Genomic DNA, 144,179 nt, shown 5'->3' with positions numbered 1-144,179 from the left:
CATCTTGTGAAGATCCTCCTTTACTGTATCCCAGTTGGCTTGATAGAATAGAGGAGGATATCCATCCGGCCCAGGAGCAGCTCCAGATTTCAAAGAGAAAGTGGCCTTACGGATTTCATCTAACTCCGGAATTACCGTAAGAGTATCATTTTGGAGTTGGGATATCTGAGGGTTGAAACAATCAATAAGATTAGTAGAAAGGGTGGAGCCAGCGGAAGTCGAAATATTCTGGAGGTGAGTAACAAAAACATTGGCTATTTGAGCTTCATCATTAGTCCACGTGTCGTCCTCCAACTTAATGGAATGAATTTGATTTTTCCGATTTCTCGTTGTGGCTTTCGCATGGAAGTACTGAGTATTACGATCACCTAAATTGATGTTAGCTACTCTCGATTTTTCTTTCCACATGCTTTCCTGTTGTAAGAGCAGAGTTTCAATCTGATTGAAGGTATCTTTGAACTGGTCAGCATTTTTAATGAATTGGAGTTGCTGGGTTAGGCTCTTAATCTTATTGTCAATGTGACCAAAAATCTCTTTATTCCACTTAGAGAGTTTAATGGCCAGAGAGTTAAGTTTGGTTTGAATCTGGCAGGGAAGAGCACTCCAGTTAGTTTTAATGAATTGAGCACAATTAGGATGGGACATCCAGGTGCGAATGAATTTGAATGGTTTACGCCCCAGATTGGATTTAGCTTTCGTGGAGAGAAAAATGGGGTTATGATCAGAGCCTAACGTAGGCAGATGAGTGAGTTTAGAGTGAGGATAGTTGGTAAGCCAGGTGTAGTTCACTAAAGCCCGATCTAGTCTCTCTTGTATAAGGTTACCATTAAATTGTTTGTTAGACCAGGTGAACGGGTCTCCCACGTAACCTACATCCTGAAGACCCAAATTATTGATATTCTGCTTACTAAATTCAATAGCACTGTGCGGCACTTCTTTGCCTCCTAGCTTTTTAGACTGGTCAAAAATACAGTTTAAGTCTCCTATAACTAGCCAGGGAATATGGGGGTCAGGGGCTAACTGGGCTAGAGTCTCCCAAGGCTTGGTTTTATCCCTACTGTACGGGCTTCCATAGAAACCCGTAATATAAAAGATTTTGTCCTTGTCTACCAAAGATCCCTGCACATGAATCATATTGTTGTCAGAGTAAATAACATTAATATCAAAGTGGGGAGACCAATAAAGGGCTAGACCCCCGGCTTTATTGACCGGGTCTATAACATGCTTGTCGTAGATGCTAGTTTAATTCAGAAGTTTATCGAGATTTGTGTTTATACATTTGGTTTCAGAAAGAAAAAGAAAGTCAGGATTATGCTCTTTAATAAGTCCGCTAAGGTGCTTGCGATTAGCAAAATTCCCACACCCCCGGACATTCCAAGCAAGAACGGAGGGCTCCATCAACAGCACCAATGGAGGACAAACAAAGACCCCAAAGAGCCCCGAACCTCCCCCGAGGAGGGACCACCTACCTATACCAGACCAGAGGCTAGACCCTCCTAAACTCACAGAGTTAAATAATCTAAAAGAGATTAAAGTAAAGAGAGATCAATCCCAAAAGATTATAAAAGAGAGGTCGATCTCAATTACATTCAGCTAATCTGACCGAAGAAAAGTGACGAGAAACTAAAACAACGTGAAGAACTATAAAGATTTAATAACAAGAAAGAGATAATCGCAAAAAGATAAAGCACAGACTATTAATTACCACAAAGAACTAACTTAACTACACAAAATACTAATACTAACTAAGAAAGCACAAAGAAGATAGGGGTATGAAGCTAAGACAAACAGAAAAGTTAAACGACAAAGAGCATGTAAGGAGGGAGGATAATTAATCAACAACAGTGTGAACATGCATGAGGGAGGAAAGGAAAGTGTATAATGGCAGTATCATGAATCCAAAACTCATTAGTCCATGCAAAAAAGAAATAATAGAGGTTAGGTGACTTCCCTGGACGAGTAATCCACCTGGTAGTCTTTGAGAAATCTTTTTCTGATTTGCTACCTTGGATTGCTTGCAATATTTGACTTTATTGAGCGAGATTAAGATCGTTACCGGTATAAGCTATCCCCCGTCTGACTCCATTTGTTGCTGGGCCATAATGAAGAAAGCTAGGTTTGGGATTTTAGTTGTGGATGGGTTATACTAGATTAACATTTAATGGGTCTGGCTAAAAGCTTACTGATTTGGTGTTACTAATACTATGAAGAAATATTATTAGAAGGGTTTAAGTGAAATCCAAGCTAGCTTGAAAGAGGGGTTGGGGTTTCCAAAGAAGAGAAAGAAGCTCACTCTCCTCAAAAAAGCAAAAAAGAACTATCGATTTGGAGTAGCTTTGGTATGATTTTGGTTGGATTCGAGCAGATTTGGGGTTGAATCTTTGTGATTCAATGGTTTGATTTGGATTTTGGGTAGCTTGAGGATGAAGTTAGGGCTTGAGGTAGAAAGGAAAGAGGGGAAATCGTGAGATTTTCTCTCTCCTAAAAAAACCCCTCTAACCGGCAGTGATTTACTATTGGATTTGTCCCATATAAACCAAATGTGAAAATTATGGCAAGCATTAGTCACCAATAATATAACTAATTCTAAAACACAAGTTTCTTTACTCACCAACCGAAAACTTTAACATATTTATTTTCATAGAAATCCTTCATTTTATAGTTAATAGGGTGTAGAAAATATAAATATAACTTACTCTGTAAAATTAGTTCGATTGAGAATTCATAAAAGATCGCCAAGAGTCCCACCATGAAATGGTCGCATTCTTCATTGTAAAGCTTTCCTTTGTTTTGACCATGTTGAATTTTTAGTTCCAACCGTGCGTTCTTGTAAGGATCCAACCTTCCTAATTGCTTCATGATTTTACCTTTTCGTGCAATTCTTGCCTCTCCACTTTAAACGTTCTTGATGATTCTATCATAGTCTAGAGAGGTGAAAAAGTTAACCATTGTCTCAATGAGAGAATAGACATAAATGATTTGCTAATAGGCAAACCTCTTCCTCAATTTGAAAGTATCTCCATACATGTAATTGCCTTTGTTTCGTAAAAATTCAATGAAATTAGTTATGATGTGAAAGTTGAAAGAGAGAAGAAAAGTTCAATAAAATTATATTATTTTGACCATACTTCTCAGAAGCCTAGATAAATTTATTGAAATCTTTACTTGTCCATGTCAAATCAAACAAGAGATAAGTACAGAAAGGTAAACATGTACGATAAACTCGATTGTAAACCTATCATCCATTAACTTGATCTTCAGTAGTCAAGGGATCTCCAGTCTCTACACGTTGAAGAAAGGTCCACTTGAACATTGTGAGGAACAAAGATAGGCAAATAAAAAACGAGTACAGAAAATACCTTCTGGTCCATCCCCATCCGGCTATCCCCATTGTGTTTTTTGTCTTATTCTTTTGATTTATTAACCGAAAGACTAAAAAACTCAACTTAGACAAAATAAGCAAGTTAAAACTGAAGAGTGAAAAAACTATATCACACAAGAGGTGAAGGTATCTACCATGAGATAGCGCACCTCCTTTTCATATAGCCTGCTCAGTCTTTGGTTGTTAAAGAACTGGAAGAGAAATTAGCCATATTGTTCTTTCTGTTTTTCATTTTCATTTTCATCCCATAACGATGTAATATTTGTCAATTACAATTTGGTATTAGGTAAAAACAGAAAATCTGTGAAGCTCAATTTGTATCAAGGAAAAACTGAAATTAACCCTTAGTTTCTGAAAAATAATGAAACCCGATCACAAACACACACACACACACAAATTCGTTAAAGAATCCAACAATCTTAACCATTTATGAATACTTCAAAATTAGGATTTGATCAAAATTGAATGAAATAAATGGGTAATTTTTTTATTTTACCTTCTTCAATTTCTAAAAGAATCGGCTGTAAGAGGAAACCATCATTGAATGGGTGCACCAGCAACAACACTGAGTCAAACAGGCTAACCAGCAACAACTTATTCTCCTTCGAGATGTTTGCATATGAAGCTTCCTCTTATGATGTCAGTAGAAACAAATCAATGTTCTGATCTTTTGAACAACCTACACATGTGATATGTGAAATTAGTCATTTCTTAAAAGGAAGAAAGCAAAGCTGAAATAGAAAATCAAAATGACACCGTTTCTTCTTACTAATAGGACGAAGCGTATGAGTTTCAAACAAAGGTACACCAATTGAAAAAGCAAAACTGAAATAGATAATTTAATGAGTGAGAAACTTAATGGACAGTAGTAGATTTTGTGAGAGGAAGATGAGGGGTTCTAATGTTAAAGATGATAATGTTTGGATTGGTTGTCCTAATAAGCATAGAGGGTCATTTATTTTGTCATAGTCATCCTCATCTATTTTGTCCCAGTCATCGAAACAAGTCTTGTTTTGTTATATAGATTAGGTATAGCTGTGCCTCTGCCACGATGGAACTCGTATATGAATAAGAATATGAAAAACATTTAAAAAATGATGCATTAAAGATTCCACGAAGAATTACTCATTTGACATTGATAACCATTAGGAAGTTTCATAAAGATCCATTCTAGACATTGCAAGCAAGATTGAGAAAGGTTAAATTATGATTGGCAGAAAGACGCTCTCGTTTTCTCTATCGCAACCAAGGACCCAAAAAAAACCAAAGACCCAAAAGTGAATAGGGGCAACGAGAAAGGTATGTGCCCATGACAATCTTCTCTAGAGCCGTGACGAGTTTGAATTGTTTTATGTACAATTTCAAACATAAAGGTAAATGCCCATGACAAACTTCTGTAGAGGTTTGCAGATTTTTCGAGACTTGAATTCCCTCAATCTTCAAGTCTTTATTTTCTCCGAAGCTATTGACTTTCTATTGTGTAACCATCAAACTCCTTTATTAAAGGTCAATCACTTTCTTCCTGATAACTATCATTGCCTTATGAAGAGTCGTGTCCAGCATAATGGTGACCAAATTAAACATCCTCCGTCTAATTTGTGGTGCAACTCCTGACTGAAATGACCACGCAGCTTCGAACATTTCATATTCCTGATTGAATTACGTCCTATGTTGATCGTCAAAAGTCATAAATGCGAAAGCATAGTTACATGATTATATGTTATGCTCAACCTATAAAAACACCGATGGCCACACTTCGTTTTTCTACATTTTTAAAAGATAACATTGTTGTTTATGATGTTTTGAAGATATTATATAAGTGTATCTAAGTTCTTAGTTTCAAAGCATATTCAAGCAGACATCGGGAGAAAAAGAAAGCAGATAGTGAGTGGAAAATAATACATGTATGCATGTGATTCTTCCATAAAGGCTTAGAAGCAACCTCAAGTTGCCTAGTAGTAGTTTTCTTCGTAACAAAAATATAACAATTTTCCTTAACTAAAGTCTCTGAAAACCTTAAAACACAAAAGAATTTATAGCTAAAGAACCTTAAGTCGGTCAATCACTAACAGTACAAAAATTATTTGAAGATCTAGTAATGATAAAGGGGTTGTGTTTCCAAATAAAGTTTGTGACTCAAATCAACTCTGAAAAGACACGATTGTATAGTAAATACCATAAAACCTTCAAAAAACATGTAGAGAAAAGTGAACACGAAGTTTCATTTTTTAGCAGTGGGTCAGGTTAGCCTCCCACAGGCCACTTAATAGGCCATTTGACATGCCCTGACAAAAGGTTATATTCCTTCTCTATTTCATACCCATTTGTTTTATTATCAAAATTCGAAAACTTGTCAAGAAGAAAACATGAATTCAAAATTTAGAAATGGATGTAAATACCATGGTTCTTCTTTAGCAACTTCACGATGGTTGAAGATATTTGTCTGTTGTTCAATTGTGATGAGTTGTCTTGTCAGAGTATAGCATCGCATATGACCTACACAAACTCTAAGAGAATGCTTGAAGTTTAAAGTTTAGAACGTAATAGAATAAATAAAATAGTTTGAGTACTTGCAAGAATGTTGCGTTCTCTTCTAAATGTGTCCTCGAAAATAGCTTGAAGATAACATAGATTAATGTCTTACTATGATAACTCATAGACCCCTAAAACGTGATACGGAACATGAGGTTTCAACTAATGTTCACTAACATAAATCAAATAAGTAATACTCTAGTTGAATTTCATAACTTAATACTGTATCCACCATGACTTATCTACTACTCTAGCTCTCATTATTTTTCTAATTTTCTTAATTACATGGAATACGTAATTTATTGCTACAAACTAATTATGTATCTATAATACGACAAAATGATATTTGATATTTTACAAGGATGATCTTCTCATCGTACCAATTACACTAAATGCAAGTCATTATAATGTATTAATTTAGCAATAGTTAATAAGAATTTTTACAATTTCAAATCATTAAGTTATCAATATTAACTGGACTTTTCACAAATAGTTGTTTCCACACAACGAAAAAGCAAATTGAACATAAACATGTGATTATAGTTACCGTTCTCGAATTTTTCTACAATAGATTTTATTTCGCTTATTACTTTTACTATTTAACATTGACTTATGTCCGATATGCTAAATTTTTAACGCATACAATTGGCTATTGTGCGATAGAACACAACTCAAATATCTTTGTCAGAATCCAAACCCTTAGATACACGATTAAAGTGTTTAATGATCCATATACAGTATATAAAAGCTTTAATAGTTGATATATGAATTCATATATCAACTCTTGATCAATCTACACACCCCTAAGATCTATTTTATTAACACGGCCCCTAAAGATAAGTGGGGCCTTGATATTTTATGGTAAATAAGAAACCAACTTCACAACCATCCAACTTCATAGGATCATATATACTTTGTTTTTGTTGACTGACCGATAACACTACACAAAAGGAACTAACTACCAAGCTCTTATGTCCTCTCGGTCAACGCTGTGACATTCGTCTTTTAGAAAAATTCAATACTTCTTCTACACCTTAAAATGAGACAAGGATTATATTCATATTGGAACCAAGAAGGCTTATAGAGTTAGGACAAAAAAGGCAAGATCACTGTTCGGAAAGGTAAATTGTTTTTCACTCCAAAAAAACAAAATTTTTCTGATGCCCAAGAGCCCTCACAAATGAATAAAAGCCGTCACAAAAAAAGTGTTGTGACGATCGGAAGCCCTTACAAAAGAATGAAAACACGTTACAAAACCGTCGTTGCTAATATTCCTTCTCACAACTTCGGTCCTTATAATAGATCATTTATAACAGTTTTAAGCCGCCATAAATAAAATTTTTTGGCGCTTTTCTTTGCGCCAATGATTGAATAATATTTGTGACGACATCTTACTGTTATAATTATGTTTATTTGTGACGGTTTTTTTAGTTTCAGACGTCATAAATATTGTTTAACTGTTTCTTTTTTTAAGTTACGAAAATTGAGAAACGTTTTACTACGACTACTACTGCATTTGCAGCTGCTGCAACAAATGCTACCACAATAGGTGCAAATGTAGTGGACGCCGCTATAAAATTTAGTATTTCCTGCCAGTCATTCATTTATTGGTTTATCTAATATCTGTTGGTTTTGGTGTACCGATTCAACGAGTTGCTTAGCGAGTCTATAACCGAATCACTGGTGAAACTGGTTACTACTTTGATATTATTTGTAAATCAATCAAAAACACTTTCTTTCCACATTAATGGAGAAAAACTAAGGAATATAACAACTCAATATCTTTCGTATTTCTAACTGATTATGTCTGTTATCCAGAACAAATGATTCGTAGTCGAATCTCACTATCGATTTAAGATCGGAAAGAGGAATTGTATTCCTTTTGTGTTTACTGATTTATTACTTAGAAATCGACACACTTCTGATTTTAAAAAATCAGAATGTCTTTGATTAAGAAATCAGATAGACTAAAAAGAAAAAGAAAAATTGGAGGATAAGAAGAAGAAGATTTTTAATCGAGGCGAGGTATTCCTCTTTCCTTAAGACAATTGACGCCCTGTATAGTACCAAACAGTTACCGGGGTTTGTCTCCCAGGATACAACGATTAACCTTTCGATTCAATGGTACTTCGAATCAGAAAGCAGTCGAACTTGAAAGTATACTAACCTCTGACTTAATGCAAATGGACCAAACTTTTTGCTTATGAAACTCCTTGAAAACTCTGCTAAATCTTTCTCTTAGAAACTCTAACATGATCTTATAACAATGCTTGATACTCTGGAAAAAACGGATTGAAATTTGGAGTTCATTTGGGTCCTATAAATAGGTTTCGAAGAGATACATTCATGAGGGACACTTTTGTTGGGTTTAGGGACGCATCTGTTGAGAAAGTAAAGTGACGGGTCACTTATTTAGCAATAGACATGTCGGCTGGGATTTGGACCGTCAGATCACGCTCAAAAGCTTGGGAGGAACGCCTTCCGTTAGATCTGCCCGAATCGTGCCCAACAGGAGGGTTAGATTGCCGTTAGATTAAGATAAGGGAGATGTCCCACTCTCTGCCCGAGACACGGGTGGGACGCTGATCGTCGGATGCACGAGGATCCAATGCTTAGCGCTTCGTCCCACCCAAATCCCGAAGGATCTTCGTCTGGCCGTCGGATTTTGGTATTTAGCGCGGACTGAACGCCACCCGTTCGATCTGAGCGTGCGCTCTTTGCGCTAATGGCCCCATACTAACATTTTCCACATTGCCGTTTAGTCCCTCAATTAGCCAAACATCGTTCAAACTATATACTTGAAATTTCATTCATCCGGAATCGGATTTTAGTGATTTTTGGCTCTAAACTTAAGAGATCGACGAGACGAACGCAATGGCTTGCTTCGTTTTTTAGTTTGACAACTTGAACCGATCTGAAATCGGCTCTGATTCCAACAATATCAATTTGAAAAGATCATGCAATTCAAGTTCATTTATTTATCTGAATTCAGCTAACATGATCCGACAACTCAAGTTCATTCATTTGTTAACAACAAAGGTTCATATATATTCATTAATGCAGTTTTGGTTCCTATGACATGCATCAATGCCTTCGATTAGTCATAATCAAGTGTAATAATAATATTGTAATGTTGTCAAGATCCTGTTAAAGAGTTTCTAGCTCCGGGAATAGTAAATTAGCATGTAACTTAAGGTTATTTCCCTACAGAGATAAATCCGAGTAGAAATCACCCACCACAAAAGGCGTCAAAAAAATCCATGAATGTCTATTTGTTCTTGTGTGAAGATCTTAACTATTGAAATCTAATGTCCTAGGACGAATGTCCTCAGAAATCATTGTAATCTTGCATCTTGGGCTGAGCCTTTCTAACCGAGACTAACCCTCCATCGAGCTCCCTGAGTCTTTGCCACTAAACACTAAATCATAAACTACAAAACCACAAGTGCGTCATGTACATCTGTCTACACCATGACCTAAAGAATCAGTATTCATCCAAAACCATGTGAAGGTCTCCCATATAAAAAAAATTAGCATCGAAGGATACCAGGGAAGGTCTCCATTTTTCATTTTTATTTGGGCGACACTGCTAAAGTCAATCCCTACTTTAGATCTTCTGAAACAAAGGGGTTACTCTATCCCTAATAGATGTGTGTTATGTCAGTGTGAAGAAGAAGATGCGGATCATTGACTCCTGAATTGTTCAGTTTCTAGGAATATATGGGATTTTTTTTTCTCACAAACGATTTTCGGTTTCAGGAGTATACCAAATCAGATGGAGGTTTTCTTTACAAGATGGAAGAGATATAAGTTAGACACAACAAAGGGACACTTAGGAACTGTTATTCCTTTTGCTATATGGTGGGTGTTGCGGAAGGAGCAAAACACAAGGATATTTAAAGATAGTTTCAGTTCGGTCGAGCAAATAATTGTAGAGTGTCAAGACATTAATTTTTTCATGGGCTTTGCCAACTAGACTTTTCATAGGGTACCTTTCTCAGTCTTCTTGTTTTCTTGGGAGTCGGTGTTATCTAATATGTAAATTTCGACTTTTTGAGTGCTGTCTCGGCACAATAATCAATATGTACATCTTTCTCAAAAAAAAAATCCAAAACCACGTGAACGCAAATATGCCAACTGTCTTGTGAACTCAACTAGAATCAAAGAGAGAGATCAAATACATTAACCTTGAATATACAAGACCATAGTTGGTTGAGGATTGTCGAACAACTAGAGCTTATAGTAAATTGGTTCTTGTAATGACATTTACCTAGTCGAATCGTCTCATCTATTTTGCCAATTCAAATTTTTTTACTTTATCTTGGATAAATTTGATTAATCAAAATCCAAAGTAATACACAAAGAACTGTACATTGATCAGAGGCTCAAATTACATAAGCATTTTCACCCGAAATAGCAAATGCCACCCAAAAGACAAATTACATAAACATTTTCACTCGAAATAGCAGATGTCAACTAAAAGACATAAGCATTTTCACCCGAAATAGCAGATGAAATCTACCTGTAGATGAACTGGCTAAGAGAATGATATGTTAAAAAGAGCCACGAAAGGCACCTCCTCCTGGTATCTTATAAATAGGATACCACACAAATAAAAACCTAAAATGAAACCAATGCGTAGATGTTTAAGGCTTGACAATAATTTTCTTAAACATTTACTTCTGATATTTTGCAAAAACTTCACATCCACTACCATTGACCAGGATGGAGATTTCGTATGTTTATGTGATCTAACAATTTTGGTTTCCCGTACGTTCTGCAGATTTGATCACCTTTAGTCAAATCTTGCATCCTGAAAGCAACTAAAACTAATATAAGTTAGACAGATTAGTATTTCTGAACAAGTGTATGGTGAATAAATGAAGGGTTAATTCTGTTTTGGCCCCCGATTTGTGACCAACTCGCCGTTTTGGCCCCCATAAGTGTCCAACAGTTTGTTTTGGCCCCAAAATCAAATTTTCAGACAGTGGTGACATCATCATGGCATAAGCAATAATTTCCTATACCCAAAATACCCCTCTGACCAAATCTCCCTTTCCCACGCCAAATCTCGAGCCGTCACATCCTTATCAAATCACTTCAGTTATTTAATGTCTCATCCCTTGCATTTCAAACCTATTTTCACCTTCCCTAGGCAGTCAATACTCGTAAACCCTCTTTCTTCTTCTTTCTTCATCTTCTTCACCATTGTGATCATCAGTACTACTTCAATATCACTACTTCCATTACCACTAAGATTACTCCTCACTAAAACTTCATCTTCATTAACACAATTTCTACACTTATTCAATCCACTAGTAAAAAGCAACTCAGCAATTTCATCCCTTCTACTTTTAAACTCCTTAGGGTAATCCGAAGCAGCTATAATAATTGCATTTTCAATTGTATCAAAAATATTAAAATTAGAACTCTCTCCAGTTGTCAATATCACTGGAATTGGTAGCCATTAATACAACACTACAAGAATTTGACTCAAATTAAGTTACTAATTCTTCAATCTCTTAAAACCCAGGTATTAATTTCTTGATCATTCCATCCAACAAAGATACTGCAAAAAAAAAAAAAAAAAAAAAACCCAAACTTTCAATCAAATGTTGGTCTATAAAAGTATCAACTTTATAAGATTTTGATCAGATTTTCACTGTTTTGATCTAAAAATTTGGATCCTATTCCATTAAACATGAGAGTATAAAAGTTAATGCAATTTCAGAAAAGACTAAAATGAAATCATAGATTTTTAGAGAAAAAAAATAGAATTGAAGAAATCAAAGAGGTGGGTTTTTAATTTTAATAGAAATAGAGATAAACCACAAAGAAATTGGGATTAAATCAAAGAGTAAAATAAGCAAATTTTAAGGAAGAAAAATAATGAAAAAGGGAAGAACAACAATGTTAATCAGAATCTAAAATAGGGTAAAAATCTAACTGGTTTGCCCTAATTGAACAAATAATGAATGAATCCAAAATGGATTGAACCAGATTATTTAGCACAAAAGAAGAAGAAGAATAAGAAGAAAACCTGTAAATGGGATAAACCCAAAATCTAACTGGTTTGCCTAATTGTTCTTCTTCTAACATTGTTGGGTATTTTGATAGGGGATGTGACGGCTCAAGATTTGGCGTGGGAAAGGGAGATTTGGCGTGGGGAATTTTCGGTATAGAAAATTATTGCTTATGCCATGATGATGTCACCACTGCCCGAAAATTTGATTTTGGGACCAAAACGAACTGCCAGACACTTATGGGGGCCAAAACAGCGAGTTGATTACAAATCGGGGACCAAAACGGAATTAACGTAATGTCACGAGTTGAATGAAATATTTTTCTGAAAAATGGAAGGGGCTATTTAGAAACAAGTCAATTGCTTCAGAGATCTAAAATCCATAATTATGTGAGAATGGTTATGAAAAGTGTGGAACTAAATTTTGTTTGAAGTATTCATCACCTAGTGATCTTGTTAAGCTGTTTATTGAATTAAAATTTTCCCAGCACTCAATGTAGAGCAAAAGATGACTTAACGTTAGAAAACAAGAAAGAACTATGACGTGCTCAGATGGTCTGACGCTTAGTTTATTGATGTTTCATAGTCTAAACCATGCATATATGTTGGTGGCAGTATATCAACAGTAGTCTAAAATGTAAAACACGCATCCATTTATCATCGCATCAACTCTAATTCAAAAATCATATTTACTAGTTTTAGGATAGAATGGTTTTTTAACTTATTTTCGTGGTTCGGCCCGTATTTGCTTGACTTATACTATATAGATCCACGCACTTACGGATTTTTAGTACAAAATCGTATATAAATTAGTGACCTGGTATGCTAGTCTAGATTCGCATCACCAAGTCCACCCATGTAGAGACTATGATGAATACAATATCGAAGGAAAGATACTAATATTCAATGGCTATTTACCTATAAAAGAGTTCTCGGATTGGCCACATGACGTAGAACGACAACTAGTCATCTACTGTTTCAGGAGAGCAGATAGATCAAAATTCCTTAGCAATATGTTCAACACTTCTATAAATAGGAGTTTTACGGCCCATCCTTAAATGGATGGACAAACTTAAGTGACAAATCGAATTTCATATACTTTTAATGTGAATATATATATATATATATATATATATATATATATACATACTTTTTTTATGTAGATATGCATCTTTATCCTAAAAATAACTCGAGGTCGATTTCTTTTAAAGTGGATGTACTGACGTAGAGGACTTGCAAAAACATCATGGAAGAAATCATTGCGGCCAATAATCAAATTTAATGATTTCACAATTGGACGAAACTTTGAGCGCTAGGTGCGAAATAACGTTGCGCACATTTGCTCCCACTAACACCACTTTGGACCCACTTTGAGAGTCAAATTCCATCAGTTAAACCCTCTAAACAGACTTTTAGTAGTTTTTTTTAACCATTTGTAGTGAGTTTTCCTTTATGAAGTTTTTCTTATGTAGTTTTTAATTTTCTTGAGATTCTACAATTTATTTATTTATAAGTTGTCCTTTCAGATTTGATTAGGTTTAAGAAACCCTCATACAATATAGAGGTGTCTCATAGTTGTTTAATATATTTAATTATCAATAAATTTCAGCATTTTCTTTACTCTTAGTAAGGTTTTTCGATTTCTAAGGTTTGGACATACGTCTAAAGTTTTTCTAAGTTTTTTTGCTAAGACCTAAGACTTTCAAATTTTATTTTCATTTCGATTGGAGATATAGAAGTATGATGTTCATTCCTGAACCTTGATCTATCACTTGACCCATTTGAATGTTCTCAAATATGCCTTCCAATTTTGAAAATAGTCAACTATCAGATAATTCAAAATAATCATTTAGAGAGTTAGCTTTATTGCTATTGTAGATGTTTAACTTTTGTACGTCAGTTCATTTGTCAGTGCATTATTTTGAGTTTGTTGATTTATATGACTAGTAATTTTTTAGACTGTTTGATATTTTACAAGACTTCATAGGCCTCGATATTAATTGCAGGGTGAATAAAATGATCAATAATGAGAATCAAGTAGCTAATGTAAATAAGCATGTCCTCACCTAGTTGATGATCACATTCTTTTATGGTAAATCGTTGATACGATTGTTGGAGTACTTGAAACTACACAATCTTCTGAACCTAAAATTTCATCAATAAAGAAAAGGTAATTAAGCTGCGTTATCATCTATCACATTATAAATTTCCAAGAGCAAAAGAGATAAAAAGATGAAACAACTGAATTTACATTTCTTAAAATAAATTGATTTTGTTATATTTGTCATTTTCAAGTTTATCAAATTTTGGATGGAAACAAACCAATAGGAGTAAAATTATTCAATAACAAATGAAATCTAAGATTCTAACAAACAAGAAAAAAGATACTTCACCAATATCTTCAAAATTTTGTTACGATTCTCCATTTTCAAATTTATCAAAAATTTGAGATGGAAACAAACTATTCAGAGTAAATTTATTCAATAGCGAAAGAAATATAAGATTCTAACAAAGAAGAAAAAGAATAAAATAACTAATAAAAAAAGATATTTTACCAATCCTGGATCCACAATCTACATTGCGAGCAAGTTACGAAGAGAAAAAAAGACAGAGGGAGAGCGAGGGGGGAGAGGCAGAGATAGGGGGGAGAGAAACAGAGAGCGAAAGAGAGATGTCGGCGGTTGTTCTACTTGTAACTTCATAAACTAATATATATAGACAAGATTAGGGCAAACGGGAGGAAACTACAAGATACACGTTGAAATCACACCACATATCATTTTTAATTTAGGAAACCAAATCATAGAGATAAGAGAAAATATTTTTCACCGTAAGCCTACTTGTAGCATTTATGTCTACTTAGAATAATGTTAACTAGTCTCGATCCGTGGCGAGGCCATAGAGGGGAATGTGGGAGAAAGGTCCGACCCAAATATTCTGGAAGCCCCAAGTCAAGTTAAAAATTGGGCCTATATGCACATAAAAAAAAATTGGGCTTATATGCACATCAAAAAAAATCTTAATAGTGTCCAGAGGAGGGATTGAACCCTTAAATCATGTTGAAAAATTGGTTAAAATATAATTACTATTGCAAAAGGTACACACACAAAATCCAGACGCATGAGGGCCTTGTTTATATTGGGGCCCAAAACGGTACAGAAAATCCAGACACATGAGGGATTGAACCCAAAAAATCTTAATAGTGTCCAGACGCATGTGGCACATGTCCCCACACGCCCAAATGTGGATTCCCTTTAGGATTACATCCAACTAAGTTCACTTACCAATAGTTTAAACATCCCTCTTAAGATTCAAGTCAGGCCACATAACAAAGACCATGTGTGTACCCAACTAATCACAATTACTTTTTCACAACCGACTCCATATATCACTAGGGAGATACATGTGTGCCACCAATTTCACAAACCCAAACAATATCTATCTTGAACTTGGTCAAATTCCAACTCTTCAGACCAACAACAAAAAGAAGTAAATAAGAAATGAACAATCGTGGGGGAATTTCTTTGCCAGCGATACAGATAATAATCAAAAGAAATACAGTAAGAAATGAGACAATTTAGGTTAAACTTCTGAAAGCAAAATATTTCTATAAAGATCGAAATCCTAGGCCAGCTAAAACTTCAAATTCTGGGACTTGGAGAACCATTAGTAGTCATATAGATAAGATCAATTCGCTCGTTATCTGGGAAGTTCACAATACAACCAAAATTAATATTTGGAATGATTATTGGATCCCCAGACATCCTCCCCCGATTCCAAACTATCATAACTCCCCACTAGTCTGGGTCTCTCAACTAATCTGTAACAATCATTGGAATAATGATGTAATCTCTTCTATCTTGGGCTCTAGGGAACATTATCAACTTTATACCCATTCAGGAGGAAGGTCAAGATACTGTCATAAGGACTCTAACCAAGTCAGGTAATTATGAGGTTAATTCGATGTATCACCATTTAGCTACTACAAACCAAATTGACTCTGTGAATAATACTAATTGAAACTTTATATGGAATATCAAGATTAGTCCTCGAATATCTCTTTTCCTTTGGAAGTGTTGACCTGAAAGTCTGCCAGTTAGGCAACGTATTGGTAAATATATTGGTAATATTGTTTCTTGTCCTTACTGTTATGAACCTGAAACTCAAAACCATGGTTTGCTCATTGTAAATTTGCTATGAACATTTGGTTCTACTTTCACATTCAGTCTTCTAATATTTTATCTGTTAAGGACTGGATAATCTCATGGAATGATACTCAGAATTATGACAACTGTAATCTTGACTCGCATTATGCTACCATGCTTTGGATTATCTGGAAAGCTAGATGTGACCAATGTTTTCAACAACAAATATTAACTCCTCCTCAAGTAATTAACCAAATCATAACCTTCCCACACTTTAATGGCATGAGTATATCCAGACGACAAGCCTTGAAAGATATCAGGTGGTCACCACCTACTAATTCATATGTAAAAATTAATACTGATGTTTCGTTTATAGATATCGATGAACCTGCAGGAAATAGGTTTATCATTCATGATCACATAGCTCAATTTATAAATGTGAAGACTTCTACCATCACAGTCAGGAATGCTAGAGAAGGTGAAATTATATCTATACTATTGGGAATCAGGTGGGCAGTTAACTTAAAGGTAAAATTGCTCCATGTCGAAAGTGATAATATTGCGATAATCATCTCAACAACGCAAGCAAAACGATAAACTGGGAATCTAAGGTTCATGCTACATAGATCAAGAAACTTCTTCCACAATTTCAAGGCATCATTTTCTCTCATATTCCTCGAAAAAGAAATGAGTTAGCAGATACTCTGGCAAAATGGGCAAGGATTCATATTAATAACTCTATCTGGACTGTTATTCCATCTGTAATTAGTCATAAATATTGTAATACCTCTTTTAAGTATTAATGTATGGCACCTTCAACAACAAAAAAAATTTAAACCATTCATATTCCTGATGGAACCTCCATCCTACATTGATCTTCAAAAGTCATTAATGCAAAAACATAATTTCATGAATATAAGTTATGCCTAACCTACACAAACACCAAAGTACAAACTTCATTCCTCTACATTTTTAGAAGATAATATTGTGGTTTGTATTTTCAAATGAAATAAGAACACTCAACCAAACATCAATAAGTTGGAAATCAGATGGTAAGTGGAAATAATTCGTGTATGCTTGTCGTTCTTCTATAAGGCTTAGAAGCAACCTCATGATGCCCGACAGTAGTTTTCCAGCGGAAAACACTAACACAAATATTAGAATTTTCCTTAGGAAAAGTCTCTAGAAACCTTAAAAACCAAAAGAATTGGCAGCAAAGGAACTTTAAGTCAATCAATCACTAACAATACAAAAAATATAAGAAACTCTAGTAACTACAAAGGAGTTCACCTCTGTTCTTCAAGTACTTTAGCAGTATACCACTCATGAAAACTAATGTCTTCTTCATATTGTTACATTCAAGAAGTGATTCTTCTTCATATGGATATGACTGAGGTGATGTGACACCTTTATCAATATCTTGTTCTTCCTTATGAGTTTGTTCTTCAGTATGATACCCTGCCTGAGGCTTATTTTGCTTGTACCTAAAATAGCATACTCCTACAGAATGACATCGTGTCTTGCATATGCCACATGGAACTGAAGAGAAATCAAAATCATCTGCCCTCTGATTTTTATATTGAGCACTTGAGGTTGAACCATCTTTCTTAGAATATGCTTGATTATTGTAAACAGTTGGTGATGGTTTGATATTATTTCTCCGATATTGTTTCTGATTTGTTCTTTTTACATATTATGCTTGTTGATCCATTTCTCTTGATGAAGCCACTGCTCATGCTGAATCAATCTAGATTTGAGTTGTGTTAATGATAAATGTTCATTATTGCTCTAGGTGCTATCGTGAATAGATCAGTTTGAATTTAGACCCTGTAATGCCATTCTGACTAGTTCTGACTCACTAATTTTGTCATGAACATACATTAATGAATCTAAAATTTGTTTTAACTCTCTCAGGTATTCTGCTATTGATGAAGCATTTTCTTTCTTGAGAGTTTGTAGTTTCTTTCTTAATTGATCCTTTTTTTTTATTCATTTCCTTCATTATTAGTAAAATCCAGGTAATCCCATATCTCTTTTGTTGTCTTTTCACCATAGGTATCATAATATCTTCATTTTGACAGTGTGCTTTTGAGATAAGACCTAAAAAACTTTCCTTGCTTCTCCATTGTTGAAAATCAGGGTTAACACTCCATAGATTATTTTTAATTGTGGCGGTTCCTCTATTGAAACAGTAACATAATCTATTAATTCATAAGTACTAAGCATAGTTTCTACTTGATCTCTCCACATTAAGTAGTATGTATTATCTAATTTCTCAGTAATGAAATTAGTTACAATAGAAATGGGAGGAAGATTACCTAGATTTGCGGAACCCATGAGTGATTCTCTAGTTCTTGCTGGTATCACTCACGAAAAAATTGTATGTTCTCTGTAAATTTTTCAATTTTGATCTTGATATCTTCAATTTTTTAGTGAACTTCTTGTAATTGCTAAGGTTTCTTCATTTTGATCTTCTTTCTTGTTTGATATTTGATTTTGCGAGGTTTGCTGTTAAATTTTGAGATTGTTGCTTCCGTTCTGATAAGAAACCCCTAGCTTTAATCTAGCACAAGCTCAAATACCATGCTATGTTTTCTCGTGAACTCTCAATTTCATTCAATCTTGTTCAATAGCTATTCAATGTTAATGAAAACTATTATTACAAAGCTTATTATAATAGACTGTTATTATAAAAGAATTTAGAAGATCAGATTGTTTAGTTCACTAACTAATTTGTTATTACTTCGATAACACGGTGGCTGCATTTATCTTCATTACTTCTGAGTTGTTGGTCCTGGGCTTGGGTGTTGAAAGTGTCTGGAATATTGGTTGATATCTAACCCGGTTTACGATCCGCCAACCCGCTAGCGCGGAATTTTGGACACGTTAGCAGGGCTCCGAGGGACCGAGGCAGAGCTGGAATGTGGAGTAGAGTTGGAATGTGGAGTAGAGCTGGAATGTGGAGTAGAGCTTATGTCGGTTATGAGTGTTAGCATATCCATGTGTAATTAGGATTTAGAAAGAGAGAGTCGGTGAGGCGGTGTGTCGGTGGAATTAGGATTTTAATGGCTATATAAACAAAAATCCTAGGAGATATATGTGTCGAATTCTCATAAATCTCTTATATAACTTGTTTGCTTATCATAGTGGAAATCATCGCGTCGTTGTCGCCATGGAGTAGGTTTCACCAACCGAACCACGTAAATCTCTTGTGTTCAGTGTGATTGTTCTTTATTTTCTATTATTTTTCTTGGATTACTTGCTTTTGTCAGAACAAACTGGTATCAGAGCTCTGGTTTTGAGGTTTCTGTGATGGCGAAATACGAGATAGAGAAGTTCGACGGAAGTAATGATTTTAATCTTTGGAAGATTAAGATGAGAGCAGTATTAGTTCAACAGGGTTCGCTAAAAACGTTGAACGCGAAGGATGCACTCGCTATATCATTATCAGAAGCAGAGAAGGAAGATCTCATGGAGAATGCTCATAGACAGATTTTGTTGTGTTTGAGCAATGAGGTCTTGCGGGAAGTCGCGACAGAAACTACAGTCGATGGGCTATGGAATAAGCTGGAAGGCAAGGTATATGATGAAATCTCTAACTAATCGTTTGTGTCTAAAAAAGAAATTATTTAGTTTATAGATGTTACAAAGGGAATCGTTGAAAGACCATATGGATGAAATCGACCGAGTATTCTTGGATTTGGCAAGTATCGATGTCAAATTTGAAGATGAAGATAAGGCATTAATATTGCTTTTTGTCCCTGCCACCATCATATGAAAGCTTTGCTGATTTTTTTATGTCTGGTAAAACAACTACAACATTGGAGGATGTTAAGCAGCATTGAACTCCAACGAGTTAAGACGAAGATCAATGCACGTCAGGAGATGGTTTGGTTGTAAGGGGAAGGTCGCATTATCTAGGAAATGGGAAGGACCGTTCTAGGTCTAAATTGAAATCTAGGAAGTACAAATGCTTTAATTGTAAGAAGGAGAAAAACTTCAAGAAGAATTGTCCCGAGCTTAGAAAGAAACCAGGGGAAATAGTAAAACGATGATGGTAATGTCTTGGCAATCATTGAAGAATGTGATGAATTTATGGTTCTGGTTATCAATGCCTACTTCGCTCAAGATAGGTGGATTTTGGATACTAGTTGTACGTTCTGATGATGCATAAAATGTTCAGACGTTGACTAACGTCTGAAGAGTCAAAGATCAGACCAGAAGTCTCTTGGAACGACTCGGCTTAAGGCAGCAGGACAGCTAAAACCCCTGATGATCCACCACACATTCCCACAACCGGGAGGTCGGCCAGAAGAAACCAGCTCTGCACAAAACTCTCTCGGCGTGGATAGATCAGCCCTGGGATCTCTAAAGGAATAAGGGGGGTCTCCACAGGTTCGGCCCATATCTTACGCCCAGAATTGGGAAGATATCAGCGCTGCGCGACCTAATGAGTTAATCCCAGATTTTCCAGAAAGATCTTAGTCGGTTACACATCTTGAAGTGTTTAAGCCCGATTGGACTCCACGTATCTAAAGGAGGAAACTTCTCCTTTAGAGTCTATCACTCCGGCGAGATATCGACGAAGTATCCTCGAACTTAGGAACTTTTACTTATCAAAGATCCGGGATAGACTCGAAGAGAACCTCTAGATACGCAAAAGAGGTAACTTTTATTATGGTTTGACGGCCATCGCCTCACCACCGCCACTAACCACAGTCGGCTTAACCTCGCCTATAAAAGGTCCCTCACATCGTCCTTCAAAGGACATGATCTCTGGAGGAAACACACACTCTCTCTCCAAAAAATACAATCTCTTCATACCAAGAAGGATCACCCCCCAAAACAGAGTTCTCATAACTCGCCCCCAAAAGGACCAATCAATATTCATTCTTTTACTACAAAGAGCACCCTGACTGTCTTGAGCGTCGGAGCGGTTTTCGAACCCTTTGCAGGTTTTCCTCCCTCGGGAACAGACGAATAGGAGCAAGGAGCCAGGAGCTGGAGCAGGAGTCAGGAGCTGGAGCAAGGAGCGAGGAGCGGAGAAATAGAGCCGGAGCACGGGAGCAGAAAGAAGCAGAGCTGAACAGAGGAATCTCTCCTCTCCAAACAGAATATACCATCACAACGGAGGTTGTCATGCATCAACTCCCTTTTTCATGCTGATTTAACCGAAAGTCAATTTTCGACATCAGCACCTTCCATGTATGTCCTCATAGGGAATGGTTTTCCACTTACACGATCATTAATGGCGGTAAGGTGTTCATGGGAAACGACGCTCCTTGTAAGGTGGTTGGAATTCGTACTATTCAGATAAAGATGCACGATGGTGTTGTGAGGACAATAACAGACATCAGACATGTTCCAGATTTGAAGAGGAATTTAATCTCTTTGGGAATTTAGATGATAATGGTCGTAAGTATACTGGTGAAGGTGGTGTTTTTTGGATTTCTAAGCGGAGTCTTACATTTATGAAGGAGTTGAAGAAGAATGGTCTATATGTGCTATAGGATAACACTGATACCAGATCTGTAGCGGTATCATCATCAGACAAAGAGATTGAGACTACCTAGCTATGGCATATGCAGTTAGGGCATATGAGCGAAAGGGGGATGACTATATTGAGCAAGCATGGTTTACTATGTTGGCAGAAGGTTGGAAAACTAGAATTCTGTGAACATTGTGTCTTCGGGAAGCAATGTCGGGTAAAGTTCAGTACATCGGCTCACAATACCGAAGGCACTTAGGACTACATCCATTTAGATCTTTGGGGTTCCTCCAGGGTTAGCTTACATCGGGGGGGGGGGGGGGGGGGTAGGGGGGTAGATACATGTTAACCTTGATAGATGATTTTTCAGGAAAGTATGGGTATACATACTGAAACGCAAAGATGAAGCATTTGTCAAGTTCAAGCAGTGGAAGACCTTGATCGAGAAGCAGACTTGAAAATCGATCAAATGCTTGAGGACTAACATTGGCAGGGAATTTTGGGGTAACGAGTTTAATAGGTTATGTGAAGACCAAGAGATTGTGAGATAGCATACGGTCAGAAAGACACCATAGCAGAATAGTGTGGCGGAACATATGAAAAAAACTCTATTGGCACGAGCTCAGTGTACCCTTTCAAATGCAGGGTTGTTGGAGGTGTTTTGGGCTGAAGTAGTGAACACGGCAGCGTATCTGGTAAATATTTCTCCATGTACATCTATTGAGTGTAAAACTCCTATTGAGTTGTGGTTTGGTTATCCTGCAAAGTATGAGAACTTGGGGATTTTCGGTTGCCCGGCTTATGCACATGTTAAGGACAGTAAACTTGACCCGAGGGCTAAGAGATGTGTATTTCTTGGTTATGAGCCTGGAGTTAAGGGTTATGATTGTGGAATCTGGATGAAAAATCAAAAAAGTTTCTTATCAATAGAGATGTTACTTATGATGAGTTAGCCATGGTAACTCAGAAGGTAACGCCTGTAGATGCTCAGAACAGTGTTGGTAAACAGGTGGAGCAGGAAGATTATATTCATATTAATTGGAACTAACTTGTAAATCAAGTTCTTACATCTTCTCGGTCAATGTTGTGAAATCATCTTCTAGAAAAATCCAATACTTCTACACCTTAAAATGACAGAAGATTATATTCATATTAATTGGAACCAAGAAGGCTTATACATTTTTCAACAAAAAAAAAGGCATATACACGAGGAGAAAAGGAAAGATCACGGTTTCAACAAAAAAATAGTTCTTATACGACTTTAACTAAGGTTATGAATTTATGAAATGGTGAAAGGAGAAATGGAGACTTCAATTACTGGTTTAAAAGAGCTGAATATTAAAATCTAATGACTTAGGATGATTGTCCTTCTAATTATCGTAACCCCAACCCCGCATCTTGGGTTGAGCCTTTCAAATCGAGATAGACCGTATGAGCTCCTCGAGTCTTTCCTATTCATGTCTCCAAAAGTAACAAATCCAAAACCACAAGAGCGTCATCTCTTCACCATGACGTTAACAATCACTATTCATCCAAAACCACGTGAACCCAAATATACTAAATGTCTTGTCAACTCAAATAGACTAAAGAGAGAGATTAAAGAAATCAACCTTGAATATACAATATCATAATTGGTTGAAGATTGTCTTTCCATTCAAATTTGTGTTTTATCTTGTATAAATTTGAGTAATCAAAACGAACAATAATAAACAAAGAACTTTATATTAATCAGAGACTCAAATTACATAAGCATTTTCACCCGAAATAGAAGATGTCAACTACAGAAAAAATTACATAAGCATTTTCACCCGAATAGCAGATGTCAACCACAGGAAAAATTACGTAAGCATTTTCACCCGAAATAGCTGATGAAATCTTCCTTTGAACGAAGTGGCTTAGAGAATGATAAGTTAGAAAGCACCCCCGAAAGGCACCTCCTTATGTTTATGTGTTCTAACAGTTCTCAGCTCCCATATGCTTTTTAAATGTCATCACTCGAGTCAAATCCTGCATTCTGAAATATTTATAAGGGCCACCAGAACTTTATTAGTTTGAAAGATTAGTATTTCTTAACAAGTGTATCGCGAAAAAATGAATGTTATGTCAAGAGGGTGTATAATTTTTCGCAGAAAATGAAAGGCTATCTATAAACAAGTAAATGACATCAAAACTCTAAAATCGATAATTCTCTGAGAATGGTTATGAATAGTGGAAAACTAATTTATTTTTTTCAAGTATTAATCTCGGAGCAGTTATCTTGTTAGCTACTTATTGAATTAAAATTTTCTCTGCACTCAATTTATTCTGGTCCACCTTCTAGAGCCCATATGAGTTTTATGATACTAATTACGTCAACGAAAAAATATCTTTGCCCAGATGAATGATATATGGTTTCTTTCATTGAATTTTCTAAATCTACTTCATCTACCAAACTGAACTTTTGTCTAATACTATTTTTAATCGTTCATATATTAAGGCAGAGTAATGAGTATAAATGATTAACTATAAGCCACTCATACACCTCTTTTCATGCTGACTTGGTCCTATTCAAGTAAGCCCTAAATAACAACAGTAACAATGTAATTCTTTCAACAAAAAAAAAACAGTAACAATGTAATTGTGGTAGACTTACAGTTCATGCTTATATATTCAAAATATTGGAAAAGCAGCCCCGACTCCTCTTTTGAAGCATCAGGCGTGAGCTCGGAGGAATATCTTCTTCCTTAGCAGAATGCAGTAGATCCGCTGCTATGACTGAAGGTCTTCCTTTACCACATTGGGTGGCTTCTACATCACAGATTCTTGATTGTGGTCTCGATCTGCACCAGATTCCATTTCTGTTGTTGCAAGATTGCTGCCAACAAGAGAATTTGCAGATTTACTATTACTGTGGGACAAAAATCATAGTTACCATCGTAACAAAACAACTTCTAATTGAAAAATGAGTTTGCATTGTTGGGTAGTCTTGGGCCTCTCTTACCCCAAAAGCTAGCTCAAGAGGTAAGGCTTCTCCCACACTTATTAACGCACCCCCTGCCCCTTCCACAACCAATGTGGGATTAACCTAACAATCTCCCCCTCACACATTGGCTCTCAACTTCACTAGTTATTGGGCCGAGACTTGTTATACCTGGACTCTGATACCAGTGTTGGGTGGTCTTGGGCCTCTCTTACCCCAAAAGCTAGCTCAAGAGGTAAGCCTTCTCCTACACTTATTAACGCACCCCCTTCCCCTTCCACAACCAATGTGGGATTAACCTAACATGCACTATATAAATGGGTTCGGTAGTTGTTTAAATTCATTCAATTTATCAAGAAAAAATGTATATTTTCTTTACTCACGCATAGTAAGGTTTTTCGATTTCTAAGTTTTGTACATAGACATTAAGCTTTTTTGAATTTTTTGTTGCGTCAAAACTTTTTAATTTGATTTCGTTTCACTTTCAGATAGAGAAATATGATGTTTGTTTCAATTTCAGATAGAGAAATATGATGTTCGTGTTAAGTTTGTGGTCATCCAACTCAAACTCAATTGGCAATGAGTGGAGAGGACCTATACTTTATATTCTTGGTTGCTAGTTACCCATTCTCTCATGTGGGACTATTCTCACACGCCCCCTCACGTGTGGCGTTCTTTAAGCCTAACACGTGTGTTTTATTCTTTACGAGTGACGTGGAACACGTGTGACTTTTAAACCTATCACGTGTGGGCCTATCTCTGATACCATGTTAAGTTTGTGGTCATCCAACTCAAAACCAATTGGCAATGAGTGGAGAGGACCTATACTTTATATTCTTGGTTGCTAATTACCCATTCTCCCATGTGGGACTATTCTCACACCCCATTACTGAACCTTGATCCTATATTTTACCACCAATTTGAATGTTCTCATAGTTTATTATTGATGATTTCTATTAATATGTATACCAATTTTGAAAATAGTTAACAGTCACATGATTCAAAAGAGTCATGTAGAGAATTAGCTTTATTGTTCTTCTACATGTTTAATGTATGTCAATTTATTTGTGGGAATATAATTTTGAGTTTGTTTTTTATATGATTAGTGATGGTTTTAAACTTACCGACAACATAAAGTTAATGTTGCGATTGGATACAGGACTCCTAATTAGGGTTCTTACTAAAAATGGGATTTGCTAGGAATCAAGGTTCTTTGTTCTATTTGGCTACCAATAATACTAAGACTCTTGAATCTTAAGAAATCCTAGTTAGTTCAAACTTGTATTGCACCAAAACCCAACCTTATTCCCTAAGATCTGGCAGGATTCTGGATTATTAAGCCTGAATTTCAAACTAAAAATCAAACAAAAGAAATATTTTTTTAGAAACACATTTTTTTCTCGAAATCCATTTTTTGCCAAAAACCCTTTTTACACGAAAAGATTTTTTCCGGAAATCATTTTTTTTTTCAAACACCTTTTCTTTTTTCCCCAAGATCGTTTTTTTTTCGAAAAACGGTTTTTCAGAAACCGTTATTTTCACATAAGCCGCTTATATTTTCCAGAAATCTTTTTTCTTGCCAAATAGTTTCTGAAAAAATGATTTTCTCGGGAAAAACGTTTTTTCGTGAAAAAAAAAAAAAAATTTCTCAAAAACCAATGTTCGTGGAAAAAACGGTTTCTTGAAAGAAAAGGTTTCTGTGAAAAAAAAAACGTATTTCATGAAAAAAATATTCCCAAAAAAAAACAGACGATTTTTTAAAAAACCCAGTTTAAAAAAAATAATTTCAAAGATGCTTTAAAAATAAATAAATTATATAATTGTATATCTTAGGATTCTTACTAGTTACCAAACAAACCAAAAACAATAATTTGGACTCACGATTCCTTCATCCAAACACAACATAATTGAATTTTAAGATTCTTTGATATTTTATAAGACTCCATAGGCCTTGATTTTAATTGCAGGGTGAAAAATACGAATAAAGAGAATCAATTAGCTACTGTAAATAAGCATGTCCTCACCGAGTTGATCATCGCATATGTTTTATGGTAAATCGTTGATCCGATCGTGGAGTACTTGAAACAACACATTCTTAACCTAAAATTTCATCAAGAAAGAAAAGGTAATTAAACAGCGTTAACGTCTACCGCATTAGATCAAACGAGATATAAGAAAATGTTGAATTTATGATCTCTTAAAATAAATTGATTTTGTTATGATTCTCCATTTTCTAATTTATCAAATTTGAGATGGAAACAAACCATTCAGCGTAAATATTCTATAATGAAGGAAATATAAGATTTTAACCGACGAGAAAAAAACTAAAATAACTAATAAAGGAGATACTTTACCAATCCCGGATCTCCATTACCAAGAGGAGATGAAGATAGAGAGCGGAAGAAGGGGGGGAGATGTCGGCGGCTATAGATGAGATGAAGAGAGAATGAGAGAGAGTAAGAGGCGGAAAGGGAGGAGGGAGGGAGATAAGAGGGAGAGGTCGGCGGCTTCTCTGCTCAAAACTTCATAAACTAGAATATATAGATAGGATTAGGACAACATGAGAAAACCAAAAGATGCATGCTAAAATCCCACCGCATAAAATTTTTTAATTTAGGAAAGCAAATCATAGAGATTGAAGAAAATATTTTTAAACGTAAGTTTTTAGTACTTGTGGCACTCATGTCTACTAATGTCAGTTAGTCTTTTTTGGTGAAAATATGCCTTTGCCTAGCTTTATTAAGAATCAAATTCACGAGCACTACTAACTCTTTCAATGGCTAATTGACTTACAATGCAACCCGAAGTATGTAATATCTCCTCGGTGGATTCAACTTCTAAATTGAAAATAGACTGCGCTAATAGGTGCGCTACTTGATTCGCATTTCGAGCACAATAGACAAAAGAATAATCTAAAATGTTGAGACTCTCCTTCAGAAGCTCAGCTACAATGGTTCTTATCTCCATGGGACTTTGTCTTCTCCTTTATGGCATGCATGAATCACTATTTGAGCATGCCCTTCTACAATACAACCATACAGATAAAGATCCTCTGCCATCAAAGTGGTTAGGCCCGCAACTTTGGCCTCTGCTTCCAAGGCCGAGGAGGCAGTTGTTACTTTTGTTCGAGCCATGATGAAGTCACCACATCCATTCCCACACACAGCAGCTAAAGCCGCTGCTTCCTCCTATATGAAGCATCAAAAATTAATTTTTAGCTTCTTCGATGGTGGAGGTACTTAATCTTGCATTTTCTTCTGTAAGTCATATTCTCCTCCTATGGCGGTGGTACCCAATCTTGCATTTTCTAATTTATTCCCTTTGATTATTGACGAATTTTCTAATCTTGCTGAAAATGCCCTATTTTTGTTGTTGATAACGACTATTGACAGCTGATATTATCTTTTCTATATTTGTTTGAATAGATCAATCAATTCTTTCGCTTTTTTATGTTTTTCTATCATGTTCCTTTTCTTTTCTTCTTTTATTGTTTTCGGTTTCGTGGACATAGAAAAAGACTATTAAGAGGGAACTTGCACATGGTAATGAAAGATTCACGCCTTTGAACCCCTATTGAAAGTATGCTCGCAAGTCAGGAATATCATGATCCTTATGAAAAATGGGACCGTAAAAGTAATTTAGATAACCGCTGAAAACATAATGTTAAGGCCACCGCTTTGGGGAAAGCTAAAAAGTTTCCGGGGAAGACGGTGAAAAACAAAAAAACTTGATCCAAACGCACCTTATCTCTCTTCTCTCTCTTTTTCGGCCAACTCTTCTTCGTTGCAATTGAAGTGATGGTAAACAATGGAGATGTGGAAGACCAGTAATGAACAATAAGAAGTTCTGTCAACTTCATTATCTTCAAGCTAAACATCGTCAATACAAACAAAAAGTACCCGAATCGATTAAATTTCTAAGAAAACCAGGTACTAAATCAAAAAACAAAAATGATGGGTCTTCTTTGATTTTGAAGAAAAAACAAAAATGAGGTTACTTGGGTTTTCAGTGGTGGAGTTTAGTACGGTTTTGGAGAAATTGCAGTTCAAAAAGGGGGATTTACAAGTTGATTTGATTAAATTGTTTTTGCAGAGACAGATAGGAAGAGAAAAGGAACAAACTTTATTAGTGAATAGTAGTGTAGAAGAAGAAGGAGAGTTAATTAGGGATTTGCCTAATGGGTTTATCCGTTTATGTCGATTTCACTTGTTCCTGTTCGAAATTTTGATAATGTTGGTTTGATTTGTGAGAGAAAATTAGGGTTTGATTTTGGGTCTTTGTTTAGACATTCAATTAGAATTAAAATTAGAGTAGAACCAGACGAGGGTTCCGGCGAAGGGGACTCCCCTTCGCCGGAACTTTGAAAAAAAAAAAAAAAAAAAAAGAGGGAAGATAGAGGAAAGAGAAGATAAAGGAAAAAGAGAGAAGATAGAAGAAAGGGAAGGATGAAGAGAGAGAGAGAGATGGATGACCGGAGCTGTCGCCGGAAATAATGGCCGCCGGAGTTGATGTTGGGGAGAAGAAGGAAGATGGTGGAAGAAAAAATGGGTAGTGTTTGGAAGAAACAAAAAAATTTGTTTCCACCCAAAACTTATTGCCCCGGAAACTTTGCTTATTTCCCCAAAACACTGGCCAATGTTAAAGATAAAACCTAACATAACCACTAAAAACCCTGTTGGTTGGGTACAAGGTCATGGTTTCAATTCTTGAGGGAGGTAATTTACCCTCTTGAACTACTCTATTTAATTATGATGAAAATACTGAAAAAGTAACTTATAATCTTTAGGGCCCATATGTTACTTTTAGATGGTTTCTAAGGGTCTTACTATGCCTATGCGAGAAACTTTTCCTAATTTAAGGGGCCATGGATAAATAACCCTCAAGAAGTTACCGAGAAATCCCCATAAGATAAAACAATGGTAAATGAAAAAGAGCACAAAACTTTATTCAACATATAATCATTAAAGAAACACATTACGAGCCTCATTTTAACAACTTCTAACACAAAAGCTGAGTGGCAAAAAACCTAAGCATGGGAAAAAGAGTGCATATACTTCTACATTCTCGATTAAGAAGGAAGCACCCAAACTACCTCATTAAAACCGTTCTCCGCAATGTCTTATGGAAAAAGGCTTAGCATAAGAAAAAAAAAGTAAAGTGGAAGATGTATTATGTACAATTTTGTTATAAACTTGCTCACCTCCCGGAGGTTGAGGGTATTTTCTGAAAAGTTTTTGTAGTGCAAGCTAATTTTATATCAAGCCTTTTAAGTCTATACTAAAAATATAGCTTCAACCATGTTAAATTCCTCATGAATTTTTGTGTTAAAGTCACACTCAAGTGATCTTTATGTATTTGTCATATTTACTTCGACAAAATGATGATAACATCTTCTGTAAGCGTATTACGAATCATGTTTCGATGTCGTTCATATTTTCCTTATATATTTTGCATGAGCCACAAGTGCCCCATAAAAGGTGCTCTGAAGAACTCAATATTGACCAACTCTGAGCCGTCAAGAAGTCAAAAGATTGACCTGAGGCAAACGTGTCAATGCCCACGTGCACACGAGCAAGCCCTTGATAGAGCCATTAAGGGGGGTGGACCCGACTAAGCTATACCCCTGAGCCCAACTCTAATGAGAGGAACTGATGGGAGATCAGCATGAGTGTCCCAGGCACTTTGAATCCTTGTGTTGACCCATATACAAGCAAAGAGGTGGATCCGAGTCACCTCTGGCCCTCAGTCTGCTTGAGTCTTGAAAAAAAGTAAGGGGGTTTGCATAAGTGAGCTCGATATCTTCATCTCTATTCTTCCTCGAGGCAAGCAAACAGGTGGATCTAGTTAGCTCTGCCTCTGGGCCCTGCTCTGGTCAGAGAAATGAATGAGGGAGGTTTATGGAAGCCATCTCGGCACATAGAGCTTTGTCGTGCTCAGAGAGCGTTGCAAATATGCGGAGTTCCAGACAGTGCTAAAGATCTACTTTTCATACATGAATTGTTATTATCACGAAGATCTATTAACGTCAAAATATGCCCCCTCGATCGAATATTATCTTCTCACAACAATAACATTTGACTTCCTTTAAGAATCTTCCTTACCACCGCACTATCTCAATCAGTTCTTTGCCATCCTCCCTCCTATTCTATATAAGCATATCTGATTTGTCCTAATCTGGGGTGATTATTTACACTCTCACCAAATAACTTCATAACCTACAACACTTAACTAACTTGAGCGTCATCAACATATATTGTAGGTCTCCTTATCTTAGACCACATTCAATGAAGTCCACAAAGATCAATTTTCTAGTAGGTACCCCAAAGACCACTTTTCAACATCATTACTTTAGCGCTATAAGGAGAGGGTGTCACTTCACAACCCCGAGCATTTGTTGAGCAAGAATCCAACAATTCTAAAGAATTTTTTTGTCACGAATTCAATCACAATGCATGCAATAACTTTGAATTTTAAACTACCATGTCCGGAGAAGAAGAGCTAGCAGTAGAAATTACGCGTCTAAAGGAAGAAAAGAAAAGAGATGATGACTAATTGTCTAAGATGAAAACAACCTTCTTAGGGATACTAAAATAATTGGATCAAACGAAGAAACAAACATAGAGTGGCACAATAAGAGAACCTCTCATTTTTTGTCAGAAATGTATTTGCCACTCATAGTGATCCTATTACTCTCTGCAATGACAAAGATTTGAAAGTAATAGAAAATTTTTGGTAGAATGAATAAAAACAACAAGAAAAAAAAAAAAAGCAAGAAAAAAAAAGTAGAGAGAAATGGAGAGGCTCAAAAGGAACACGAAGAAACAACCTCAGCTGTAGAGAAAGAAGGCTACAGAGCTCTCCTGAATCACCACTGAAACCACTCTGTGGTGGTCCACTGCCTCGGCAGGCACAACTATGAAATTTTACAGAGTATCTATCAAGCTAATACTTTTTCTATCTTGCAGGAACACCAAAAGGCTAAGCTCTGCATCTTAGTTAGTTAAGACATACAATCTAGTAAGTCAACGTCATGCATAGTCAACTAACCTACTAATGTTTGTTGTTCGGAGTATAAAATTCATATACAGGAAAGACAGTACGAGAAGATGAAAAAGTAAAGACAAATTCAAAAATTATATATATTTGTTGTTAGGATCACCGAGATTACACATCAGAAGAAGAAGAAGATGAAGAAGAAGAAGATGAAGATAATATTACAGGATGATTTACTAAAGCAACTGAAGCCAAGACTACCAAGGCCACAAGCCTGCCTCTCCCCCTCAGACAAGCAACATACCCCATCACCTCAAACACAACGGGTCTGGAGTCGTCAAGAACACCCCTCACAGATCGCACCAGAGGACAGAAGGGATGAGCTTTAATCAAAGAGATATAATGACGGGTCACTAACAAGGGAGGTTGTGTGGTAAAACAAAAGGACGCAATTAAAACAATCAAAATAAGCCGAAAGACGATTGACTAACAGAAAGTAGATACAGAGGATTAAAAAGTGATAAAAGGAGAAATTTTATTCATCGCCATATCTACAGAAGAAATTACAACTTAAGATAGCAAATCAAATATCTCTGTTCAGATCTATTACAGAAGAAATTGCAGAGAGCTGAAGAAATTCTATCTAGTCCCTTGTAACTTACCAAAGAGAAAGGGAAAATAAGCGGGAGTGAACCACGTAAGTGAAACATGACGACTCCAAAAGATGGAGATTGGGAAGATTTCAAGGTCCTTCCCAAATCAACAAGTTCTTCGAAGAAACCATTGACAAAAACTCACGAGAAGGGTGAGCCAATCAGTATGCTTCGTTAATGCTTGAATCACGTACCTCCCGGTGAAAAGATCCCAAATGGCATCCTGGGTCAACATCATTATTATAATAAGTGCTCCCCTTCAACATCACTATTACAAAAAGTATGAAGAACAAACATCCCAAACGCAAAAATCAAATAGAAGTCTCATCTCTAAACTCAAAGAAGTCAAAAGACTTGAAGAGAAATTCTGAAGATAAAACAACTTATGAAAAGTTGTTTGTGAAGAAAACAAATGTCAAACACGTTATTAATAGAGAGAATATGAAGAGTAACGGCTTCGACAGAAGCGCTTAAGAACAGAGGTGCCTCGGGAATTGACCAAGGCATGAATGCTCCATCATAAATCGCGGCGGATCCTTGACCGAGTCAGACATAGCATTAATGTGACAAGAAACGACTAAAGTCATACCCCAACAGAAGGAAGACACGCGTTCCACGCCTGACAGGGAAGGTATTTTTATCAGTGACCCAAAGGATAAGCTTAGAAAATGCGTGATCAGAAGACCAAATGTTTGACATCATAAGATCAAAGAATAAAGGAATAAAACTCGCCCTTTGAAGCAAAGTTGTTAATGATCGCGCATGTGAATGGACACGCAGACAAGCTCGGTGAAAATCAAGCTTGGGAAAACAATTTGGCAATACAGTCTTGGAGAAAGAGCCCTACAACGCAGATCTAGCAAGCAGCATTGTTATAATATTAAAGTCACACAGGAAAAACTGGGTTTCACTCATAGCCCAGTTTCATGTATATTCGAAAGTTCAAGATTTATTTATTTAAGTTATTTATTGCGGCATCATAATTCACGTGTGGTTCACACACACAAGAGAAAGCCAAGTGAAAGATTTATAAGTTCTTCTACTCCTTAGTTTCTTTACTTTCGACTAAGGAATGGCGAGACTCGTGATGATCTAAACAATGGTCATCAGTTGACTACGGTCAATGAGTCAAAAGAAGACCAAAAGCCCAGCGGGTCAACCCACGTCGAGTCAACAGGAATGTCGAATTCGAAGGAGGTTTACCACTCAAGCTTAAAACTGTGGGGTCGGCACGATTATCCTAGACGCCTTAAGCCCTGTCCTGACTCAAATACAACCAGGTTTTTGCCCTGGGATTTGCGAGAAGACTAGGGAATTCCACATAAGCAAAGGTCGATACCTTAAGCCCGAAACATGGGAAGGTAGAAGCTTGCCTCATGCTTACCGACTTAATCCCGAATCTAATCAAAGATCTCAGACGGTCAAGATCTCAAGTATTTACTTAACTTGGGTTTCAAGAGTCTTTAAGGAAGAAGCATCTCCTAGAGAATCTATCAACTTGGAAAGATAGAGAATCCTAAAACAAACGAAGTCCTAAATATCAAAGATATGAGATAACTCCAAAGGGAAACTTTAAATCTTGTAACTACGAAAGAGTACTCAATCCCAGAAGGTGGATCTCAACCGCTTCATGATCCGTCTATCAACAGCCGGTCAAAGCATCCTATAAAAGGGCATCAAATCACCTTAAAAGAGGTACGAACTCCAAAGTTCATTCAATACTCCATCATTTAACTACAAGGGGAATATGATTGTCTTCAGCATCGGAGAGGTTTTTAAGCTCCTTGTAGGTTTCCCCTCATGTTTCAGGAGCAGGAGCGGTAACAGGATTGATCATAGCGGGAATTGACGGAGCAGATTCACTCATCAAGACGTGATCCAGCATCAAGTCTTCTTTATTCTGACTAATATTAGAGTGACAAATTTTGACATCAACACTCTTTATGTAAAACACCAAAATTCCAAGGGCCCAAAGACTTAGCGCAAGAAATGAAGATTTATTAAACCAAAGAGCTGCACCAAGAAAAAAAATTACTGGATGATTCGGTGGGTTAGATTCGACAACCAAAGTCCTTCCGGATCGTCCCCATTTTGGGGGCTCGGATCAACCAGTCTGTGTGCTTTTTGAAGGTAAAACCATTTACTATGAATAGTTGTTGGACTGACTAGTACCAGTTCAACGTGACCCTAACCCTAAATAATTATATATAACTCGATCAAAAGTGATACAATGGGTCCTCAAATTTGGCATACCTCTTTGTAGACAGATCGATGCTCAAACTCGATATGACCAGGGTGTTAGTATTGACTAGAGAGTGTTAGACGGTCGACGCTGTTATCGAATGATGCCAGTAGGGAAGGTGTTTAGTGATGGAAGTTTTTCGATCTTAGGTTTTGGATGAATAAGGTAAAAGAAGAGAAGATCCCACAAAAACTCTTTTACACCGGATCCACCTGACTCAATCAGTTCTTCCTGGGACCTAGAGCAATAAAGTTGGACGCCTATAGAAGCACCCCGTGGAAAGAGTGCCCAGCTAGAACTTCTCGATTATACAAAAAAGAAAAATGTAAATAATTGAAAACGACATTGGCTGTTTACAGAGGAGCAGTTGTGGATGTCCCAATCAACCTTTTCCATCCAACTTGTGAATAAGAGAACAAGAAAGTTCCAAATAACGAAATTAACACAAAACCTCAACAATATTGACAATATAAACAAAAAAAATGAATTAACCCATTTATACTTTCTCTCTCTCTCTCTCTCTCTCTCTCTCTCTCTCTTCACATATGAACAAATCCTGACCTTGGCTTTATCTTAACAAATTCTCATTATTCACAAAAACCAATTGGAACTGATGTCATTTGGTGTTAACTTTTTGGCCCATGAGTTGAGGCCCAAGGCCCAGTAGGCCCTCAATTTTTCTTAAGTGGTCTCTCTTCCCCTCCTCCTCTTTGATCTCCATATTATTCTGAAAGGACTTGGTAAAATTTGATATGGAATTTTTGGTGGAGGGACACAAGGAGCACTACAAAAAATATTTACAAAATTATATAAAAATAAAACAAAATTCATTAACAAAAATTGAATAAATTAATTGAAATTCTCACCTTATTCTACTTATCTCAATTTGGGAAAAATTAAAATTTGTCAAGTTGTCACTTAATGAAGAAGATGTTATTGTCATTGATTGCTTAATGGCAAGAATTCTGCAGTTAATGGTGGTATTTGAAATGGCCAACCTAGACAAAAATCATTAAAAAACAACATAATTTAATATTGTAGACATTGTGATCAAATATATTAAGTTTCAAGATTTAGATATAAGTCAACTTAATTGTGTATCCTAAAATGATTATATCATCTCTTAATATACATTTAATCAAGAGATTAATTAAACATTGAGTTTTTCTTAAAATCATATAAAATCCAATCTTAAGTACCTATGAAGGAAGCTTCTATCATGGAGTCCGGCAACCAACGATGATGCTCCGATCTCTCGAACCATCGATGCAATCGTAATACCATCTTGATCACCTTCTTTTACAATTATATGCACTTTTATCTGTAAGAATTAACATATTAGATATATAGGTCACCCATATTAGATTAAGGGTAAATGAATTAAGAAGATATATGAGTTAAATAGAAAGCTTACACCAAAGATAGAATCACAGATATCTTTGAAGGAGAGGGCTAACTCAAATCCCTTTAATCTTAAGACCCTTTTCTTGTTGGTCTTGATGTTTCTTGATGAAGATGATGATTTGGTAAATGGGAAGATATGAAGAAGGATAATAAGATCACCATAACTAAGAAGATTATGAAGAGCCCATTGAAGAGCAGTTTTAGCTGCCTCTACTTCTTCAACCACTACTACTATTTTCTTCATCCCCTCCTTGATCTATTCCACTAATATTCTCACCCCCAATATTTGACTTTATTAGGGTTTGAAAACCCTTCTCTCTCTCTAGTCTTGGTTGAATATAAAAAGGTTCTAATTATATTGTGATGATGACTTCTTTTTTGTTATGACTTCATGGAAGTATAGCAATTTGTTCTCATTTTTAGTAGAAGGGTGTTATTCATACCCCACCACTTGTCCAATTCTATCTCCTTATTTAATGGTTTGGGGTATGGGATTTATTTATTATTTTAAGATTTAATCTAACATATAAATGTAAGTTTTATAAGGGCCTCTTTTCTTTACAAACTTCCTACCAAATTTGTTTTGAGGGAGGCGTCCACAACACTTACAAGGAGCGCCTTTGAAACTGTCTGTTAGTAAGGTTGAACTCATAGAAAAACGGCAAAGAGGTTAACATTCTGTTATTGGAATATCATCGTTATTTTAGATGCTATCCATACGGGTGGACAAGTGAATCTGTTTATTTGATTCTTAGATAAAGAAATCAAATCAACTCCAATATTGATTCTAAATTCATTTTCTTATTTTCTTCTGAATTTAGTAATTCCAAGTGCGTTTGGATAAAATTCTGATTTTAGAAATATTCTAATGTCTCCAGAATTCGAAGAAAGAAGCATTCGGGTGAAATTACAAGCACTTTAGCGTCTAGAAGATCAAGTCAAAGCAATCAAGAAGCTCGTATTACTTTCGAAAGTTTGCTCACTTTCAGAACTGTGAAGTACCGTCATAATCCTGAAAGGGATAGTCGTTGTATCCCGAAGGCATACCCGAATTGTTGGTATTATTACATGGTGTAAAATGTCTTAAATCTAGAGAATCTATTCTCATCTCGACTAACATTATTCTTTTGCAAATCCTTCGATTTTATTTTCTTTTTTTCATTTATCTGATTTCCAAATTAAACATATTCTGGGTTTTTTGTTCATCAAGAAGTGCGTTGACTTTAAAGTAATAAATCAGAAAACTCTGAAAGGATTACAATTCCTCTTTCCAATCTTAAATTGATAGAGAGATTCGGCACTACGAAGCATTTGTTCTAGATAACAAACACTATTAGTTAGAAATACGAAAGATGTTGAATTGTTGTCTTCCTTAGTCTTTCTATGCTAATTCGGAACGAAAGTATTTTCGATTGATTTACTAATAAACTCAGAGTAGACCTCCTTCAGCTTCACCTTCCTGTTGACTTGATGCGGGTTGGCCCGTCGGGCTTTTAGTCTTCTCTTGAGTCATTGACCGTAGTCAATTGATGACCATGTTTTGGATCATGATCATCACTTCTGATTCAAAGTTCTAGATTCAATCGAATGATTTCGATAGATTCTAAATACACTTGAAAGCTCTTGACTATATTCAATACATACTTGAATGTTCTTGATTCTGTATTCCATACATACTAGAATGCTTTCGATTTCCTGTTTTTTTTTTGTTCCATCATCTGAATTAAGACTAGTCTAATTTGTTTTTTAATTATAAATTATTTTCAATTAGATTGAGGGAGAATTATAAGTGTTGCCGCTTTTTTATTCTATACATTATATAAGGTATTATTAGAATGATTTCCATTTATTGCTTTTTGTGTCTATCCTCTGGATTCTATATTATAAAACATATCTTGTCATAGGATGGTGCGGACCAGCTTTCTGGGATGCTAGTCCGCTTTGCCACACATGGACCTCAAGATTTTAAAAGGCTTCACTAGGAAAGTATGTTTAACTTCTTAAAAGAAGCACTAAAATCTGTCTCACTACCGATGTGGGATTTTTTTACAACACCTAAACTACTAAGGATACTGTTCACTTTTGCACACCTTAATCTTACGACTTTAAACGCCTCACTAGAAGAGGGTGCTTAACTTTTTAAGAAGAGCACCACCCTCTATCTCACCACGAAGTTACTTTACAACGTGTATAAGAATTAGTTGTGTCAAAGAAACTCATTGTCTCTTTTTGTAATGATTGTTTTATTGTTTATGCATCCTGTCATGTGATCAGGGTTCCATATCTTCACCAACTTCAAGGGTTAATCTTGCCTGCTATCATCATGGTGATCCACACGTCTTTCCTAATAATGGTCTATTCTCATCGTCCAGCTTCATAAACGAGTCGTGGAAAGAAGTGACCAATAATGATCAGGATCGCACCCTTGATCTGACGGTCAGAACCTATAGACATTGTCTCAAGTCAGCAAACGTTGATTAGATATGATTAATTTGATCCTTCTTGATAAGTTGGGTCCTAGTGTCTCACTAGCAGCAGGCTACTACCACGTAATTACCCTTTTTTGCCACGTAATATCAGAATATTACACGTGGAGAGTTGTTGGATGTTATGTTTGGGTAGTTTTATTGGGAGGAAATTTTAGAGACAATGTTTAAAATGGTTGCAATGAGCTTTTTCACCCAAGGCCTCCTATCCCATACCCAATCCAAGAGAGCATCCTAGCGGGCCTGTTTATTGGCGACGAAGAGTCGACTGCTTGGTGCCCAAATGGGTCTGCTTCCAGCGAGTGGAGTGCCCCATAAGCTCTAAGGGTGAGCTATATGTATAAATTATGTGAACAGAAATTGAACTGGACGTTACAAGTGCATCCTTCAAGAATCGAACCTACTTGATCAAAACAAACTGACCAAGTGTGGTTAGAGCTAACGCCCATATTCCTTCTCTAACGAAAATTCGTCGGCCAATGACCTTAATTCAAAAAACAAAAAAAAAATCTTTCTTCTTCTTCCTCTCCTTAAAATCCTAGAATAAAAAGGCTTCAAATTTCTAATCCAAGTCCACCTGATAAAACTCTAATTTCAACTCTGAAGTATTGGTCTCTCATCAAAAAAAAATAACTCTAAAGTATTGGTGTTGAATTTAGTTACCCTTAAACCAAATTGTGTAATAAAACTCAGCTAAAGATCACCAATTTCAACTCGAAATATTGGAGTTGAACTCGATAGACCTTAAACTGAATTTTGTAACAAAACTCGACCGATACCACCGAATTAGGAGTGCAAATAACCAAATGAACAAGACTTACCAAGTAACATGGGTACTAGATTTACCAAATCACAGAGGTACAAGGGGCACCAATGACACTTATCAGCCGGGCCTCTAAAACTTGTCTAAAATGGACAAACAAATATCAACTACAGTCTACCGTCTTAAGTGATATCATGATTGTAGCATTCACCTTTAAGCGAATGTTTCATTGCTCAAGACAAATACTACAATCACTCAAACCTTACTCAATACATTATAAAGTCATTAAACCTAAAACATTGTAAACGAAAAAAAATTTAAACTTAAAACAACAATTTTCTCTTACCAAATATTACTTGTCTAAACATTTCTGTCTAGGAGAAATTGACCACAAACCACAGATAAGTTTCTAAACTACAGGTAATCTAAACACCAAAAACATAAGTTTACAGAAAGCTATAAGAGGTTTAATAAAGATTTCCTCCTAGCTTTTGGGGCTTTACTTATTCCCAAGTAAAGACTTAAACAGGTGCAAACAAACATCAACTAAAACCCTTCATATCTTTATCCTAAAATCCGGAGAGTAATTTTTGGAGAAGTTCGATAAACAAAAACTATTAATTGTCACGATTCGGCATGTTCTGACCACGACCCCTTCCACCATAGCCATACCCCCTTCCGTTATAAGAACCCCATGAACGTCCACCACGACCTGAACCTCGACCACCTCGATGATGGTAATAATGATTCTGCCTTGGAAAATTGCCAAAAGTCTGTAAACAAATTCATGGTTAACCTTCCATGAACCAACTATAAGTTTGTACATCATTTCGAGGGAACATAGTCGCAATTCTGAAGGAAAAAGTACAGCATTTTAACATATATTACCTCTGTATCTAATTTCATTTGCTCAGAAAATCTGCCCCTCCCATTCCTCCTTTCATTGTCAAGTGCATTGGAAGAAATCGAATCAAAAAAGTCGTCCTTAACATAAACAGGCTACAAAAGGAAACAGAAGGAAACAACAATCATAAGCTAGAACAGCAAACAAGAGGGAATTTGGGGTACGAGGTTTAAGAAAACGTTTAACTCTAACATTGACCAATTTGAGAGCCGAACCTTAGAATCATGTTCAGATGATTCAGCAGAGTATACATCGTCGTTTTCGTCCCCTCCGTTGTCGTTTAGCTGAGCTTTTTCACTTTTACCAAGATCACCCCATACTTCGTCCTTGTTGAATTTTTCATTCATAGCGGTGAAATCAAAATCTTCAGTAAATTTAGTTGGTGCACCTAAAATCTGTAAATGCGGAAGGTCAGTGTCTGATGTTATCAAACTACATTAAAAGGAAAAATGAGTAGAATTATGGGTAGCTCTCAAAATCAGAGACAGCATGTGTATATCAAGGATATATGGTGTTGAATGTGTGTTCATGACGTAATATATAGTAATATATAAGAACTTGGTCAATCAAGGATTCAATTAATATTGTTGTATTATTAATCTGTTGTTTTAGATGACTAACTTTTATGTATAATATATAATAAATAGCAATGTTCAATGATATCAAATGAAGTATAAGCACATATGCGTGTGTTTGTGTAACACGGTTGCCCACCACCTCTACCCACCCTGACCCCTTAATTTTGAGCTCCTTCGCCTTTCGCTGTTCTTCACATTTGACAACCTTGACGTAATCAGAGTTGGCAAAATGTAGATAAAATCATAAATGAAACATAAATTATATATGTAGGAACTGCCGAACTAGGAATGAGTTCTTGTCTTAATTTCATGAAAAGAAGCAATAGGTTGTTCAGTTGATTATGGTTGAACCTCGGTCTTCGCCTCACACAATTTCTAGCACAGAACTAAATTCATGATATCTCTCATCTAGACATCGTACCAACTCTGACTACATCAATGGGCTCTTGCACATCGGTGTCCCCTTCATTTTACAAAAATCCTAATTCTGAAACAAGATGCAGAATTTTAGGCTTAAATAATTTAACATCCTAAACCAACTACTAAAACATCTTCTAATGCATATGCAATTCAATTACCCAATTCTTGTCCAAGATCACTGAGAGATCATATGGCCTCGCAATATTTGTAAGATGATTTAAATTCAAGAGAACTAAAAAACGGTACTCACCCGACAGCAACAGACCTTACTAAATTGTTTTGGCAAGTAATTTTACGCATTGTTTTTATCTTTTCCAAGATGTTTTGAGTCAATTGTTATGTTAGTAGAAGTCCTAGAACGTCCAATACAATCTGGCAAAGAAGTAAAGCGAAAAAAATTTACCCCATTTCTTCTTCCTCTTCCACGCCCCCTATAGTTCTGATTGTGGTAATTGTGATAATGAGGCGCCGAATTCACCTAAACAATGAAACATAGAAGATGAAAAACAGTTAGAAAGGAGTCATGGTCCAAACTATTAATCAGACATTTTACCAATATCCCATAATTTTAGAAGTACATATTCCCGGTATATAAAGATTAAAGAGGAGCTCAAACTATTAAAAGTTCACAGAAAGCACGATGGATATATCACTACAGCAAATAGCAGACCAGGTTAGAAAGTCTAACCAGCTAAGAAGCTTAAGATACAACATCAAGAATGTAAAGAAATCTAACAAAATCAGTTAGAACAAGCCAACTGAACTGATGGACTATCAATCAGAGAAATCTGCAACGGCATTACTTGAAAACTGTTCCTATCTATTAAAATGCTTCCACGACCGAAGTATCTAATTCGACAACTAAACTAGCAAGGACCTTAGAAATAAAACTGAAACTGCATGTGCTTTATACTTGGGGTTAGCGGCTACACAGCGAGGGCTTGTGGTACCTGCTGCCCACACTGCCTCCTCCGCTTTGAAAACCGTGTGAACGGAGAATGGCCAGCCCGCTCTTCTCTTTCAACCAAGAACAAAGCAAGAAATTGGCAGGGCGAAAAGAGGTTTAGCCTGAAGAGAAAAGGCATTTTTCCTTCTCTTTTCTTCATCTATGACATTTTCAAAATCTTGATCTAAGGGCGAGATATCTATATGGCGAGAAGGGAAACTCACCTACAAAACGCAAATAGGGCAGGAACGAGACTCTGCTACTAAATGTGACGCAAATGGGATTAAAACCAAGCGCGACTAAATTAATAGGTTTAGAATTTAATTGCTTGTCTTGGACGCAACAGTCAGTCCAAAACCCAAATAGGTAATCATTCAATAATTAATACAACTTCCATTATATACTCAATACTGGCAATAGTAGTTTAATATGTCACATCCTCTAAAAGAAAACTCAAACTTTTATGGAAATTTCACTTTTAAAATGGAACAGGATTTATTAATATAAATGCAACACGGACAATATTATTGGCTGACAATGAACACTTGTAAAGGTGTCAGATACGGCGAGCGGAAATTGCAAAGATATGGCGTTAAGCAGTTGGGATCAGCTAGGGAGTAGCCTAAGTCGTAGTTATTAGGTCCTCTAATTTCAGTACGCACAATCTTCAGCAATTTCTCAATAAGGTATAAAAGAAAGGCTCGAGTAAAAAAGCAAGAGTTGACTCCACTCATTAATTGGAAGGTAGCTGGACCCTTTTCTATATTCGAAACTACCTTAGACGGTAATTTCATGTCGTAGTTATTAGGTCCTCTAATTTCACTTACTATAATGACACTACTTTACTTTGTACCAACCTTCTTAATACATTAAATCATTAACCTAGAGTGATATTTAATGGTCGGGCTCTAACAGAATCATGTGGAAATTCAAACAAGATGCACATAAAAACCTCACATTATTCCTCATCAAGTGACTGATAATCAACAAGAGTATCCTTGCACACAACAGAAATATCAGAGTATCTACCACTCCAAAAATTCTATAAAGAGTTACCACTTTTAATGTATTGCATGAATCAATACGCTTCCCCGCTTAACTAGTAGCTCAATACGGTCTTTGGATACGACGAGCATGGGAAATATAGTAACTTAACAGGAATGGAAGGTTAGTAATTGGCCCGTTCATTAGTTGGAAGGGAGTGTAACATATGTTAGCAAGATGTGAGTCGATATTAAGAAACTCATCTCGAAGCTTTCTTGCCATTCACATATCCACAATCGACATACATTTAAGGTACCAGGTGAGCTACCTTTTCCCCCGCCAATGTTAAAAATCAGCAATAATGCCAATGTGGATCCAACGCCTGATGTGGCTATTCAAGCAACTTTTAGATAGTTCAGTATTTGCTAACTGTGGTATCTAAAGTACTTCATTAGCTGTCCCAAACTGTTCTGTATATGGGAGCAGATATTTAGTCTAGAAAAGTCATTATATTTTGTTGGACTTCATAACCATGCAATACTTTTTGTTTCCTTCTTGGTATGTAATCAGCATTGATTAGCAAAATTTGAGGGGATCAGCGATCTAGAAAGCATTACAAAAATTACTTACAGAAAGAAAACTTTTCAACATGAAAGGTGAATATAGTTACACAGTGCTGAAACTGTGGGAGGCAGCCTCAAATTACTTAACTACATTGATCTTGTGGTGTAACTGCAGTTCCATGAAAGTGTTAAATCTCATTCTGACGAGTTGAGGAACGCAAACTTCCTTAACAGTTAGCAAACAAAAGATACATTCGGACAAAGACCGAACATATCCACAAGACACCATGATAGTCGCGAGCATTTATGTTATTATAAAATAGTAGTGCATGTAACGTAGTGTATGCTATTATGTTACAATCTACAAGACACCATGGGTGTCCAACTGTACGTTACTTTTAAAGTTTCAACCTATGGTAGTACTTAGTAGGAAGAACCAGATTACTATGAATTCAAAGATGAAAACAGAATTAGAGGATAGAAGAAGGAAAGCAAGGATTAATAGTATTAGCAAGCACTAAGTGGCAACAAATTTGATAGTCATATACCAAGACGTGGATCAGAACTGACAATACTTGCTCATTCACCTCGGCATAGGAATGTAGTATTTTTCTTTTTTTCCCTTTTTCTTTTCTATTTCCAGTGTAAGGTGTAAAAGTTTGTAACTAAAGAAACAACTAACAGTATATAATATAACCAACCTTCCTAAAAGCATGAAAGATCTGCTGCCAAAGATAATTTCGTCAGTTTACCATATAATATACAGAAACCACAAACTGGCCAGCCTCAAATTCAGATGTGGATTATGGCAGTACCTTTTGTTCAGGCCGTGAAGGTAATGGCAATATTGGTGGTTGCGTATCTTCTGAAGCTCGAGGTTTCTCTGATGATGATGATGCTTGAACAACTTCTACTTCTTTATGGCCTAGTTCTGAAGACACCAATGAGGAAACTGTTCTTGGTCCAGGTTGCAAAAGCTGGCTCGGGGTCACCAAGGAAGGTGCTGATGTTTCAGCATTATTTGAGGTAGGAACAGTCTTAGCTTTGTCAGAAGTTAGAGATACAGTAGAATTTATATCCAAAAGAGGACTTGAGGTTTGATCCAACAAAGATAAACCAGAAACACCCTTGGTTTTGTCAGAAGTCGGAGGGGCAATAGCATTTACATCCAAAATGGGGGTCGTCAAGGGAGTTACCGAAGGCACGCTAGCACCCATTGTTGTAGGAAAACCAGTAGGAATCTTATTGGGTAATGCATTCGCTGATTTTTCAGAAACTAAAGAAGCATACTCAGCAGGCGAAACAGTTGATGGTAAAGTAGATGGTACAGAAGTGGAGAATAGGTTTGGTGAATGGCTGCTACCAGGTTGTAGTAAGTAAGAGTCAACTTCTGGTAAGGTCGAAGTAGGAAAGTTTGGGGTAGGCATGGTTAAAGATCCTGCTGGTAAAGATGAGTTGATACCCGGATATTGCAAAGGCTGCTGCCCCGACTGAGCCATCGACATGCCAGGTGATGGTCGAAGCAGAGATTGCTGCTGCAAATGAGGATGCCCACTTTGAGGAGCATAGAAACCCTGCCAGTACATAGGTGGCATGGCAAGGCCATTACCATTAACACTTGGGGGGAGAGAAGGTGGTCCCCAAGACCCTAAGCTTCCTCCAGGTTGATGTAAAGGCATAGCACCTTGGAAAGTTGAATCCCCAGAGAGTCCTATTTGTGATGTATGCGAACTAAGATTCGTTGTCCCACTAACAGCAGAAGGAAACGTTGTAGATGCAGCTGCGGGCTGTGGATAGTGAGACTACATAAAACAAAGAATAATTGAACAAATAAGTTTTTTACAATCTTCAATTCAAAGTTATTCTTAAGCATCAAGGATGTCAGACATCACAAACCTGGATAATAGCAGGGTCATGGTGAATGGGTTGTGGAGCCTGAACAGGTGGTGATGATTTAACCTGTAAATCCTGAAACCACATACAAAAGAAACAGATTCAACCCCTTGTTTTACTTGTACATGCAGTAGAGGTGGATTGCTAGTGGATCGTAACCCTTATACTAATGAAAACAGAAACTAATTTACATAAAAAATAATTGAAAACCGAAATATATAATTATTAAACATATACCAGCATTTGAAAGCAAAGTTGAGGATGGAGAACAATTATTTCTAGCTTTAAGTGATACAATCACCTATAATGTTTCATAACAATATTGCCATAAACTGCAACTAGTTATCCTATATATTATTATTCCAAAAGTTCCCTTCAACTACCTCTCAAGGGGGTTTTAACATAATGTGTTTTAAAGATGATACATTATCATCTATCATGCTTAAATCGTGTAGAATAGGGAGTGACAATGGCACTTAACATCTTCACAGTTTGCTCCTCAAACATGAAAGATTATGTGGGCGAGGTTGTGGGCTTTCCTTGAGGCCAACTGGTCTTGGGCCTCTCACCCCAAAAGCTTGCTCAAGACGTGAGGCTTTCCCTCACACTGTCAAGTGACCACCACCACCCCTCCCACAACCAATGTGAACTCCAAAACTCTAGAAAACTGTTGAGACATAATTCCTAGCGGAATTGCGTCTTCAGTTTCTTGATCGGGTAACAAATAATTCATTTACAAAGTTTACGAAGGAACATAGGAGAAAATAACGTGGCCCTCCGACTTTTCATTTACTTAAATCCTAGATAGTACGACTGTCGTTAACAGGGAAACCCGTAGTCCTATATCAGCATTTACCAACATAAAATGGTTAGCTTCCACTCTCCATTCATTTGTCTCGTTTTTTTTGGAGGTTATGTATTTCAAGTGTATGTCATACCTTTATGTCACTTCCACGGAAGAGTATGTACTCATAAACCTTTTCACTGGGAGGGACTTGTGGACCATCCTTCTTTCTTCCTTCTGTTCCAAATGATCTTACTGCAAACACAAGATCTCGAAATTAGGACCAGCAATAGAATAGTTCATCATTTTTTTCAACAGAACATAACGATCAAAATGACCAAGAACATTAGGATATTTGATGAATTAAACATGAGACATGAAGTGATTAGCTAAACAAGGTGACTAAACTCGTTATTGACCATTTGAAGTGTCCATTTATAATTGTTCACTTCTTTTTCAGTACGATTTGTACTATTCCTCTTTACTATTATAATAACTCTAGGTCAACAACAATTTTGATGATGAATAGGGAAAGATATGAACTTTTATGCGTCATTTGGACTCGTCCTTAATCTAATAAATTGAATTTTGATATCACCAGGAAACCCTTTCCAGATGCTGTTACATAAGTACATGTCAAAGATCAACAAATCACCAAAAATAAGCAAAATCTGGTATTGAGTTCTTAGAAAAATTGTATCTGTACGGAAGCAAAGAACCGATTTTCCTTCATCTGAAGTTGGTCAAAGTCAGAAACTATTACGAAAACCTAAATTCCCTAGAAAGTAACGAAACGTTGTGTCAATTACTAAACAACCCTAGATTTCAAAAACTATGAACATCGAGAAGAAAAAATCGAGGAGAAAAGAACCTAGAGAGTACCATTTCTTAATCCAATGCTGGATTCTTCAGTGTTGATGTTGTAAAGAACACCTTCGTACCGGATTTCATACTTAGATGTCAAGCTGATCAGACTACCGATATAAGAATCGGCCGGACCAGCAGATCTAGCAGGCTCTGCTGCCATGGTTTCTTCGCGAAGCACAGATTCGATGTACCAGATAGAGAGAGAGAGAGAGAGAGAGAGAGAGAGAGAGAGAGAGAGATGAGTTTAGGCGTTTCAGAAAGTAGATGAGAGAGATGAAGCTAAAATGTTTCTTTGTCTTTAGGCGTCTAGTTTGAAGGATAGTATAAGAGAGGGGAAGTTTTATGAGCGCCACTGGTAAGTGTCAAAAGCGCATCCTTGCAGCAAAAACTCCTTCCCAAGTCCCAAATTTGTTTTGAGGGAGGCGCATGTAAACTTGCCGTTAGAGCTTCTCCAATGCAACACTCAAATTTTCTTTTTCTTTTGTTGAAGGAATGCAACACTCAAATTGAAAAATTGAAATTCAGAGTGTCACCTAAGATTTTTTGAGGTTTTTACAAAATCTTTCTCCAATGCAACACTCAATTTGGATCTCAAAATGATGTGGCATCATTTAATGTTAAGATATTTCAAGAAGAAACTAAATATTTGAGATTCTTCTGAGGATCTCAATTGGCCACTCAATATTAAAAGCAAATCTAGCCATCTAGGAAATGACACCTTGAGTTATTTTTAAATTTTTAGAAAGGTTGCATTGGAGATGTATTTTGAATTGGCGATCTCAATATTGACATCTAGGAAAGATAAACTCAATTGAGCCTTGACACATAGGACACTTTGAGTTTTTTTTAGTTTTGCATTGGAGATGCTCTTAGAGAGAGATTTTGGTTTTAATTCACTCTGTGTTATAGTTTATCATCTTAATTTATCAACTTATTGTACGGACTGGGAATAGATACAATGGTAGACATTAATAGAGAAAATATCTTGCAGATGCTTCTAGCCTTTTTTTTCATAGATAAAATATCTTGTAGACATTTAAAAACACTGAGTCTGCAGGCAAAATATCCTAAACACATTTTTTTTTTTGAGCAAAAGTTCATTTACAAAACATAAAGTTACATTGTTCGGCCTCGGATTACAATAAAGTAAAACATATAAGGACTAAAATGTAGCAAATTTAACGTCTAAAGGGCTAAAACAACAACTTGGTTTTAGTTCGGTAGTAGAGCAGAAGCCGCCAAATTGTGTGCCTCCAAATTACAATGTCTCGGACAGTAGCTGAATGTGACTTGGATGTTAGAAACCCTAATACATAGGTTATTTACAGCCGTTGAGATGCGCCAAGGTACATCCATATCAACCGTCGAGATTAAATCTAGGGCAACTTTTGCATCTCCCTCAATTATAAAAGCAGTCAATCCCAAGTCTGCCACTAACTCCATCCCAACTTTGAAGCCATTAATCTCGCTATCTAGGGCAGAAATAGGCTGTATTCTTCTCGATTTTGTTCCTAAAATGACTCCATTAGAGTCTCTTGCAATGGCACCGCATGATGCTTCCTCTGGTTTAAACGAGCCGTCGAAATTTATTTTTATCTCTCCTGTTGAAGGAGGACACCATTGTTGTACCTGCATGAAATTGTTAGAAGGTTGGAGTTCATTAAAATTTGGGAGATACCTCATGGTTTGCTTCATACGCCACCAGCATCGATTTAGATCCGGGTTATGGTTGCGAAAGTATTTTTCATTTCTTTCCTTCCACCATTCCCACATCAGGTGAGTAATCTCAAACCAGACTTTGTTGTTGTTTGTTTCATCCAATAAGATCTTCTTAAGGTAGATTTTAGGATCCATTTTAATCTCTGCTACCTCCATTATTCCAGATAATCGCACTAACTCTTGAAATTTTGGGCAATCTGAAAACAAATGATGAATTGTTTCGATTTCTCCTTCTTCACACAGTAGACAATTTTGAGGTATATTCATAACTCTTTTCCCAATATTGTTGAGTGTTGGTAATCCATCATGAATGATCTTCCAAATAAAGGTTTGAATCCGAGGTATCATCTTACTTTGTTTCCAAAACTTTTTCCATGGAAAATTTTGAATGGCTTCTGGGAGTTCTGGGTTAATTTTAATTTCCTCATAATAAGACTTGGTTGTGAATTTTCCTGTTGGTGTTTGTTTCCAAATCATTTTATCTCTTTGATAAGTCTGTAGGAGTTGAATACTTACAATAGCCTGTGTGGTTGTTGCATAAAAGTATGTTGAAATAAGATTTATATTCCAGCTGTTTGTATCCTGCAATGTCAGATCTGATACCCAAAATACATTTGAAGGTAGATTATCAATCATGTTAGGGATATGGTTAGGTAATGTTGGTATCCAGGGATCCGATCTGATTTTAATCGAAGTACCATCACCAATAATCCACAAAACATTTTGTCGAATGGTCTGTTTAGTTTTATTCATAGCCTGCCAGAAAGTGGAAGATGATTGTTTTGTGTCGGTTGACCAGTAATCATCTTGTTTAATGTATTTGGAGTTAAGGAGTTTCACCCAAATTGCTTGGGGTTGGGTGATGAATCTCCAAGTTATTTTAGCTATGAGAGATTGGTTTACCTCCTGGATCGACCTAATACCTAATCCCCCTTTGTGTTTAGGACTCGTAATAAGCTCCCATTTCAGAAAGTGGATTTTCTTATCAGCCGAAGTATGATCCCACCAAAATTTTTTCTCTATTCTTTCTAGTTGGGTTATCACATTCGTAGGTAACTTTTGGTAGCTACATGGGTATGTGCAGAAAGACCCTAAAACAGACTTAATGAGGACTGTTTTTCCTGATTGGGTTATGAATTTATTTTTCCACCCAGCAAGAGTATTTTTGAATTTATCCACTAACCATGTGTAACTTTGAATTCTGTTTCCGGGTTTGAGGATAAGGGCACCTAGGTATTTCGCCTGGTCAGTCATAAGCGGCGCTTTAAGCACTCTAATGAAGTCTGATTTTACATTGGTCGAACCCCCTTTACTAAAGATTAAAGAAGATTTGGAGAAGTTTACCTGCTGTCCGGAGAAGCTAGCATAAAGGTCCATCATTTGTACTATTGTATTTAAGTTTTGTATTGTTGCTTTCCCAAACAAAATCAGGTCGTCAGCAAAAAGTAAGTGTGAGATGCTGGGACTCGCCTGATTAATCTTGTATCCTGTATATTTTCCCTGATGTTCATAATGAGAAATCAAGAGAGAGAGGGACTACGAGGTTAGTATAAACAGGTAAGGTGACAAGGGGCATCCTTGTCAAAGGCCTCTAGAGGCCGTAAAATCTCCCATCAATTTGCCATTGACTTGAATATTAAATCTGGCCGTAGTGATACAGGACATAATGAGTCTAAGTATTGGGTCACTAAAACCCGAGGCCTTAAGGACTATCTCTAGAAAATTCCACTCAACACGGTCATAGGCTTTTGCCATGTCCATTTTGAGTGAAAAAAATACCATTTCTAGCTTTCGATTTTTTCATAGAATGCAAAAGTTCCTGAGTTATCACTATATTATCCATGATTTGTCTGTTTGGGACAAATGCATTCTGAGTCCACATGATGTTATCCTCCAAAAATGGTCGGATCCTATTTGCTATTAATTTCGCGATGAATTTATACACCGAATTGCAAAGAGAAATAGGTCTGAACTCCGAAGCCATACTCGGGTTTCTCTTCTTTGGAATTAAGGCGATGGTCGTAAAATTAAGAGATGGGTCAATTGAACCTGAAACAAATGCTGCCTGAATATAATTGATAAGCTCAGTCCCTATTACGTCCCAGTTGTGTTGGAAAAAGAAACAAGGAAGTCCATCTGGACCAGGGCTTTTAGTTGACCCCATCTCCATTATGACAGCCTTTATTTCCTCTGATGTTGGAACTCTTGAGACGTAGCTCATTTGTTCGGTTGAGAAAACTCTAAATGCATTTAAAATTTCGGTTGGAGGTGATTGGATCGTTTCACTTTGAAATAAATTCTGAAAATACTGGATCAATTCCTCTGATATCTCTTCAATATTTCTGGATGTTTGACCATTGCTTAGAGTCAGTTGATGGATTTTGTTTTTTTGTCTTCTCATCGACATAGCCACATGAAATGCTTTAGTATTTCTATCCCCATTTTTAACCCATTTTGATTTAGCCCGCTGCTCTGCCTTGGTACACTGTATATTTTCTAAGGATATGATTTCCTCCTGAATTTTGCTTTCTATTTGTAAAACTTCCTCATTTGGTGACATAACTTGGAATTCGGATAATCTTTTCCGTAAACTCGCCAGTCTGTTTTTTATCATTCCAAAAGCTTTTTTACTCCACTGTTTTGTAGAATCTCGAACTTGACTTAACTTTTCTGTAAAATTACCAACTGACTGTTTCCAATTTTGTTGAAACTTTGACCGATAATCTTCATGGTGAGTCCAGTATACTTCAAATTTAGTTACGGTTTTTAATACTTGACCCTCCACTTGTAATTTTAACAATATTGGTGCATGATCACTATTATAGCGTGGCAAGTGAAAGACGCCTGCCTCAGGAAACTTTAGTAGCCAAGTTGGGTCACAAAGAACCCTGTCCAATCTTTCCTTTATAAGGTGGTGAATTGCTTTATTATTTGTCCATGTGTATCCCGGCCCATTAAATCCCAAATACAGCAAATTTGCTTCATGTATGAAGTTCTGAAAATTAGACATGAAAGGATTATTAGTGCTCCCACCCCATTTGTCTGAAGGTGATGAGATGGCATTTAAGTCACCTATACAGCAGTATGGGTTTGTGATTCCCTGCAAAGTGGTCAATAAGTCGGTCCAGAACGGAAGTCTGTCTTGGACCCTAGGAAGCCCATAAATACAAAAAATGTCCCAAGGTTCTCCCCACAAGGGAGAGACCACCGTAATATGAATAAGGTTCTGGGATGAAGAGTGGATAGTCACATCGATAGTAGGTAACCAATGAAGAATTAAACCTCCACTTCGACCTATAGAAGGAACATAATGAAAAGTACTAAGGTTATTTTTATTGAAACAAGATAAAGATACATAAGTAGATAAACGAGTTTCAGAGAGAAAAACCAACGATGGTTTAATCCCTCCTAGGAACTGGTTACGAGTTTCTTTTGTCGGGACGTTCCCTAAACCCCGACAATTCCACGCAAAGATACTCATGATGACTCCGGCATTTGGGTTGCCGGTACCCCTTCAGTAGTTTGATCCGTAGACATAAGTGATGAGACATGAAAATGTCCCATCTGAATCTCTTAACTCGGGTTAGTTAGTCCCGTTCGAGCGGTTACTCTGATGATTTGTTTGATTTTCTTTCTCAGGTCTCATTTACGGAGTTCAATGCGAAAATATCGTGATAAAGACATACTTGAGGGGAATTTTGGTCATTTTAATGACAAGGGTATTTTGGTCAATATTAGTGCTCATGTGAAAGTAGAGTCCATGACGAACTCAACGCCGAAAACGGGAGTCCAATCGGAGATCGGGTGCGAGAATTATAGTGAGTCAAAGTTTGGGTTAAGTCAACATGGAGCCTTCTGCGACACGTGGCGGATAATCAGCGGTAATTTAAATATTTGGGTACACTTTCGGGATACTCAGGATGGCACTCTGGACTTGTTTTAAAATCTTATTTGGAGCAACACAAGGCAAGTTATAAATGTAGGCTGATATGATCTAACGGCTACTAAACAAGTGGGAGGGAATCTAACGCATGTACGTGCATCTCATCAAGTCTCGATAGACCCAACTCAACAACAAAGATTTTACCACACTAACAGTATACACGTGAAGGGCGCCATCACTTCCCAATTTCATTCCCTCTTTATTCAAAATCTCTTTCTTTAATTTCAATCTTTAGGGACATTACAGTAGAGAGAGAAAGTATAGAGAGGGTGTGAAAGGAAGGAGATAGATGGAGATTGGCTGGTTGGATAGAGATAAATAAAAGAGAGGGAAGGAAATAATTTATAAAATAGGAAGTTTTGCATAAAATAGAGAGATTGGAAATCGAGGGAGATTTGTGGGTATTGGATTTCCAAAGATAGTGATTGAAGAGATATATATGAAGATTTATATAGAGAAGGAAATTAGAGATAAATATTATGAGAGGATGGGATTGAACAGAGAAAGAAAGGGACAGTGATTATAGAAAGAAAGATTGGCGACTCAGTGATGATCTTGTGTGATCGACAGCAACATGGAAAGTGAGAAAGCTTGGGTTCGATGAGATCAAATGAAATATTGAGAGGGAAATTAAATCTTTTTCTTTCTTTCTTCTCAATGTTTAGAAAGAGAAAGAAAGATGGAGATATTTAGAGCTAGAGAGAGAAAATAATGCAAGAATGTGAGTTGTTCATTGTTTAGCAAGCTGGAACAGAGATTGTCAAAAATATCACAAAGAGATTAATTTCTCTTAAAACAGAGAAGGTAAGAGATCATAGTAGAGAGGGCATGAGCTGGGCATATTTTCTTTCTTAGAAAGTTTTAGAGAGAGAATCATAAGAAGATTTTACTAAGAAATTCCTTGGGGAGTTAGTATTCGGTTGGAGATTGTTAGTTCTTTTCTCTTATAAATACAAAAAAACAAAGAACAAGAAGGATCATCTCGGTTTGGGGTCGAAAACAATCACCATCTCGACTGGAGAGTCTTCCTCTGGTAGCTCAACCAAAACCGACTATATTAGAGAGAGAGAGAGTGATGTAAAGAGCATCTCGGCTGGGATCATCTCGGTTGGGGGGATCAACCTCTCGAGCTCAACTAAACAAGAATTACAGAGAGAGATAGAGAGAGAGAGAGAGAAATCATCATCATCTCTAGTTTGTTTCTTTTCAATTTTTCTTGTATTCTTTTTATTTCTGTTTCTTAGTGAGAGAGAAAGAGATTACAAAGAACAGAGAGAGATTGATGTTACAAAGTTAGAGAGAGAGAGATGTAAAGATTTAGTTTTGAAATAAAAACAGAGAGTATCTTCATTCTTTCATACTTTTGATTTTTGTATCTCTTTTAAGTGAGAAAGAGAGAGATTAACAGAGATTATAGTGAGAGAAAGAGGTTAAGAGAAAAGAAACAGAAAGTTAGAGAGAGAAAGAGAGTTGGAGAAGGTGAGAAAATAATTTTCCCACAGGGAATCCGTTTCCGGGAAGACGAGAAAATCGATCTCCCTAAGGGTCTGTTTGGCAGAAAACAGGAAAAACAGAAGGAAATCACTTCCTAAGGCTCTGTTTGGCTACAAAATCAGTAAGAAATCCAACTTTTCTACTTTTCTTTCCTTTTTCCATATATTTAAGCTTCCATCCTTTATCATGAAGAACTAATTTTCTATCTAGGGTTTAGATGAAGTCGTAATAATCATTTTCTCGACAATTTATTAAAGTTTTTACCATTTTAACGATAAAATCTTCCGGGTTTTTAGACCGTTCATGGACTAAAAACCTGAGTTATATAAAGAACTATCTAATCAGACCAAAATTAATTTGTCGTTAGAATTGTTAGGAAGACGGATTCAGAAAACCCTAGGCTCTCCCCCATTTGAGTTCCTTGTATCATTTGTAATTATTTTCTTTCCGTAATTTTATTTTAATATTTTATTTATTTTATTTTATTACCAAAACCTCATCAAAACCAAAAACCAAGTTACTTCCAAGTCTTAGAATAGGTTTCACTTAGTCTCTGAGGAACGAACCGGTCTTACCGGAATTTATTACAACTTGACACCCGTGCACTTGCGGGTGTAGACCTATTTAGGGTAACCTTTCTAGGCCCATCAATAAGCCTGGTTGTCCGCTTGTAATGTTTCTTTGAACGAGTTTCGCTATATGATTCCGGGACAGTAGATTGCTCTCCAATTGAGTGCGATGAATTAGGTTCTTTTCGAGGAAGTTCATCTTGTTGACTTATCCAGCCCATTTGATTCTTTGAAGTTACTCCCGTCGAAGTTTGAATTTTGCTTCTTTTTGCCTGGCATAAATTAGTTAACAGATCTCCAAAGTTAGAATTGATATAGTTATTTAGAGGCATATTTTCAACCTCCTCTTCTAAATTATCGTTTGTAGGCAAATCATGGTTAGCAAAAGGTCTATCCATTCCATAAGATCCCAGTTCCTTGTGGACATTTCTAGTGAATGGGACTTTAAAAGCCTCATCATATTTCGGGGTCATCTCTTTATGGACTAATTTGATCTGATCCGGGGTTAATTGGTGTTTAAGCAAGTCCCCAAAAGCAAGCATAGTAGGACAGAACTTTATAGTATGTCCCGTTAGTCCACAAGAAATGCAAAAGCGAGGAAGTTTTCCAATTTTAAGAACTATTGAAACCAGTTTGTAAAGAGACAATTTCAAATTGACACGCTTAGGGAGGGGAGAATTCAAACTCAGTTGTAAACGAGCCCGTCCAAAAACGCTCCATTTGGCTGCATCATCTTCTGTTGTAGTAATGTATGGACCAAGCGCATTGGCCATACAATTGACAGTCGTACTATTCAGATGCCCTTGTGGAATACCATGAAATTGTACCCAAAACCACGCTGACTCAAATATGTGTTCGCCCGGTGAAGTATCAATTCTACATTTCTGAATGATTATGAGTTCCTCTTGAACAACCCAAGGTGAACTCTCCATGGCCAAATCAAGTTCTGTGGAGGTCGAAAACTTGATGAGGAAAGTGTTATCTTTGACCTCAGTTAAATTAAACTTGCTTGGTCCATGGATGACCTTAGATAATCGAACCATTGCCTGCCCTACATCAATCTTTTTGGAACTCTGCACGAAAACAACACCATTTTTTATTATGTCAGAAGTCCAAGGGATAAGATCTTCCCCTTCCACCACCACCGGAGTATGATCATCGGTGGTTAACGCTGCAAATTGGTTGATAAAATGATTGTCTGCTGCTGCCATAGTGAGTAAATTGACAAATAAGAAATAACAGTGAACGAAGAGAGACTGTGCCCGTGAATGAAAAGCCCCTAGAGAGCGACTAAAGATAGATTTCCGACCTAATTGGCCTGAAACCGAAAGGAAACCGCCAAGGAATTGCTATAACTTCTCTCCCCTCCTAATAAAACTGCCTAAAAGTAGGTAACTGCTAAAATATTTAAAAAACAACCCTCCCTAATTGGTGGCGCAATCTGTAACTAACTTATCTCCGCCCGGGAGCCTTTTTTCTCCTATATATGTTATTCTGTACTATAATACTATATCCTAAACGCATTTGAAGATATTAGGAAATTTCCATTCTCTTGTTAAAAAGACAAATTAACTTTTTGTCTTTGTCTGCAGCACAAAAATTCTCAAATTGTCCTTCAAGCCCAATGTTAAAGCAACTTATTTTTATGATGAAAATACCCTTATTTTAACAAAAAAAATCCCTTAACCCTAAGAACAAAAAAAATTTAATCTTGGAAAATTTGACAGTAGCTGAGTGAGAGAGGGGATGAGTTTGACTTTTCGAGCTGAATTTCTTTAATAAAAAACAAATTCAAGTTATTTTCACTATAGGATTCTCAGTTAGAGTTTTCATTGAAAATGGTGCAAGTTATTCTTCACAAGTGTTGATTAGGATTCCATGGGCTAAAGGTATCTTAACGCTTGATGCAACATCGATTTGTATTGATAGTTCGTTTTGTTCTGCATTGGATCGATCAAGTTATTGACCTGAATTGGCTTACACCCACGAACATGAATTGGTTCATTCAAATCTATACTCTCCTTTCATCTTTTTATCAAAGGTAAGCAAATACATGTTTTAAAGCAATGAAAGTAGTAGTAGTTGTGGTAAAAACATATTTCTTTTTAAAGCATTCCTAATTCACCAGCAAGATCAAAGGCATGTGTTTCGAAGATATCTCCAATGTGTGGGTAGGGTTTCCATGACCATGATTGTGGATTTCAATACTGGAAGGATTGAATAAAAGACAAAGAAATAGATATTCAATTTGTAATGAATTAAAAAAGAGTAATTTTGATATATATATATATATATATATATATATATATATATATATATAAGTACATTGGAGTTGAATAATTTGAAAACCGTGAGTGAGTTTAGGAGATTGAGAGAGTTCGGATTGAGCGGTATAGGAAGAACTTGTTGTGATGAAGATGGTAACTTGAAAGTAATCTTAGAGAAAGAAATGTCAGTATAAAAGACAATCCCAAGTTATATATTTTCCAACTTAAAGAGATGCAGCCAAAAATAATATGTACTTACTCTTAACAACCATCTTTAGTTAACTCTTAACATATTCAAGAAAGAGAAGTTTACGACCCTTTGCAAAACATATTTACAAGAGCTTCAAGATCTTTGCAAGAGTTCTGTAAGAACTGACAATAGCTTACAAGAGCTTGCAATGAGTTTGTAGTGAGCTTGCAAGTAAGTTCGCAATGAGACTGCAATGAGTTTGCAAAAGCTTGTAGTGAGTTTGCAACAGGTTGTAATGAGTTTGCAGTGAGTTTTCAAGACTTTGCAGTGAGTTTGCAAAAATTTTGGAGTGAGTTTACATTGAGTTTGCAAGAGCTTGTAAATAGGGATGTCAACCGGGCGGGTTTGGGACGAGTTACCCCTTTTCCAAACCGCTCCGTTAGTAAGCGGGTTTTACCATATCCGTCCCAATAGTTAATCAGGGTGGGTATTTAATTATCATACATGGACCCGCTCCACTTCGTTTAACACGAAACGGGGCGGGTCGGGTTTAAACATAAATGATTATTTTTATTTCAAATAAGTTATCTTATTCAAAATAATATAATATTATAAACAAATTTTTATATGAGTTTTATTTTATAAACTATAAACACTAATTACATAATATTGCTCAACAAAAAGAAAAAAATTAATTACATACTATAAAATATAAAATAGTACAATTGAAAATATAAAATAAAAAGTTTTAGAAGTATGTTATGTATTAGCATATAATATATAATACATAACATATTTAATAGGGGTGGGGTGGATTTTATTACCTAATCCCGAACCCGCCCTTAACCTGATAAATGTTTTTATCTTCATACCATCCTCGATCTGTTTAGTAAACGGGGCAGTAAAACTCGTTCCACTAGGGGCGGGTTTGGGTGAAAATCCATCAGTTCAGACCAAATTGCTACCCCTACTTGCAAATTGTTGGCAAGTTTTTGCAAACCATCGCAATACCTACTGCAAAACTTTGCAAAGGGTTTATGAACTATTAAAACTGACTTAGGGTTAGGTCATCTTCCTTTTGGTTTTACCTTCAGCGTTAATGGATGGACAAGTATATTTTAAATTTCATCTAAGAAAGCTCTTATCTACTCACTAAATGGTGCATGAATTAATGTCTAATATAGCTAATACATAGTCAAATGATTTTGAGTCTATTTACACAAAGATAGATTTATACCAACCGTCGGATGTGATCTCTATCAAGCTCCCGACAAAAATGGGCGGTCAAACTTATCCTTCCTCTAACCGACTGAGTTGTTTTACTATAACAGATATTTACACAAAGAGGGATTTATACCAACCGTCGGATGTGATCTCTATCAAGTTCCCAACAAAAAATGGACAGTCAAACTTATCCGTCCTCTAACCGACTGAGTTGTTTTATTATAATAGATGATAGGGCCGCCCAAAATTGAAGTTGACATAAAATCACATCTAAAGGTGATGTGATGTGAAAACATCACATTTAGGTCACTTAACTTAGATGAATTAGTCCATTTTATGCTTCAATTCTAATAAGATATGTTTATATTCATGACAAGGTACCATAAAAGAACTATGCAAAGAAATGAGCTAAGGAGACCCTAGAAGAGTCAAGAGCGCTTAAAAGAATCTAAGAAGAGGTCCTTAAAGTCTAGGAGCAAAAGGGAGCAAGTAAGGAGATAAGGACTCACCAAGGGTATTATGGTCATTTGCACCTAAGAGGGTCAAAATATAGTTTGAGAAAGTCTATGAAGTCTTGGGAACATGATTGTCACTTTGGTGAAGCCTAGAGATGAAAAGCATAAGAAATGAGCAAGTTAGGAGACAAGGGCAAAATTGTCATTTGCACCCTTTGGTCAAGTTAGAGATCCCATTATTCAAGTTAGAATTAAATGGAGTCATTGAATAAGTCAAAATAACTTTAGAGGGAGAAAATGATAATGGAGGCTAGGGTTCATGGAGATTTAAAGATCTAGAGAGGGAAAACAAGGAGAAATCAAAAGGAAGTGAAACAAAGAAGGTGGAGAAGGTGAAGAATGGGTTGGCTATGCTTTGGTGCTCTTGGCCATGGCTACCCAGCTCGGCCAGCAGCTTTTTCAGCCTATTAATGGCGTGGGAAAGCTTGTTTTGCATAGGGTTTGGTCGTCCAAACACCCCTCTTGCTTCCCTTGAGTTCCTTTGTTTGTATCTTCTTCTTCTTTTGATTTCTAAGGTTTTTAAGCTATTCTTAAGGTTGTATTGAGTTATTTGAACTTGCTTGTGATGAATTTTAGAGAGATAAAGTACTTAATATGAGTTATTTATGTTATTATGCTTTGATTTGATTATCTTTATGAATAACTACTCTCATTCTTGATTCAAAGTTTATAAATAATCCTTCTAAAGCTTGATTACTAGTTGTTCTAGCTACATACACCCTAGAGAGAGAGAAATTAAAATAAAGTGAGTATGATTATGGATTTTATGGTGTTTATAATGTTAATCACACTCTCATTTGTGCTTGAATTCAAGAATCTCTCCACGTCTAGCTAAACCTCTTGTTGAGGATTATGATGAAATCTTGATATGTTTATGTATGTGTTTGTTTGATTAGATTAGTATGTTTGATATCTCTATCATGTTAGGTTAATCGGTTAAACTTGTTTCATGTCTTATGTCAAGCATATGTCATATAGTTACTTGTTAATCGATCTTTCCGATCTAGACTCGATGTTAATGGAATATGATGACCCTTTGACTAGTTATGACCATTAGGTATATCTAGCACTTAGAGCATCTAATTTAGAGTCGAGGAGACTCAAACTTGAAAATCGACCCAAACAAGCATCTACGCAAATATATCTCGACGGATTCCCGAATCCTTAACCTCTCTCATATTTAGAATAAAACCCTAGCCTCCCAAGAATCTTTAGTTAATAGTTCAAGTTTACTTATTTCTCTTCTATTTCTTTTTTGTCAATGCCTAATTAAAACCCTCCTCTTGACTTTATTTGTTTTTTTTTTCTTTTTCGTCTAAGTTAGCTTTTGATATCTAAATCGGCGGATAAGACCCTTCGATATCCGAGTTACCAACCTATCCTTGGATCGACCCCGGCTTTGCTGGGTTACTACTTGATACCTCCGCTTGGGTGTGCAACCTTTCAGGTGCATCAAGTTTTTGGCGTCGCTGCCGGGGATAGGTTTAGTAGTTTAGATATCGTTTACGTGTTTTGTTCATTAGTTTAGTGTTATTTACTTACTTGGACGTTTATTTTCTTTGTTTTTTTAAGCTTCTTTTTAATTCTTGTTTTCTTCGAGGTACTCATCCAAAGAGCTCTAAAGGACGAAAGTTAACAAGTTTGGGGATATAAAGGGAGACACAAGAAACGGGAAGAGGATCAAGTTGTGGTAACAAACGCCACCTCTAGTATTGTTCCCTAACCTTTACCTATTTGAGCGGCTTAAGTGCATTTGCATCTTGTCTATTATTGATAGTAGTAGTTGAATTGAACACTTGTGATTGCTTGCATTTTGTTTTAATTGTGCTTCAATGGATGTTTATGGGAATGATAATTGGAATGATGGGTATGAGGTTCATCGACGGCTTAGAAGTCTTAGAGACTACCTTGAACCTAATATGGCTAGCATACCTTCATGCATCATATTTCCGAGTAATGAGTGTGATTTAGACATAGACCCTGAGATTATTCCATTACTTCCTATATTCCGAGGCCTAGAGAATGAAGATCCATATTTTCATTTGAGAGAGTTCGATGAGATTTGCTCGATACTCCCAATCAATGGAGTACTTGAGGAAGTCGCTAAGCTCAAACTATTTCCATTATCATTAAAAGAAAAGTCGAAGATATGGTTTCATTCTCTAAGGCCTAGGACTATAAGAAGTTGGGATGAGATAACTAGGGCGTTTTTGAAAAAGTTTTTCCCAATCCATCGAACCAACACCTTAAGAAGAGAAATTATGAATTTTGAGCAACACAAAGAGGAGACCTTCTTTGGGTGTTGGGAGAGATTTAAAGACCTCCTTCTCGCATGTCCACATCATAACTATGAAATATGGAGGGTCATCGGGTTCTTTTACGATGGCTTGACCTCCAAAATGAAACACTTCGTGGAAGTGATGTGCAACGGAGGGTTTATGAGTAAAAATCCTAATGAGGCTTGGGAGTATCTCGACCTCTTAGCGGAGAAGGCCCAAGATTGGGACACACCCATTAAGAGTGACAGAGATATAGCCGAAGGAAACCATTACTCAAAAGGAGGCATATGCTTTTTAAAGGAGAACGGGGAAGTAGAAGATAAAATTGCCTACATGGCTCGAAAAGAATTTATAGATATGCATGATGGTGATTTAGCGATTGATAGTGTCTGTAGCATTTGTGCAAGTCGAGAACACCTAGCGAGTAAATGCCCTACTATTTCTCTTTGTCGAGATGTCTCGCTAGGATGCACAAATGTCGTAAACACTCATATGAAGCCCGTAGGTTCGAGGAGTGATGTCTTTACCAATGATTATGAGAATCTTCAAGAGCCCTTAGTTAGTTCTTATGCGTCTCATCATGAAAGGACTCTTGAAGATGTTTCGAAATCATTTTATGAGGCAAAAACTCAAATTTGCCAAAACACCCTGCACGCCCTTAAAGAGATGGAGGAAAAATTAAAACACATCGAGAAAAGGGTTTCACAACCCCAAACTCCAACAGATCTCAAGGGTATAGGTGAGAGTAATACACATAGTGCTAATGTTAAGTCTAACTTCATTCCTGGAAGTGATGAAATGATTAGATTGGATACTCCTATGAAGGTAGACATACCCGAGGATCTTACAAATTCTAAGAGAGAAGATGGACATAACGAGGTTTTAAAGTCGAAATCTGAGTCTGAACTAATTGATGAACCTCTTTCCACTTTTCATAAACAATTGTTCCCTACTCGTGATATGAATATGCTTGCATTGATAGTTAAGAGGGACAATACTACTAGTGCTCAAGAGAATCATAACGACATGACTAATTTTTTACCTGAGACCTTTGTAGCTAGTAAAAATGGACGAGATGTGGATGCCCTCTTGAGCGGGGCTATAGATTTCCCTAAGGACACATATGATATCGAGACAAGAATAATGTTTAAAGGATTGGTTGAACCCTCACTTAAGGAAACTTCTGACTTAGTCTTGAGCCTTATGGGCAACCCCTTAGGTTTTAGTTCGACATCTCAACCAATATCTCATACATATGTAGATCCTTTTAGTGAAATGCATGTTTTCCCTGCTATTATATCAAACTTGGTTGCATTGTCATCATCCAAGTTTGGGGATTACCTCTTATTTTTTACCGTCTCACTTATGTACCAATGTCATTACATTGTTGTGAGACGGTTCTTACCGGTTACATCTTTTCTTTGGGAAGACCCCCAAATCTTTCGTCTTTTGTTATATGATTGGTTGGTCTATTGAGGTGGGACCTTGATGTTTGTGGGTAGCATCTCTGAAAACCCTCCACGAGACAAAACTCGCGCTCTCGTGCATACGAGAGACTCAAAGGCTAGTTGCATAGCTTGATGCAATCGAGTGATCCCGCGTGAGTGGTCATTTTTATGTGGTCATGCTTATAATTCATTCTTATGTTTTATATTGATGTGTTAGGAGTGTTTCTCACTTTGTATGCTTTTGGGACGTGGGTCGTTCCAAGTTTGGAGATGGTGATGGGCTTATCATCAACTTGGAACTCGAATACACAAGTCTTGGTAGTATAAATTTTTATCTCCGTCGGCTATGGTAATATCCTTCCACTCTTTTCTTTAACTTATTGTACCTCTTATCTTTTGGTGAGTATATGCTTAGAACATTGAGGACAATGTAGTTTTAAGTTTGGGGATGGGGATACGACTTTTTAGTCGCATGACATCATGACCTTAGATTTCATAAGGCAAGAGGGTTCAACAAATTGACCAAATTTGAAATTTTTTGGGTAGATTTGGTATGATTCTAGTGGTATTCTTAAGTATGTTGATGCATGTGTGTCTTTCTCGATAGATCTTATGCATGCTCTTAGTCTTTTCATGAATGTTGAGTCCTTTGGTGTTGGTGTTTTATCATATGAGTATCATCTTAAGGAAAAAGGAAAAAGGAACACTTCTGAGTGAGCTAGAATAGTCATTAGTGGAGACTTAAACCCATGTGAGATATCTGAGCCTTTTTATTGCCTTTGAGTGTACTCTTCCGCGCTAACTCCGAGTAGAATGAAGAGCTACTCAACTTCGCAACTTTAAATAGAGCTTAGACGATCTCATGAGCTCAACTTCTTTAGCCACTAGGAGTGACATTAGGATAGCGAATAAACCTTACTCTTGTAGTCCACGAAACCCGATAATGGTGTCAACTTTAGGGAAACGGATACTCCACCACTTATTCATCATACTATTCCCGAGAATGAAGGCATGAAAAGTAAAGAAGAAAGAATGTGAAAGCAAGATTTGAAAAGTGAATTGTTGAGAATACTAGTTTGTATTTTTGGTTTGGTGTTTGGTTATGTGTGTAAAAAAAAGCAAAGAAAGTGAAAAAAAAAAAAAGTGAAAAAGAGAAAAAGAAAAGAAAAAAAAGAAGTTTGTTTATGTACGTTACTTGCGTAAGTTCATGTGAACTTTTGAGAATAGTGTAAGTGTTGTGGAAAATAAAGTATTCAAGGCAAAAAGTCAAGTTTAAAGGTTGTTGAAGTGTTCTTTTATCATTGAAGGCGTCGACATTCTCGGGATTTCATCATCTTCCATTCCATCACTTGTATCCGTTGACCTCTAGGAGACACTATTAGAAGGTAGAGTGGGTGAGAAGAGTGAGTGAGCTTCCCCATTCAATTAGTGGTTATTTCCATTCCAAAGAGATCATTTCGTTTTATAACTTGTTATCCTCATTTACTTTTGTATGTGTTGAGTTTACTTTATTCCATGCTCACACATGAGAGTGAACCATTACGATTCGATTTTGAGTGATTTCATGTTTAAGAGCGTATGACCGTGAGGCCAAAGTCGAGGCGAAATGTGCTATGATAGGAAACAAAGTTTTGCTACTTTAGACTTAGATGATGCTCATGATGATGGGGCACTTGCACTTAAGTATAAAACTATTAGTGAGGAGACTCTTAGCATGCTTTTGTGTTTATTGGTTTGATTCATATGTTTGACATACTTAAGCCTCTCACTCGTTGATCATCACCTTATTTGCATCGATAGTTGAACTCTTATGTCTCTTAGAAATCTTGAATTTTGTGGGTGTATTCACTGAAAACCCTTACGAGACAACACTCGTCCTTTAGGGGTAACCTAAGGGTTTAAAGGCTTGTTGCATAGGCGAAATGCAACCGGGATTCCTCCGAAAGTGAGTTAGACTTTTTTGCTTTAATCTGTAATTTTCTATTGTTTGCTTGAGGACAAGCAAAGCCTAAGTTTGGGGATGTTTGATGTGATGTGAAAACATCACATTTAGGTCACTTAACTTAGATGAATTAGTCCATTTTATGCTTCAATTCTAATAAGATATGTTTATATTCATGACAAGGTACCATAAAAGAACTATGCAAAGAAATGAGCTAAGGAGACCCTAGAAGAGTCAAGAGCGCTTAAAAGAATCTAAGAAGAGGTCCTTAAAGTCTAGGAGCAAAAGGGAGCAAGTAAGGAGATAAGGACTCACCAAGGGTATTATGGTCATTTGCACCTAAGAGGGTCAAAATATAGTTTGAGAAAGTCTATGAAGTCTTGGGAACATGATTGTCACTTTGGTGAAGCCTAGAGATGAAAAGCATAAGAAATGAGCAAGTTAGGAGACAAGGGCAAAATTGTCATTTGCACCCTTTGGTCAAGTTAGAGATCCCATTATTCAAGTTAGAATTAAATGGAGTCATTGAATAAGTCAAAATAACTTGAAGAAGTCAAGGTTGACAAAGGAGTGGCTATAACCACTAAAGAAGGGCAAAGTGGTCTTTTGGGTAGGAAATAGATATTAATGCCCTAACTTGGTCTCTAGACTTCATCTTCTTGCTTATGTGCTGAACTTTAGAGGGAGAAAATGATAATGGAGGCTAGGGTTCATGGAGATTTAAAGATCTAGAGAGGGAAAACAAGGAGAAATCAAAAGGAAGTGAAACAAAGAAGGTGGAGAAGGTGAAGAATGGGTTGCTATGCTTTGGTGCTCTTGGCCATGGCTACCCAGCTCGGCCAGCAGCTTTTTCAGCCCATTAATGGCGTGGGAAAGCTTGTTTTGCATAGGGTTTGGTCGTCCAAACACCCCTCTTGCTTCCCTTGAGTTCCTTTGTTTGTATCTTCTTCTTCTTTTGATTTCTAAGGTTTTTTAAGCTATTCTTAAGGTTGTATTGAGTTATTTGAACTTGCTTGTGATGAATTTTAGAGAGATAAAGTACTTAATATGAGTTATTTATGTTATTATGCTTTGATTTGATTATCTTTATGAATAACTACTCTCATTCTTGATTCAAAGTTTATAAATGATCCTTCTAAAGCTTGATTACTAGTTGTTCTAGCTACATACACCCTAGAGAGAGAGAAATTAAAATAAAGTGAGTATGATTATGGATTTTATGGTGTTTATAATGTTAATCACACTCTCATTTGTGCTTGAATTCAAGAATCTCTCCACGTCTAGCTAAACCTCTTGTTGAGGATTATGATGAAATCTTGATATGTTTATGTATGTGTTTGTTTGATTAGATTAGTATGTTTGATATCTCTATCATGTTAGGTTAATCGGTTAAACTTGTTTCATGTCTTATGTCAAGCATATGTCATATAGTTACTTGTTAATCGATCTTTCCGATCTAGACTCGATGTTAATGGAATATGATGACCCTTTGACTAGTTATGACCATTAGGTATATCTAGCACTTAGAGCATCTAATTTAGAGTCGAGGAGACTCAAACTTCAGAATCGACCCAAACAAGCATCTACGCAAATATATCTCGACGGATTCCCGAATCCTTAACCTCTCTCATATTTAAAATAAAACCCTAGCCTCCCAAGAATCTTTAGTTAATAGTTCAAGTTTACTTATTTCTCTTCTATTTCTTTTTTGTCAATGCCTAATTAAAACCCTCCTCTTGACTTTATTTGTTTTTTTTTTCTTTTTTGTCTAAGTTAGCTTTTGATATCTAAATCGGCGGATAAGACCCTTCGATATCCGAGTTACCAACCTATCCTTGGATCGACCCCGGCTTTGCTGGGTTACTACTTGATACCTTCGCTTGGGTGTGCAACCTTTCGGGTGCATCAAAAGGCCGACACACTCATCAGGTTTCATCGAGAGGTGTGAATCCAACCCTCCCATAAAAATTCACTCAATGTGGTTAGGGGGGGGGGGGGGGGGGGGTAGTGGAGCGGGACTTTCACAGACTTTCATAGACAAAATGTCCCGCGGGACATTTATTATTATTGTTTAATCACATGGAATAATATATTTATACTAACATTTCAAAAATATATTTTTCGACTTTCGTAGACATCTGTGAATATTTGTGGACATTGATGGACATTTGGTAGACATTTATTATTTTAATATTATTATTGTTGTTTGATCACATGATGGACTTCAAATGTCTCTTGTTTTTTGAAAGACATTTTGGCTTCCAGATTTGTCCCAAATCCTTCACAAATTCATCAAACTATGAAGTCCACCAAAGTCTGGGACATATTTTGTCTACAATCGAATGCCTCGGACTTTCATAGACTCTCAAATGTCTGGATTTGAATGCCTCAGACTTTCGTGGACTCTCAAATGTCTGGATTTGAATCCCCCAAGACTTTCATGGACTCTCAAATGTCTGGATTTGAATGCCTCAGACCTTCGCGGACTCTCAAATGTCCACGAAAGTCTTGCTCCACTACCCCCTAGGGTGGGAATTATACCCGAAAGCCCGATACCCGTCACGTTTACCCGCGTCCGAAAATGTCCATGGACGCCCGCGCCCGAAGATGGGTACTACCCGCCCAACCCGATGATTTTTCATGGGCGGGCTCGGGTGAAAAGCTCTGCCTGCCACCCCGCCCATACCCGAGCCCGATATGGTCACCCGGCGGGTGCCTATAGATGTCAATCATTTTGAGTGTCGATTATACTTCACTAAAGCTCAATGTAGACTTAGGGTTTCTCCCAATATATATAAACTACACATTGAAGCAACCCTAATAGTTTACCACATTGAATCTAAAAAATTCGGTAGCATAGAGAGAGAAAAAAGCATCTAATGTCTGGATTTGAATGCCTCAGACCTTCGCGGACTCTCAAATGTCCACGAAAGTCTTGCTCCACTACCCCCTAGGGTGGGAATTATACCCGAAAGCCCGATACCCGTCACGTTTACCCGCGTCCGACAATGTCCATGGACGCCCGCGCCCGAAGATGGGTACTACCCGCCCAACCCGATGATTTTTCATGGGCGGGCTCGGGTGAAAAGCTCTGCCCGCCACCCCGCCCATACCCGAGCCCGATATGGTCACCCGGCGGGTGCCTATAGATGTCAATCATTTTGAGTGTCGATTATACTTCACTAAAGCTCAATGTAGACTTAGGGTTTCTCCCAATATATATAAACTACACATTGAAGCAACCCTAATAGTTTACCACATTGAATCTAAAAAATTCGGTAGCATAGAGAGAGAAAAAAGCATCTAAGCTGTCTCTCTAGCCGTTTCTCTCTTATTTACTAGACCTTCTTATGCCAACCTTCTTCTCTATTAAATAAGTTATTGGGATCATCTTCCATCTCTATGTAGTGGTCAAATTTTAAGATTATTTCGATGTGAAGGAATAACAAAGAACTAATGGAACATACAAAGACAAGCAAAAAAGTGGAAGACAACCAAGTCTCATGTTTGCATATATAGATCTATATCAGTTGTTGATTTCTTATGTTACGGAATCTGAGTACTTCTTTCATTCTCGATTTATAAATTTTGTAAAGATTTGGTATCAATTTGATTAGAGAAGCTTATTTGAACAATATTAAATTTCTAGAGTTTCTTGATCTGGTAGAAAAATATCAGATAAAGAAACCCGATGCTCGATTTGCCCGAAGCCCGACTTGCCCGCTGCTTTAGTGGGCTTGGGCGGGCTTTTGATCATATGAGATTTCAGAAATGCCCGCCCGAATCCGCCCGAGAACCCGAGTGGGTAGAGGAAAAACTTACCCGAGCCCGACTCAGAATTACCCGTGGGTGCCCCATACCCGCCCGATTCCCCCCCCCCCCCCTCCACAACTTTTTTGGGGGGCTTGGACATTTTCCTCACTATTATACCTATTTGTGTAGTACCATTCTCTAACAAATAAAAAATACAACCGCTGCCATGGGATCAAATTCTTCAATACCACTAAATTACACCCCAACGAACAAACAAGTAGGGTTTTGAATTGTTTGATTGAATCCCTCTTCATCTCTCTACTCACTCTCATCAGAACCCATGGCTGGAGAAAAAGATTCAGAGAAGAGGTTTCAGTCGATCATGAACAAGCTATTCCAATCTCCCAGATCGAAAACCCTTACAAGGTTTATTCTCGTCCTCTATTTTACTTTCTCCACCTTTTTTTTCAAGTTTCTGGGGCGAATGAATACTTTAGGGCATACCAATTTTCCTTTTCGATTAAACATTGTTAGATAAGATTCATCTTTACCTCTGACTTATAATCTTGATTCAATGTTTTCGCATTTTCATCTGGTAGTTCGCCTGGAAGTGAAAATTCGAGGGGTAAAAAGCGTGAAGGTTCAGTAATGGAGACTGAATCAAATCATTCGAGTCGGAGTATTGTTACGGTAGGGGGGCTTAAGCGTTCTGCAAATCGAAGTGGGTTGCCATCAGAGGCTCCATTGTGTAGGCCGTGGGATCGAGGTGATCTTCTAAGGAGATTAGCTACTTTCAAGTCTATGTCTTGGTTTGGCAAACCAAAGGTTTGAACCCTTTAATCTCTTTATTCAGCTTTATGCTCAAGTAGGAGACTTGGTTCCTGTTATGATTTATGAATCAAATTGTCATTCTATTGGCTAAAACTCGTATTTGTAGAACACATTTCGCGACCGTTAATCTGAGGTTCTCATAGTTATGTTGGAAATCTCGCGACCGTTAATATGTGACGTTCTGCTTATTGTTGTGTACACGTAAAGTTTAAATAAGGATAGAAAATAGAGACCTAGTCACCTAGAAACAGGATAAATACTTCCCCTAATCAAAGTGGTGAAATGGGTAGGGTAAAGGTATGAGTATCTTCTTCAGTTGTTGGATATACCTAACTACAGATATGGAACTTCGGGCACCATTCTTGTTACTTGAACTTGAAGTCTGTAACACTTTCCCCTGATTGAACATTAGTACCAAGGAATGAAATTTCGGTAGGCATGGAAATATTAAGGTCATTTGGACCGAAATATTTCGAAAATTGTTTCCTTGACAATGCATTGTTAAAGAGAAACTTAGTTAAATTTCGGTAAGCATGGAAATGGGAATATTTTGGTCATTTGGACCGAAATGTTTCGAAGTTTAATTCCTTGATTAGTACATCAACGGTGGGAGTTTAAGATTGTTTTAGTTCTTGATAATACAGCCTTGGTGTTTTATGTTCTCCAAGCTCTGTGTAGTTTTTGTGCTAAACTCGGAAATATTTACAAATATCGATAATTTTTTGTAGTCTAGCTTCCAGCTGTAGCTATGGAGCTCTAGAAGTTTAATTTAACTTGAAGGAGATGTTTAGGGTCATTTCCCTGAAGTTTATCAGAAAATTTTCTTGCTTTAAGTTTGCTTGTGCTAAGCAGTTTTCGAGGCAAACTGTTCTGTTACTATGAGAAGCTCAATTATAATTACTTTGTTTTTACTCAGGCAGTAAGCGCTGTGAACTGTGCTAGGAGAGGTTGGATCAATGTAGAGATGGATATAATAGCATGCGAGGCTTGTGGAGCGCGTCTTCTTTTCTCTACTCCTTCATCCTGGACACATCAACAAAGTATGCCATTCATTTTCTTGTTAAGCTGATTCTATTGATTTTACACTCATATTATGCAGACAGTATGCATTACAATAATGTAATAACTTGGCATTTTCACACAGTTTTGATTTGTCACTTTCTTGAAAATTAATACCTACAATATGATGTCACAGTTGAGAAGGCCGCAGCAGTGTTTAGTTTAAAGCTTGATAGTGGACATAAACTACTTTGTCCTTGGATTAACAATTCCTGCGAAGAGACATTAGCTCAGTTTCCGCCAACCACTGCTCCAGCTTTAGTTGATGGTTACAGAGAACGTTCTTTCGCACTGTTGCGACTTTCAGCTCTTCCCAAGGTTTCTTCTGCAGTTATTGAGTACATGAGGAGTCCTCAGCTGGAGCACTTTCTGGAACAATCGTCAACTCTGGAACTTGGTCTTGAGTTTGCAGACAGTTACACAATCCAATCATCTGGCACTGAACATGGAGCAGTCTCACCTGACTCGTATTATCAGGTTTGATGTTCAGATGTTCTTATTCTAACAAATGATCATAAAGACACCTGCTTCTGCAAGCGCCTACAATTCTTGTTTCCATTTGCTAATGATTTTCAGTGGTGGAAACTCTAATCTACGCACTTGGTTTTAAAACTTGTAGAGGTATAGGTGTCCGTGCGGTCTGTGCTTTGGGTTTCCTATATTAGAATATATAGAAGTATCATGCTCATAACCTCATGATTTAGAAACAAGTATATGCAATTGCACAAATTCTACCAAAACCTTGCTTTAAGCACTTTCTGTAGTTATACTTCAAAGATTTAAGCAGACCAAAGAGGCAAAAAAAGAATCTGGTATGATATGAATGACATCCCTCACTAAAATATTTTGAGGCTGCCTCGAGGTGTTGGAGAAGGTGATGGGAGAGAGGCCAAAATTTGCTTGAGTTTTTATTTTGTTAAGATTTTGCTTCAAATACTTTACATTTTTCATATTTAACTACAAGAAGAAATTAACCTAGAGCTGTATTTTAGGATCCTAATATGATGTATACACACTGTACAAAGTAGATACGCCTACGAACTGTTAAAATCTTACATACGTAATGACTGAGTGTCCGGCAAGGGTATCCAAGGAGTAGTACGTGTGACGTAGTTAAAAATGAGATGCTATAGCTTGTGTAAAATCCTATCGTTCATGTGTTCAGTTTCACGACAAAAGTTGTCAAAACTTTCTATGGTGAGTTTTTCGTCTTTATCACATCTGCTAAGCGTGGTTTAGACTTTAGATAGATAATCCTTCCGTCTTTGTCATCTTTTATACGTAGTCCTTCTCCTTAAGGTGTCGATTATTTTTTGAGCTAATAAATATGCATATAGTTCGTGATACATGCTGTCAAAAAAAAATTCGTGATACATCTTCAGCTGGGCGCCTGGGCGTTTTGTACTACTATCATTAATATTTAATAGCCATTTGATTTTTTACTAATTTACATGATAGTAACCTCTTTCTTAATCCAGTTCTGAACTTTTTGGAATTGATATTTTGGAAACTGAGAGATGAGGAATTGCAGGCGCAAAAACTCATAGCTTTATGTGGCTGGGAAACTCGCTCACTGCCTTACGTGGTGGACTTTGAACGTCCGACAGCTCAGTCCGAGTCAAATGCGCATCCTGTCACTCCTATGGAGTCTTCTGCTCGAGTTGTAAATGGACGAAATCCTGGCATTATTATGTGCTCACGCTCTGATGTTGATGGGCAAATTGACATTGATGAGGAACAACGATCTCTTAATGGACTACAGTCTGACCCAGCTTCTGTTGTTCTGGAATGTAGGCTATGTGGGGCTAGTGTTGGTCTTTGGGCTTTCTCAGTAGTCCAGCGGCCTTTGGAGCTATACAGGTTAACTGGATCCACTGAAGTTGCCACTCAGAAAAACCCTACTACTTCCGGTTTTGCTAACTCTTGTGCGTCTGGGACTTCAAGATCTGATGATTTAGGAAGTGACAACTACGTTAGTTCTAGTGGAGATCCAAGATCTTTGAATTTAAATTTATCAATTGCTGGGGGTCCTCCACCCGCCAAGCAGAACTACAGAGCAAGAGTGTCTTTGCCCATCATAAGCAGGCATTTAAGAGCCGGGCTTTCATCTAATTCCGATGTCAGAGATCATGGTATGTCTAAAACGTCACATTCGAAAAGTGCTCTATGTGATTCGGAGAATTTTAATTCTATTCAGCTGGATAAAGATCAAACAGAGAATTCAGTTTCCATGCAAATTGTTCGGCCTGAAGACATGGGGTCATTAAAGCGGAAGAGAACTGAAGGTGTAGATCTTATTTCTAGAGGTGACGATCCATTATGTGTGCATAGTGAAAATAGCAAAGTCGATCCTGTTACAGATGATAAGAACAGTGATAGTAGTTCTCAGTCTAGAGAATACCTCGGTGTTGTATCAGATGCTAGTCCAACAGATGGGAATGTAGAAATCAGCAAGAACCTGCCGTCGACGACTGATGTAGTTGAAGCTTGCCATCCTCAACAGGACAAGGATTTCTCAGGAAATGAAGTTTTAACCTCCGAAGCTACACATGATAAGTCTCTGCTTGTTGCACCTTGTCCACAACCAATTGACTCTGCAAGCATTACTGGGGAGACGAACTTGCGAGAGGGTAATAATGGGGAATTTATCGAGAAGTCTTTAGAAGTGGAAGCTACAAAGCAGAAACTCGAGGGAGCGAAAAGCACTATGCAGCTTTCTGTTAGCAATGGCTTTCCTGCATCCCATGGATTAGGTAAAGCAAAATTTCCCCTCGTTACTATTTATTTATTTTAAACTGCGAGAGATTTTGCGCCTTCGGCATGAGCTAACCTCTTTCCATGAAATTCTAGGAGTTCTTCATGTCTAGTGTTTCTTCTTAAGTCTTGCATCAAAATTCCTAATGTTCCAATTTGCTTTTGTGAAACTTGTATTTATTTGTTCCTTTAATCACCCAAAGAATTATGCATCTCGACAGACTAACAAATTAGCTGTTCTTACTTCTTCGTGCACTTTTAAAACTGAGGAAGCCGCATCTGCTGGGTTCTCATTTTTGTGGCTGCTTTTCTCTTCTCTCATTTATGATACTCTGTTGTCGTTCTGTTATTGTTCATTGTGATGGACTGATGGGTGCAGATGTATCTCTGCTGAATTATTCAATTTGTGTCATTTCATTTCCATTTCTAAATACCAAGTTTGCTTGTTAAATCTATGGACTATGATTCCTCCATTGTTGCAGGTAAAAGAGTAGATCAAGCTCAATTGGACCAAACCATGGAGTTTGATCCTATCCGGCAGCACCGACATTTTTGCCCCTGGATCATAACAAGTGGTAGTGCTGCACCTGGGTGGCAACAGACACTTCACGCGTTAGCTCGTGGAAAAGAACCTTCTCATCTTCCAGTCACAAAGCCTCCTTCATCTACCAGCATGCTTGAGGTATGTTAATGTAGTTTGTAAAAGCTGACAACCTTACTAGCGGTTACCAACGCGCTGTGTCGGCTACATCCGGCTTGTGAAAGCCTCAAACTTTTCGCTTGAAGTTTCAAGTTTGGAAGGGGCAGGCAAACAGGGTCATTTTCCGTGTAAGATACTCTGTGTAGCCATGGCACGACAAAGCCTGTTTAAGGGTCTTGGCCCGGCATTCCTGTGATGTGAGCTGCGTGACCGCCACTCTGCGGGCTGCTAATGGGCCATGCTGCCATGGCACGGCTCGTTGGTAACCTCTAAATTCTAATCCTTACCAAGTTTTCTGTACTCACTGGAATTGGCATAACGAACATAATTGTTCTTTACTATTTCTACAGATGGACGATCCCATCACATCAATTAGGAATCTTTTCATGTCTCCATCATCTTCGAAAAGAAAGAAGCTCACTCAAGGATCAAGCTAAAGACTTAATTGAGCACAAATTTGTGAACCAGCAAGATGTGCTTGTAGATGGCACATGACGTTTCTTGGAGGAGGTATTTCTAGTGCCGTCGATTAATGATTGTTGTTGCTACTGCTACTACTGTTGTTTTACTGGTTTCATAATTAAACAAGTGTCGATACCTAAATTGTTTATAAACTAATCACTGAGCAAATATGGATGATACCAATCAAATTTTGTCATCAATGGTTTAAAGTAAACTGCTAATTCAGTCCCTAGAACTGAATATAATTGAATACACTTGCCTTTGGAGGTGCTACTAACAAAGAGTTGGGTTGTGTTTTTCTTATGAATCTTAATCTGAATTCTTATATGATCTCTTTCTCTAGCAATTAGACCTTATAACAAGACTATTTTCTTGCACCTTACAAGTTTAGAAGTGTAAATCAGATTTGAAGATCAAAGGAAAAAGAGGGAAAAGGGGAACCAAAACAAATTGAAACTAGAAAAATAATTACTTTTTCCAAGTGGCAGAATTTTTGGATTCATTCTTAAACTAATAAAGAATGGATGAGGAAGTGACCCCTCCCAAAATCTATATAATAAGAAAGGAGAGTATTTTTTAAATATACTCTTCTTTTCAAAGATTGCATCTCTTAAATTTATCTCCAATAGTTGAGATTATGTTTCGCAAACTTATCTTCGAATTTACAGAAAAACATTTTCTTTCTTTGTTTTTACGAGATATTGTCAAATTCAGTCTTCTAACTTCTCTTTCGATTTGAAAATATGATAGAACTATTTGTGTCCGACAAGCACGAGTTATACCCTCGTCCTCATCTATGGGCTATGGATGGTGGGTTCTTCACTGTTCACCACTTTCTAATACTTGAATTCTATCTCTGGGAGTTGTGAGGTACTTTTAACCCATGGTAAAAAAAATGAGTGGTAAAAAAAATGTGTTGTGGGGGTAACTTCTTGGAAAGTTTAAGCCTTGAGGAAAGTATAACTAGTTACTAGTTTAACAACCAAACCAAAAAGCCCCAAAAGGAAAGAAGCAAGAGAAGGTCAAAAAGGATAAGAGAAGTTAACTTTGTTTCTTTCATGCATTACATGCATTTCTCTGCATGCATGAGAAATGGTCCCCTTTTCTAAACCCTAACCCTAGCTATCCATAACTAATAACACCATTAATAGTTCAATTTCTGCATCTACTAAAAATCCAAATCACCCACCACCCCCTTTCTTTTAACAATCTCTCTCTCTCTAGCTTACCCTAGACTGAAACTACAAAAACAGCTCACCAACATTTCTTTCTCTGTTTCTCTTTTATCTCTTCAACCCTTGCATAATTAAGAGTTCTGATCTCTTTTTAACTACTATTATTGCTTGTTGCCTTGAAAAATGTGCATGGATTAGCTGTGTTCTTCCATCCCTTCTTTCTACTTCTTTTTCTCTTTTATATAAACATTAAGAAGATATCTTCTTTAATTCCTTGTGCTCTTTTTTTGTATTTCAATCTTTTCTTTTGTTAGAAAGAAATTCAGACATACCCCATTTCTGTCTCTATCTCTCTCTTTAAATTATTCTAGGGTTTTCAATTTCTTTGCTATATATGGGATTCTGATAAGAAAAATCCATAACCCATTTCTATCTTACTTTCTTTTTTTTTTTTCAAAATCTTCATGTTTAAATACATGGGTTTTGTTTCTTATTGTTCTTGAATTTCTATTTTCTTCTGTTTTGGTTTTTATGGAGCTCTTTTTCTAAGTCCAAATCCTTAATATCCTCTGTTTTTTTGTTCTACCCATTATTGTCCTTAAACTCTGAAAAGACTTTTCATGACTTCAAAATCATCATCTTTTTTACTTCTTGAGTGAAAATCAAAGAAACCCAGAAAAGTATTTCAGTTAAAATCTAGTCTCCCTCTAGTTTGGATCAGTCATGAAGATGTCCATCACCAACAAACAGTCTCTATACATTCTCCTTCTTCCATTTCTCTTGATGAATGCTGGTGCAGCTCAAACAGAGAATACTAACTTGGCTCTAATGGAGAAAACAGAGAAAGAAGCTTTATATTCAACTATTCAAGGGTTTCTAGGGAATTGGTGGAATGGTCCAGAGCTTTATCCAGATCCTTGTGGTTGGACTCCTATTCAGGTTCTTCAAATAAACTTAATTAAAACAGTTTTAGATGATCTAAATTAGTCCATTAATCATTTTTGTATGCAAGTATTAGTATGATTATGAATCCTTTGCCAATTTACAAACTACTAATCAAAATCTTCGACGGATAAACTCGGGCTATTTGTATTACCAACAATTTTATGTGTTCATTTGTTATATTACTTACACATTATCCATTTCTTAAGCTTAGTCTTAAATTGTTTTCAGGGAGTCGACTGCGATTTCATCGACGGATTTTGGCACGTTACAGTATTAAAAATCGGTCCTATCCACGAAAACTATGCAGGTTGTGCGACGAATGCGGAGTTTCCAAAGCAGCTCTTTGAGCTCAAGCACCTAAAGACACTATCCTTCTTCAATTGCTTTCTATCACCTAAAAACTATTCTAAAACCATTCCATTTGAAAGTTGGGAAAACTTTGGAAGTACTTTAGAATCCTTAGAATTCAGATCAAACCCGGGTCTCATTGGACGAATTCCGCTGAGTTTTGGTAGTTTAACAAAACTCCAATCATTAGTTTTCCTCGAAAATGGATTAACCGGAGAACTGCCAACGAATCTTGGGAACTTAATCAGTTTAAGGAAACTTGTTCTTGCTGGAAACAAATTTACAGGTAAAATTCCATCTAGTTTAGGTAGTTTAAGTGAGCTATTAATCTTGGATTTTAGCAGGAATTTTCTTACTGGTTCTTTGCCTAAAACTTTTGGAGGTTTGAATTCACTTCTCAAGCTTGATTTGAGCAACAATTTCTTAAATGGAAAGCTCCCAAAAGAGCTTGGAAATCTTAAAAACTTGACTATACTAGACTTGAGAAACAACAAATTTTCAGGTGGGTTGATTCAATCACTTCAAGAAATGGTTTCTTTAGAAGAAATGGCATTATCTAATAACCCAATTGAGGGAAATCTAATGGATATTAAGTGGGAAAAACTACAAAATTTGGTGAATTTAGATCTCTCTAAAATGGGTTTGTCAGGAGAGATTCCTGAATCAATTACAGAACTTCAAAGATTAAGATTTTTGGGTTTGAACAACAATAACTTATCAGGAAATGTATCTTCAAAACTATCAGCTTTACCTTCTATTTCTGGTCTTTACTTGAATGGAAACAATCTGACAGGAAAACTTAAATTCTCTGGATGGTTTTATGAGAAAATGGGTAGGCGTTTTGGTGCTTGGAGTAATCCAAATCTGTGTTTTCCAGTTCAATTGATATCAACAAGATTTGTTCCTTTTGGGGTAAATCCATGTCAGGAGGAAGTTACTTTTTTAAATTTAGATTCAAATACTAACTTGGGTAATGATGAAAATTTTAGTCAAGAGGGTAGTTCAAGCTCTCTGGTTTCTTCCACAGGATCTTCAATTTGTGGTGTTGATTGGTTTTGGAGGAACATAAGAGAGAAAGTGATGGTACTTGTTCTTCTTATGTTGATCTTGATCTCATAGAATTGAGAGAAGATGACTTAAAGTTGTAACATTTTTTTCTTTTTAACTTGTTATTTCAGCATCTAACATGAACATGAAATGAAAGGAATTGAAATCAATTGTCTTCTATATATATTTGATACCCATTTCTTTTGCTACTAAATGTAACTGTAAGCTAATCACAATTGTAATTTGCCATTGTTTTCCTTGCAAAATCTGAAGCAAGTGACGCGAAGTCTTGTTATTCTTTTATATTTCCCGTGCTACGACCATTTGGCCTAGACAAATATATGGTGTGACCTATGCCAAGTGTGGCACTTGGAAGGCAAAGGTAGAGCAAGCATAGACTGAAGGGCTGAAGAGCCAAAGATGAGGCTTGAGATGGGGCATGCGCATGGCCAAGAGTAGCATGCTGCATTCATACTGAGAACATGTGCTTGGAGATGACATAGACGTGAGGGGTGGGTGGTATGGGTTAAAGTCGGGCCGTCGGGAGATAGGCGTCATTGTAATTCAGTATCTTTCGTCTTAAAAATGATATATTTTTAGGAAATAGCTAAAGGCCCAAAATCCTTTTTGAGCAGAGGTTGTGGGGTTATGCATAATCATATGGACCAAAGGCTCACGAGTGGGACACTAGCCCATTGGCCAACTAGTGTGTTAGTGAGCTATACAAAGGTGCAATCGGTGGACAAGGATGCAAGTTCTTGTATGAATAGGTTGAGAATGAAGTGTTCAACCATGCCAAATCTGTAGCAAGATCCAACATGTCAGCTTGGTTGCTTTTGCAAGTTCATGACCTTATGTGATGGGCGACAGTCGAAGTACCAAAAAAACTTCATGACCTGAGTCCTGATATAAGCTTTGTTCGCATCTCGAGACTCAAATAAATCTTATCTGTTTTTAGGCAGAAAGCCTAGAGATATAAACGGAATGAACAACAACGGCTGCGAAATCGTGGACCTACCCTTATTTTGTTGCATCCATCTTAGTGCAACCGACTTAGGATGGGAGTGGCCCAAATGCGCTTTGAGGAAATCAAAATAGTTTCCGGGGTACAAATTTTTGAGTGAAAACAAATTTTTTTTTTCTTCCAAACACTTATTATTTTCAGCTTCTCCCATCTTCTTCTTCTCACACATACACCATGAACTCCGGCAACCTTCATCATAAATTCCGGCGGTACCCTACAACACTTCTTCTTCTTTCTCACTTATCCATCTCTTCTCTCTCTCTCTCTCTCCTCTCTCTTCCCTCTCCTCTCTCTGCTCTCTCTCTCTCTCATCTCTTTTTATATCTCCGGCAAAGGGGTCCCCTTCGCCGGAACCCTAGTTTCCAGACGACCAGATGAGATCTGGTCTCGTCTGGCTAGTCGTCTGGAAACCAGAAATCTGAACCCCTGCGCCAGATTTAGAGAGGGACAAAAGATAGCGAGAAGAAAGAGAGAAAGAAGAGATAAGAAGTCGTCGGTCGTCGTCGAGCTTCCAGCCAGTGACATTTTGCCAGCGACGCTTAGGGTGTTTTTAGTTTATGTTTTTTTAGATTTTCACTATTTTCCCCAGAAATTATTTTGATTTCCTCAAAACGCTGGCCTTTTTTATTAATCAAGTAGCAAGCAATAGTACTCCAATTGGGGTGTCAAATATCAGCACTCACAAAGAAACAAATTGAGTATAAAAATTTGTATCAAAGAAAAGTGAACCCTATATAATTCTAACTAGGGTTTCTTTTGCAGGTAAAAAGAAATAGGAAAGGGTGAAAGACATTGATTCATTAACTAATGAAGGGGGAGATGAGAGAGAGATGTTTCAACTTTCATGTATGTAGTTGAATCTACTAATTAGTAGTTTCAGTAGCTAAAAAGTAGCTACTGAAATATTAAAGGGACAGATAAACACATAGTTGGGTTGGGGGCTTGGGGCTGGCTGGGGGGTAATTAGGATAAAGTTGATGAGTAGGTAGGTTGCTAATAAATACTACTCCATATGATAGTTTTTTTTTTGACAGTTAATGTCTCCCTTTACTTTGTCGTACAATGTACCATATACATCAGACTTACAATGATGATGAGAACTAGCAGCTATGGACCTATCCTTAGCTGCGCCTCTTCCTGTGGCGTCTGATATGTCTTTTTCTTCCTTTTCTATAGGGGATAGTTGACTAGGTTGCTTCTTCTTTCTAGTTCTTTATAATGTCTTAAATGATAAACATATAAAAGTAGATACTGGATGATCTTCAAATTCTTTTAGAATGTTATTACAAAAATCTCTTAAAATAGGAATATTTTGTCTTTGTTGGGTATATCATTAGTCATTTTGATTCTAACCACAAGTATTTATAGTATTCATACTGTTTGGTAGTTACATTTGAATGGATGTTTTTTTTCTTGTAATATTAGAACATGCCCTTTAGCATTTGCCTTATTGAAAGTTATTTTAGGTTGAGATTTTGTTTGAAATTTTCTTTCGGGCATGTTTTGAGGCATAAAAAATAGTCTTCGGAAATAAAGATTCAATCAATCAAGAAGAAGGAAACTTCTCCACTAGAAATTGCGATTTTTTTTGTTGAACTTAGAAATTTCGATTCTATAAAAGGAATGGGAGGAGAGAGAGAGTCCCGTTTTCTCCTCTCTTCCTTTCTACCCCAAATCAAAATCTACATGAGATCTCACCTAAATCAAAACCCAACAACAAAATCTTACTAAAAAACTTGAAATCCTCCACCTATCAACAAGAAATTCATCCTGAACCCTAAAAAATAAACTATTATTAGTCTTTAAACAACCAACAACCCAAATCAAGTGACCTTAACATATCTCGACATTTTTGCTTCAACCCTATGGTAGATCTACCTCCTTGAGGCGTAAGAGAAAGCATGCAAAACCCAATTAGCAAGTGCCAAAGAGATTAACCAGCCTGGAATGCAAGCATAACCTATAAACAGTCCAGATCTACAAGGAGCTCAACTTATTCAGGGAAGTAATCAAACATCTTTGATTCGCTCGGTCTATATAGTTAATCTTAAGTTCATTTTCTACTAGTCTATGACTTAGACTTATTTTCACTCTTAGTTTCTGTTTTGATTTCAATCCCTATATATTAGTGAAACTGATTCATAGATCTGGTCAGTTAGAACCTTAGAAACCTTACTCTTATCTTTCTTAGCAGATCTAGGCTTAATTTCTTTACTCGTATCATTCTCTAAACATAGGCCAAAACTCATCTATCTTTTAGATCTAGGTTGTTTCAGTAGTCATTTGTACTTTTCATAGTCATATGATTTCTTACTTGTTCAGTCATCTTCATAAACCTTTATCTCTATGTCGGCTAACATCCAAGTCGACATGCAATCTACCCCTTCTTCTTTAGAATCAGTTTCTAACCGACAGTCGGCTAGTGGTTGACCACTTTGGTCTTTATTCTGACCAACTGTCTTCTAAGAACTTTAAGGTTAATATTAACTTACCCTTCAACCCCGGAGGACACTATATTTCAGATATTAATTTCTACCTTTTTGACAACCACTTTTTGCTTATCATCTCTCGACTCACTTTTTGTTGATTACTTTTGTGTTTGGTTATCGAATAGATTTAACTCTGTGTCCCCTTAACATTTTCACTTCCACCTTTTTTCGCGATTCATTTGCGATTATTTATTGAATTGGCTTGGTATTTATACTCATGCTATGACAATCCCAATTACCAGGTGTCTGACATGTTTCTACTCAATTGAACTCGTCCGGATATGGTCTCTGTGTTTGGAGAATACTGGCAGGATAACTCGGAATCATCTTTTGGTTCCTTTTTGCAGACATCCTCGTTTCTTATTAGAACTTTGGGTGTCTGTTTAATTCATCTTTAATGTTGCAGGAAGTCGGGTATTAGTTTCATCTTTCAATCAACCAGGAGGATTCCCAAGATCAAAGTTCATATCATTCTCAAGATGAGCTGTCAGACTTGCAAGATACAGAATGAAGAATGTTTTACAAATCAAAGTTATATTATACAATTCCTCATTTCTGTAATTTTGTTTTTCTACTTGGTTTATTGTAAGCTACTTTAAAGTTTAACGCATTTCCTTTCAACAAAAAAAAATCAAGAAGGAGAAGGAAAGAGAAAAGGAGGAAGGGAAAGAAAAAAAACGGTGTTGATGGTCGGATATTGTGATGGCGGTGATGTTGGAAGTTGTGGTTGTGGAAGTGAGGTGATTACGAGTTAAAATATAATCAAATTTATTTTTGGACTAAAAATGAGGATACCGCCTAAGTTAATCTTACTTGACCAAGTCGTTATTCTTCGAAGACTATTTTGTACCCCAAAGCCAGGATTTTTCTTCAAATGTTTGTTTTTTCCCCCTTCGCAATGAAACTTATGGGCCCTATGTCGGTCTTTTAGTGAATAGAAATTTGGGGAAATAAAAATAGTTTCCGACGTACAAATTTTAAAGGAAAATTGAGAATTTTGTCAAACTTTTAGGATAACAAAACTTCTTTTTATTACTCATCTCCGACCATCACCTCCAACCACCACCATTTATACCCTCATTCACTCACTCGCACTCTCTCTCCTTACTCTTCTCCTGCCACCACCACCTTTTCTTTCTCTTGCCTCCTCTTACTCTATCTCTATTTGTTCCAGTGAAGGAGACTTTCTCCATTGGAACAGATGGAGAGAGGGAGGGAAGAAAGAGACAAATAGAGAAAAATGATGGTGATGGTGGTCGCAGGTGATGATCAGAAGAGGAGAAATAAAGAGTTGAAAAGATATTGAATGTCGCTTAGAATGGTTGTTTGTCAACGACCGTTACTGTATTGTAATAGCAATGATGGTGGAGTTGGGGGAAACCCAACAAAAACAAAAAAAGTATTTCATTGAAAATTTTGTACTAATTTTTTTTCTTTTCTTGTTTTTCCAAAGCGGTGGTCAAATAAGGGTTTTTTCATTTTTTTTCACATCTTTCATGTTTTCTTTAAATCTTTGGAAGCTCTATGCCTTGCCTTTATTACTAAAGGTGTCATTTTCACATAAACACTAGGAGCGTGGGTGAGGGAGTGCAGCCGTATGAACCCCTTTTACCCAGGGGAGTGGTTTTCACTAATGCTTAAGAAAGGACTTGTATAACATTTCCTTCTACATCACAATGTAGTATATAACTTAGTTTTTTTTTTGTTGAAGAAGTATATAGCTTAGTTGGTGTGAAACTCATCCTGCCTTTTTGAGGTCCCAATTTTAAATCCCCTTCACAACCTAAGTCTATTTATATTTTTGTTTCACTGAGTTGTAGCGTCTATAGGCGCCCCCATGGCATTATCAATGCTATTGGGTTCAAACCTCTACAGGCGCCTCCGTGGCATTTTAAATTCTATTGGTTCAAACCTCTATAGGCGCCCCACATACAATATAAAAAGACCCACTAATGATTTTGTGACCCTTATGGACATTCTAAAGGGTACTTCTAGTTCTCTCTTTCTAATATGTAATGGGCTTCTGTGTCTTCTCTACCAAATATACATTTTTTTTGTCTGTTTTCTTGATAGTATTTCTTATGCAAAACAAAATTATTTTTTAATTGTTGCATAAATTTTCTCTGTCATACTTTCTATGTGAGTATTTGTGTTAATTTATAAAATTGTAACGTTCAAATAGGGAGTTAATTTGTGTTGTTAGGCCTACGTAATTCTAATATCCAATAGAAGGAGCTAATATATAAGGAAAAAACCATTATGTAACAAATAGTAAGTTTCGGCAATGTTGGGCTGGCATGGAGATGTCCACCCGTGCAACCCGTGTTCAAATCCCACCATCCTCATTTGTTAGTTTGTTTCTTTCCTTTTTAAGTTTCCTTCTTAAATTCGATTGTGTCCCTTCTTTTGTTCTCAATTATTGTTTAATCCTGTTCTTTTTTCCTTTTAACCCCTACTTATAAATCAGTTGTTATTTGAGTCTTTTTCTGTATTAACTCGATGTTGACTCCCATTAACTTTATTAGAGTCATTTTTCTACATAAATTTACGTCCTCTTTTTCATTTCATTTATGTATATATTTTGACTATTTTTTTCTAGATCCCATATATTGTCTCTCTCTTTGTTTTATACATTTTTACAAAGATAAGATACGGTGATAATTATTCAAGACATACAAATTTCTCTTTATTTTGAAATAAAATTAGCACATTTTTTATAAAATCCGAATGGGTATAAAATTAATTATTTATATTGAAACTAGCGATTGGAACTCACAAGTTACCGTTAGTCGAGTTGGTCGGCGACGTATTTATAAGATATAAAAGACACTCGCTTGAACATTACACCTAGATTTTTGGATAAAAAATTTTGTCACTAAAAGTGCCCCCACAATACAAAAATCTTGGGTCCGCCACGGGAAGGGTCCCAAATAAAATTTCAGCCACGCCCACGCCACATATAAACACTCCACAAAAGTTGGTTCCTATAGCCATACCAAGGGGTTCCTATAGATAGTTCCAAGTCTTTGGTTTATTTAAACCTCTTTGCTTTCCATGTCCCTTCCTTCTCTCTGTTCTCTCTTTTCTTTTGTCTTCTCTCTCTCGAGAACTTCTTAAATTTGATGGCATTCATATATGTATTTTATGAATTAGGAACCCCAATTATCAATGCATGCCACCAACTAAAAATAGAAGATTATGAAAACATAAGAGTAAAAACAAAATGAAACGAAACGAAGAAGATGCACAAAATAATTTATAGGAGTTCTTTAAACATGGAATGGGAAAGACAACCAAAACAAGCGGCGCCTTACTGATTTCCCTTCCCAAAATATTTTCTTAGGCGCAAGCCCAAGTTTCGGGTATCCAAATTATTTAAGGGCAGGTCAGGCTAGAAACCCACTTGGATGCCCACATCAATTTGTTTAAGACCACGACTATGTTATTTGTTATCGAGTGTGAAGGCTAAACCGATAAGATATGTAAAAAACTTCTCGAGAACAATACTAGCTATTTAAGATAATGGATTTGTGAATACTAATAAGAATACTCACGATTTCGATAGGAAGAATTTCAATAAAGCGAGTAGGATTAAAGAAAAAATAAAGTTGCTTTCGAAAAGATCACTTCAAATATATGTGGGGTCCTATTACACTAATTGTACCATTAAGAGCAATCTTATACTGGTGAATACTATAATATGTGAACCTTTTTTGCACTTTCATAAGATGTTTAGATGAATCTGTATCATCATTTTTCTGCACATTTTAATTGTTTTTGGTATCCTGAAGAATTTATGGGATGTGCTTGATTATTCATTGAATCTCAAGCATAGAAGCTATTGTGATGGGAGCTGACTAATTATTTTCCTAAAGAAAAGTATAGGCTCTTAAATGGGGTTCCCCTTCCCCATCATGTCAAGTGGTTTGAGATTTCATGATTAGGATAGGATAAGTGTGTTAAATATATCATTAAGGGGCATGATACGTAAATATATCCGCATAGTTTATGAGATATTTTCTTGTTTTTTAAGACCATGTGAGATCACAAATAAACATATATACGTGGGATACTCGAAGAAGTTAGACTAGGTACATAACGAAATACCAAAGACATGTTAGGTTTTGATCAACTCGGGGTGGGACCATAGGATAGGACTAATAACCAGAAGCTCTGTATCTGTCACGGGCATCCGACGACGAGCGAGCCCATAGACACCTACTATCGTGCAAGGAAGTGTCTGCCCAAGCCTCTTAGCAGGCCATCCTCGATCGAAAAGCCCTCTGCACCGAGCCCGCCCATCAAGGCATGCCCACCGGCTGCGTAATTATATGCCAAGTGACTATTGCAACTTTTTGCGTGCGTATATGCACCCCCACGAATATATACGGTGTGGTTATGGATGTGTCGCGGTTTATAGTGACGCATGTTTTAACATGATCCAATAAAGAGTGCAATTATTTTGGCTTCTGACTCTTGTCTTCTTAGCCACGTTTACAAAAACGAGTAGACTGATTCAAGCAAGAAGTGAGAGTGGGGTTTCCTAGAACCTCAACAATCTTTCACATTTACAGATTTGTTGTTGTGTTTTCCAGCCAGTAATGTTGGAGCTTTTGTCCCCCCTTTCCTACCATTTTCCCACATTTTTTGCTTGTCGGTGTAGTATTAACTAGTGATTGAGTCTTAAAATTAACAGTGCCTCTCGAGTAATTGATGTACTTTCACTTATTGAAAATTAAATAAACATTTAGAATTGAATTTCTTTCTCGAGAAATCCATTAAGTACATGATTTACGTTAGTCATTATAAGACATTGATACTTCATTGAGATGTAACAAGCACAATAACTGCTTGAGTTAAACCAATAATCATGGAGTAGTTAATATACGGATATATATTTTGAAGGGAAATGATAGAGTGACTTAGAAATTGGTACTTAGAGGGTGCCATATTTCCTCATTTAGAAACAAAAGCGGTCCCCACCGTAGTCAAACTTTGAAAAAACTTCGTCTCTTAGTGATTCCACATCAGCCGGGCATTAAAATGCCCAAAAAACTAGGCACTCTAGCATCTCCCCATAATTATTAAGGGTGGGTATTACAGAGGGGTAAACGGACAACTTAAACAGGCGGACTCGGGCGGTACATCGGTTAGGCCCCATTGTCCGTGTTCATCCACTAAACATATATTAGTCGGGCGGGTTTTGACCGACACCGTCACCGGGCGTCCACAAACCCTTCAGACACGGGCAGACGTAGGTGGGTACCGGGCCACAGACCAAAATCCCACCCCTAGACGAAATTGGCTAGGGGTCACATGCTAATCGGGTCAATTTTATGTCACTAAAGCAACTGAGGAGGGAGAGAGATAGTATGAAATTTTAGACGAGTCAAATCTTTTTGTTCTTTCACGGATTTTTATTCTCTCTCGGTTTTAATTCACTATGTACCTAAATCTTTTTATTTAAGGTTCACGTTTTGGGCATAAAGAAAAATTTCTTGAGCATAAATAAACATTTCTGGGACATACTTACAGGGCATATTTATGGTTTAGTAAAAAATTTACTTGATTGAAAATAGACCCATAATCTTCATCTTTTCTCTCCATCACAACAATTTTCGACCACCACCACCATTTTCAACCACCTCACATTGTCTCTCTCTCTCCATGGCTCTTTCTTAATGTTTTTCTCTATATCTCTCTCTTTCTCGCTCTCTTTAGATCTATCTCTATCATTGTAGATCTCTCTTTCATTCTCTCTAGATCTCTCTCTCTCTATCTCTCGTTGCCTCTCTGTTTCGTTGTTCCACGAACCTTCATCGAGGTTTCATATTTCGTGGCTTGTCGACCACGAAACGCCCATCGCTGATCGGCAACGAATCATCTCGTGGCTGACTAAACACGAAACCTTCCTCGAGGTCTGGTTCCGGCAAAGGGAACACTTCCCTTCACTGGGATTATATTTGAGAGATGGGATAAAAAGGGATAGGAATGGACAGAATAGTAAGAGAGAGGGAGAGAGAGGGAGAGAGACCGTGAGAGAGAGAGAGACTGTGAGAAAGAGGGAGAGCTAGAGAGAGATTGTGAGAATGAGGGAAAGCGACAGAAAAAAGAGAGATATAGATAGATAGAAAGAGACAGACAGACAAGCAGACAGAGAGAGAAAGAGAGAGAGTGATACTGCAAGAGAGAGAGATATCAGGGATGAAGATTATGAGACAAATTTCAATTAAGTAAATTTTTGGGTTATTAAATAAGTCCACCGTTTTGGGGAAAGCAAAAAAAATTTCGGGGAAGACGGTGGAAAACCAAAAAAATACGATCCAAACGCACTTTATCTCTCAACTCTCTCTTCTCCGACCAACTTTCTCTCCGGCCACCGGCGGCCGACCGACGGTCTCTCTTTCCTCTCTGTATCTCTATCTCTCTCTCCTCTATCTCCCCCCTCTCTTTCTTCTCTCTCCCTTCTCTGCATCTTTCTTCTCCCTCTCTCTTTAAGTTCTGGCGAAGGGAATGGTCCCTTCGCCGGAACTCTTCGTCTGGTTTTCCAGACGAGTTTCGCCTGGTTCTACTAGATGAGGGTTCCGGCGAAGGGGACTTCCTGTCACCGAAATTTTGAGAAAAAAAAAGATAGGAAAGAGAGAGGAAAAAGAGAGAAGATAAAAGAGAGGGATGAAGAGAGAGAGAGAGAGAGAGAGAGAGAGAGAGAGAGAGAGAGAGAGAGAGATGGATGACCGGAGTTGTTGTCGCCGAAAATAATGGTCGCAGGAGTTGATGTTGGTGAGAAGGAAGATGGTGGAAGAAGAAAATCAAAGGCAACATAAGAACTGGGTAGTGTTTGGAGGAAACAAAAAAAAAATTGTTTCCACCCAAAACTTATTGTCCCGAAAACTTTGCTTATTTCCCCAAAATACTGGCCTTGAATAAATATGTCCCTTAAGTCAATGTTGATGGACTGAGTCTTTATGTCCTGAAGATTTTTCTTCATGCTCCAAAATCGTGACCTTTATTTAAATGGACTCAAAACCAGTGCAAACATTCTTCAAATAACCGTGATATCATGATTCTTATCAAACAAATATGTTGGAATAAGATTCCTAGTCCAATTAAACTTTAAGTCTGGATTCAGATCTGAAAAAACGTAACCCTACCTAACTAATTCAAACAGCATTTAAAGGTCCAAGTCCAATTGTTACCTAACAACATTAATATTGTTGAAAGCCGCCAAATGCCAACTCTTTGAAATTTTGAATGAAGACTAGACGACTTTTCACCCTCGTCTTTGGTCGATTTTAGACCTTTTTGCCTCATCTATCTCCTCAACCCAAAAGGTCAAGTAGAGTTTATCAATATGGATCCCACATAAAATTTAATTGCTCATCTAGTCAGCGTTATACTTGTAATTATTAGTCCAAAGCCGTTAAGATTTCCCCATGTGTCAAGAGGCCAACTCGTTTTTTATCCACTCCATTCCATCATCATAATCGAGAGGTTTAACTGGTCGGAACCTAAGGATGGGGGTATGTGCCCCAGACGGGCCCAATAAGTAGTCACTAGGCCCATGTCTTTCGTCAAACTGCATGGGTTTATGAAAACTCCGATTTCAAAAGGGAAATGAATGAGTGACTTAGAAATTGGTACTTAGAAGGTGACATATGAAAACATTGTAACATTTGGAGTCAACAACCTTTGGTTGGAGTGGTAAGAGGTATAATCTTCCATCCTAGAGGTTAAAAGGTTTGAGACACGCTGAACAATTCAAAAATAAAATTGTAACACTTGAGTAAATTAACAACTCTATTTGTATCAATAAAACGGGTGTTTCAACGATTGAAGACTCCAACATATGAAAATATTGTAACTCTCGGTTTTTTTTTTTGTTGAAGGAAAAAACAAACCAAGCAAAAACAAAACCAAACCAATTACGTCTTCAGATCACACCTCATTCTCTCCTTCGAGTGCCACGTACGTCTGACCTCATGTTTCCTCCCCCACTTAGCTAAAGCATCCGCTAGAGTATTGATCATTTTCGGGTCGAATTGAAAATGTATTTGATCGAAGTTAGTGCACAGAGCTCTAATGTCTTCCATGTGATTTAATGATTGTCAGTTGATATCCTTGCTCTTATCTTGTAGGTGATTAATCAAGTTGTTGTTATCACTTTCAATCATAAGATGAGAAATTTTAAGCTCAGCTGCCCATTGAACTGCTTTCAAGATAGCCAGACATTCGCATTCCTCCGCGGTTTGTCCCCTAATGGTCTCCGCCTTAGCTATAATAAATTCTCCATTCTCATCGTGAATAATACAACCTATGCTGGCTGGAGTAGAGTAATTACTGAAGGAGGCATCGACGTTTATTTTGAGGAATGATTGAGTGTTACAATTAGAAAGATCTATTGTAACACTCGGTTAATATCCGATTTTTGTTCTTTCTTTCTTTTCGGGGACGCAAGAGGGAATGGGGCCGGTACCTACTTTTTCATTCGTTGACATGGAAAGGAATAAAATGAAATTTAAAAAATTCACAAGTCTTTGCCGTGCCACACACTTTTCTTCTTTCCCACTCTCTATTCCCTCCCTTCCTTTCTCTTCCCCATACAAGTTTTTCTTCATCCCCATGCACCATATATATTGCAATTTTTCCTCTTTCCTCATAACTCTTCAAGTTTCAAAACCAATTACTCCCCATTCTCTCTCTCTCTCCACATTCTCTCTCTAAATTAACTCTCATGGCTTCTTCTTTACCTCCTCATAAACCCATGCATCTTTCATATTCTCTATTTATCTTTCTTCTCTTACTAGTCCTCTTGCCACTATGTTGCAATTCCACAAGATTAGGAGGAATGGTCATTGTTAATCAACCTAAATCTTTTGATTTAGAAATACCCATGAAAGTTAATCAACAACAACAACAACAACTACAAAAACTCAATGTGATTTCGCATAATCAAGTTCGGGTTTTCAATTTCTTCCCAAGAGGAACTAGATATCCTCCCTCTGGTCCTTCTAAAAGGCATAACTCTTTACCTAATGATTAATACCATTTTGTTTATGTTTTTCTCTTTTTGATTGTCTTAAAATTGTATGAAAGTGAGTTAAGATTAGCAACCAAAGAAGCTAACTAATTCGGCTTCGAAATTTTCCTTAATTTATTTGTATTTTGTACAGATACATAGGTTATTGTTAAGATACAGAATTTATATGTACTTTTATGACGTTTAATTCATGATTAATGAAGATTCATTTTCATATTTTTAGTTGAGTTTATTACAATTAATAAATGATTAATTATTGATTATGATCATTTCTTGAAGAATGGTTGATTTGGAGGGGTTTTTTGGTCCTTATCTTTGGTCTCAGTTGTCAACTTTAGTTAAACATTGTTTTCCAGCTTAGGATAAAAGTAGATTAAGTCATCCAAATCTACTTTTTTTGGTGGAGAATTTAGAAAAAGAGTTTTTTATTTTGATAAACTTAATCATGTTTAACATGAGTTTGTTTATAGAAGCCAAATTCTTTTTATCTCAAATAGGTACTTTATTTTTATTTTATTTTTGTTGAACTAAATAGGTACTTTATTTATGGTACAATATATTAATTTTTTTTGTTGAAAGATAGTACAATATATTTGACAGAGAAAAAGAAATAGAAAAAACAAACCTTCCTACCCAACCCAACTATCTACTTTTTTTTTTTTGTTTTGTTGAAAGATAAATTATATTAGATAGAAATAAGAGTTCTATTACAATACAGCTTGCATAAAAAGTAAGGAACATGTTTCCAGGCCTTCGATCTGTTTTTCGTTCTTGCCCATTTAGCCAGCTTATCAGCGACTTGATTGAATTTCCTGCTTGTATGCGAAAACTTGACTTTCTCCAGTCTTTTTTTTATATCGTTGATCTTGATCATATGAACTTGGGATTGCCATTGAATGTTATTCTTTCCTTTTTGTAGATATTTTATGATGTTAATGTTGTCACTTTCGACTATGATTCTTTTGTATTCATGAGATTCTGCCCATTGCATTCCTTTAAGAACAGCAATTGCTTCGCTTTCCTCTGGGTTTCTGCTTCTAACTGTGAAAGTTGCCGCTTCGACCAATTTTGATTCAGTGTCATGGATAACTAGGCTGATACCCGTTATACTTTGCATGTCTATGAACGATGCATCTACGTTTATCTTTAGAAAAGACGATTCAGGGGGTATCCATTTACCTTGTACTGTTATGTTTTGTGGTGTATTCAACTTTTGGATTTGAGGGAATGTCGTAATGATTGAAATCATTTTGTCTAACCTGTTGATTTCGTGTTGAAAGCAGTGGTCGTACCTTATTTTCCATATGTTCCACATGATGGTAGCAAAATGGATATTGTTTTTGGCATAAGCCGTTTGGTTATTGGATTCCCAGGAGAAGATCCAGTCTCTCGCTGACAGAATGTTTTCAGAAATTATGTTGAAATAGAACCATATATTCTTAGCAATAGGGCAGTGAAGTAAGGCATGTTCAATGGTTTCAATTTCATTACAGTTTGGACAGGTTCTGTTGTTGTCTATGTATTTTCCTATTCTATCCTTTACCGGGAGGGCGTTGGTACAAATTTTCCATACAAAAGTTTGTACTCTAGGAACTACTGGTAGGGACCAAAGAAAATTCCAATTCGGAGATTGGGGTTGGGGTGAATTCATGCTAAGGCTCAGGTGTTGATACATAGATTTGACGCTGAACTTACCATTTTTTGTAAGAGTCCATTTCCTTTGATCCTCATTATCTGTATCAATCGGGATGGTGAGAATGAGATTCTTAGTCTCATTGTCAAATTCATTATTAAGTAAGGTTTCATCCCAGGTGCCATTGTTGATGAGCTGAGCTACCTTAGTTAGGTTCGAGGTTTGATTGCGCGGGATTGACGGGGCACTGGGGATCCAGTTATCCGTCCAAATATTAATACTCTTACCATTGTGGACTTCCCAAGTCGAGTAGTTTTCAATAATCTTTATATATTTGTTAATGTTCTTCCAAAGCCAAGAGTGGTGAGGTTTCGACTGTCCTGGTTTCTCTGTTTTATCAAAATACTTGGCTTTTAAAAGCTTAACCCATATGGATTCAGGTTCAGTTATTATTTTCCACGCTAATTTACTTAGCATGGCTTGGTTATCCAGCTCCGTAGAGTGGATTCCCAGACCGCCCAAGAATTTGGGAAGGCATATGGAAGACCAAGATTTGGTACATATGCCTTTGGACTTACCCCACCAGAACGACTTTTGTAATGTCGTAATGCTCTTGCATATGCCCTTGGGAAGGGCAAAGCATTGCATTTGGTATCGGGGTACGGCTGCAGCGATAGCCGAAATGACTACCGTACGACCTGCAAGAGACAAGAAACTGTGATTCCATTTGTCTAACTTCATTTTGATTTTTAGTAGAATATCATTAAAGATTTGCTTTTTGTTAGCACCAATGAAAAGCTGAGATCCTAGGTATTTTTCCGAAGTGGCTGCATATTTAACTTTAAGGGATCGCATGATCATGCGTTTAAATTTAGGGTGAGAGTTTTTAGAGTAGAAGATGTTAGATTTAGCGTAGTTGATCATTTTGGGACCACTATTTTTTTTTTTGTTGAAAGTGGCCACTAATTTTTTTTAGTCAAACAATGAAATTTATGATATTCTTTGGGTCACAAGACTTATGGGAGATGAAGTTATTTTAAATATTTATTCTTTTTGTAAATACATTCCTCTATATCCACCATTTATCTTCTTCACCACCACTATCCCCACTAGGGATGGAAACGAGCATCCCTTTTCGGGTTCGGGAACACATTAAGCTACATAGATGCGTGTTGAGCCAAATATTAGTCCGGATCGAAGAAATATATGGACAGGCCCATGTCGAGGTAATCAGGGAGGTGGATCTGACATACCTCTGTCACTTGAGCCCTGATATGCAGGTCGGTACGAACATCCGTGGCACTCTGAACTATATGTTGACCTAGAGGCAAGTAAAGAGATAAAACCGAACTAGCTCCTGTAAGTAAGAGCTCTGCTTTGGTCTAGGAATAGTGGAAGGGGGTCTGTCGAAGTCAACTCGACACCTTGAACATTACTTTACATTGAGGCTAGAGGGAAGGTGGATCTGAGTCAGGCTTCGCAACCAAAGTCCTGATTTGGTCAGAGACTCAAAGTATGGAGATCAACTAGAGGGAGATTTGTCCCTCTTAGCTCTGCTCTGCCTGAACAGAACACCGATGAAGTGGAAAACTAGACAGAGCCAAAGATCCACTTTTCATACGCAAATAGTTATGTGTCAAAGGATCTGTCAGTGTTAGAAGATACACATTCATCAGATATTATCGTCAAAACGACCATCGACACGTGACTATAATCAGGGTTGGTGTTTTACCACGGCATCATCACCCAAACCTATATAAGCCTATCACGTTTGCTCTAAAAAAAAGGAAGGTCATCTTCAAAACCACCTTAAATTGCAAAAAACACCTCACTCACTTGAGCATCGGAGTGTCTTCTTTGTGCTTTGCATGTTTGGTCCCTAAAATCTAACTAGAATCTGAGAAAGAGTCCATTATCTTATCAGAAACCTTGACCATCAAGAAGATAACCAAAACCACTTTTCGACATCGACATCATCAGGGCCAGACACAAATATAATGCCTGCTAGTGTAGTTGGGTGGACTCAAGTCAGGTAAATGGAGGATTTAGGTACCCGCCACAAACTTGAGGGGCTTCTCGGACATTTTGGTGATCCAAGGAATGGGCAAAATTGTAGAAACTTGGTCGTTGATGAAAGATCAAGGGTTAAATCCCACAAATTCAAGAGGCTAGTTTCTTTCTCCTGATCAAGATTTCTCTCTTATTTGGGTCCATAAATCAAACATCTTCCTCCCATTTTTATTCAATTTTGTGACGCATTTTGACCAAGTCTCACTCGAATCTCTGAAGGGTTTTAGTAGAATAAGAAGTTCATTGGATTCTGTTGGAAACTCACTTAAATTTCTTGTCTTCTTAGGTTTTATGTTCTTAGGTTATTTATTTCTAACTTGATTGCCCTATTCCGTTTGAAAGTGGTGTGAAGAAGAGAGAATGAGAGAGGAAGGATACAGGATCTTAGTTTTTGCTTGATTGTGAGGTTTGTTTAAGTGTTATTCGAATCTGCTCGAAACTCGATTCTGCTTGAAGCTCACTTTGATTTCTTAGTTTCTGGGGTTTTTAGTTTTTGGGGTTGATTGTTTGAGTCTCATTCAATTTTTGTTGGAAGTTGTGCGAAGGAGAGGGGAGGTGAGAGTCCAGGAGGGAAGGAGAGAGAAAGATAAGGAAAGAGGATTCTTCTTAACTTCAAATTTTCTTGACAGAGATTAGAAAACAAGTTTTGTGCGAAGAAGATGGAAGGAATCTCACGGGTAATTAAAGTATATATATATATATATATATATATATATATATATATATATATATATATATATATATATATATATGCAGGGGCGGCGCGGGCCCAAAGACACCAAAACGGTCGCTTTGGCCCCAACGTAGTTAAAGGCCTCAAATGTCGAATTCTGTATGATTTCTTTGAAATAAATTATATTTCAAGTAGATTAACAACATAGTGAAGCTGTAGTTTAGTTGATAAGAGCATGGGTTTTGTGTAAGAGGTTAAGGGTTGGAATGCTCGTCTAAGCATTATTAGAATTTTTTTTTTTTTTGAATTTGCACTATATTAGGGCCCCAAACTTTAACTTCGTTTGGGGCCTCCCAAATGTTTGGGTCGGCCCTTTATATATGTGAGAATAGTCTCACATGAGAGAAGCCATAACTAGCAACTAAAAATAAAATGTACAAGTCCTCCCCACTCATTGCCAATTGGTTTTGAGTTGGATGCCCACAAACTTAATATGGTATCAGAGTTAGGGTCACACGTGATAGGCTTAAAAGTCACACGTGCTCCACGTCATCCGAAAAAAAAGTGTTAAAGCCAACCACGTCACACGTAAGGGGAATTTGTGTGTATAACATGTGTAAGTCAATTTTTTTGTTGAACTAACATGTGTAAGTCAATAGTAAATTTGGTTTGCTCTTGCACGTGTATAACCATTTTGGGTGAATAACCGTTTTTATGTGTGTGTATACTTTACCTTCTCGTTAGGGTTTATGTTTTTGGTTGGAAGCTGGTACTAGGCTGCAATTTTTGGTTTGGAGACGAGGTGCTTGATAGGTTCACAATTGGTTTAGGGGAAGTTTTATTGGCGCTCCCATTTTTGTTATTAGCCTCTATCAGTTAAGCCCTCCCTAATTTCATAGAAATCATTAAAGTGCCCATCTCAAAATAGGCACCCTATCTCCGTCAAATTGACCTAACGACCAGAGTCATTACAATGTCAATAATCATGTAATAATTGGTTTTAAGTTATTGGAAATCGACTACGATCTACAATAGTCATTACAATACAAGAATTTTAGAATTTAAGTTATCATGAGAAATTCTATTTATCTCTCCATTTGGTCCCCTCCCCCAGCCCTCCACCTGGTCTCGATGTGGCAACATATCACCAAGGTCGACACTGACTTTCTAGTGGCCCAGAGCGAGTTACAAAAATGTGGCCCCTATATTATATGCAAAAAAAAGTTTATAAGCGCCTCCTATTTCCACTAAAAGAGCCACCTATGATCCTTTGACCACGATGAATGTGGCTTGCCCTATCAATTCTAGCGAAATTATACACACTTTCTGTCAACAAGTCAAGTGTTTTACACTCACTATCTTCCTCCCTAATTTTGCAGTAATATCTTTGTCGTCGTAAAGTTTTTCTCTTGTCCTCTCTCAATCTCTTCTTTCTTTCTCTCACCTCCGTCTTTTTATCTCTCTCGTAACTCTATGCGTTTCTCTCTCTCTCTCTCTTTCTCTCTCTCTCTCTCTCTCTCTCTCTCTCTCTCTCTCTCTCTCTCTCTCTCTCTCTCTCTCTCTCTCTCTCTCAATCTACGTCTGTGTCTTACCAAGTTTGTCTTTGTTTCTCGCTCAATTTCTCCTTTATTGGAAATGGTTGTTAAAGCACATTCATCGATAGGTTCCGACCAGTACGACCATTAGAGAATCTCTAACGGGACATTAAGTCCTAAAATTTTGAGGGTCCCTTCGTATTTGTAGAGTTTTTGCTAAAAACAACATCAACTCCAATGAAACTTTATTAGAAATTCTTTGATGACACGGAGGAAATTATTTTAGAGATCCTAGTTCATGTCATTTGGGAAAAAGGTTGACACGAGAGAAATTTCTGTCACAACTTCTTTTTTCATTTGCCATATGATCTCGATTTCTCGCTCTACCAGTCTCAATCTCTCTCTGGATCCCTCTCAAAGCAAAGAAATAATATTCCACAACGCAGAGATTAAATTAGTAGTGAAAGCACCCATTTACAAGGCCATAGGTTGATCCAAGCAAGTTTGTAAATGGCTAATACCTGATGAAGAAAAGTTCAAAATGTAAGAATGGAAGAGAAATAAAAAGTGGCGACTTAGAGGGTGTTTGATTTTTTAGCACTCATAAGTGATAGCACTTAGTAAGTGAATGTCACTTACTAAGTGATAGCACTTAGTAAGTGAATGTCACTTACTAAGTGATAGCACTTAATAAGCGCAACGCCGTTTGTTTTTTATCACTTGTAAGTGTTATGTCATTTGTTTTTCATCACTTATAAGCGTTATAAAAAATGTGAATTGTCTAGATTATCCTTACATAAAGTCTCTTAATTTTGTATCTTTTATCCATACGCATTTACTCAAAAAACAATCATATTTAATCAAACTTCACATCATAGATTCATAAGGCAAATAAATTTTATGTTAGATAGAGTAATTTAAGAAAATATGCATTAAACAACACGATATTTATTTTTGGAGTTCTTTGTTGTGTTACAAAGAATATACAATAATATTTATTGAGAAATTGATTTTAAGTGTACGAAGAAACAAATTTGGGATAAATTTTATTAGTATGAATATTGTAAACGAAACATCAATCAGTGAGACAACTCTATACCCGTCCGCAGCATAGTACTACTTGTAGATGGGTTACAATCGCTTACGTGTAGCCTTGATGGGTCTTTGTAACAGTTATTTTGAATAAGGAGTCCCTAGCCAATGGATCACCGACTTTTAGAAAAATCACATACACCTAGACGAATATAGATATCATAGGCCTATCTTCATCTAATCTAAGCCTAAATATCATCTTGCTAGTCAGTTTGTTTTCTTGTTCCTAATCTTCCCTGTATGCACACCACTAATGCATCACCATACATAAACCCCCACTTTCTCTCACTACACTACTTTGACATTACAACACCATACTAACCACACAAGAAGGTAATCAGAAAATACCTCTCTCTCTCTCTCCCTTCTTCTCATCTTTCTTCTAACTTACACAAATTACATACATAAAAACAACAACAGAATTCATAAGCTTCTCGCAGTCAAACGATACTTCAACTTGAACCCACTTTCAACCCATGATCGAATGCACAAAACTGATTGTGCACTTCCATGTGGTAAGCAAATCCTTTTCTTATCAATCTCGTCACCTTTACTAGAAAAAAAACTCGTCGGGGGAAACAGATGTTGGTTGGACTGACAAAAAATCTCTATCCATTAAAGATACCCAAGGTTATCTTTAATTATTTAGGGTTTAGTTGGTTAATAGTTAGTAATTTCTAAATTTTGTATAGGGTTTTTATGTCTTTTTTATCACTTACTTTCATTTACAAAGTAAGTGCAAAAAAATAAGCTTCAAATTGGAGCTTACTTTTTTGCACTTACTTTAGCACCACTTACAAGTGATTTTCACTTATTAAGTGAAAAAACAAACGACCTAAAATTGCCGGCCCGCACTTAATAAGTGAAAATCACTTAATAAGTGCAAAAATCAAACACCCTCTTATTATGTGTTGCTGTAAAGTGGAGAAAGAAAGAGTATCTTTGGTTAGGGATAGGTGGAGGTGGGCCCAAGATTTGTTTGTTTAGCTTATTATTTGCTTTGCACGGGCCCTTTTAATGAAACGGGTGCCTTTATGAATTATTTTTAACGGGTTGGGTCAGAATTTTTTCTTGCATAAATAATAGTTGGGAGATCCTCAAAATTGGTGGCCTAAAGCAAGGCTCGCTTTGGGCTAGGGCCGGCTCTGCATATCACTTGAGCGTAGAACAATTAGAGAGAGAATGGTAAGAGTATACGGTCCAGTGAGACCATCAGGTAGAGGACTGAGGGAGGGACCAGATGGAGTGATAAATAGAATTTTTGATGTTATCATTATCGACCACTTGTGCTATAATGATAACAAGCATGCATTAGAGTTGTACATAGAATTTCGTCTTCTGAAACCTTAAAATGGCCTTAATGTAAAATCCTATATCCACCACTAATCACCACCTACCATCTCCAACCAACACCATCACCACCAAAAAGACGAAGATGAAGAAGAAATTAGAGAGAGAAGGAAAATTTCGTTTTCTAAACTCTTGGCCTCATCTTATAATTTTCTATAGACGCCCCATTTATACATAACCCTCCACCCAACACACAAATTTGGTTGCAAAGCCCGTCATAATTTGCTACGATGGGGTGGGATGCCTATATATATTCTCTTTTGACTGAGTTGGACTATCTTCCCTAGGCCCAAACCCGAGAGAATGCAGTAGTAATGGCTTGTAAATCAGAAATAGCCACATGCATAGATATATCTCCTTACATGTTCAATATTAAGTATGCCCTTAGAGCATCTCCAAACGTCAAACCTCTATATTGGCGTAATCTCTATATTTTCACTCCTTAAATAGAGTTTCACTCCAAACGCAAAACACTATTCAAGTCTCTATATTGGCATCTTGGTTATTTTATTAGTTTTAAATTTATAATTTATTACTTTTTATTACTTATAACTTCTAAAATTTGATAAATTAAATATAATTAATATAGATTATATATAAAAACATTATATTAAAAAATACATATAATATTAGAGATATTACAATGCGTACATAAAATGATTCAAGAGGGTCATTACGCGTTAAGAAATGCTTTGGTTGAGCATTTATGGGCAAGACGGGGTGATACTTCGTCTTAGAGAAATGATTAAATTCTACGAGACGATATGATCTTATTTATTATCTAATTTTGTATTTTGTTACGTATTTTATGTTTATTAATAAAATTTTAGTTATGGCCATTTACGATTAATTAAATAATATTATTAGTTTACTAGAATAGAAAAGTAATAGGACACAAGTGTCAATTCATAAAACATATTAAAGACTCAAGTATAAATTTTATGAGAACTAAGGACTAAAAATCTATTATGTCAAATCAGCTCTGTAATCTAAAGAAGTGAATAGTGAGCCTTCATATGTGAAGGCTCACTATTCACCATTCTCTACATTATAGAGAAGTAGAGGAGCCTTTGGAGCTTCAAAATCTCTATATATGAAGAAATAGAGCACGTTTGGAGATGCTCTTAAAGATATCTAAGTTTTCAATAAAAAATAGGGTTAATTCCGTTTTGGCCCCCGATTTGTGACCAACTGGCCGTTTTGGCCCCCATAAGTGTCCGGCAGTTCGTTTTGGCCCCAAAAAATTCCTAAATGGCCCCAAATTTTTTCAACCTCCCAATTTTACCCCTATGGCATTTCTGTAATTATCTTTTTTTTCTTTTTCTTTGTCCACCTCATCTAACAATCACCACATCACCTGTCCACCTCACCCTTCTTCTCCGGCGAAAGGTTGCCGGCCGGAATAAAAAATTCCGGCCGGCCACCTTTACCCAAAAAAAAAAAAAAAAAAAATTTTTTTTTCTTCATCTTCTTCATTTCTCTCTCTTCTTCATCTCCTTCTTTCTCTCTCTTCTTCTTCTCCTTCTTTCTCTCTCTTCTTCTTCTTCTTTATCTCTCTTCTTCTTCTTTCTCTCTTCTTCCTCTTTCTCTCTAACCCCTCTCTCTTCTCTCTCTATAACTACGGCGAAGGGGCGGAGCCCCTTCGCCGGAGAACCAGACCTTGAAGGTCTGGTTTCTACAACCAGACCTTCAAGGTCTGGTTCTCCGGCGAAGGGGCTCCGCCCCTTCGCCGGAGTTATAGAGAGAGAAGAGAGAGGGGTTAGAGAGTAAGAGGAAGAAGAGAGAAAGAAGAAGAGAGATAAAGAAGAAGAAGAGAGATAAAGAAGAAGAAGAGAGAGAAAGAAGGAGATGAAGAAGAGAGAGAAAGAAGGAGATGAAGAAGAGAGAGAAATGAAGAAGATGAAGAAAAAAATTTTTTTTTTTTTTTTTTTTTGGGTAAAGGTGGCCGGCCGGAAAATTCCGGCCGGCAACCTTTCGCCGGAGAAGAAGGGTGAGGTGGACAGGTGATGTGGTGATTGTTAGATGAGGTGGACAAAGAAAAAGAAAAAAAAGATAATTACAGAAATGCCATGGGGGTAAAATTGGGAGGTTGAAAAAATTTGGGGCCATTTAGGAATTTTTTGGGGCCAAAACGAACTGCCGGACACTTATGGGGGCCAAAACGGCCAGTTGGTCACAAATCGGGGGCCAAAACGGAATTAATCAATACAAAAAATTCATTATTCTTTTTCTCGTGTAAAACCCGATTCTGAATATAATTTTGAAATTGAAAAATCTTACACAGTATTATTCGAATTGTAATTTATCAACTGTAATGGACTACCCTCCCACCTCACTCCCTTGTCTACCGTATTAGAATAAGACAGGGGAGTATTTGTACACCTTTTAGGTGTGTGAACTCTTAAAACCACTCTTAGTTTTATCTGCCACGTAAGCATGATGGTGTACAAGAAAGCAACGTGGGAAGGAACTTTATCATTTTTTGAATTTTTATTGTGAAAATTACATTCATTTGGAGTGCTCCAGATAAATATCACATGTAGGTAGTGGTTATTCTTTTCTAGGTTTCACTCCAAATGTTTTTACCTAACATTTACCAAAAAAAGAGAAACAAAAATATACTTCAAGAATGACCCACTAGAGAGCCTATGGAGAATTTTAAGAGTAGCTAGGGCAGTTTTTTTTTTTTTGATGAGGAATAGCTAGGGCAGCTTGGTAGTGGAATTTTTGAAGCACCAATAAATATTTAGTACTGAAATGATTTTTGTTTTACACCAACCCCATTAACAGTTTTATGTATTTGATATTTGGATTAACCACATGAAAAGAAGATCCATGATTAAAAGTATCAAGTTTCAAGGTTTATTTACTTTTTTTTTTTTTTTTTTTCTTCTCAAAAGAGATTTAGGGGTAGTGGAGCGGGACTTTCACAGACTTTCATAGACAAAATATCCCGTAGACATTTCAAGACATTTCGGATGAGTTATTATAGACAACATGTGTTCATAGACATTTTCAAGACATTGAGAGTTTGTAGACAAAATGTCTTTATAGACATTTCAAGACATTTGATCCATAGACAAAATGTCCTGGGGACATTTTAAGATCTTGAGTCCATTGACAAAATGTGTAATGCATATTATATTTGTGCTAATCAAAAATATATTTTTCGACTTTTGTAGACATCTGTGAATATTTGTGGACATTGATGGACATTTGGTAGACATTTATTATTTTAATATTATTATTATTATTTAATCACATGAAATAATATATTAATACTAACATTTCAAAAATATATTTTTCGACTTTCGTAAACATCTGTGAATATTTGTGGACATTGATGGACATTTGGTAGATATTTATTATTTTAATATTATTATTATTTTTTAATTACATGAAATAATATATTTATACTAACATTTCAAAAATATATTTTTCGACTTTCGTAGACATCTGTAAATATTGTGGGCATTGATGGACATTTGGTAGACATTTACTATTTTAATATTATTATTATTGTTTAATCACATGAAATAATATGTTTATACTAACATTTCAAAAATATATTTTTCGACTTTCGTAGACATCTGTGAATATTTGTGGACATTGATGGACATTTGGTAGACATTTATTATTTTAATATTATTATTATTGTTTAATCACATGAAATAATATATTTATACTAACATTTCAAAAATATATTTTTCGACTTTCGTAAACATCTGTGAATATTTGTGGACATTGATGGACATTTGGTAGACATTTATTATTTTAATATTATTATTGTTGTTTGATCACATGATGGACTTCAAATGTCTCTTGTTTTTTGAAAGACATTTTGGCTTCCAAATTTGTCCCAAATCCTTCACAAATTCATCAAATTATGAAGTCCGCCAAAGTCTGGGACATATTTTGTCTACAATCGAATGCCTCGGACTTTCATAGACTCTCAAATGTCTGGATTTGAATGCCTCAGACTTTCGTGGACTCTTAAATGTCTGGATTTGAATGCCTCAGACTTTCGTGGACTCTCAAATATCTGAATTTGAATGCCTCAGACTTTCGCGGACTCTCAAGAGTCCGCGAAAGTCTTGCTCCACTACCCCCTATTTAGTGATAATCAAAGATTGCTTTAAAGTATTCAAACTTAAGCCCTTTCCTTTTTTCCATAATGCTGATCATGATTGAAAAGGAGTAATACTCAATTTAGGTATCCAAATTAGGTTTTTCAACCTAGCTAGCTAGGCCTTTTGAGGTTACTTTAGCTTATCAAGTTATCAACTAGATATTGTTAACTTTTTTGTGGTTTACAACTTGATGGGTTAGTAGGAAAACCGCACAATACAATTTGTTTAGCAACATTGAACGGGTACGGATTTGTTCATAAAAAAAACATTAAACGGGTACGATCTATTTTGTTCGTGGTGTGTCAAGGTTCTAGTCACATAAATGCATCTAGATAGGTCCGTAAAAAGTTGTGAAACACGATCGTTACTGTACCTGAACTACCACACGAACCACACACACCACTATAACATATTACTAAAAGAATCTAAAATTAGCACAACCTATAATTAGAAAAGCATTATTACATGAATTTCAAATTAATCTTCTCCGACCCAAATTGAGTTTTGACACCAATGATATGGGCAAATTCTTGGCAAAGTAAGTCAGTTGTACTAGTAGTATTTAACTTCATACAAAGACTTAAAAAATTCTTACAACACGAGCTCTTCTAAAAGACAATAATATTTGAAAAAGTTTATAAGCCTAAAACACCTCAGGTGAATTAGCAAAAATTGAAGTAGCATGTGTGCCGTCGATCAACAACGGCACATACACATCTGCTTGTTGTTTTAGAACAGGGTGTGGCCAGCCTTTTTTCTCTGATTACACAACATGGTACATTTCATTGTCGAGAGAAATGGTTATGTGATGTGTCTTACATGCTATGACTTTTCATGGGTCGTGCCGACACGTCACGGCCAGACCTGAAGATGGTCTTAGAGAACTCCCTTCGCCAACTTCCAGTTGTCCCTTCCTCTTTTCTTCTTTTCGCCTTTTCTTATACTTTTTCTCTTCTCTTGATCACGAGGTCATAGACCGAACCCCAAAACATGTTTTACATATCGAACCCCAGAAAGTTAAGATCTACGGGTTTTAGGTTGATGGATTTTGGTAAAATGTGAGTAATGTATCTTTTCAGTTGTTTTCTCAAGCCTTAAATAAATGAGGTCTCTCATTACGTTATTTCAGTCCCACTACCTTACATTGTTCACATATTGAAATCCTATGCAAAGTCTCTTTAAAGCTTTTCAGATGAGGGAAAGACAAGAATCTAACAACACTATTAAGGTTTGTGGCAAAACGACAAAACTGTTGATGTCGAAAATTGGCTCCCGGTTAAATCAGCATGAAAAGGGAGTTGATGCATGACAGCCTCCGTTATGATCGAATATTCCGTCTGAATGATTCGTCTTCCTTAAATTTTTGCTCCTTCCATTAGAGACCTGGGGGAAAAACCTGCAAAAAGAAAGAAAACCGCTCCGACGCTCAAGCCAGTCAGATTGCTCATTACAGTAAAAGAATGAGTATTGAATGATCCTTTTTAGGTGTGGAGTCTGTTAGACTTGTTCAGCTTACCTTGAAGAGGGTGATCTGAGGCCTTTTTATAGGCCGAATTAGGGTTTCCCTTCGTAGTTATCCTGTATGTAGGATAAATAGAAATATCATAAGTTTAAAGATATTTCGTAGATATCCTGCCGAGGTGATAGATCTTCAAGGAGATATTTCCTCCCTTAAGACTCTTGAAGCCCAAGCTTGCTTAAACACTTTCGGATCTGTAACCGACTGAGATCCTTCTGGAAGATTCGGGATTAAGTCGGTAGATCGCCTAGCGCTGCTGCCTCCCCAGTTCTGGGCGTGAGACATTGGTCGGATCTGTTTGGACCCCCCTTACTCCTCTGAAGACCTCAGGGTTGATCTGTACATGCCGAGGGCGTTACAGGACTGGTTCCCTCTAGCCGACCTCCCAGTTAGGAGAATATGCGAACTGTCAAGGATTCAGCGATCCTGTTGCCTTAAGCCAGATTGACCCGTTGGACTTCCGGTCTGATCTTGACTCTTCAGACGTTAGTCAACGTGTGGACGTTTGTATGCATCATCAAAAATCACTGTAGAGTCTCTAGTTGTTTCACTACCATTGGTGTTCTCTAGTGGTTACATGACCACTTGAGTTCTCCCATGGTTGCACTAGTCAAACACAGAGAATACGCATATGGAGAAAGGTGGAGAAAGAAAGAGAATATGAAGTAGGTTAGTGCAAGAAGGAAAAAATAGCAAAGGAAACTTGATGGTACTTAACGCTCTCAACCAGTGAAAATGTGGTGAAGAGACAGCATAGAGATAAAAAAGAGCGTTCAATGCAGTGTATAGATAACAGGAAACTACGAATAGAGAAAAACAAACAGACATAGTAGTTCTAACTAAACTGTTCAAAATAGGTCCAAAACAAAAACTATTCAAATGTATAAGGTCGGATAGACAAATTGGTCACATATAGAGGGCTAAATGCTAAATCAGTCCAATGCCGAAACAAAAGGTCTTTGGTGAATTCGATTTTGATCTGTCAAACACAACATCGATTGGAGTAAAAGGTAGTAATCAGAGGTTCCCGATGGATTTGGTTGTCTCTGCTGTACCCTACACCCTCTGATGATGTTAAGTAGGAGTACCATTTTCTCTCTCTATATACCTTCTTTCTCTCTCTTCCTTCCTTCACCAACATAAAGAAACGAAAAACAAACAAAAATGAAAGCCATAAAACATGGACTGAATGATTGATATTCGATTGATGGATATATTACAGAGATATATATGTATGCTGGTCCACTGACCATATTTGTTTCTCAATCTTTACTGAATTGCCCCTTCGAATCTATTCATGTTTTTTGGCCATATACTCGTAATAAACTTGTTTTAAGATGTCTCACCAACTTCATTTCCCATATACTCATAATAAATAGACTTTTACTAAAACTTGAGTGATGTTTATTTTGCTTAATGAATGATGAAAATATACTTGTCTAACTTGCCAAGTCTTTCTTTCTTTGACATTAGACTCAATAAGATACATTTACATGTTAAGGTCATCGGAGGCTTAAAAGCTCATATGTTAATATATATATATATATATATATATATATATATATATATCATCTTAGTTACATGAGAGATTTTGACAATAAACTGCTTCCACATAAATTGGATCCCACGACTTCAAAGGTGAGAAGGAATTCAACCACTACACTTCGTGGTAATAGACTAAATTTCAAATCTTTCGGGTCTAATAAAACTTATAAAAATAACTCACACGAACTATCCGAATGAATCATACAAAATCTAAAAATTGACTGATTTAGATTTCGAATTATTTTTAGACTTGATATAGAGATAAACAGATACCACCTTATTCTCTAACACGATTATCATCACTATATTATCCATAATTCAGATTATATTTTAATCAATATAAGAAGTAAGAATGTATAGACCTAGTTTTTTTTGCATACATATAGACCTAGTTCATCTCGGCTCAGGGAGAGATTAATAGTATGAATTAAACAAAGTCACCAAACTTACTACAACTATTTGCTCCACAAAATTGATACACAGGCACAAATGTCTTCTTTTTGGATAAACAAGTCATGATGGGAGACCTTGAACAAAAAAAAAAAAAAGTCATGATGGGAGAGAATTCACTCTTTGTTGTATTCAGTTTCTAATCAATAATTGGATGTGTACCAACATTTTTTTTTGTTCTCTACATTGTGCCTAGTTGTTTATTATTAGGTATATGAATTTAACACATGATTAATCTTTGTTTAGTTTTTATCTTAATTTACATGTAGGAAGTTCAATAGGTTTCTCCTAATAATATACTCCTCTACTAAAGCCTAACCCCCACTTTTTTTTTGATGAGAAGCCTAACCCCCAGTCAGATAAAGTAAAATGATATGAGGATATGATCCGTTGGGATTAGCAAAAGATGGTAGCTAGAGAACTTCACTTTACATACATCCTAGCCCATAAATAACAAAGGAATACTTTGCCTAGACCTATTCAAAATACAAATAGTTTGTCAAGTACTGAAATTTTAGGCATGTATCTCTCTCATATTCAACAAAGAAACAAGTTGAAAATGGCAGTGGTTGATGAACCATTTTAGTCTCATTTGGCTGGTGTCTTCTACTAGGCTTTTAAGACTGGATTCAAATATGGTAGAATTCTGAATTGAAGATTTTGATGGAGAATTTCACTTATAAAATAGGACAGCCAAAGGTAGGATGAAATACAATTCAATTGTATATTGTTAGGTTAATCCCACATTGACTGTGGAAGAGACAGGAAGTGTGTTAATAAGTGTGGGAGAAGACTTACATCTTGAGTTAGCTTTTGAAGTAAGAGAGGCCCAAGACCACCCAACATTATGTGAATATCACATCACATAATCTATTCTCAACACTATGTGCAAATATGTATGTTCAAAAATTCCATTCCTATTTGGTCTCTCTCCTAACGGACCTAACCCTCCAGCAGGTGTGGCGACGCCAAACTTGAAGTTATTTCCTCTTCATAATCTATTCTCAACACTATGTGCAAATATTCCATTCCTCCATTTATTTGGTCTCTCTCCTAACCCTCCAGCGGTTTGGCGACGCCAAACTTGAAGTTATTTTCTCTTCATTTGCTCTATGTTTTTTAAGCGTCGTCACATCAGCAGGAGGTTGAGGGAGAAACCAAATAGAGGGAGGAATTAAATTTTTCATTTAGATTTTTCTCCAACAAAACCACTTAACAATTTAGCAAAATTGGAACTAACAAATTTCTAAAGCATCAGATAAAAATTACTTTCTCATACTAATTAACTTGAATAGATAACTCTATTCTCTATAGATTTACATAGTTAATCACTATACCCTCATTACCACCACCACCCACTACCACCACCCACTAGTCACTACCACCACCCTCTTAAGATTTAAGGAAAACACATGTAACCCCCCCAAAACCTAAAAGAAGAACCACAAGAAAATACATCAAAGTTTTAATGAAGATTCCCTCAAGAACTTGAACCAATTACTACCAACACTACTCTTTAAGCAGAGAAGTAATAACATCACCACCTCAAAGGCTCAAACTAGAACATGAACTCTGTTCTCTCTCTCTCTCTCTCTCTCTCTCTCTCTCTCTCTCTCTCTTCTTCTCTCTAGAAAGTTAATCATGTTTTAGACTCTAAGCAAATAAAGACTAAGTTCAGGACCTCCATTACCATCAGGATTCATCATATAAAAAGCTTCAGAATCTCTAGACCCAACTACCCTTTCAAATTTAGCTCTCATATACATAAGTTCACCATCTGATCCAGATCCTGGTAAAACACCTGCACCCATTGAAATTGGTTCAACTGCTTTCAATACTTTCAATTCCTCTGGTCCACATTCTCTTCTCATAGCAAACCCACATTTTTTACCATTACAATAAGTTCTCCAAAGTGGTTCTTCTAACAATTTCACCTTCTTCTTCTCAACTTGTTTATCACATTCAAGTGCAATTCTCACTAACCCAGATGCCATTTCTCTCACTAAAACACTTGTTGGTGTTGCTAATTCAATTAAAAATGCTGGGTTTGATTTACTATCTTCTTGAAATGCAAAATGAACATGCCCACGTCTATACCCGAATAAAGTACCCACAACCCGATTACCTAAACCCGTTGATAAATATAATCTCCTCTGTTTATTGAAAACAGTAAGAACAGATCTTAGTCTTGTAACAGCAACAACTTGTAGTTTCTTTCTTAATTGTTGAACTTGAATTGATGAAGAATTACCAGAACTACCCACTTTAATATTTTGTTGTTTTTGATCATTGATCTTTAAAGAAGAAAAGGAACGGGTAAGAACTTCATCATTGTCATCATATTGATGATGATCTTCAAGATCAGTTTTCTTTGATTTCCAATTGAAGTTTCTTCTGGAGAAAGAGAAAGAAGAATCATGAGGGGTCTTAGCCATGATTGTCCTCATCTAAGAAAGAGTGAGAAAGCAAAAATCAAAGAGATAAATAGCTCCTTAAAGATGGGTGGGTATTCAAAACAGAGAGAAAGAGAAATCCCAAAGTGATTGAGATGATTTGAAAATATTTTCTTTAGCTTTTGTTTTTATGGGTTGGGTCCATTTGGATGTGGGTGGGCTCACAATTTATTCCTTCTTTCAAGTCCTTTTTGTCAGTCTATTGTTGAGACTTGAGAGAGAGAGAGAGAGATATTGAGACATATTCAGACATATAGAGAGAGAAAGAGAGAATGTATTGTAATTTGTAAGAAAACACTGACAAAAGTAGAAGATGAGAAGTCCCCACCTAACTACATTTGGAAAAGAGAATTCATGCTTGAGATAGATAAATAGATATAGAGAGAGAGAGAGAAGACACAGTTTCTGTTGAAAATAAAATGAGAGAGAGAGAGACAACAATTGAACTGAGATGAGGTACATTAGAGAGAGAGAAAGAGAGAGAAAGAGAGAGGAATCTGAGGAGACAAAGTCTATGTTGTTTCTTTTTCCTGAGTAGAGAGAGAGAAGTAACTTTAAAGAAATAAGGGAAAAATGTGGGGTAGAGAGAGAAAGAAAAGCTTGACTGATCAACTCTTTACTGACTAGCATTGATAACCGTTACAAGATATCCACACAAAGATCATAGTGAGTAATACAAGATTAAAAGATAAACTAGACAAAAGCTATGCAGAAATCTTTCCTTGTTTGCTACATAACAGGAAAAACTAGGCAGACTCTTACAGAAATCCTACGGGATTGACTGTTTTGTGTTCCAGAATCGTCCAAAGCACAATGACGACAAGCCGCGTTGAAGTTTTGCCTAAATTCTGTCCAGTTTTCTTGTTCCATAGCCTTTTTAGATCATACCCACCCCAATACTAGTAGTCTCTCTACCTTCATATTCCCCATTCACATAATGTTTTTCCCCATATACCCATATGGCCATATATCCTATTATTGTTTTCTATATTTCACTAATCTAGTTTGGTAGTTATATAGATCTATGGATTATTAGAATGAAGTCGATAATATGGGGTCCTAGAAGGTTATGGTTTGAGGAAAATATGGGTTTAGGGTAAATGTTGGAGAAGCCAAATTTCGACATTCTTAGAAGAACATCAATCAGGGCAAGATAAAGATGAAAATGATCAACTTTTAGACATCAATCAGATGAATCTAAAATTGTAACCAAACTTTGATTAGCTAAACATAAAAACTGAACAACTATAAAAAAAAGAGAGCATCACTTATGCCTAACAAACCACCGTTGAAGAGTTAAGATGTTTTACAAAGACACGACTAATATGTCAGTAAAACTACGGCATCCGGTTCAAACTCTCTATACGTTGCACAAAGGGTTCTATATTTTATAATGCGATGCCATATATATAAAAACAAGAGACAGAAGAACCTATCTACCGGTTTTCCTTTTTTCTACAAAAGCCATAGGTAAGTATAAAGAGTTGCAATTGACACAAATCCTCAGTGCCTTGTGTACAGACAATAGGATAGAGGAAGGTGTACCTAGTTAGAAAACCATCTAAGATGCTTGCCTATGATCCGTTGAGAAATATGTCTAAATTTTTAAATTAGGGTTCCAAACTTCGGTCTGATTCTGATATCTTTGGGGCGTTAACTCCACCGTTCATTCTAGCACGTGCTTCTGCAAACATTCTCTGCTGCTCAGCCAATGCTTCTTCTTCAGTCATCTCAGCTGGACTGCTCCATTTGCCTTTTGGGGAATCCTGTCCATGCTCACCAACAAGAACGTGAGTCTTATATATGTCTGCGTATATATATGTATATAAACGTAATTAGGTATTGAAAAACAAGTAACACTAAAGAAAGTAAGACAGACCAGAGTCTCAAGCTTATGCTGTTCGTATGCAGAATAGACATCCTCAATGTACTCCCCGAACCCAAGAACCTGAAGCGAAGAAATTATAGGTCATGTTACATAACGGTTTCTACTACTCACAAAAGTAACCCGTTACTTTATACTACCACAGATTGAAGCAACGAAAATAGGTGTTTTAGTAAACAAATATCGTCCCAAGTAAAATATCGTAATCCATAATACACATTAAAAAAGTTGGATGTTGTATGCTTGTTTTAAACGATACTATTAAACAAATTTCCAGCATTTATGCCAATGTACTCTTGAACTTCTCCTACTCTGGTTTTTACACCGGCGCCAGAGAGGTAGGGAAGAAAGAAACATGAATGAAAGCAGGCTGCAAAGTATAAAGCAAGTAACACACCTCTAGTGCCTTAAGCACATGCTCAGGTGCAATTGTTCTTTTGTCCTCTCGGTTACATACTTCATTGGATTCTGAAGATATCAGGTTGATAAACTCTGCAAAAAAAAAAAAAATATAATGCATATAAAAGAGTTCCAATACTAAATGAACCACAAATACATCTAAATCTCATATTGTATAAAGTTAGACCATCAACCCCCGCTTAGTTTTATGAAATGAAGTCCGATCACATACACGGGCCATTTATGATTCTAAGGTTCGAACAATACATATAACTATACAAACTGTTTACAAGTAAGATATGAGGTCTCTACTCCACAATTAGATATCACACATAAGCGGGCCGAAATATCAGAGAATACAATTTCGAAAAGCATTAATGAAAAGACATACTTCTTGCATGAGCGAGAGAATAAAACCTTATCGTGAATATAAAACTAGCAAATATCAGACACACCCCAAAAAATGTTACTCGCCAAAAAACCAACTAACATATTACATAAGATGAATGGAATGAAATACTTAAAGAAAAATCAAATTTTCGTTATAGCTCCTCACCTACACAACACTCAACAAGAAGATCTTGAGCATCCCTTGCAACACGAACATCTGGAGGCAGCATCTCCTTAATAATCTTAAACATAGTTGCTGAAAATATATAAAATCGAAGTAGCATTATAATTGAATAAAAAGAAACTACAAAAGTAGACCTAATCCAAACCGTAATAGGAATCAGCCGTTCCCATCAAGAGAGAGAAAGAAAGTTGACTCGAAACGGAGAACGATGATTTTGTGTAGTTCTGGAGTAGGCTTTGACTTCTAGCATTATGCTAAATTTATAAACGTTTTAGCATATTAGATACTAATAAGAGCTAGAAGCACAACATCCAACACGATAAACGCCTCTTTTATTATAGATGAAATAATGTTGAGAGACATAAGTATCGAAAGCGTTCACTAAATCACAGAATCACAAATAGAGTGTGACCTAATTCAAATCACAGAGCTATAGAATTTAGTACTATTATTTAATTTTTATCTGAACTATATACTAAATTCTGAAGATAATTGTAAACAGAAAAATCTGATCAAGTTAGTAGATTCAATGAATCTTAGACCTACTAAATCATCCAAAACTAAAAAATTTCAAGGAAAAATATTTGATAAGAAAAATAAAAAATTCACCTTTAGGTAGGGTAACGTCTTCCTTCGACTTCCCGACTATGTCCATCGGTTCCATCCTGTCTGAAAACAACAACCCTAGAACATCAATCAACACATAATAAAAAAAAAAGACCAGAGAGAGAAAGAGAGAGAGAATGAAGGGTTTACCGGACGATCGTTGAAAAAAAAGGGATAAGTTTGATGAGGAAAAGATAGATATGAAAGGGAAGAAAATTCAACAAATCGAAGAACAAAGGAATCGAATCGAACAAGGGTAACGTAGTTGCAGGGGAATTAAACAAGGGAGAAGAATCATAGCTAAGAGAGATTAAAAAGGGGGGGATTTGGGGAAGAAAATTAGGGCACAAAAGAGGGAAGAAATTAGAGAGAGAAAGCTTCGTGTTCTATAATTACAAAATTGCCATTGGGTAATTTGGATTGGAGCGTTGGTTTCGAGGGCATTAATGAATTACTGGTGTAAAACTGTGGTCCATCTAAACCGGATGAAATTTGGTACGGCTTCCTTATAATCTGATGCCATGTTTTGATTTGACTCGGTCAATCAGTCAAGTCAAGTAAAGTAAACCGGTTATTTGTTAGGTCGGGCCATCCAATGAAAGGAATAGCAATACGCAGGCCCATTAAGTTTATCGGCATCTTAGGTCTCTCTAAGTGTTACTAGTTCCCTTGAGTGGTTTTGGGCCTGCCTAAGTGTTACTAGCGCTCTCCTGTTAACAGCGTCCCCAAATTCTAAAACCTAGTTAATGTAGGGGTGGGAATATAACCCGAGAGTCCGCTACCCGCCTAGAATGTCAGGGTCTGATGGCCTAACGGGTCAATTTGAAGCCCGAGATGGGTTAATTTGCCCGACCCACCTAGAAGTGGTGGATGGGCTTGGGCCTCACCTAAGAAATAGCTACACGAGAATGTAATCCGGTTGGAAGCCCGTTTATAAATTCGGTGTTCGGGGTCCACATTTTTAGCCTGCCAGATAGGCATGTGCAAGGAATGAAATGTCTATTTCGGTGGAAATTTCGATCGATCTAAAAGTGGAAACGTCTCGGTCTGTGTGAAAATTTTATAAATTTGTGTAATAATAAAATAGTCCTAAAACAATTAAGTTAGGTGTTGATCTGCAATAAAATAGTTAGTTTAGGGGGTAAATTGAATTATTCAACTATAATAGTACTAAACAGTTAAGTTAGGTGTTTATCTGCAACTATAATTTGGAGTTCTAGATCTTCGACAACAACAATATAATTTAGTCGAAAGGAAAAATGAAATTAAGGTAATTCTAAGACTTTACTAGGTTCCTTATTAATTTATGAATGTGATCCTAGATAGTTAGTGTTAGACATTAGATTGTTAAAATGTTTCTTATAACACTACACACTGTCAAAACCTAACAGCCTCGTCATAAATTTCGTCGCCACTTTTCCTGGACGTGAGAGATGATGAAGATAGAGAGGGAAAGAACAGAGAGAAAGTGCCGGTGGTTACAGGTTGGTGGCGATGGTACTTGATTAGAGAAAAGAGGAAGAACAAGGAGGTGAATACAATTATTTCTTTTCTTTAGTGAAGGGTCACTAGCAGGATGGTAGAAGTCTTTTTAGAAAATAGTAAAACTGAAAAGAGAGAATCGACCTTTAAGAGAATTATATCGTAGCTCGTCATTTTACGAAAGGGAATTTTGGTGAGTTGGTTATCTTGCCAAAATAAAACTAACCATATTATTTATGACACATGGGTCATGTTTAACCGAATGATAGATACCAAAAGAAAAATGGAGATTTTGACATTGACTACATTCTTATAAACCGCGATTTTCGACATAAAGAAAGACCTCCGAGGCATAGAGTCTTTCTTCTGGTGAAGAAGAAGATGAGAAAAAATTCAAGAACAATAACGTAACGTCATCCGAAAATGCTAAAATTCGAAGATTGAGTAAGCAAATTCCAATCTAGAAACAGGAAAATTTAAAACATTCATTTCGCGTCTGAGTTCCAGTAAAAAAAAAAATGAAAATGTCAAATAAAAACTAGCAATTATGTAATAAAACATAAAGAAAAAAGCTGACTATGACAAACATCATTTCTTAATAAAAAGATAGTATTGTTTAGCAACCCCTAATGTTATTTTTTATTTCTCCCCGAAAGTTTTACTTTTCTACCAATTTGACTATGTTACTATTGAGTAGACTTATGCCCCTATTTGCATGTACCCTTTATAAATAATGCCCCAATTTTTAATAATCTCAGGTCTTTAATCAGGATTGATGGTTCAGATCGCAATAAACCGTAGGCTTCCGTATATGTCAGTTTTCAGCTCCTGTATGAAACTTGATAAAAAAAACTATCCCCATTAGACAAATTCGACGAACAAGATTGATTGGAAGCAGTGGCGAGGCCAGAAAATTGTACCAATGGGGGCACTTTTTAGTCATAGTTCTTCAGAAATAATCAAATATACTTACTCGAAAAAATATACATCTAGTGGTTTATCCAGCCAATACATATTTACAATCGTACAAGACGAATCTACATCATTATAATAGTTATCAAATTTTTATATCATTCTCATCATAAGCGCAAGTTAGCATTTACCTATACATTTATTATTCAATATCGTAGTTAGTTTGACAATGTTCATACCTGCAAATAATGGTGGATCTATGATATATAAATATGAAATACCTAGAGTAACAAATAAGCACTTTTATTTATATCATATCAATGTAGCTGAAGCGCAAACTAAATTTGAAAGAAAGGCGACCGACACACAGATATTTAAACAAAAGAGTTGGTACGGTAGAAAATTTGAAATAAATATTTTACGCTAAATTGTTAATAAGCAATAAAAGCCTAAGTGGATCATTTTAAGTTAAGTTAAGAATTATGAAGGAAGAAGGGAAAAAGTTTTGAAGGGCCGAGTATCGAACCTTGATGTATCATTTTAGGTTAACAAAAAGAACTTAAAAAAAAAGGTTAACAAAAAAGAAAAATTGAGGTCTCAGGGTTTTGAACCCATGACCTAGTGTACCAAACATATCAGGTCCTCCCATTCTACCAACTAAGCTGCAATGCTCATTTGAATTGGAAGGTGCGTCAAAAGGTATATATTAGGGTATCTGGGTAAATAAACAGTAAAAGCCACAGGGGTTGTGGGGGCACGCGCCCCCACATGCCCCTATGTGGCATCGCCCCTGATTGGAAGTTGGAAACATCCATTATGACCTTTTTTTTTGACGAAGACATCCATTATGACCTTAACTTGGGATTTCTAAAGGGTTTTCATTTCAATCTAACCCGAAAAGTCAAATCAACGACCATGTGTTGTCGAGTGTTCCATCTTCATCACCCCCTCTATCTCTCCATCTCTTCCAAATGTGTGTTGCAAACATAAGTGTAACATAAGTGTTTTGGTCACTCTTTCATTATTTTGTCAGTCCCCCATCAGTCGCACCCTCATCAATGGCTACACCCATTTGTTTCCTCCCCCTTTCTCTAAAGAATTGGTCAAGTCGATGTTGGGTTTCAATTAGAGATGTTTCCTTGTCAATTTAAAAAAGACTTTAAAGCTACCTATTATACTATTTCATAGATATTTTTTAAATGAAATGAAAATTGAAACAAACTTGGTCACAATAATAATATTCCTGCCAAAGGCATGGTCTATAAGAATTTTTTTTTAACAAAATAACATCTATTGATAATAAGATAAGGACAAGTCCGAGATGTTACAATGTGATATCCCACAGGAAGGAAAACAAGAAGAAATACAAGTCTTAGTTTTCCTAGAGTTCGCAGCAAGATTATGAGCATTGCTGTTTAACTTTCTATTTACATAGGTAAAGGTAAGTTTATCAAAATAAGGAGTCAGATCCCTAAAAGAGAGAAGAGAATGTTTAGCAGTCCAGTGGACTGAGTTCTTCCTCCCATTCAAAAAGTTGCACACATTCAGAGAGTCTCCTTCCAAAATGATGCTTCTGAAACCATGTTCTTTCGCCCAGTTGAGCCCATGCAAGCATGCTTTTCCTTCCCCTTCATCTACCGATCTGCTGCTGCTGAATCTTGATTGCTCTGCAATTTTTGATCCTGTAGAGTCAGTAATGATAATAGCAGTATAAGAAAGAAGAGTATCTTTGTCCCATGCCACATCATAATTAATTTTCAAAGATCCTATAGGTGGAGGAGTCCAGGAGTTAGCTTCTGTATTTTGAGAGATGTGATATGAACTCAGTAAAGTAGTTTGGGTATTAATCGAACTATTGATCAGAACTGTAATATTTTCCAAGTTAAACTGCTTATCTTGGTAAATGATCTCACATCTATGCTTCCATAATTCCCAGAGTAGAGTAGACACTTTTTCAATGATAGAAAGGGAGCTAGGTAGTTCTATGTTTTGATCGATGAGTTTCAGTCTGAAAAACCAATCTTCAAAAGAGATGGGAGGATGTAACTGCTGGTGGGATGGAATGAAATGATCAAGTAAAGATCTAGTTACTCTACATTCATGGAGCAGGTAGATGATAGACTCATTTGATTCTTGACACAAAGGGCATACAACTTGAATATTGTTGATGTACATCTGAAGCAAGTTGTTTAGGGGAAGAATATTTTGAGCAATCTTCCAAAGAAAGAGGAGAATTCTTAGGTGTACTCTTAACTTCCATATAACTTTCCATAGATCAGTTCTGCTATTTGAGCTGGTATTTGTTCTATGTATGAGATGCTTATACAAGGAAGAAACTGAAAAAGATCCTGAATTCGCAAGGGTCCATTTTCTAGTGTCCATTCCAGAAGTCAAGGGAATGGTAAGAATCTTTGTGATTACTTCTGGAGGGAAAAGGGTGGTCAGAAGAGATTGGTTCCAGGTCTTGTCATTGTTTATTAGTTGAGAAACTTTACAATAACCCATGCTATTGTTTATGAAACCTAAGGACTGGATACCTGGTATCCATGAATCAGTCCATATGTTAACTTGGGTTCCATCTCCTATATCCCAACTGATATGCTTATCTATCTGCTCCTGGTTACTGTTGATATTTTTCCAGACCCAAGAGGCATTAGAAGGACAATTTATATTGGATTGACTAGAGAAACCATATTTTGCTTCCATGAATTTTACCCAAGTACTTTCAGGTTGAGTTCTGATGACCCAGTTGAGCTTGCTTTTGAGAGATATATTATCAACATGTGTGTCTCTAAATCCCAATCCACCCATGGCTTTGGGCCTACAGATGGAGTTCCAACTTTTCAAATAAAGTTTCCTAGAATTAGATTGTTTTCCCCACCAAAAATCTCTCTGAAGAGATGTGATGTTATTTCTAATCTTTTTAGGGAGATTAAAAATTGCCATCTGGTATCTTGGGGCAGCTGAGAGTGAGGATCTAATCAATTCTCCTCTTCCAGCCTGAGATAGAAGATTTTTCTTCCATGAACTGAGTTTTTGGTGAAGCTTATCCAGTATAGGAAGAAAAGGATCAATCTTTGATTTGCCAATGAATATGTTAGTACCTAAATATGGGTCTCTGTGTTTGATGTACTGAACTTTTAGTATTCTAGAGGCTAACTTGGCATGCTTGTGATGAATATTTGAGCTGAAAAAGATGCCACTTTTATGAAAGTTGATAAGTTGACCAGACATGAGACCAAATTGGTTAAGAAGATCTAGAAGGTGATGTACTGAGGGGATGTCCAGCTTTATGAAAAGAAGACAATCATCTGCAAACAGAAGGTGGGATATACTGTTGGAGGTTTGAGTGACCTTGAACCCTTGTAGATGACCTCTTGATTCAGCTTGGAGTAGCATTCTGCTTAGAGCTTCCATGCATATAATGAACAAATAAGGGGAGAGAGGGTCTCCCTGTCTTAGACCTCTGGATGGAGAAAAGGGGGGGCCAGGGATACCATTAAGAAGAACAGAAGAAGTTGCAGTGGAGATACATTGAGATATCATTTGGCAGAAGTCCTCTGAAAACCCCAATCTTCTCAGAATAGATAAAAGAAAAGACCATTCTACTCTATCAAAGGCTTTGCTCATATCTAGTTTTAGTCCAAGGTATTTCTGTTTTACTTTTTTTGTTTTCATGGAGTGAGCTATTTCAGTGGCAAGAAGTATATTATCAGTACCATGTCTGCCAGGGATAAAAGCACTCTGACAGGGATTGATGAAAGAATTTAGATGTAGTTTCAGCCTATTTGACAGGATTTTTGATATGATCTTATATGTAGTATTACATAAACTGATAGGCTTGAATTCAGCAGGGGAAGATGGATTTTTTGATTTAGGTATGAGAACTATATGTGTTTGATTGATTTGAGGAGCTAAAATTTTGTGGGTGAAGAAGTCTTGCACCATTTTTATAGTGTCCTCAGAGATCAGATCCCAGTTCTGATGGAAGAAAGAAGGGGAGAATCCATCAGGACCAGGAGATTTGTCTGCTTTGAGCTTATGCACTACTATTTCAATCTCTTCTGAAGTTGGGATAGATGTGAGAAAAGAGTTTGTTTCTAAACTAATGGTTGGGTGGAATAGTTCTTCTATATGATGAGAAGGAGGATGAGAATTGGTTTAAAGAAGTTTGGTGAAATGATGTAACTATTTAGACTAAATTGAAATATGGAAAAGCATGCATTCAAATTTGAATTCTTACCTATTTAGACTAAAATTCAACAGTATAAGATAAAGGAAAAGAGCTAAGATCAGCCGCATCAGGTCGAGAAACAGATATAACTATAGCTTTAGGTGTTGTTTGCAACCAAAAGTATAAGTAATTTTGTTTGTAGTAAAAGTTCTTTTGCTTTAAAAAAAAAAAAAAAAAAAAAAATCAAAAGTACATTTGGCAAAAATGTTACTTATAAGTAAAAAAGTCAAAAAGTTAGTTTGGTAATCCAATTTACTTTTGATAATTTTATTTTTCTTTTACTTATTGAAACACTTGATTTTAATGAATTTATTTATGATTTCCACGATTACTCTTGGTGATAGTGGTGGTGGCGGTGCCTTGAATGTATGGTTATGGGATTTGGTGGTGGTTGAGGTATGATGGTGGTCGTAGAGGAATGATGGTGGCAATGGCGGTGGTGGTTATAGAGCTATGGTGATGGTAGTGGTGGAGGTATGATGATGGTGATGGTGGTGGAAGTACAGTGGTGGTGGAAGTATGGTGGTGGTGGTGGTGTAGTGGTTGAGATACGGTGGTGGTGTGGTGATTGAGATATGGTGGTGGTGGTTGACGTATCGCAGTGGTGGTGGATGAGGTAAGTGACTGGTAATGACGGAGGTATGGTGGTGGATAAGATACGTAGGTGGTAATGATGGAGATTTGGTGGTGGTGGCGGTGGTGGTGGATAAAATATGTCGGTGGTAGTGATGGAGGTACGGTGGTGGTGGTGGTGAAGGTAGGGTGGTGGTGAAGGTACGGTGGTGGTGGTGAAGGTACAGTGGTGGTAAAGTTATGGTGGCGGCGGTGAAGGCACAGTGGTGGTGGTGGTGGTGAAGGTACGGTGGCGGTGGAGGTACGAAGATGGTTGTAGTTGAGGTGTGGTGTGGGGGAGGTGTGTGGTAGTGGTGTTAGTGATGGAGGTATCGTGGTGGTGGTGGTGGTGGTGGAGGCGCGAAGGTGGTGGCTAAGGTGTGGTGGTTGAGGTGCAATTGTTGTTGAGGTGGTGGTGGAGGTACAATGGAATGGTAGAAGTTTAGTTGTGGTGGTGGAGCGGAAGTGGACGAAGAAAAAAAATTCATCAAGTAAAATTTATGTATATGTTGTGCGTAAGTTACTTTGCTTTAAAGTCAAAAACTAAAAATTTTAACTTCAAAAGAAAGTCAAATTTTAACTTAAGTGAAGTCAGAAATTTTCACGTTACCAAACTAACTTTTTTAATTTTCTACTTAAATAAGCAAAAAAGTTACTTATTTTAGTGTTGCCAAACGACACCTTAGGTAACTCGTCAAATTCAGTTTCATTCAGTTGTTTGAAGATACGAAGAAGAAAACCTTGGTGAAATTTCTTTCCCCGATCCAGAGTTATCCATTGAGATCCTGAGATTATTACATTTTAAGGGATTTGGCATGTCCGTCATGCGAGTTCCTGATCGTCTTCCACTTTCATTGGAGACATATTAGTTTGTTTTAGAGAGAGAAATGGAGGGTTTTTGGTGTTTTTTTTAACTTTCGACGAGCAAAAAATTTTATTTGATTTTTCTGATTAGATTGTCGTTTTTGAACTTTTCCTCATCATAATAGGTGGTTTTCTGGTACCCATCTACCAGTTTCTTTAGACATTGGTGGTTGAAGAAAGAAGAAGATCATGGTTAAGAAAGAAGAAGGTGGAGTTGAAAATAAAATTTGACAAGGGCATTTTTGTCCTTATTTACATGTGTAATTTGCACAATTGAAACTTAACTCCGATTGGGTTGACGATTTCCATTCACATGAGAGTATAAATCAAAAACTAAAAAAAGAATGGAAGTGTACTCTTCGTATCGATGTAAGAGCAGGGTCAATGTCAAAATCTCCTAAAAAACATCATTTTTAGTTATTTTTATAACCTAACATATCTGGAAGCTTGTGGAGACCGGAGAAAACAAGAGAATTCTGATTTTTATTCACTTCTATTTTAAGGGCATTTTTCCCAAATAAATAATTAAGTGTTCAACCGATATCAAATCAACTATACAAATAAAAATTATTTATATTATGTTATATATAAATTGAAATCAATTTTTCAATTTATGTTGTGTCCAAGATTCCAAGTACATGCATTTGGAATAAATGTGGTCCGAGACAATTCTAAGAAGTTCTCTTTTTGTTATTTTTCTAGAAGGATCATGGTCTAGCACAATTTTTTATGACTTTTTTTTTAAATTGTACTGCCTTGTTTATTTCATAAGTATACTGTATATATAGTACATTTTGCGGCAAACACTTCATGACTTTGGTGATATGAACTATTTTTTTTAAAGGGTAATTGGTAGTATTACTATTATTTATAAAGCAAACACGATTACAACACTTGAAAGAGAACGTACAAACATGGAAAAACAACTATAATATTCATAATTGAAACAGTGTTCTTGATGACTTTAGTGATATGAACTATTAGAAGTTACATATCTTATAAACGTAAATAATAAACAACGTCAGATAATCATTGTATCACGTAGTGTGTCATTGTAGAACAACCTTTTTATCTCACTCTATATTCCTTAACAAAAAGAAAAAAAAATCTCACCCTATATATTGTTGGGTATAAAGTGATTCTGAGGATTTTCTTTGACCTAAATACACAATTCACATTTAACGACGCCAATTTTATTTTTTACAAATTTGAATTACATGAACTTTGTCACATTCACAATCAACAACAATTCAACATTCAATCTCTTTTCACACTATGGTCAGGCGAAATAACATTTTGTGAATTCGGCCAAGTTGTAAAAAGAATATGTATATATTAATTGGCATTAAATAAATCAAGTCATCCGAGCACTTTGGGAAGTGTGGTTGGGTAATTAGTTGATATTGAATGCTCCCTTATCTCTCAGTCATTTACTACTACCTTCCCCACACAACTTCCTCCATAAATACTACACAAACATACACATCAAAGTCTCATTCATCTTCCTCTTTTCCTACCTAAAAGAAAGAAAGAGTTTGATCAACTAGCCTAGGTATTGTTAGAAGACCTAAAAGTTAGTAAAAAGAAAAGAAAGTAGTGACATTTGGTGGTTGTGATGATGGGAAAGAGTGGAGAAGCAGTCATTAACGGTGGTGGTTCGGACAATGCAAGTATAGGTGAAAGCAAACGGAGGGCGGAGGCGCTTATACGGGTGGTTCCGATGGTTCTATGCGTAGTTGCTCTAGTTGTCATGCTTAAGAATTCCATGTCTAATGATTATGGGGCTGTCTCTTACAAAGATCTTGGTGGTTTTAATTATCTTGTCTATGCTAATGCTATTTGTGCAGCCTATTCGCTTCTTTCCGCTTTATTTCTAGCTGGAGCAGTACCTCGTGCCACTACCACTATGTCTCATGCCTGGACAATTTTCGCCTTTGATCAGGTTAGTTTTCAACCTTGAATGGTCTGAAAATTGCGGCCGACCACATGCCTAGTGGTGTTGTGGCTGGCTCCAGTTGGTCATGCCATTTCTCTCTCCTTATGGTCTGAGGAATTGGAGCCGGCCACATCACCATTTGGCCTGTGCCCCGCCCCAATATCCGATCCATTTAGTATTTCTCGTTACTTTTCATCCTTTTGTTGGACCTAGAAATTTTGATCCCTAATATCTCTAGTAGGAAAATGTTTATGTTGCCACTAAATTAAATTGGGAACCAAGCAAGAAATTCTTTGTTGTTGTGGCAGGTATCGACGTACATGATATTAGCGGCAGCAACGGCATCGACAGAGGTGATATATTTAGCACGGAAGGGTGATCAAGCTATAACATGGAGCTCACAATGTGAAGTATTTGGTGGGTTTTGCCACAAGGCCACAGTGTCAGTAGGAATCACATTTGGTGCTGTGGCTTGTTACTTTGTTTTATCTCTTCTCTCATCTTACAGACTTTTCAGCAATTATGATGCTCCAATTTCCTCTTCTTACCCAGCCAAAGGAGATCATGAAAATGGAAATGTATTCAGTCAGAGAGGGTAGCTACCTAATTAGTGAATGGATTTCATGCCTATTTTATCTTTCATGTTTGAATTTGATCTACTCTTTTTAATTAGCTATGATCTATTATCACCAAATTATATACATGTAATATCATGATGATTTGGGGATTATGTCAAACCAAAACAAGTTTAGTTTATGCTTATGGGCTTTTGTTGTTTAAACTTTTATTAGAGTTATATAAAAAAAAAAGTGAAAATATACACCATTGCTATAATAGGCAATAGCTTAAGGTTAAAAAGGTATAGGGTTCCTAGCTAGGACAATTTTTATAGAAGATGAAAAACATGATCCTTCTAGGGGAGACTTAGTGCTAAATAACTCTCTACTTCATCTTATTTTTGATTATTCTTTGGGTGATTCTTTTAACTAAGATAATAAATGACAAAGATGGAAGGTGCCCGGACATTCTATCACCATCACAAAAAGCCAATAACAAATGGATATTTATTGTTTTTTTAATACCGAGCCTAGCTCTTCTCCTTCTTTTACCCGTATCAAATAGAATATGATGGACAAAATTTTCTTCATCTAAAATCTGCTCGACTTAGATAGAAGAAATCATACAAATTTTATAAAATCATGTGTTATGTCTAGAATCCGCAATCAATCCTATTCTCGGTAGGAGCAGTTGACGATTGAATCCATTTGCTCGAGTATTTTTCTATATTATCATACAACCGCCATTGTAGGCTTGTTTAGCTGTTGAGCTTACCCAATTTATTTAGATATTGATGAAAATGGACAGGCTAACTTATTATTGTTCATTGAAATATTCAATAACTATATGTACTATAAAACAATTATTTTAGAGTAATGCTAAAATTATTTAAAATTTCTTATTTAGAAGATGACATGTTTCCTCGTCCGGATAAAAAACGATTCATAGTAATCAAATTTTATCTTTTAGTAGAAAATTGAGTCATTATATCATACTCTATGTAATTGTAACATCTCTCTTATTTTAGGGCTATTTCTCTAATGGCCCCCAACTTTGTGACCAGCTTCCCGCCTGACCCTCTACTTTACGAGAAATACCTATATGGCCCCCTTCTGTTATAACACCGCCACTCTCTCTCCTCCATCATGTTTTCTCTCTCTGCCAACTCACGCCACATCATCTGTTACGCCACCTCATCACCTTCTCCGGCAGAGGTCGCAGGCCGACCAAATTTCCGGCCGACGACCTTCAAACTATTTTTTTTTCTCTCTTCCTCTCTCTCTCTCTAAAACTACTCCGGCGAAGGTCTCGGTCTGTTCAGTGAAGAACAGACCACTCCGGCGAAGGGAGACCTTCGCCGGAGTAATTTTAGAGAGAGAAAGGAAGACAGGAATTTTTATTTTAGTTTGAAGGTCGCCGACCGGAAATTTGGCCGGCCGGCGACCTCTGCCGGAGAAGGTGATGAGGTGGCGTAACAGATGATGTGGCGTGAGTTGACAGAGAGAGAATTTCCGGCCGGCGACCTCTGCCGGAGAAGGTGATGAGGTGGCGTAACAGATGATGTGGCGTGAGTTGACAGAGAGAGAAAACATGATGGAGGAGAGAGAATGACGGTGTTATAACGGAAGGGGGCCATATGGGTATTTCTCGTAAAATAAGGGGCCAGGAGGGAAGCTGGTCACAAAATTGGGGGCCATTAGGGAAATAACCCCTTATTTTATGATGGGTTCTGGTAAGTTCAAGCTTTTTCATTGGTTTAGCTGATCTTAATGTTCTCAAGTAAAAAAAGGTTTTGTACTTTATTAATGGAATTATACTTTTGGGTGAGAACCACAAGCAAAGAGAGATAGCATAAGTGTATAAATAACCCAGTTCTAGTGTATCCTATAGGTTTGTATATCAGAAATCATGACGGAAGCTTAACAATAGTTATCGAACATATATAATTGGCTTCGAAATTAATGGAGATTACCGACAACCGAAACAAAAATAGCCCACAATGGCACTAATGAGATGGCTGGCGATGAATAATATCCAAGTATTGCTTTGAAGAACTCTAAATGTTCTTATCAAGCAACAAAAAAGTAATTTGATCCCGATATTTTTGATGATCAAAAACCAAGTAACAAAACTACACCATTAACAAAGATGGTAACATAAGAGCATCTCCAATGCAACACTCAACTTAAAAAACTCAATTTGACACATAGGATTACTTGAGTTTTTAACAAAAACACTTTCCAATGTAACACTCAACTATAATCTCAATATGATGTTGCAACAATAAACATTGGTCCACATCATTTATTGTTGTATCTTAATTGGTCCACATCATCATTTTATATATTAAAATAAGAAACAAGAGTAAATCCAAAGTGAATGTTGAGTTTTTTTGAGTGTTGCACTGTAGAAGTATTTTGAGCTGAAGATCTCAATAGCGCCAACTATGAAAAAGAATCTCAATTCATACTTGACACATTAGATTAGTTGGGTTTTTGTTGAGTGTTGCATTTGAGATGCTCTAAAACAAACCAAAATAAATAATAATACTACCCCTCCCCATATACTATTTGTGATATAAATCTTTTACCATAAAACAGTTTAACTTTGGACAACCTTGAAGAATATTAGTTACATAATAAGTCGTAGCATTTCGGTGGGATGTATTGGACTAGTTGATGATGTCCTCCACAGATTATGTTTCGCTCACTAATTTCTTCGGTTGGATCGTCATATTACTATTGAAAAGTAAAGATGAAATAGATTCTGACAATATGAATTTAACTTGGAAATATTTAGTCAAAACTCCTTATAAATTTCTTATTACTAGTCAAAAAAGTCTCGGACTGGTCTAGTCCAGATATTTTACTTTGGATTTCAGAGTGGCCAGACCGAACCCTTGCTTAAGGTATAATAATTTCAACACTATATCGAGTTGTCTCGTATATTTAGTACTGTATTTTTCGTTCTTGCAACTATGTTCTGGAAAGGGATTATTGTCCTCTTTTATTTCTTACTATTATTATAAAGGGAGGGAGAGGGACCACCTCTTTTAGAGCAACTCTAACCTGGATACATAGAGTCCACCTTTTTCTCGGGTGCACCAACTTATCAAAAGAAAAGCCAAAGAAGATCTCATGAGGCCCTACATTTATTTAAATAAGTACCATCAATTTCTTTAGAGTAATAAGTAATTAGAGATTTATCATTAAGATATATGCCAGAAAACTTACACTATATACAACCGGAAACTATCGAAATAGAGACGACTAGGACCATCCGTCCGCATGGTGTTCTACACTCGCACAATTATCCCACTGAGGAATACTCCAAAAATCCCGTCATGGCAGTCGTCGTATACGGTTGGTCAAACGTGTTCCTCATCCTCCCCTAAAACCAACAATAAGTTAAAGTTTACTTTAATTGTAATGTGCTATGTGTCATGTGTTAACGTGTTATATGTTATGTATGTAGTTTGTTTCACTCTCTAACTAACCTATATAATTCCCACCCCTAATAATAACGAAAAACGGTAAAGCTCTTACCAAAATAATAATCTATTATATAAAACAGAAGGGAAAACGATGACTGGGACAAACATCCTTTTTTAATAAAGGATATTGTCTAGAAGCCCTTCTCAAAATTTATAATATAGTCCTTCGTAGAAATAAAGTTACCTATTTAAAAAAACAATAATCGTTTCCTCCTTAGAAATAAAAATTCTAATGTAAGAAAAAAAGAAACAAAATAAATTTCATGGGTTAAAAAAAGAAATAAAAATCTCTCTCTCTCAATAAAATAATGACTAATTTAAGAGAAAATAAACAAAAAAATAATAACTAATAAAAATCTCTCTCTCAATAAAATATAACAATAAATTTCGTAACATTTGATTGATACAAATGTCCGTGCCCTAGGGCACGGGATATACCTTAGAAATAAAATAACTAATTTAAGAAAAAAAGTAACAAAATAAATCTCAAGGGTTAAAAAAAAGAAATTAAAATCTCTCTCTCAATAAAATAATAGCTAATTTAAGAAAAAGAAAAAAAAAATAATAACTAATAACAATCTCTCTCTCAATAAAATATAACAATAAATTTCGTAACTCTTGATTGATACAAGTGTCCGTGCCCTAGGGCACGGGATATACCCTAGTATTTAATAAAAGAGGTTATTTTGGAAGTTAGGTATTTTTAGGGGGCCATTTTCACATATTAAGGGTGTCGAAATGGAATTAACCCAATTTAACAATAATACCAGTTCGGCGTAACTTGTCGAGCAAATGTGGTCTCACGACTCTCATCAACTTCATCTCAGTTTCCGGGGTAAATGGACGGCTTGGATCTTCATCTACCAACGAACAAGAAACGGATAAGCTAGGTTACCCCTCTTTCCACAAAAAGACGATTACGATTTCAGAGGGAGAGAGAGAGATAGAGAATTAGGTCTTTTCTTTCTCTTCAATTCTGTTTGAGAAACTGAGAATCCTCTTCTTCTGACTTCAAAAAATGCAGATGCTTGTTGAAAACCAGAAGCTTAATAGAATTGAAGTTACAGGTACTCATTTAGGGCAGGAATGTTTAAGATTTTGTTTTAACGATTAATGTAAATTTTATAAAATTTGTGTATTTACACTTGTTTATATGTAAATTATAAAAGAGATCCCAGGATTAGGTTTTCTGTCTAAAAATCCGAACTTTTTTAATCTACTCCCTTTGTAGTTAGGGGTTTTGTATATAGAACTTAATTAATGATTGAAGTATCAGAGAAAAATCAAAGTAGAAGTTCACATACTTAATTTTGGTTTAAAGTTTTGAAATTTTGAAGTGATGGATGGAATTGGGGAAGTAAATGAATCTGGAAGTGAAAAAATAGGGTTCAGTATAGTGAAAAGTGAGGTATTTTCTGAAGATCAAGTGGCAACTATGAGTATATCTGGATCGAGGAACACGAGTCCTGCTAGTCGACCTGGGTCTAGAAATACAAGTCCGTCAAGCCGAGCTGGATCTAGGAATACTAGCCCTTCCCGACAAATATCGGTGAAGACCAAGCCTCGTGGATTCGATGAGGAGACTGTTGCAACATTTGGTAAATCTGTTCATCCGGATGTCCAAATGGAAGATAACATATGGGCTATGTTACCAGAGGACTTGCTGAATGAAATCTTAGCGAGGGTTCCTCCTTTTATGATATTCCGGTTACGTCGTGTTTGCAGACGCTGGAATTCAATACTTCAAGATAGTAGTTTTCTTAAATTCCATTCACAAGTGCCTTCTCACGGGCCTTGCCTACTTTCATTTTCAAAGAACCCCCAAACTCCACAATGCTCGGTTTTCATCTTACCATTGAAAACATGGTACAAAATCCCCTTCTCTTACTTACCACAATGGGCATACTGACTAGTTTCATATCTAATTCATATGAAATTTTTATTAAGTGTGTCCATAAGTATCATATTCCAAGTTCTCTTGCCTTAAGTATAAAAAGAAAAATAATTAAATTTAAAAGTTATTACTCAATGAAATAAAAAAATATGGAGTATATGTAGATAACTACTTACCCTTAATATCACGCTCATTGAAAAGGTAAACCCAGACAACATGTTTGCTACAGCAGACGCGATAGCGGGGGTGGTATACTTAAGGCCAAGTGTATATAAGCACTAGTAGCCCACAACCCTACATATCAATCAAGTAATCAATCGTAAACCATTTTACAACTATTCCGACACGTGATGGGATTCACCTATATGTAGTTAGTGTTGCACAACCTTATTGTCTCCCATTAAAAGCATTTTTAATATTTTTTGTAAATTTTTTCGTATTCCCATAACAATTTATTAGTTGAGATTAATTGACCTAATTGTAATGTGCTATGTGTTAATATGTTATATGTTATGTATGTAGTTTGTTTCACTCTCTAACTCAACTATATAATTCTCACCCCTAGTAATAACGAAAAACGGTAAAGCTCTTACCAAATAATAATTCATCCTGCCTGGGAGATGCAACTGCCCATTACCAATATGGGGCCACCCAACTCTGCAAATCTAGTTCATAGGATTTTTTTTGTTAAGTATATTCATAAGTAGCATTTTCTAAGTTCTCTTGCCCACGTATAAAAAGAAAAATAATTAAAAGTTATTACTCAATAAAAAAAATAAATATATGTAGATAACTACTTAACCTGAATATCACGTTCATTACAAAGGTAATCCCAGGCAACATGTTTGTACATCAGACACGATAGCCGGGGTGGTATACTTAAGGCCAAGTGTATATAAGCACTGGTTGCCCACAACCCTACATATCAATCAAGTATTTAATCGTAAATGTTTTTGCAACTATTTCGACACGTGATGGGATTCACATATATGTAGTTAGTGTTGCCCAATCTTATTGTCTCCCATTAAAAGCATTTTTAATATTTTTTGTAAAATTTTCTGTATTCCTCATAATAATTTTAATATTTGACATTAATTGGCCTAATTGTAATATGCTATGTGTCATGTGTTAATGTGTTATATGTTATGTGTGTAGTTTATTTCTCTCTCTTTGGGTGTGAAGCAGTGTCTCCCATTAAAAGCATTTTTAATATTTTTTGTAAACTTTTTTATATTCTCATAACAATTTATTAGTTGAGATTAATTGACCTAATTGTAATGTGCTATGTGTTAATGTGTTATATGTTATGTATGTAGTTTGTTTCACTCTCTAACTCAACTATATAATTCCTTCATCAAAAAAAAAAAAACTCAACTATATAATTCTCACCCCTAGTAATAACGAAAAACAGTAAAACTCTTACCAAATAATAATTCATCCTGCCTGGGAGATGCAACTGCCCATTACCAATATGGGGCCACCAACTCTGCAAATGTAGTTCATAGGAATTTTTTTTTATTAAGTATATTCAAAAGTAGCATTTTCTAAGTTCTTTTGCCTACGTATAAAAAGAAAAATAATTAAATTTTAAAAGTTTTTACTCAATAGAATAAAAAAATATATGTAGATAACTACTTAACCTAAATATCACGCTCATTACAAAGGTAATCCCAGACAACATGTTTGCTACAGCAGACGCGATAGCCGGGATGGTATACTTAAGGCCAATTGTATATAAGCACTGATTACCCACAACCCTACATATCAATCAAGTATTGAATCGTAAATGATTTTGCAACTATTTCGACACGTAACGGGATTCACATATATGTAGTTAGTGTTGCCCAATCTTATTGTGTTCCATTAAAAACATTTTTAATATTTTTTGTAAATTTTTCTGTATTCCTCATAATAATTTTAATATTTGACATTAATTGGCCTAATTGTAATATGCGATGTGTCGTGTGTTAATGTGTTATATGTTATGTGTGTAGTTTATTTCTCTCTCTAACTCACATATATAATTCTACTAATGAATACCTATAATTTATATATATATATATATATATATATATGTTTTATTGTCTTATTAGATAGTTGTATGGGCCAAAACAAGTCATCAGGAGCGCCCCGATAAATCCACGATTAATATGCCCAGATGAGGGCCAAACCCATGAACCAAATGACAAATGGGTCTGCCCCATTCATCTTCAAGCACTAGGGGTGACACACGCATTAAACAAAGAAGTCAGCCTTAGATAAAGAAGACAACCCTGCACAAAAAGATTGGTCGTTATTTCCTAATCGAACCTTCTTCCCATATAGCGGTTGAGGCGTTACTGTTCTTCTTGATAATGGTTGGACAAAGATAACACCAATATATCCGTTGGATGGGAGCAACTATTGACCAAAATAGATAGTGGACCACGAAACACTATATAAGGATCATCTGATCATCGACCAAGGCATCAAATGAAGGATAACAACACCCGACATCCAACTGTCCCGCCATCAATCGATTACTTTCTCTCACATCGATCATCTACACCAGCTGCTGACTGATCTCTCTCTCTCTCCCTTCAGACGACCACTTGATCAAACAGTTGACGTCTGATCTCTCTCTCCAGATGACCACTTGATCAAACAGTTGACGACTGATCTCCCTCTCTCTCTCTCTCTCCAGACGATCACTTAATCAAGCAGCTGACGACTGATCTTTCTCTCTCTAGACGACCAGTTGATCAAGGAAGCCGAGTGATCTCTCTCTCCTGATGACCATTTGATTAAGGAAGACAAGTGATCCTTCTCTCTCCCGACGATCACCTTATTAAGGAAGACGACTTATCTTTCTCTCTGTAAACGACCACCTGACCAAAGAAGACGACTGATCTTTCTCACTCCTAACTACCAAAGGGTGCAAGCACTTTAATCTCACTCGACGACCAGAGAATTAGGCAAGCATACACCCGGTTGTGTCACCTTCTCTCCCGACAATCTTGTCTCTCAGATAACTTATTTAACTCGATAGCTCAATTTCCGGTTTATTATTCACATTCAATATTTGTCAAATTTACTGACGTGACCGTCGGAGTCCTCTTAGGCCGGCATCATCCCGATGTCCTAGGGATCTTACGGTCATATGCATTTTGCCACTTGTCACAGGTTAAGCCCAAAGACGTCGTCGGTGTCCGTAAAAATATTAATAGGGGAAGGTCTGACTTCTGGTCAATGGCCCGGTCTCGCTGACTTCTTGACCCACGATTTCATACCCTCACAATAGTTAAAATTACTTTTTTCATATGGTAATGTTGTGTTAAAATAGTTATATTATATGATTTTAACTCTTTTTTTTGTTGAAAGATATGATTTTAACTCATTAGGTGTAATATCTCTTGTTGTTTTGTTGAGATTTTTTTCATTTCTCAATTACATTAGGGAGGACCCACAATTAAAATTTCGCACCAGACCTCCTAATTCTCGGTCACGCCACTGAAGGATTCGTCTGGTAGATTCGCTTAAATGATGTTTTAATATCTAAATAAAGGTTTGAGTCATGAAGTATTATTATTACTATTAGTAGTAGCAGTAGTAGTTTCATTTTGGATTTTTGGTGAATATGAAGATCTGAGTAAGTGTAGTAGTTTATTAAATGTAATTCAGGGTTGTTCTTCTTTTGTGATGGTACTGTTTTGGGGTAAATCAGGGACAGAGACAGTGACCTGGTTCAGTCTATAATAAGGTCTATTTTACTATATTAATGTAAGTCTGTTGCTTTAGGTCTAATGTAGTCGAATTATATTTTGTTCTTAAACCGCTTCTAAAAATGCTAGAGCGAGTAAACATGTATCAACCTAGAGCTCTACTCAACCACGATGCTAATGATGTATCTGTAGCCTTACGTACCACTTAGCTTAGTCTCACAATCCCTTTACACCAAAGAGGTTAGAGCGAAAAGAGATAAAAATAAGAGGGCGAGTCTAGTGTTAAGTGTACTTACTACCTAGACGGGGTCAAATGGTTAATTGACGATCAAGAAGGTCCATGACCAAGTCACTTAGGAGGGTGACTAGCCTAAGATGTACAGAAGTGGTGGAGTCTATCTCGTGGATCCACTTTCTAGCTCCTTGACTAGCGCAATTCTAATTCCTCCACCAGCATTACTAAGCTTAACCTTCAAAGCCTAGTTAAATACTTCAGACTTGGCTTACGGTTGTGCCTTGAGTCATCTTCTTGCCTAAGATGGGGTCTAGTCTTTTCGGTCGTTATATGGGTACCACACTTAAGACCCTAATCAAACAACCCCTCGGACATGAAGTATTTTTCTATAAAATAAAATTTTAGTTTCGGATTTATTTTGTAAAGTAACTTTTTTTTTTGTCTATCACCTATAACGACACCAAAAACAAAATTAAGCTCTGAAACACCACCAACGAGGCAACAACTTCAAGAAGTCGCCCAGTTCTGAAACACCACCGACAGATTCAAGCATAAACGACGATATGTTATAATACACTAGGGTATATCTTGTGCCTCAGGGCACGAATAGTTGTATCAATCAAATGTGACGAAAATTTAACCCAGTGCTTCTATAGGCGCCCTATAGTATTTCTCTAGGCGCTCTTCCCAAACATGTCACCCGACTTTCCATATTTTTTATTGATATATTCTGGATACCCTAATTTTTTTTTGTATTCTACTTATTGTTTATTGTCTTTTGTTTCTTTTTTCTTAAATTAGTTATTTTATCGAGAGAGATAGATTTCAATTTCTTTTTTTAATCCTTGCAATTTCTTTTGTTTTTGTTTTTCTTAAATTAAATATTTTATTTCTAAGAAGGACACGGTTATATTTTTCTTTAAATAGGTTTTTTATTCCTAAGAATGACTATATTTTAAATTTTGAGAAGAACTTCTAGAAAATATCCTTTATTAAAAGAAGGATGTTTGTCCCAGTCAACGTTTCCCCTTCTGTTCTATTATATAAATGGTAAAAAAAATCGCCTTTCGTCTTCAGTTTCATAGGTATTTTTTGTAATTTGCAACAACTTGTAAACTGTTTGTAACAACTTTGCAACATGTTTCCAACAACTTGAAAGAGGTTTGCAACAACTTGCAGCAGTTTTGCAGCAACTTACGGAAAAGTTGCAAAAGATATTGGATTTTTAACAAAATAAAGATTTTGGGTTTTTAACCAAACAAAGTACAAATTCTCGGTTTTTAACCATAAAATATAACTTGTCTTTTTAATTTTTTTTTCAAAGGAGCGCAATTTCCTGTTTAACTTATTGGAACTAGAGCATAAAATAAAGAAATTGGGTCGAAGGCCCAATTTAATGTTTTTTTTTTGTTAAAAAGACATTATCTTTTTGTTCTTCTAGGCACCATATAAAGTTTGAAAATGCCCTTGAATGACAATTTTAGAAGCACCCTCGTTTATAATGTTGGAAATTTGGAATTGCCCTTTGTTTAACCAATAATTTCCAAAAAACCTATGACTTAGAATCATAACGAGTTCAGAGAGAGCGAAGGGGAAGTGTGAACCGTGAGTTGAATCAAAGGGCAAGGGTTTCAATCGATTTTTTCATATCAAATCATCAATTAATCTTAGTTTAGTTGCTTGAATCCTTGTATTGGTTGTTTGAAGTTGATTTTGATGGTTTCATTAGTTTTTGAGAAAGAATTTTAGAGAGAGAAAGTACAAATTTCTCACTTATGGTTCAACTTTGCTAGGGATTATATATAGTTTTCTTTATAATTAGACTCATAGACAACAATGGAAAGAGAATCCGCTAATATTTCAAGGTATAATCTTACTTCTTAGTTACTTATTTTGCTAGGGTTTATGTTGAGTTTGCGAAGCTTTGCAAACTTGCAATCTTATTTTTCTTACAAAACTTTACAAAGCTTGCAATCTGGTTTGCAGAACTTTGCAATCCCGTTTGCACTGCTTTGCATTCTGCTTTGGCTTGCAATGACTTTGCAAAGCTTTGCACACGCTTTGCAGATCTTTGCAATCTGGTTTGCAGAGCTTTGCAAAGTGATTTGCCTTGCAAAGTTCAGCAATCTGGTTTGCAGAACTTTGCAAACTGGTTTGCACTGCTTTGCAACGGCTTTGCAACGGCTTTGCAATCTGGTTTGCTCTGCTTTGCAATAAGGTCAGTTTCGTCTTTTCTCTATATTAGACGATTTGCAAACATGCCACAGGGAGTTGAAGCCTATAAAAAGTTGATAAATCATTTTAACGAAAGTCCAAAATTTTAGAGAGTTTTGGCCAAATTTTCCTTTTAAGAACAAGACTTCCGACAAACGATAGTCATTGAAAAGGCTACTACACCGGGTTAGCGGGAACAAAATATGGTTGAAATCAAATCTGTTAGAATTTTAGTAAACTTGTTGAAACTTGAACTTCATATCTAGCCTTTAAGCATCCACCCCAATGCTATTGATTTTTCATAACTGGTGTTGTTGATACTAATTGTGCGATATAATAATGCAGTTGGGAAAATAAATACAAAATTAGCGAAGGAGAGTATTAAACTTGTGACCTTATGTTTATCGGACAAGATGTTTACTAACTAAATTACATTTTTTTGATCAGTTCAGACTGTCTAATTATTAGATTTACATTTTGTGCTCAGCAGTCTCTCGATATTTGAGAAAATCTGGTAGTTTGAGGCGCCGGTGCCACCGCTTCGGTCGCACCCCCACATACACACCCCTATCCTTCATCCCGGTTGTGGGGGTGGGAGAGAAGAGAGAGATGGAGAGAGATGAAAGAGTGCCGAGAGAGGTGGCGGTAACGATAGTGACAGTTCATGGTGGTGGTGAAGAAGATGAAACTTCTGTTCTTCTCCTGTCGGTTTAACAATTGGTGTCATGGTGTGGTCCGACTCAATGGACCAATTCAATTATTAGAATAACCTCATGTGTCTATATAACTTTTTGTATGAGATTGGGCCAAGTTATAAGATGCAGTCCTATTTAGTACTTTCAAAAAAAAAAAGTCCTATCCAGTAATTGTAATGATGTCTTTAGAACTAGTCAACTTTGTTTGCGCCCATGTATGATGGGGTGCTTATATTTTGAGAAAGTTATAACGGACTCCTACCTTAATAAGATCAAACTTGATGATTTTATTAGGTAATAGGAGATCAACTACCATAGTTCTTTTATCATTAATCTCAACTCATGAATCTCCAATGCAAGACTCAAATTAAAAAAACTCTAAATGCCACTTAGTATGTTTTGAGTTCTTTTTTATAAAAAACTTTCTATAATGTAAAACTCAATTTGGTCCTTAAGATGATGTGACTGATAACATTTGATTCTAAGATGTCATATTGACAAACTCAATACTTAAAGTTTTCCTTGAAGATCTCAATTGTCCACTCAATATTAAAAACAAAATTACCCATTGAAAAATTGATACATAAATAATTTTTAAGTACTAGATTGTTGCGTTGGGGATGTCTTTTAAATTAAGGATCTCAATAGTGCCATCTGGAGAAAAAAATCTCAATTGTGACTTGGCAAATGTGACAATATATTTGAATCTTTTTTGAGTTTCTAGAAAATCTCAATTGAGACTTGACTCATCGAACAATTGAGAACCTCAATAGTGCTCCAAAATCATCATGTGGAAACTTTCTTTGCTCCTTTCACAAAATATCCCTAAATAAATTCTAAGTTTCTAGAAAATCTTTGAGGATACATACACAAATATGACTCACACCAACAATAATGAGACTGATGAGTTAATGGAGATCTCACAAGTCAAATATATGGATATGATACTAAAAGGAACCAACTTTATGGATTTACATCTTGTCATGACCAAACTTTGATCGAGAGAAAGAAGAAAATATGTGAAAGAAATTACTATACATAATTGACTCTTTTGTGGTATAAGGTGTGCATGTTAATAATTATTCACTTTAGCATATGTTCTTCCTTGATAGAAATGAATTATGATTGTACATATGCTAATATGCATGCATTTAGTAAGCAGACACTATTTTATGTCTGAATTTTGGAACAAATTAAAAGTTCCAATGTACCCAAAGACAATAACCATTATACTTACTACCATCTTCCCACCAATTGTCCAAATGTTTATTCATTCAACTCTATGTAGAGCCATTCAAAATTTTGAAATTTTGATGCTAGACTAGAATATAGTCATGTACCAATTCAATTCTTCTTTTTTTCTTTAGCATTATCTGAGATTATTCTTGTGGTGCCTTTACAGATTTTGGCCGAATATGGTGCATAAGATTGTTAGCCAACTCTAGAACAGAGACCTAAGAAATGTTAGGTCATGTTTATGGGTTGATCCAGTTAATCGGCAAAGTTACAAAAAAAAAAAGGAAAAGGAAATGTTATATACACTTACTGGTTTTACCGATACATTTACGGTTATCCACACTCACACTTAGATCCATTTTCACCCTAACACACGGTTGAAATCGGTCCTCCTCAGCTAGGGACATTTCTTTTTGCATATTTGAGTGGGCCCCACTCATCAAAATGACTCGAAAAACACACTGTTGCGTTCGTGTCGTCGAGGGTTTTAAATTCAAGTTAAGGACTGCATAAAATCGATTTCATATGAATGAGATATTAACCTTTACGGGTTGCGTTATTAGTGACTGGTTGACCATCTTTTTCTTTCTTTTACCAAAAAAGTAGTTACTAACATTAATTTATTTTGCGAAGGGGGGAGTGTTTGTTTTAATCCAAGCGAAAACAAATTTCATTCATAAGTGATAAAATCACAAGTTACATGGATGATAATTCTTATTTCTTTGAGAATTACATGAGAGTTACTTACCTTTAAATATAAAGTGCCTTATGACGGGAAAGAAATTGACAGACACAAACTCAAACAAAAGACCCTAAAGATCGACAAAAAAGATCCTGAAGATCGAAAATGAAAGATCGTACAGATCGACAAAAAGAAAATTATAACACTAATGTTAAACAAAGAAAGAAATACTAGATAATGAAAGGGGATAGAACCACTTAAATTTAATAGAGAACTGCCAATTCGAAATTGCCCAACAAAGAACGTGGCGCCGATCAAGGATAACAAATTGCTTCGCCTCAGAGCGATTTGTTCCTGAAATCTAAAACAACTAGACCTAAAGATGATGATGATTTACAACAACATACTAGGTATTGCAACAAAAAAACAGACTAGGTAAATCAAGATAGATAATAATCTGAATATCTATTACTAATAAATGTAAAGATGTATTAACAGATCTACATATATATATATACTAGGTTTCCTCCCCGTCCTACGGACGGGGAAGATCCCTCTTGGCTAACGCCTGAGAAAATAAATAAATTTAGATTACAACATTCTTGGAAAGAGAATGTAAGAGGCAGTTTCCAAAAAATTGAAGAGGAGGTTTAAGGGGCAGCTATAGGCAGTTTCTAAAAATTGGGATGGTTTCCAATTTTTTGGCTCAATAGGCAGTTTCCAATTTTTTTGGCTTATAATATATATAAATAGGGGTTGAGTGCTTTGTAATCAACACACCAACACAAACAACAACAACTCTTCTTTAGAGAGAGCTAAAGAGAGAGAGCAAGTGAGAGAGAAATTTTTTGTTCATAGTTTTGAGCGGTGTTAAATTTCTCGGTCGTCGAAGATCTAGTATAGAAGGTTAAATTCTATACGGTACCATCTTGGGACGAACTTGCGGGTTGTGTTAGTCGTCTTCATCTATCCTTCAATAAAGATTTCTTGTTCGCCCGAGGACGTAGGCTTTAAAGCCGAACCTCGTTAAATTCTGTTCGCATATTTGATTTTGACTTAGCTTTTCGATTAATCTTCATAATCGGATCAATTTCTAGGATAGGTTCGATAACTTCCGCGACTTTAGTTCTAACAATTGGTACCAGAGCCTTGTTGAGATTGAACGAAGAGAAGATGGGATCGAGAAGTGGTACGGTCAAAGCAGGGAAATATGAGATAGAGAAGTTCAATGGGAAAAACGATTTTTCTTATTGGCGGATGCAGATGAAGAATCTGTTAATCTCGCAGAAATTACACAAGACGTTGACGGGAAAGAAACCAGGAGATATGTCAGATGAGGATTGGGAGGAGTTAGATCTCGAAGCACGGGCTACCATTATGTTGTGTCTTGAGAGGGACGTGGCGTTCCTAGTAGACGGAGAAACAACGGCGGCGGGTGTGTGGTTAAAGCTAGAAAGCAGTTTCATGACGAAAACTTTAACGAATCGGGTCTACTTAAAATCCAAATTATTCACATGTAGAATGGAAGAGGGTTCTTCTATTCAGGAATATGTGAATAGGTTTGACAGGATTATCTCAGATTTGAAGGATATTGATGTTAAGGTTGAGGATGAGGACCAAGCCCTCATATTGTTACTTTCATTACCTAAATCCTATGAGAACCTTGTTCAAACTTTGATGCTTGTTGGTGATAGTCTAAGCATGGAAGAGACGAGAAATTCGCTATTAGCGGATGACCTTCGTAAGGTTGCTACTAGCAGTATGGCGTCGGGTGGAGTAGACAAGGAACAAGCACAAGGGTTGTTTGTAACAAGGGGGAGGAGTAATGAAAGGGGAAAGGGAAAGGGCGGGAAATCTAGATCCAAATCTAGAGGCTCTTTCAAGAAAACGTGCTTTAGTTGTGGTGAGCTTGGCCACTTTAAAGCGGCTTGTCCAAAGAGAAAGTTGAAGCAAAAGAACGAAGGCTACAAGGAGAAACAAGAGATGCAAGAGGCGGGATATGTGTCAGAAGAGGCGGACGAATGTTTCTCGGTGACAGAGGTGTCTGAGAAGATCTTCGATAAGTGGATGCTTGATTCAGGGGCGTCACACCATATGTGCCCAAATAGGGAGTTGTTTACTACCTATAGGAGTATAGATGGTGGTACAGTTATACTGGGTGATGATAGTATATGTAAAACTGTGGGACTCGGAACAATACGGATAAAGATGCACGATGGAGTGGTGAGAACATTGACGGACGTAAGACACATACCCGATTTGCGGAAAAATCTAATTTCCCTTGGTGTGTTGGAGCGGAACGGCTGTAAGATAATTATAGAGAATGGCTCCATAAAAGTCGTTAAGGGTTCTTTGGTGGTAATGAGAGGTACTCGTTACGGTAATTTATACAAACTTTTGGGGACAACAATTACGGGAGATGTAGCAGTAGGAATCAGTGGAAGGGATCCAACGGCTAGTACGAGGCTTTGGCATATGCGCCTTGGGCATATGTCAGAAAAGGGTCTATCTTTGATGTGCGGGAAAGGCTTGTTGAAGGACATGAAGAAGCCTTGCATGGAGTTTTGTGAGCATTGTGTGTTCGGGAAGGCACACAGGGTGACGTTCTCTACAAGCAAGCACAGGAGCAAAGATGTATTAGACTACGTACATACCGATGTCTGGGGACCGGCAAAGTTACCTTCCAAGGGTGGTTCCAGGTATTTTGTTACGTTCGTTGATGATCATTCGAGATTTGTCTGGCTTTATTTTCTGAAGCATAAGAATGAGGTATTCAACACATTCCTGGTGTGGAAAGCAATGGTTGAGAACAAAACTGGTCGAAAGCTGAAGACGTTAAGGTCGGATAATGGGACCGAGTACACGGATGGGGCATTCAAGGAGTTTTGTAATCAGGAAGGCATTGTGAGGCACTGGACAGTAGTAAACACACCTCAGCAGAATGGAGTCGCAGAGAGATTGAACCGTACACTACTTGAGAAGGCTAGATGTATGCGCTCCAATTCGGGACTAGGCGTAGAATGGTGGGCAGAATCTATTGCTACAGCTTGTTATATTTTGAACAGGTCTCCACATTCTTCTTTAGATGGCGGCATACCTTACGAGGTGTGGTCAGGTGAACATGCAGATTACGGGAGACTTAAGGTTTTCGGTTGTACGGCCTATTACCATGTTAAAGGTAACAAACTTGACAATAGAGCAAAGAAGGCAATTTTCTTAGGATATGCTACAGGAGTCAAGGGTTATCGGCTATGGTGTACGGAAGACAAGAAGTTTGTAATCAGCAGAGATGTGGTGTTTGATGAGTCATCTATTGTAGCTATGGCGAAAGCTACGGTGCCTAGTTGTGGTGATGTTGGGTCTACTAAAGCTCAAGTAGTGGAAGTAGAAGCCGAAGACCAACGGGTTTCTAGGAATCATGATCAGGTGGAGCATCAGGATAATACTCAGGATGAGAAAATTGATGAACCCGATCATGAGGAGGTTCAAGGGGAAGGTACACAAGTGTTACAACAACAACAGCAGGATGTTTCGGTACACACTAGGCCGAAACGGTTATATAAGCCGGTACAGAGGTTAGGGTCAGACAAACCTCTTAGGCATTATGGGCAGGCAAATCTTGTTGAATATGCACTCTCGGTGGAAAAAGACGAGCCGGTCACCTTCAAACAAGCTATTACCGCGGAGGATAGAGAGAGTTGGTTGGTTGCTATGCAAGAAGAGATGGAGTCTCTTCACAAGAACAAGACATGGGAGGTTGTCTCATTGCCCGAAGGTAAGTCTGTTATTGGTTGTAAATGGGTGTACAAGAAGAAAGAGGATTCTTCCGAGATCAAAGGTACAAGGTATAAGGCAAGACTAGTGGCCAAGGGTTATGCACAGAAAGAAGGGGTCGACTACAATGAGATTTTCTCACCGGTCGTGAAACATACTTCTATTCGGGTGCTATTGAGTATTGTTGCTCATAGTGATCTTGAGCTGGAACAACTCGATGTTAAAACCGCCTTCTTGCACGGAGATTTGGAAGAAGAAATTTATATGGCTCAACCAGAGGGATACAAGGTTGAGGGCAAAGAAAATCAAGTATGTCGTTTGAGGAAATCTCTTTACGGATTGAAACAATCCCCTCGCCAATGGTACAAACGATTTGATTTTTTCATGCTAAAACATGGTTTTCGCAGAAGTGACTATGATTGTTGTGTATACATCAAGAAACTTCGCGAAGGTGACTTTATTTATCTCCTTTTGTATGTGGATGACATGCTTATTGCTTCTCGAAGCATGGTGGAGATAGATAAGTTGAAATCTCAACTCAGTCAAGAGTTTGAGATGAAAGACATGGGCGCTGCAAAGAAGATACTGGGAATGGAGATTAAGAGAGAGCGGTCAAGTAAGAAACTGTACTTGAATCAGAAAGGTTACATCGAACGAGTAGTTTCTCGATTCGGGATGCAGAATGCGAAGGCGGTGTCAACACCTTTGGCACCACACTTCAGGCTCTCGGGAAAACAATCTCCCACTACTACGGTGGAGAAGGATCATATGGATCGTGTACCGTATGCTAGTGCAGTTGGCAGTTTGATGTACGCTATGGTGTGTACTCGTCCGGATATTTCACAGGCGGTCAGTGTGGTTAGTAGGTTTATGGCAAACCCGGGGAAGACACATTGGGAAGCTGTGAAGTGGGTCTTGAGGTACTTGAAGGGTACCGTTGATACGGGTTTGTGCTTTGGTGGAGACACATGTCAAGTAAGCGGTTATGTTGACTCGGATTATGCTGGCGATCTAGATAGAAGACGATCTACTACTGGTTATGTATTTAAGGTATATGGTGCTCCAGTTAGTTGGCGATCGATGTTACAATCTACAGTTGCGTTATCTACTACGGAGGCCGAGTATATGGCTATGGCCGAGGGTGTGAAGGAAGCACTGTGGTTGTGGGGTCTTCTGGATGATCTAGGGATTAAGCAGGAGAGCATAGATGTATGGTGTGATAGTCAAAGTGCGATCCACTTGGCGAAGAATCAGGTTCATCATGCTCGCACTAAGCATATCGATGTCAGGTATCACTTTGTACGAGATGTCATAGAGGAAGGTGATGTTTCTCTCATGAAGGTACACACGGATGAGAATCCCGCGGACATGTTGACTAAAGTGGTGACATGTAGCAAGTTTCAGCATTGCCTGGAATTGCTACAAATCGGCTCGTGTTAAGTTGCCCGAAAGGGCGTAATGGCGACAAGGTAATCTTTATGTGAAGGGTTGGTAGAACTACGGTAGGCTTGATCCTATAAAAGGGTACGTAGGCAGCCATGGACATATGGTGCAGTCGGATGAAGTTACAAAAAGCAGATATATCTTACAAGGAGTATCCTGGTGTTCGTCCAAAATTTGAAGTATATCAAATTGTGTACGAGGTGGAGAATTGTAAGAGGCAGTTTCCAAAAAATTGAAGAGGAGGTTTAAGGGGCAGCTATAGGCAGTTTCTAAAAATTGGGATGGTTTCCAATTTTTTGGCTCAATAGGCAGTTTCCAATTTTTTTGGCTTATAATATATATAAATAGGGGTTGAGTGCTTTGTAATCAACACACCAACACAAACAACAACAACTCTTCTTTAGAGAGAGCTAAAGAGAGAGAGCAAGTGAGAGAGAAATTTTTTGTTCATAGTTTTGAGCGGTGTTAAATTTCTCGGTCGTCGAAGATCTAGTATAGAAGGTTAAATTCTATACGGTACCATCTTGGGACGAACTTGCGGGTTGTGTTAGTCGTCTTCATCTATCCTTCAATAAAGATTTCTTGTTCGCCCGAGGACGTAGGCTTTAAAGCCGAACCTCGTTAAATTCTGTTCGCATATTTGATTTTGACTTAGCTTTTCGATTAATCTTCATAATCGGATCAATTTCTAGGATAGGTTCGATAGCTTCCGCGACTTTAGTTCTAACAGAGAATAAAGAAGATAATGGAGAATAAATAGGGAGAGATATTAACTAACAGTTGTAAATCTGACTGAAATTGGTGAGGGAGAGAAATACGTGGGAAGTTAAATGGGAGAGAAATACGTGTGAAGTTAAATGGTGAGGGAGAGAAATACGTGGGTAGTTATGTAGGGATATCCTAACCACTTTTGGTCGTTTTATATTATTACCCTTCTATTTTGAAGGGATTTACACGAAAAGGGATTTTATAACAGCCATTAGATGTGATCTTTATGAAAATCCCAATAAAAATAGACGGTCAGACTTATCCCCTGGATAACCGACTGAGCTGTTTTAATATAATAGATACTCTTGTTGCTCTTCTTTGACATCTTCTTCTTTGTCTTCTCTTCTTCTTTGGTTGTTGGCATCAAAGTCGCGATCTCCTTCCTTGCCACTTTATTAGAAACGAAGAAAGGAATCCGGCGAAGGAAAGACCCTTCGCCGGAGAAGCAATGGAACTCCCTAGTTTTTCTGTGGAAAACGGTTATGGAGAGGGGAAATGCTAGAGTTACTTAGAGGATGACTTAGAGGATGACATAATGACGTGAAATCCACTAAAAGACAAGATTTTTTTTTAAGTTTGACTACAATGGGGACCGTATTTTTTTTCAAATGAGGAAACATGTCATCCTCTAAGTACCAAATTCTAAGTCACTCTATCATTTCCCTATGGAGAGAGAGGGTGCAGTTTTTCCAAACTCCCTTCTTTGCGAAGGTGAGAGTTGAGGTGACATGTACCTGTTATTTTCCAAAAGTTAATTCTATTTTGTCCCCAAATTTCTGACCAACTAGTCGTAAACTAACATCCAAAGTTATTTTCATTCTATTGAAATCAACAAAAGATGATAGTAGTGGTGGTCGTGAAAGAAAAGCGAAGAGAGAGACTTTTTTTAAAAAAAAAAAAAATTTAGTAAAGATGGCCAGCAGAGTAGGTAATTTTGCAAAAAAAATGGGAAATGATAGAGTACCCAGCTAGAATGCCCACTAAAATGTCCAAATTTCCTCATTTAGAAATAAAAGCAGTCCCCACCGTAGTCAAACTTTGAAAAAACCTTGTCTTATAGTGAATCCACGTCAGCTGGGCATTTTAGTGGGCACTGAACTGGGCACTCTAGCATCTCCCAAAAAAAGATTAGGTGTCTCAGTTAATAAAAATGAAATGGTTAAGGATAAATTTAAGTCAATCAAGTACAAGGGTAGAAATGAAAAAAAATAAAAAGGATACGATATTTCATAAAAAGGATATGAAATCGAGTAGGAGTTGGTAATTTTGCAATATTCTAATGGTGATGCTAGGGTTTTATCTGCCCTATC

General features: G+C 36.7%; 7 protein-coding genes, 1 long non-coding RNA gene and 1 pseudogene across 9 annotated transcripts; 3 read left to right on the top strand and 6 right to left on the bottom strand.

The window, feature by feature from the left end:
• Window positions 1-10,266: 10,266 nt before the first annotated feature.
• LOC147543294 (uncharacterized) lies at window positions 10,267-14,624 on the bottom strand. Its single transcript, XR_015223597.1, has 3 exons — window positions 14,492-14,624; window positions 14,003-14,081; window positions 10,267-11,483 (listed from the first exon to the last, which is right to left on the bottom strand). It is a non-coding gene; the product is annotated as an uncharacterized LOC147543294 (long non-coding RNA).
• A 20,101-nt stretch (window positions 14,625-34,725) lies between these two features.
• LOC147543293 (Adenine nucleotide alpha hydrolases-like superfamily protein) lies at window positions 34,726-36,269 on the bottom strand. Its single transcript, XM_086634664.1, has 4 exons — window positions 35,831-36,269; window positions 35,616-35,737; window positions 35,283-35,414; window positions 34,726-35,200 (listed from the first exon to the last, which is right to left on the bottom strand). The coding sequence occupies exons 1-4, from the start codon at window positions 36,062-36,064 to the stop codon at window positions 35,098-35,100; spliced, it is 591 nt and encodes a 196-aa protein (XP_086490790.1). The 5' UTR covers window positions 36,065-36,269; the 3' UTR covers window positions 34,726-35,097.
• A 3,116-nt stretch (window positions 36,270-39,385) lies between these two features.
• Window positions 39,386-47,700, bottom strand: LOC147543292 (protein decapping 5-like). The gene is made up of 8 exons (XM_086632521.1): window positions 47,024-47,700; window positions 46,296-46,396; window positions 45,361-45,432; window positions 44,280-45,266; window positions 41,375-41,449; window positions 40,189-40,368; window positions 39,958-40,068; window positions 39,386-39,842 (listed from the first exon to the last, which is right to left on the bottom strand). Exons 1-8 carry the CDS (start codon window positions 47,166-47,168, stop codon window positions 39,687-39,689), a joined length of 1,827 nt encoding a protein of 608 aa, XP_086488647.1. The 5' UTR covers window positions 47,169-47,700; the 3' UTR covers window positions 39,386-39,686.
• Window positions 47,701-48,220: 520 nt separating this feature from the next.
• On the bottom strand, window positions 48,221-55,944 carry LOC147543291 (uncharacterized). The gene is made up of 4 exons (XM_086635408.1): window positions 54,799-55,944; window positions 50,507-51,827; window positions 49,244-49,323; window positions 48,221-48,637 (listed from the first exon to the last, which is right to left on the bottom strand). The coding sequence occupies exons 1-4, from the start codon at window positions 55,942-55,944 to the stop codon at window positions 48,221-48,223; spliced, it is 2,964 nt and encodes a 987-aa protein (XP_086491534.1).
• A 12,574-nt stretch (window positions 55,945-68,518) lies between these two features.
• LOC147543290 (C3HC zinc finger-like protein) lies at window positions 68,519-74,438 on the top strand. Its single transcript, XM_086673272.1, has 7 exons — window positions 68,519-68,777; window positions 68,951-69,176; window positions 70,099-70,222; window positions 70,378-70,718; window positions 71,773-72,994; window positions 73,478-73,677; window positions 74,046-74,438. The coding sequence occupies exons 1-7, from the start codon at window positions 68,692-68,694 to the stop codon at window positions 74,130-74,132; spliced, it is 2,286 nt and encodes a 761-aa protein (XP_086529398.1). The 5' UTR covers window positions 68,519-68,691; the 3' UTR covers window positions 74,133-74,438.
• A 718-nt stretch (window positions 74,439-75,156) lies between these two features.
• LOC147543289 (uncharacterized) lies at window positions 75,157-77,842 on the top strand. Its single transcript, XM_086673271.1, has 2 exons — window positions 75,157-76,271; window positions 76,506-77,842. Exons 1-2 carry the CDS (start codon window positions 76,056-76,058, stop codon window positions 77,742-77,744), a joined length of 1,455 nt encoding a protein of 484 aa, XP_086529397.1. The 5' UTR covers window positions 75,157-76,055; the 3' UTR covers window positions 77,745-77,842.
• A 29,633-nt stretch (window positions 77,843-107,475) lies between these two features.
• LOC147543288 (protein MIZU-KUSSEI 1 pseudogene) lies at window positions 107,476-108,666 on the bottom strand (annotated as a pseudogene). Its single transcript, XR_015223705.1, has one exon. The product of XR_015223705.1 is annotated as a protein MIZU-KUSSEI 1 pseudogene (transcript).
• Window positions 107,476-112,581, bottom strand: LOC147543287 (protein Dr1 homolog). Its single transcript, XM_086636395.1, has 6 exons — window positions 112,287-112,581; window positions 112,140-112,199; window positions 111,513-111,602; window positions 110,955-111,049; window positions 110,552-110,620; window positions 107,476-110,438 (listed from the first exon to the last, which is right to left on the bottom strand). Exons 2-6 carry the CDS (start codon window positions 112,192-112,194, stop codon window positions 110,283-110,285), a joined length of 465 nt encoding a protein of 154 aa, XP_086492521.1. The 5' UTR covers window positions 112,195-112,199; window positions 112,287-112,581; the 3' UTR covers window positions 107,476-110,282.
• Window positions 112,582-121,706: 9,125 nt separating this feature from the next.
• Window positions 121,707-122,957, top strand: LOC147543286 (CASP-like protein 2A1). The gene is made up of 2 exons (XM_086637321.1): window positions 121,707-122,182; window positions 122,485-122,957. Exons 1-2 carry the CDS (start codon window positions 121,856-121,858, stop codon window positions 122,773-122,775), a joined length of 618 nt encoding a protein of 205 aa, XP_086493447.1. The 5' UTR covers window positions 121,707-121,855; the 3' UTR covers window positions 122,776-122,957.
• Window positions 122,958-144,179: the final 21,222 nt, after the last annotated feature.

The sequence above is a fragment of the Eschscholzia californica genome, unplaced genomic scaffold (assembly GCF_041429995.1).
Source record: "Eschscholzia californica isolate CP2 unplaced genomic scaffold, dmEscCali1.0.p SCAF_4, whole genome shotgun sequence".
NCBI classification, from domain to species: Eukaryota; Viridiplantae; Streptophyta; class Magnoliopsida; order Ranunculales; family Papaveraceae; genus Eschscholzia; species Eschscholzia californica.
The sequence above is the reverse complement of the archived record's forward strand: the minus strand, read 5'-3'. Positions and strand labels throughout refer to the sequence as shown.

Bases quoted from the DNA above. Each gene is read 5' to 3' on its own strand.
- LOC147543293 (XM_086634664.1), bottom strand. From the start codon at position 36,064: ATGAAGAAAATAGTAGTAGTGGTTGAAGAAGTAGAGGCAGCTAAAACT. The intron at 35,738-35,830 runs GTAAGCTTTCTA...TAATTCTTACAG, and splicing joins TCTGTGATTCTATCTTTGGT to ATAAAAGTGCATATAATTGT. The intron at 35,415-35,615 runs GTACTTAAGATT...ATTTTTGTCTAG, and splicing joins GATAGAAGCTTCCTTCATAG to GTTGGCCATTTCAAATACCA.
- LOC147543286 (XM_086637321.1), top strand. From the start codon at position 121,856: ATGATGGGAAAGAGTGGAGAAGCAGTCATTAACGGTGGTGGTTCGGAC. The intron at 122,183-122,484 runs GTTAGTTTTCAA...TTGTTGTGGCAG, and splicing joins CAATTTTCGCCTTTGATCAG to GTATCGACGTACATGATATT.
- LOC147543292 (XM_086632521.1), bottom strand. From the start codon at position 47,168: ATGGCAGCAGAGCCTGCTAGATCTGCTGGTCCGGCCGATTCTTATATC. The intron at 46,397-47,023 runs GTACTCTCTAGG...TTGTGTTTGCAG, and splicing joins CAGCATTGGATTAAGAAATG to TAAGATCATTTGGAACAGAA. The intron at 45,267-45,360 runs GTTTGTGATGTC...TGTTTTATGTAG, and splicing joins ATGACCCTGCTATTATCCAG to TCTCACTATCCACAGCCCGC.
- LOC147543289 (XM_086673271.1), top strand. From the start codon at position 76,056: ATGAAGATGTCCATCACCAACAAACAGTCTCTATACATTCTCCTTCTT. The intron at 76,272-76,505 runs GTTCTTCAAATA...AATTGTTTTCAG, and splicing joins GTGGTTGGACTCCTATTCAG to GGAGTCGACTGCGATTTCAT.
- LOC147543291 (XM_086635408.1), bottom strand. From the start codon at position 55,944: ATGGCAGCAGCAGACAATCATTTTATCAACCAATTTGCAGCGTTAACC. The intron at 51,828-54,798 runs GTTACCCTAAAT...ACCACTTTGCAG, and splicing joins TTATTGATGGGCCTAGAAAG to GGAATCACAAACCCATACTG. The intron at 49,324-50,506 runs GTATTTTTTTCA...TTTGGGTATCAG, and splicing joins AAAATCGAAAGCTAGAAATG to ATCTGACATTGCAGGATACA.
- LOC147543290 (XM_086673272.1), top strand. From the start codon at position 68,692: ATGGCTGGAGAAAAAGATTCAGAGAAGAGGTTTCAGTCGATCATGAAC. The intron at 70,223-70,377 runs GTATGCCATTCA...ATGATGTCACAG, and splicing joins ATCCTGGACACATCAACAAA to TTGAGAAGGCCGCAGCAGTG. The intron at 70,719-71,772 runs GTTTGATGTTCA...GAGGAATTGCAG, and splicing joins CACCTGACTCGTATTATCAG to GCGCAAAAACTCATAGCTTT.
- LOC147543287 (XM_086636395.1), bottom strand. From the start codon at position 112,194: ATGGAACCGATGGACATAGTCGGGAAGTCGAAGGAAGACGTTACCCTA. The intron at 111,603-112,139 runs GTGAATTTTTTA...ATATATTTTCAG, and splicing joins AGACGTTACCCTACCTAAAG to CAACTATGTTTAAGATTATT. The intron at 110,439-110,551 runs GTCTGTCTTACT...GAGCATGGACAG, and splicing joins AGCATAAGCTTGAGACTCTG to GATTCCCCAAAAGGCAAATG.